The sequence below is a fragment of the Coenobita brevimanus genome, chromosome 111 (assembly GCF_032717465.1).
Source record: "Coenobita brevimanus isolate Jiangsu-jjx chromosome 111, ASM3271746v2, whole genome shotgun sequence".
Taxonomy (NCBI): domain Eukaryota; kingdom Metazoa; phylum Arthropoda; class Malacostraca; order Decapoda; family Coenobitidae; genus Coenobita; species Coenobita brevimanus.
The window spans coordinates 4,381,639-4,503,534 of NC_137064.1; the positions used below are offsets into that span (position 1 = coordinate 4,381,639).

Genomic DNA, 121,896 nt, shown 5'->3' on the forward strand with positions numbered 1-121,896 from the left:
GGACAGTGATGGAAGGACAGGACAGGGACAGCAGGGCATAGTATGGTGCAGGGGAGGAGAGGGGAGGACAATGCAAAGGTGCAGGGCACGTAAGAGATGGCAGGACAGGGCAGGTAAAGGATGACAGGGATGGCAGGATAGGACAGGACAGGGATGGCAGGATAGGACAGGACAGGGATGGCAGGATAGGACAGGACAGGGATGGCAGAAACACCAGGGCAGGTGAGATATGGCAGGGCAGGTGAGATATGGCAGGGCAGGATAGGGTTGGCAGGACAGTGATGGAAGGCCAGGGCAGGGATGATGGGACAGGACAGGAGAGGGATGACAAGAACAGTAGGGCAGGGGAGACATGCCAGGGCACAGGATGGGTGCAAAGGAGGGCATATCTGTGTATTATAAGGGTGTAGGGGAGAATATGGCTATATTGCAAGGGTACAGGGGAAGGCATGGCTGTGTATTGCAAGAGTGTAGGGGAGAATATGGCCGTATCTCAAGGGTTCAGGGGAGGGCATGGCTGTGTACTGCAAGGGTACAGGGGAGAGGAGGACAGTGCAGGGTGCAGGGCAGGTAAGTGATGGCAGGAACAGCAGGGGACACTTGGCAGGGTACAGCAAGGGGGGGTTGTAGGGTGTGTTACAGGATGGTGGAGGTAAGGTGGGTTGCAGGGTAGTGGTGGTAGGGTGGGTTGCAGGGTAGTGGTGGTAGGGTGGGTTGCAGGGTAGTGGTGGTAGGGTGGGTTGCAGGGTAGTGGTGGTTGGGTGGGTTGCAGGGTAGTGGTGGTAGGGTGGGTTGCAGGGTAGTGGTGGTAGGGTGGGTTGCAGGGTAGTGGTGGTAGGGTGGGTTGCAGGGTAGTGGTGGTAGGGTGGGTTGCAGGGTAGTGGTGGTAGGGTGGGTTGCAGGGTAGTGGTGGTAGGGTGGGTTGCAGGGTAGTGGTGGTAGGTTGGTTTGCTGGGTTGTGGTGTTAGGGTGGGTTGCAGGGTTGTGGTGGTAGGGTGGGTTGCAGGGTAGTGGTGGTAGGGTGGGTTGCAGGGCGGTGGTGGCAGGGTGGGTTGCAGGGCGGTGGTGGCAGGGTGGGTTGCAGGGCGGTGGTGGCAGGGTGGGTTGCAGGGCGGTGGTGGCAGGGTGGGTTGCAGGGCGGTGGTGGGAGGGTGGGTTGCAGGGCGGCGGTGGCGTGGTGGGTTGCAGGGGGGTGGTGGCAGGGTGGGTTGCAGGGCGGTGGTGGTAGGGTGGGTTGCAGGGTGGTGGTGGGAGGGTGGGTTGCAGGGCGGTGGTGGCAGGGTGGGTTGCAGGGCGGTGGTGGCAGGGTGGGTTGCAGGGTGGTGGTGGTAGGGTGGGTTGCAGGGTGGTGGTGGTAGGGTGGGTTGCAGGGTGGTGGTGGTGGGAGGGTGGGTTGCAGGGTGGTGGTGGTGGGAGGGTGGGTTGCAGGGTGGTGGTGGTGGGAGGGTGGGTTGCAGGGTGGTGGTGGTGGTAGGGTGGGTTGCAGGGTGGTGGTGGTGGTAGGGTGGGTTGCAGGGTGGTGGTGGTGGTGGTGGTAGGGTGGGTTGCAGGGTGGTGGTGGTGGTGGTGGTAGGGTGGGTTGCAGGGTGGTGGTGGTAGGGTGGGTTTCAGGGTGGTGGTGTTGGTAGGGTAGGTGGTAGGGTAGGTGGTAGGGTGGGATGTAGGGTAGGTGGTAGGGTGGGATGTAGGGTAGGTGGTAGGGTGGGATGTAGGGTAGGTGGTAGGGTAGGTGGTAGGGTGGGATGTAGGGTGGTGGTGGTAGGCTGGGTTGAAGGGTGGTGGTGGTGGTGGTGGTAGGGTGGGTTGCAGGGTGGTGGTGGTAGGGTAGGTTTCAGAGTGGTGGTGGTAGGGTGGGTGGTGAGGTGGGTTGCGGAGTGGTGGTGAGGAGGGTTGCCGAGTGGTGGTGAGGTGGGTTGCAGAGTGGTGGTGGGGTGGGTTGCAGGGTGGTGGTGGCTGAGAGGTTGGATGGATGGTAAGGTGATGAGGAGGAGGCAGGAAGAGGAGAGGAAGAGGAAGGAACAGAACAAGGAGGAGGAGGAGGAGAAGAGGAAGCAAATGGAAGGAGGGAGTCTAATACTATACTTAACTATATGAAATACTAAAACACTCAGAATAAACACTCACATCTGTTTTCATTTGTAGTAAAATGCCAGCAAGGGGTTTCTTTAGTTTAAGCTTCACAAACTGCCTGTTAGTCAAACAATAACAACTTACTGGCAAACCCCTGTCAGTAATTCCACATTTAAGATACTTTCATTAAGCACAGTTTCTCTCTTAATCTGTCAGTCAAAAATACAAACACTTTTTACATAACATGTTTCTTAATTAATCTCGAAGGTGTGCCATGAAAGGTCAAGATTAATTCATCTAAAACTATTATTAATTTATATTTAACACAAATACATAGCTTTATACTTAGTTAATGTCTTGCATATGATCCTTAACTGCTTGAGGAAAAGTCCCTCTTGCTGGGACCTAACCCTAACATCACGCAATGTTCACCTTTCAGAAATTTACAGGAATATATATCAATTATTAAATGAGGAATTACTTTTTGCTGGCATTATACACAAACAAAACTCACAAGTTACACATATTTAGTTTGTAATAGTGTGGAAAATGTGCCCTTACATCTCAGATGATGTGTTTTAATATAATGCAATCCTATGCATAAATATACTGAGCTTTTTAAATAACCTTGAAATTAAGAGTGCATGGTGGGCCTGTAGAAATGGTTCAACAAATTCGTATTAGTCACATATCATTTGTAAGGGCTCCAACATGCTTTTGATGGCCTTGGTCACCTAATGGCTGCTTGATCTCTGGTAGCCTATCTATTCAGTTCCTTATCCCTGAGTTCACACACTGTGACCTTATTCCAGGTCTTTTTCAGTCTGCCTCTCGCAACCCTACTCCCAGTTCTCACCTTCCGCACCCAACTGTTATAAAAATGTGGTGCTTGGCAGACACCTTCATGTGGTGGCACTGATATAACCCAGCCATGTCCAATAAAAAGGGCCAGATGCTCACTCACTGACCATTTAAGCCCCTAGACTCCTGATTACCTCACACATTTTTCTCTATGTAAGCACTTCGTAATTGTCAACTCCATGACTTTCCCATTCAACATCAACACCAATACAATATCAACTGGTGTTCTCAGTGCCAAAAATCCCTCGTGGCTAAACACACAGGACAACCAAGAGACTCTCAATCCAGAAAAACACGAACATGTAAACAACCACCATATCCCAACAAGACCTCCACACAGACTTACAAGGCTGCCTCCTCCCCCCCAGCCTCACTATGTACCTCTTCATAATAAGTTAGTTTATTTTTATCTGACAAAACTGAACCAATCCCATGAAACACTGTGAAATTTAATTATGAAAAAGGAATGAGCCTCCTTGGTTATTAGTTAAACTGACCCTCCAGTCTGGTCCCAATTTGTCAGAGGAAAATAAAACCATTACAGCCATTCAAACCACCAAAGAAGTTGTACTAGACATATCACTTGACCACTGTCCCAAATTAATTAAAAAGTGACGTCCATCAAAATAAAACGTGCAACCATTTTTGTGTTTTATTTTTCCTCCCTTTTTTTTTCTTATTTCCTTTTTTTTCTGTTAATAATTTATCCTGTACATACTCACTACCAAGCCACAACAGCCAGCTAAAGCCTATAACACTACACGCACTGTCTCAACAACATCCCTCTTCCTCCTCTAACCAAAGCTACATTTTCCTCTTCTTCCTCTACCCAACACTACACTTCCCTCTTCCTCCTCTACCCAGCACTACACTTCCCTCTTCTTCCTATACCCAACACAACACTTCCCTCTTCCTCCTCTACCCAACACTACACTTCCCTCTTCCTCCTCCACCCGGCACTACACTTCCCTCTCATTCCTATACCCTGCACTACACTTCCCTCTTCTTCCTATACCCAGCATTACACTTCCCTCTTCCTTCTCTACCCAACACTACACTTCCCTCTTCCTCCTCCACCCAGCACTACACTTCCCTCTCATTCCTATACCCAGCACTACACTTCCCTCTTCTTCCTATACCCAGCACTACTCTTCCCTCTTCTTCCTCTACCTCCCTCTTCTTCCTCTACCTACCATAACACCTCACAATATTTTTTTTCCCTACCTAAACGACCTCCACCCTAAAGGGACTGTGCTCTGAAAAGAAAATTATTTTTTTCATTCTGTAGAGTGGCTAAAACAAGTATCTGTGCATATTACATGAGGAAGATTTTTTTTTTTTTTTAATGCAAAGAAGAAGTAACTGAAGACCAGAAACCTGCATGACTGTTCCCTCCAAAAATATAAAAAAATAATAGAGCCAAATTCAAGATCCGTTCATTTTGAGATGCCTGGACAACTGCCTTAAAACTGAAGATTTAGGGTGATAATTTCTGGGGCATCAAGCTTGTACTATTGTAAACAGCTTTATGATATTATTCACACTAATACATTTTAAAACGCAATAATCCCATAAAAGCCTGACCTTTCATTTTTGTAGTGGCATATATCTTCCAGTAAATGGTAACCACTCTTTCTAAACAGTATATAATTTTTCTCTGTATTGATAAGCATCTGATATGGCATCCTAAATAAGTGTTCATGTGAAATGTGATATTGCCACAAACTAGTCCTGGCAGAGCTCTGGCAGTGGGATGTTTTGTGAATCAGGTTTCTGAATAACAAACTTGGTCTTATGATTCAATTACTACGTGGCATTTAGTGTCAAGGCAATTTGTATGCACTAACTCCAGGGCTATATAAATTCATTCTGTCACTTTTTATTACTCTTCTTTCCTTTTCTGGTGGCTTTACATTAAGTGACAAGCCTAAACATTTATTGTAAGCCAGGAAATCATTTACAACGCTGGGTGGTACCCATATAACCTGACCATACATGTTCCCTGCATGTGAACAAGTTCTTGGGAGGGGGTTAGTGCCCCTCCCCGTAAAATAACCAACTCAAAGACAAATGCCCAACCCTTAAGAGATCATGGTGTCTGACTACAGACAGATGGACTATGTACACCAAATATTAGCTGTGGTAAGAACTGTTTCCCTATACTGAGAGACAGTAATCAAATGTAACCTGCTCTTGTACAGTAACACTAGAGGTAGGTGAAAACATGTATATCAACCCTCTTGAGATTATCACTCATTACATTCATAAATTTGGGAACACTGACCCCCTCCTGCACAGATACTTGTTTTTGCTACTATGTATAGTCACTCCCAAAACCTACACCCATTCCAAACCTACACTAGTGCTTCAAAAACATCTGTTCTCATCCTACACCCACCACTAAATATCATTAAAGATATGTCTGACACATTATTTTTCTCCCCCCTAAAACGGCCCCCATTCCAAAGGAACTGTGCTGTGAAATGCATATGGAATTTCACAGTACAGGTCATCGGCTCCAACCACCCGCAATATTTGCAGTCCACCAATGGCTGTGGCTGTCAACCTTCTTCCTTTATATATATACTTCATTATTTCAGACTGTACATAGCTACTACCTGTTCTCATCCTATAACCATCACTAAATTTCACAAAGATACATATTTTTTTCCTACCCCCTTAAAACGGCCCCCATTCCAACGGAACTGTGCTGTGAAAAGCATCAGGAATTTCACAGTACAGATCAACGGCTCTGACCATCTGCAATACCAGTAGCCTAAATGCAGTCTGCCCAGTGGCTGTGGCCGTCATCCACTTTTTTTTTTTTTTTTTTTACTTTATTTCTACTATTTCAGACAGTACATAGCTACTACTTAGATATACAACAGAAGCCTTTAAAAACCATCACCAGACACCCACCCTTCGGACACAAGCATACCCAGTGAAACACAATTAAACCTATTCTCTCTCTCTTTACTCTAACTTGGTTTAAAAATGGCTTATGCTCTCTCATGAATACTGAGTTGTAAAAATACAGTAAACAAACATTAAAAGATGATGCCTGTCACAATGAAGAGCTATGGAAAGAATGTAGGTCTAATATCTTGCTTCTGCCAGTGGGAAATGTTAAAAAAAGCTGCAAAAACATGAAAGTTTGTGCCAAGTTAGAGTGAAAAAGTATAACCAGACTTCAACACAATCATCATCTTCCTCTACTTCAGTGCCAACACAATATACAATTCACAGATAATACACTATGCCCACAGTGTAATGCCTCCTCCCACACCACAACACACTCACCACACACACTATTACACCACACTACCACAAAACACTCACCACATGTACCACAGTGCAAGGCCTCCTCCCACACCACAACACACTCACAACACTACTGCAACAGACAATCCTTCAACATATATCTTTGGGACTGCCATGATTTCTGTAGTCAGTCAAGTGGGATTACAACCCAATATTTGCTAATACATAGCAAATATTCTCAAAACTGCATAATCTTGACCTAATAAGTTTATCATGTACTGACAAAGGAACAGGATATAAGAATTAATTTTTATGCTAAGGGAAGGTGGGGAGGAAACACTCTCAGTACAGGTGATGGGAGGGTCAGAGGCCTGTAATGATTTTTAGCACTAGAGCAAGGTTTCTCTCCCAATTTCTCTTTCTCTCTCTCTTTCAATTTTATTTCCAATGAACAAGGAACAAAGAATGAACAAGCTTTAAAGGGGTAGAACTATCAGTACCATGCCTAGTGAAGTGGACTAATCATCATCATCATCACCAGCTTTGTAACCAATTATTTTTCAATCATCATTGTAACCATTTTTTTTTTTTCTTTCTCAAGCAGTCATCCCCTATTCATTTTTTTTTACATATGGATGAAATGTATAGGGCCCATAAAGCCAAGAGGAAACCCAAAAGAGGGAGAAACTAGCCAACTGCAAACCAACGGAAATGACTCTGACATTCATTCACTCACCATTCATATCCCAGTATCTTAACTCACACACACACACACACACACACACACACACAAAACCATGGGGACATCACACATCCTTGCTCTTTCCAGCACCGATATCAAATAACTGTCATTTACATATTTCTCTCTCTCTCTCTCTCTCACTCTCTCGAATCATAAACCACCACAACCCAACCCAAAAGACACCAACAGCATCGCAAACACCCAAAGATCCACAGACTATAGAAAAGAAACAAAGTATGATAAATATCCTCAGCACAGCCTAAGAATAAGCATAATGATAGTAATTCTTAAAATGAATAAACAATTGGCTGTGATGCTGGAGAGCTTACAACTTCATACAACATATAACTGGCTGTGATGCTGGAGAGCATCACTTTATACAACATAGTTTGCCAAACTTAATATTGCATGCTGCACAAATAATCTGCTCATCACATAATATTGCTGATTTCTGAGATGCCATGGGTTAACAGACATTAAAGACCTGTCACGCAAATTAGTTCTTGCACATGCTTAGGAAAATATGGCAAATGACTGTGTGATATGAAAAAGTATATCAAAATAGTTCAGTCCATAGGGCACCTTAGGATCTTCCAATATAGTTATACAATTTTAAACACCTGAAGATAACATTACAACAGCACATATTCCTACACTATAACAAATAAGAATGGAGGTATAAAGATAACATATTACAATTCAACACATACATAACTACAGTCAGTTTATTTTCATCTGACAAAACATGGCAACTTTTAAAACTTCACTACTAAATCATTGGTGTATAAAATTCAATAGGCCTTAGCGATGAGCCTCCTTGATTACTATTCAAATTAAATCACCAATCTGACTACACTTAGCCATAATCCATGCTAAAGGTTATAAATCTCTGTCAGGAGAAAGCAAACTGACTATAAAATAAATCAACAGAAATAAACTGGCACCAAAAAAAACATACCCACATCAATATACAGTATAAATAAACACACAGTCAGCCACAAGAAAAAAAATTTTTAACAAAAAACATAAACCGTTTTAACTACAAATGCTCATATATATGCAGGGAAAAATCTCAACTCATTAATCACTGACACAAATGAAGGGAATCAACTGGGGATGTTTAATGAAGGGAATCAACTCAGAATGATTGTTAAACTTGGATATAAATGAAGTGACATAACTCAAGGTGCTCATTAATATTTACATAAATGAACAGAATCAACTGGGGATGTTTAATGAAGGGAATCAACTCAGAATGACTGTTAAACTTGGATATAAATGAAGTGACATAACTCAAGATGCTCATTAATATTTACATAAATGAACATTAATTAAGGATGCTTGTTAGTTTTAAATTCTCAGTGCTATTTAGAGTAATACATTTCTCTTTTTAAAGCAGAGATGAAAAAAAAATAAAGGCTGCAAGAAATAATACACAAAAGAGTGCCAAATGCAAGATCCATTAATTCTTAAATCCCTGCACACATTGCATTTAAAAGACTGGAGGTCATAGGCAGAGGGAAATACAGACTGAGGAAGATGCTTTTCATAGCTGACCTGTTGCCAATTAAAGTCAACAACAGAAGGACAAGAGTACATATTTTTTTCAGCATATTTTTTCCTGTGGCAGACTGTGCAGTACATTACTATGACATGGCAATATTAATAATGCAACAATAACAAAAAAATGGACATAAAAATAGGCATACAAATATAGCAACCAACATCAATACTTCAGAAAGGATAATATATGCAAAACACCAATTTTCATTGTTTGGTAAAAAGGCACTACGGCTTTTTGCGAAGTTCTTTTATTTCCCACATTTATTAATGACCTGCTGTTGTGGTGGTCCCAGGCTCGTTCTAATTACAAACAATGAAAGTCAATGCTTGAGAAACTAAATACTTGAATTTATTGGAAGAAAAGAAGCAATATCAGTTTTTGGATGAGTTAAGCTCAAAATTTATTCTTACAACACAGATTATCCTCTAAAAATCTTTTTCAGCCATAGTCTGTGCATCTTTCAGGAGTCTACTTTGGAAAATGACATGCATATATCCTTAGCAAAATTTCTCTGCTCATTTAGCCACATCTCATTCAAGAAGCTAGATGATTAGCACACATAGATAAGCTACAAACACCTGACACTGTTTTATTCAGTCAGGATGCAAATACTGTATGGGCAAAAATGCTGAAATTGACGCTGTATGGTTCAGAGAAGTGGTTTGGTTAGAGCGCTACTACAGAGGAATACAGGACCACAGCAACAGCAGCCCATAATTTACTAAACCATAATACAGGGCTGCCCATATATATCTGGTTGTGTTGGCTCAGTCTGCAGGTATGGGGGATGCATGTATTTTGAAGCCTTTATTCAATTATGCTCTGTTTCACTGGGGATTAAATTACCATCTTTCCTTTGTAAATGCTAGTTGAAACAAGACTAATACGGTGCTAGTCATGAAGAAGTGCTATGGAAAGGATGTTGTACCACAGTGCTATCTTATTCTGCCAGAGAGGTATGGGAAATGAATCTGCATAAGGCCAAAAATATTATGTCTCCTTGTGTCATTTTTGTGTCATGCCTCTGTGTTATATATTGTGTCATGCTTTTGTGTGTCATGTCTCCTTGTGTCATGTATCTGCATGTCATGTCTCTGTGGCTGTTCAAATTTCTATATGGATGAAGCTATAAAAGAGATCATAGGAAGGGATGTGAATATACTGCATTGGAGTGTCTAATGAGAGAGGGTAAGGTGTGGAAACTTCCTGAACTGTTGCTTCCTGATGATACTATATTGTGAGGAATGTTAACTGCAAGGCTTGGTGAATGAGTTTGGGGGGGGGACGTAGGAAACGGAATCTAAGAGGGAATCTATATATGAGTCGAGTTATGGTCTTGAGGGAAATTAAGTCACTGCATACACAGTGAGACTGGATGGTGAGGAAACAGATAATGAGTGTGCATCCAAGTACTTAAGTAGTGTGTTCATTAAGGATGGAAGGAAGTGCTTGAATGGGTACAGCATGGTAGGAAGGTTGCTGGATCACTGAAAACTGTGATATGGAGTTGGGACGTAAGCATGGAAGTGAGGCTTGGCTCCTACTGGTAGGACACAAGTCAAGAGTGAGAGCAGTCGGAAGCAGGTGAGGAGTGTGTGGAATTCTATGGACAGACAGACAGACACATGAGGAAGTAAAGATACATTGTGGTGCTATTAGGAGAAATACTTTGAGATAGTTTGGCCATGTAGAGGATGGAGAATTAGATAATGACTTGAAAAGGGTATGTGTATGAAGTGGAGGTGGAGAGAAGGAGGGGAGACCATGGCTGAGATGGAAGAATGCAGTGGAGAGATGCAGGGAAGGGATGTGCGAGTTGGAAAGAGGGCAGTCAAACGGTGGATGACAGTGCAACATGTAGTTAATTTGTTTGTGGTCTCCCCTAATGGGACTGAGATGTCTGGCAAGAGATCGATAAAAGTCAGGGGAGGGTAAAAATTTCTTCTTACTAAAATGAGTTAATTTTAAGCAATTACTGAAGCAAATGCAAGAGGAGTTATTTAATTAATTACTTGATAAAAAAAATGCAAACAATGGATGCAAACAAGTGATCACTATAAAGTAAGAAATGGTTATGGGAAAAAGAAAATGATGCAGGGTAAAGATGATAATGCTGACTGAGCCTTCACCATATCAGTCATCAATATAATCAAAATCAATATAATAATCATCATTCATAATTATTAAAATAATAATTGCAATCATCATCACCATCATCCTAACCTCTTCTTCCCACCTAAGGATGGGGTAAGGTATTGTTCAAAAGGTAAGGATAAAGCACATGGGATCAGACATGTTATATATGAATCACCCTGTGTTTTCTAGCATCTGTGGCATATAACCAGGACTTTCATCTGTTTGTGATGTACAGGGATGTGGAAACGTATGCCAACAATACTCTGCCAGCACTAGCTTGTATGTCATATTTATCACTCTTCCCCAGATGACAACAGAGTAACACTCCTCTTGCTCATTTTACTGATGCTTGGAACAGACACCTTCATATGGTAATGATCAGATATTGAAGCTGTCAGGTTATACTAACAGACTTCAGTTCCTTTACAACCCCTAGAGGAGATTGGTGGACTATGAAAGAATGCAGTCCTTACCACATAAAACATTTCAAACAACACCTTCCATTCCTACAGCCGGCAGAGAAGTGTCTACATACTGTACTTTTTCTCATGCTCAGGACAGGAGTCTTGCTAAACATTTCATTGCCTAGGGCTGCATATGGCTGGCCAGTTGTCTATAACCTTAGTCGCTTTACTCGAATCTGGTGAAGAAGTCTACTTTTAGAGCTGACAGCAGGATGTAATGAAACTGGTTGTTTGATATGACTGGTAATCAAAGTGGACATCTCAGGACTACAATGAGCGAGATGCCAAGTGGCTTTTTGCTACCCTTGATATAATTTACTACACTTGGTGCTAACATACAACTAGACAGTCGCATGGTGGTGTAAGGAGTTAAGGCATTCCAGATGGGTGTGGCCCTATAAGTTATAACATCAGTCAGTAGCTAGCCCCAGGTCTCTTGCAAAAATGGGAAACAAAAACTGGTGAATGAATGGGTGGCTGTGAATGTATGCTCCAGCATCTCATTGATGTGAACAAAGTGTGCAACGTCTGGCTTGCAATATGCACTTTGGAGTGTATGCCAAATCCTTTGAAGCACTGCCTGGGCAGTAAAAAATAAAAAACAAAACAACCGTGAAGACAACCCACTCATACAGCATTCCGTCCCCTTACTGTACGGCCAAGACGTGGTTATTGCAGGCAAGGCTGCATGCATGTTTACTTATATAATCATCCACGTATGTGCCACTTATCCTTCAAACATATGCAATGAGGATTCCTTCTCTTTGAACTCTGTAAGTCTCCATTACAGATGTTAAAACCGATATATATCATGGCACACAATGGTGGGTAAAAGTTATTTACCCAACCACCCACTCATCCCCAATTCCCCAAAACCCCACTAGTAGCAAAGGTACCTGGGGCCATGCTACACAACAGTAAAACAGCAACTAATTCAGCACAAAATTTTAAAGTTTATTTTTACAATGCAGACTTTTCATTCATTTACCGCCAGCACAAAACTTCAATCTCCTCAGTCAGATATGGCGCCATTTTTTTACCTGCGAGATTGTCCAGGTGCTTGAGGGTGCAAAAGTGGATGTATGTGGAATGACTGAAACAAAATGGCGAGGAGAAAGTGTGAGAGAATGGGAGTATGGATGGGGTATATGTGCTGGAGTAGGTGAGAATGAGAGGGCAAAGGAAGGAGTATGTATAGTTGTGAGTAAAAGATGGAAGAAGAGCATAAGACAGTATGGATCAGTTGGGTCAAGGATTGTGTGGGTAAAGTTGAAAGTTGGAATACAAATGTGGGCGATTGTGTGTGTGTATGCACCAAAGCAAGATCATGCTAGCAGAGTGAGAGAAGAGTTCTGGACAAATGTGGAAGTGTGCATGGAAAAGTTTGGAAGGAATGAGAGAGTGTTTTTGATCGGTGATATGAATGGTAAAGTAGGGAATGTGAAGGTGGATGGAATAGTTGGTGAGTGGGGTGTGCCTGCTGCGATAGATGAGAATGGCAGTGAGTTAGTGGACATTTGTGCTGGGAGGGGGTTGGTGATAGCCAATACCCTCTTCAGGCATAAAATGATCCACAGGTATACATGGCGAGTGATGAGAGGGGTGGCTGGTGAACTGAATGAAAGGAAGGCAATGACTGATTATGTGTGTGTGGATGAAAGGATGTGAAAATGTGTAATGGATGCAAGAGCTTATAGAGGTTGGGGGAGTGGACGTTCTGACCACTACTTGGTGGTGGCCAGAATTAGGATACAAGTAAGATGGAGGAATAGAAGAAGGGAAAGATGAGAGGAAGGAGTAGTTGCAAGGAGAGTGGAAAGGTTACATGAGGATGAGAAAAAGGCAGAGTATAAGAGAGAAGTGGAGGAACGATTGGGCAAATATGAACTGGAGCAGATGGGGGACGTGGAAGGTGTGTGCAGGATATTTACAGAAGAAATATGTGCAGCATGTGATGTGGTGTGTGGGAGGAAGTGAAGACGGAGGGGGGTGCAAGGAACAGCGTGGTGGACTGAAGAAGTGAGACAGGCTGTGGCACAAAAGAAGAAAGCATACAATGAATGGATGAGAAATAGGGGTGTGGAAGAAGTTGAGAGGCTGAAGAGAGAGTTATATGTAGAAAGAAAGAGAGAGGTGAAAAGATTAGTAAGAGAGAGTAAGAAGAGAGTGGATGAGGAATTTGGAAGGAATTTGAGTGTAAAGTGGAGGGACTGTAAGAAAATGTTCTGGAAAGAGGTGAAGAGAGTAAGACAGGGTGGAAGTGAGGTTAGCAGGGGAGTGAAAGATAAAAATGGTAGATTACTAGTGGAGAAGGGAGAAAAAGTGAGCAGATGGAGAGAACACTTTAAGGAATTGTTGAACATACAGGATGGAAGTAATGCGAGTATAAGTAGCTGGGGAATGGCTGGGAGAAGGAGGGAGGTGAGAAGACAGGAAGAAATCAGTAGGATAGAAGTTGTGGAAGCACTGAAGAAAGTTAAATTGGGGAAAGCCCCAGGAATTGATGAAGTGTGTGGTGAAATGCTGAAGCATGGGGGAGAGACAGCAGTAGAATGGATGTGGAAGATGTGCAGATCGGCCTGGGAGGAAGGTAGAGTCCTGGAGGATTGGAAGTCAGGTATAATTATTCCCTTGTATAAAGGAAAAAGGGAAAAAGAAGTGTGTGGTAATCACAGGGGCCTTTGTCTTCTTAGTATAATAGGAAAAGTGTATGGTAGGATACTTATTGACAGAGTTAGAGAAAGAACAGAGGAATTAGTAGAAGAACAGGGAGGCTTTAGGAAGGGAAGAGGTTGTGTAGATCAGATATTCATTCTTAGATCTTTAGTGGAAAAGTTTCTAGAGAAGGGAAAAAAGTTGTATGCGCCTTTCATGGATTTGGAGAAAGCATATGACAGGGTGGATAGACAAGGATTGTGGAAAGTATTAAGAATATATGGAGTAGATGGAAAGTTGTTGAATGCTGTGAAGAGTATGTTTGATGGTGCTAAGGCTGAAGTGCGTGTGGATGGTGAACTGAGTGAATTTTTCTCTTTGGAGGTTGGGTTTAAACAGGGATGTGTCATGTCTCCATGGTTGTTCAATCTGTTCATGGATCGGGTAATAAAAGAGGTACAAGGTAGGGTAGTGGATGTTGGAGTGGCCCTGGTGAGAGAGGATAGAGTTTGGAAACTCCCTGTACTGTTGTTTGCAGATGAAACTGTGTTGTTGAGTGAAGACGAAGGGGAGCTGCAAGGCTTGGTGGATGAGTTTGGGAGAGTGTGTAAGAAACGGAATCTAAAGGTGAATGTAGGGAAGAGTAAAGTGATGGTCTTTGAGAGAGGTGATGTCAGTGAATGTACAGCGAGGTTGGATGGTGAGGAATTGGAAAATGTGAATACGTTTAAGTACTTGGGTAGTGTGATGAGTAAGGATGGAGGTTTGGAGGGTGAAGTGCTTGAAAGGGTACAGCAGGGAAGAAAGGTTGCTGGTTCTTTGAAAGCAGTGATAAGAAACAGGGAAGTGAGCATGGAAGTGAAAAAGCTATACATGACAATACTGTGATACCAACTCTAACGTATGGAAGTGATCTAACGTATGGAAGTGAAGCTTGGACGTTGTTGGAAGGACACAAGCCAAGAATGAGAGCAGTGGCAATGAGTTATTTAAGAAGAGCCTGTGGAGTCACATGGAGAGACAGGCTGACGAATGAGGATATAAAGGAGCGTTGTGGTGTGGATGTGGATGTGATAGGAAGTGTTATGAGGAACACACTGAGGTGGTTTGGCCATGTGGAGAGGATGGAGGGTGAAAGACTGACGAAGAGAGTGTATGTGAGGTGGAGGGGGGAAGAGGGAGGGGGAGGCCGAGGATGAGATGGAGGGATGGGGTGGAGAGGTATATGAGAGAGAGGGGTGTGAGTTGGGAGTAGGGCAGTGAAATGGCGGGGGACAGGACGACGTGGATGCGATTTGTTTGTGGCCACCCCAAATGGGATTGAGGCGTCTGGCAATAGACAGATAGACAGACAAAACTTTAATCTCCTCAGTCCGATATGGCGCTTATTTTTTTACCTGCATACCGGTACTTAGCGTTCTAACTTCCACACAGGGGAATCGACAGGGCTGAGGTTCGTAAACAACAAGTAACGCTGACACTGCAGGGTCGACTGGTATGGGTGATTGAAATGAAAACCCTAACAACAATATACACAAGTACCTGAAACAACTGGCCAAACCACAGGCTACAAAAATCTTTCCACTGTGCATCAAGTACAATACAAACATCATAATAATAATTAGTCAATAATCATATGCATAATTCACTGGAGTGTCTTTTAGGTGGGTCAGGAGGCTTGCTAAGAAATCATGTTAGGAAATCACCACAGCCACAAAGAAGAGAAGCCACTTTGACTGAACTAACACCATTGTTCAACAGTGAGAAACACTGTACTAGCAGTCAATGGCATCAAAAATAGAATGAGGAACCTTTCTATCACAAAATTCTTGAAGTATAGCTATCTAGCTGACACTTATTGCAATCTCTCTATTATCTATGTGTATGTTTGTAATGTTTATTTATCTGTGTACTTGTCTATCATCTATCAACTTGAAATAATGCTGAGCTGATGCAACAGCAAGGAGATATGCAAATCATGAAGGAGAGCAATGGAAAGGTTTCAAAACTATCTGCTACTGGTATACCTGGGTAATTTGCTTACTATACTCATGACTCTAACCTGGCATAAAACTACCATCTCAGCAACAGTTTATCATACAGAATAATGCTAATCATGAAGAAGTGTAATAGGATGGAAGTAGGCCTGTAGTATGGTGTTATTCTACCTCTGAGCTACATGAAAAAAGCTGGTGAATGGACAAATCCTGGGCAGAGTTAGGGTGCAAGAACTATGATAACTGAGCACAGATTAATATAAATAAATACATAATTAAAAAATAAATATCATTATTATCCTTAGACCCCCAAGAATTACTCTCAATTGAATAAAACCATCTGGTCTTAGTTGGAATAAAGACAGTTGCTCTCCCACTTACCAATATTTGAACTATGGGCTATTGTTCTTGACAAGATTAAAGACTTACCAACTTGAGATTTTATTAGGCCTCGTGGTTGGTCTTACCAAGCTCACAGCCTCACTGTGCCAGGGACTGATTCCTGGCACTGCATCATCCTATCCCATCATCACTGTTGTCGTCATTATCATCAACATCGTCATCGTCAATTAGAAACTAAAATGAGTACCTAGATTAAGTTAACTGGCCTTGTATACTCTAGTGGCAGAAAGATATAATAACTGAGCCTAGTACTGCCACTGATCCTAAGTATCATCATTAGGCATTATCATTATCCCAGCCTCCTTTTCCCTCCCAAGGATGGGGAGAGGAAATCCCAATTAAAATTTCATAAGTAGGAGAGCAACTGTTGACAAGCTCTGTCCACCTCAACTTGGCATAAAAGTGACTTGGAAACAAAGCAGAGCCACAGCATTGCTATCCTTGTCTTATTGTTTCTGGGCGTTGGGAATTACGCTGCCAAATGACAAAAATTTCCATCAAGTCAAGGTGGACAAACCAAAAAATTTATAACTCACATTTCAGATGGGTAGTAGTAGTAGCAATAGCAGCAGTAGTAGTAGCAGTAGTAGTAGTAGTAGTAGCAGTAGCAGTACTAGTAGTAGTAGTGGTTGTAGATAGGCTTTCAAGACTGACAGCCTTGGGGAACCTCTTCCCGAGGCATTTCCCCAGAGGTTAGAGGCCACTGTAATCAGAAAGCAATACATAAGCAGCAGCAACCCCACAGGCAGAGGCAGCAGCAATCCCACAGGCAGAGGCAGCAGCAACCCCACAGGCAATGGCAGCTGCAACCCCACAGGCAGTGGCAGCGGCAACCCCACCGGCAGCGGAAATTGCACAGGCAGCAGCAGTGGCAACCCTACAGGCAGAGGCAGGGGCAACCCCATAGGCAGCAGCAGCTGCAACCCCAAAGGCAGTGGCAGCAGTAACCCCACAGGCAGCGGCAGAGGTAACCTCACAGGCATTGGCAGCTGCAACCCCACAGGTAGTGGAAACCCCACAGGCAGCAGGACAGTAGCACTAGCAGCCCCTGAAAATATGTCAAGTTTTAAGGAGATAATCTTAGATCTACTGAGAACTGGAGGAGTTCAATACAGATCTTAATTAACCCCTACAGTACTTCTTTAACTGCTCTAGTACTGGTGCTAGAGTGGGACAGGAGGCGGGTGAGGGGGGGGCTGCCTGATTACAGTACAGTATACTGTATTAACAGTTCTCAATCCCATCCCTATCCCCCAACAGGCAAATACTGTAGCGGACTACCGAAGGGTAGTACGCTACAGTATTTGCCATCACCACGACCCAGCGACGCACCCCTAGGTCACCTACATATGCTACTCTCAGACTCTGACAGTGATTAGACGCCAAGAACTTCTCCACTAGACCACACGGGAATTTACAGTGTTGTGCAGTGAAAAAAACAGTGCATAGTGTTAAGGAATTTGAGCTCTGTGTGAAAAGACAAAGATTTAATGGACTGTAAATGTAACATAAATAAACTTCAGTGTGTTTTGTTTAGAAAATGGTTTCAAGAGTGGAAACACTTAAAGTGCTGAGTGCAACACTTATTTCATTAAGGTACAATTGAACGCAAGTAAGACAAGAATGCGCAGTGTTAAGAGAATGGAATTCTGAGTGCAAATGACTAAGTTTTGTGCAAGACTTCATGAACAGTGTACTGCAAGTGCTTCAGGAAATCCTTCTTACTGTCAGAGTCTGAGAGGAGGCGGTTATTCATCGAGATGGCCAAGGACCTGCTGTAAATACCCAGAATGTTTCATATTGTACTGTACTGTATTTTCCATACTGTACTTACCTCAAACATCTCATTTCACTCTTTTATGTCCCTTATTGGTGTGAATAGGGTATTAGGTGCTATGCATGTGCAGTAGGGAGGTATTTCTCTGAGTTAGGGTCCATAAGTACCAGTCCAGGAGCCAGGGACTTGTTCTATGTACCCAGAATGTTTAATATTGTATAAACTCACCTCTAAAACCTCATTTTATGATTCTTTTGCATTTATTTCAGTCTTTTATGTCCCTTATTGGTGTGATTTGGGTCTTAAATAGGTGCTATGCATGTCCAGAGGGAGTTGTATAGCTGTTTTTCTGAGTTAGGGTCCATAAGTACAAGTCCAGGAGGCTGGTGTCCACTATCTGGACAGGACCACTTTCCGGACATGCCTTTGGCTTTATTACGTCGGATAGTGGAGGGATTACTGTATTAGCTACACACCGGTCCTTTCCTTCTCAACCCTGATTAAGTTTACAGATCCATCTCCCAGTAATATCAGTGTTACTGCATGAAGGTGTCCCTCTCTAGCACCAAAACAAGTGGTGCCATGCACGACAAACCCTTCCCGAGTTATAGCCCCCTGACCTTGAGTTTGACCTTACAAGGTCACTTAAGGTCAAAAGGTCATGGTCCCAATTAACCCATGGATTGCGAGCCACAGCTCAGGCTGGAAAGCGCCACTTTGCGAGCCACAGCTCAGGATGTGCTAACCTTCCAGTGGCCTTGAATCATTGCACACTATTCCACCCCTATGCAAACTTACACATGGCGCTATGCAAGGACGGAGAGATCAGTTTTTTTTTTGTTTTTTTTTTCCCCACCAGATGATGCCCTGGATGTTCAACTTAAAGTTTATAACACAAACTATTTTTCTTTTCATTTTTTTCACTACACCCACACACAAACTTACACATGGTGCTACGCAAAGATGGAGATTTTTTTTTTTTCACCAGATGATGCCCTGGATGTTCAAGTTTATAATAAACTAAAAAAAAAAAAAAATTGCACACCACAAGGTTTGAAAAATAAATGCAATTGCGCAATCCATGGGTTAAGAGCCATTATGGATCTTCCTATTGTAATAACTGAAATGAAACTTAACAAATTAATCACACTGTCCCAGGCGAGATTCGATCTCAGGCCCTTGCGCTTGACAGGCGCACACGTTACCAATGAACCAAAGAGAAGATCCCCCCTTTTTGCCTCTAGGCAACAAGGGCTTTTATACACCCCATTACATCCCTCCTTTCTCCCCTTGGTGATTAATTTTGTGAGTTTCGAACACAACATACCATAACCATCGGAGGCCACCATGGGGAGGCTGCGGACCACACTGAAACAGCCCATTCCCAGGATGTAAGGGGATGCTGTCAGCTAACCAAGGACCAACATCAAATCGCCAACCAAGCCAAGCCTCACACCCCACCAGTGCCACCAACGTAATTACTGAAATGAAACTTAACAAATTAAGCAGTGTCCTGGCCGACATTTGATCCCAAGCTCTCACACTTGATAGGCAGGCACGTTACCACTAAGCCAAAGAGAAGGTTCCCTTTTTTTCCTTTAGGCAATGTGGGCTTTTATACACCCCATTACACTATCCTGATAATAGTAAATATCTATCTGCAACCCGTTTCCAGTTATAGCCCCCTAAATATCCGTGAACTTGACTTTGACCCTTCAAGGTCACTGAGGGTCAAAGGTCTTTGTGCCAAATTAAAGCCCATAAGGGAGTTCCTGTATGTTGATATTACAGTCACTGCTCACAAAACATGGGAATATTGTACCCTGAAGCTCCTGCTTTTAAGAAAATTCCTTGTTTCAGGGCCATATGTTTACATGTGATAGGGTTTCATGGTACCCAAGCCAGCCTCATGTTCACCTTTTGGGGCAATTTTCTGGGTTTTCTTCCAGGATATTTACCTACCTAATAAAGACTTCATTACATACAAACACCAGAGGGTTCTCCACCTTGAATGGAAGAGGTAGTGGGCTTGCTGGGGGATGGTGGAGTGGAGTTTTGTGGGTGGGGGGGGGGGGAAGCAAAGCAAAGATTACACACAGTATGTGTGCACCCAGACCGAGGGGAGAGAGTAGGCTCAACTGAGGAAGGAATGCTCAGTGGACTGTGACAACACCCTGCGCAGACACGTGACAACCATTAGTTACTGGATGATGCAACCCTTGCAATGACTATTACTGGCTGCATTATGTCTGTTCCCACCGCATTATGACCCCATTTTTCCGTGTTATGACCTTTCAACCTTATTTTGGGGCCGCTGGCCGCATTACATCTATCGTTACAACGTAGTACAGTTTTCAAAAAAATGGCCTTCCTCCACCCGAGTTGTCTATCATTTTTGCATTGTGACCATTTTTTGGTCCCAAATTTTGCCTCCCATGCTATATGAGTTTCGCGCACTAGGATTGTGCATTTTGCGAGTGGTGACACTAGTATATATTGGTTATACTTTACAAGTACACAATACACAATATGGAACCCAGTAAAATAAGGGTCATAGACAGGTATTGGTTGGCCATGAAAAAATATAACTTTTCTTTTAATACGACACCATTCGCATATGCATAACTGAGATATAAATACCTAATAACCTACCTCTCTTTGTCTAAGCATCATACATGTGTGTTAGTACAGTATATCTGTTTACACCCGACTTTCTGGCCATGCGCACGTTCTCACCTTTTTTTGGTTTCTATCAATTAGAGGGGACTTGATTATATTAGCCGATGGGACTGAACTACACTCCTATGGAGGCTAATGGCCACCGCTGAGGATGGGTGGGTTGCTTCTTCTCTGTGCCATTAGGTTAGGTTAGCGTAGCTTCTTGGGCAACATTTTTTTTTGCTGTGTTTTGGATGATTTTACTTTTAATTTTGTTGGACTTGCTACATTCGTGGAGGGGGGGGAATGGGCACAAGGAAGCATTTTTGACAAAAATGTCAAAATCATTCAAAACACATTAAAACACATCAGAAAAAATTGCTGCCCAACAATAGCGATGTATTGTGTACTTGTAAAATTTTACCTAAATATCTCTATCTTCAACCAGTTTCAAGTTATAGCCCTCTGAAAATCCATGACCTTGATTTTGACCTTTCAAGGTCACTCGATTACCTCCAAAATTCAATCACTTCCTTTTGGGACCAGTGCCCACACATCTGGAAAGTTGCATGTTATTTCTTCTTCTTCTTCTTCTTAGATTGAGGGTAGTGAAGCAGTGAAGCTTATACACCCTCCCCAGGTGGAGGTGGTACACCAGGAAGTGGGGCCTTGCAGGGATGACCATGCACTAGTGATCAGTTGAGATCTGGAAAAAGCAGTGGAGACTCATGTCACTAACAGGGATTAAAGGAGTCGAATTTGACCTGTGATGCTGAGGAACTGTTTCATGCAGCGTAGCACCTTGGTCTTGAGGTCCTCTGGTAGCCCGACACCAGCTAGCAGAATGGGGACCGTGAAGTCATATACACCACAGGCGATCAAAGCTGAACAGAGAAAGGTTCTAGCAGAGAAGAATCTCGGACACCGAAAGACGAAGTGGAGGATGGTCTCTTCTGTGTCACCACACCATGGGCACGAAGGAGTAGGGGAGAGGCCTATCCTGTGCAGGTGTGCATTGAGTGCAGTGTGACCAAGCCGTAGTCGAACCAATGTGGTGTCCAGGTCGAGGCTGGGGGAGCGAACGCAAGGTTGTGGGGCAGATAAGGAACGGTATGCCAAGTGTGTGGTGTTGCGGAGTAGGTCAGGGATAGCAGCATTCCATAAATTGAAGAGGGTGGAAAAGGTGTGTGATGAGGAGGAGGAAAAGTCAAGAGGATAGGATTGAATATCTGTCATGTCATGTGCCAGTGTGGCTGCAGCATCAACTACGGTGTTTCCATGGATGCCTGTGTGGGAAGGGACCCACTGAAAATGTACAATATAACCTTGTTCATGGAGAAAGAGAAGAACAGAGTGACAGTTGAAGACTAGTTTGCGATGAGAGGATGGATGCCTGGAGCACAAAAGGCCTAGGGAAGACTGGGAATCGTAAAAAATGACAACTGCCTGGGGAGGAAATGTCTCTCTGATAAACTCCAAGGCGCCCAGGATGGCATAAAGCTCGGCAGCAAGGATAGGGTGAACCCCGTCTAGTTTCCAAGTTTTACACAGAGAAAGGCAAGGGACAAAGATTGCTGCCATCGTGGAGGGTTGGAAGGGGACATGAGAGCTATCTGTAAAAATCTGAATAAAGTTAGCATAACGGAGGGACACTAGTTCACCAAAGAGGGGTAGGGCATTGGGAGAGTCAGTGGACTTAGTAAACGGAACATGGAGGTGTAAGTGAAAAAAGGAGGGAAGCGGGAACCAAGGGGGAACCGGAGAGACAGGAGACATGGGGAAAGGATGAGGCAGAGGCAAGGACAATTGGCAAAAGGATTGCAAAGCACGGACGAAGAATGGAACACGGGAACGTAGAGGCCAGGATGGATCATCGTGGATGATACTAGGATGGGCATAAAGTATAGCCAAGGGATGGGAAGGGGAAGAGGAGAGACTTCTATATAGGAATGAGCAGCCTTGGAACACTCGCCGTCGCTCCAGGGGCAGCACATTTGCCTCTGCATGGATTGCAACAGCCGGCAAAGAGCAGAGTGCTTCAAGTGCTGTCCAGAGGGCAGAGTTTTGAACTGTGTTAAGCTTATGTAAAAGGGAGGGGGATGCGGATCCATATATGGTACAGCCATAGTCCAGTTTGCTCCTAATATACGTTTGGTAAAACTTAAACAGGATTTCCCGGGAGGCACCCCATTGGAAGCCAGTTAAGCATTTCATGAGGGAAAGGCGCTTCATACAGGAGACCCGTAAATAATCAATGTGTGCTTTCCAAGTTAGAACTGGGCCATCAAGTCGGAGCCCCAGGAAAGTATGGTGACGCCTGAGAGGGACCGGGGTGTCATGAATATGAATAGTGGGCAGAGAGGGTAGTGCACGTCTAAGGGTGAAAAACATTAGAACACTCGTCTACATTAATCCTGAATACCCAATCCGCAAACCAGGTTAGTAGGGTGTTAATCCCCGACTGGAGACAGTCCTGTGCCTCTAGCAGAGTGGATGCTGAGCTGAAGAGGGTTAGGTCATCTGCATATACTAGGAGGGAGGTGCCTGGAGGACGGGGAAGTGTGGACAACAACATGTTAAAGAGGAAGGGACTCAAGACCGACCCCTGAGGTACCCCTCTACGAACCGGGAACGAAGAAGATGTTATCCCCCCAAGGGAAACTGAGGAGGTTCTACCTGAGAGGAAACTACAGAACCAGGTCAGAGGCTTCCCCACTATCCCCACTCTCGATAAATTATACAGGATTCCCTTGTGGGAAGCAGAATCGAAGGCCCCGGCCAGGTCGATAAAAAGAACCAGCATAACTTGTTTACTTCTATATGTAACATGGATGAAATCAAGCTGATGAAGGACATCCAGAGTGCTGCGTCCTGGCTGGAAGCCACACTGCTCCTCCAGGAGAAGGCCCTTTCTCTCTGCCCACCAATGTAACCTATTACCACTCGTTCCATGAGTTTTCCAAGGCAGGAGAGAAGTGCTATCGGCCTGTAGCTACTAAGCAGGGTGGGGTCTTTCCCTGGCTTTGGAAACAGGAGAATGGAGGCGTGTTTCCATGCCGTGGGAAAGACCCCCATCTGCCAGCTGCCGTTTGGCAACTTCAGGAGGAGATCATATCCCACAGAGAGAAGGTGGGTCAGGAATTCATACGGTATAGTATCCGGTCCAGCAGCTTTGCCTGGGGGCAGTGCACGGATTGTGACTGACAACTCATGGGAAGTGATAGGGGACGACAAATCCGTGGGGGAGGGCTCTGCTTCAGCTACCTCAACCACATGCATGACCTGGGGCAAGTCAGGGAGGGGAGCAGGGATACTAATAGACATGCTGTACTGTCGTGCAAGTGCGTCAGCTTTCCCCTTGGTAGTAAGTAGATCTACACCATCTAGAGTTAGTGGATATGAGAAGGAGGTCAGCTTACCCTTCATGGCCCGCAAAAAACGTCAGGTGCGAGTGGAGGAGGTGGAAAACAGAAGTTGCCCAACCCTTCCATTTTGCGGCTGTGACGGTATGAATGCATTCCGCATTTAGCCGACGACACTGAATCCTGTTGCCCTCAGATAGGCAGGTTTGCCACGCGCACCAAGCCCGGCGCTTCGCTGACACCACCCGGAGACATTCCTCTGTCCACCAAGGGACACTACACCGTGGCGTCTGACGGGAAGTGACTAGCGAAAATGTATTCTTGCCTGCCGCTATCAACCAGTCTGAGAAAACACCCGCAGCGATATTAAGGGAGAATGAAGCACTGGTGGAGAGTCCATCAAGTTCGCAGAAAACTTCGTCCATCCACCATCCCACAGACGCCAACGCGGGCTCGTGGGAACCGAGGTGGAAACGGACGTCAGGGAAGCGGATTATCAGTGGGAGATGATCACTACCCATAAAGGGTCCCACGGTAAACTCCGCCCCATGAAAGCAAACATCCCCTATGCACAGGTCTAAAACTGAACCCACTCCTGTGTGTGGATCGTAACGGGTCTTGAGGCCCGTCAGGGAGAGAAGAGTGTATCTGTCCGACTGTAGCAGGTAAGAAAACAGGGATGAGCCGGAGGCATTGATAGAGCTACGAGGGAGGTCAGGTTCCCACTGGGAGTGACAGGCATTGAATTCACTAAAGACCAGTGCCGGCGAAGGGAGCTGATCAAGGTAATGAGTTAATTCGGCGACTGTGAGAGTGCGGCTGGGTTGTATAACAGTAGCAAGGAAACTCGACAGTCCCTGCAGCTCTACCTGTGCACCCAAGGTCTCCAGAACTCCATTGTGACATGCAGTGAGGGGAAAGGACCTACAGTGAATGCCTTCCCTAACCAATAAAGCCAACCTCACCCTTGTTGAGCCAGCCTATCCTGTCTTACTACAGTGTATCCCCTAAGATTAAAGTGAAGATGTGAATGTAACCACGTTTCACTCACCCCAATAACCGAAGGGAGTAGTTCATCCATATACATCTTAAATTCGTGGGTTTTTCTCAATATTGAATGGGTGTTCCACACCACCATGGTAAAAGACTGAAAAGTGGAGTTTAAGATGATGGTGTGAGGGAGAATTACCTGGGCATGAGTTGCTCACAGTTGTCCTTGGGTGAGGTTCCCTGAAGATAAGAGGAGATGGCATCGATGATGATCTGGAGAAGGGCATCAAGGTCCATAGCGGGGAGAGGTTGCAGCTGGCTACCGAGGGGAGGGGGCGGTGAAGTAGGTCGCTGGGGTCTGGCTGTCGGGGTACGGGTTGCGTGGGCATGATGAGGGGCCTGTTCCTGTTGTTGACCTGGGGAGGGGAGTGGAGCTGGCAAGATCTCATCCATCGGGGTCCTGTCTACTGGGAAACATGAGTGATGATGATGACATTCAGGCACGCGAGGGCGCGTTAACTTCGGGGGCAAGTGGACATCCACTGAATATGATAATCTCTGGGTGGGAATATCAGCCTGTGTGGCTGGTGAGGGTTCTGAATCTCAAGTACCTAAGTCCGTTGTTACATTCCTGTTGTCCTGTTCTTCCAAGACGCCAAACCGATTCTTAACGGGTATTCCCACCGAAGGACAAGTCAACCCCGATCCTGCGAATAAGGAACTACAGTGGTCAGGGTCACGCAAGGGGACCCCGAAGCCGTTTTGGGGGGCATTTTCCAAACGAGCCGGCGGATGTAACTTTCCGCCGGAAACAAGATGATCCCGTCGGTAGGTGGCTGGAAGGGCTCGCAAGGTCTTATTGATGTCTGCCATGGGTGTTGAAGAGGTCCTGACTTCACAATCGACATTCAAGGCCATGCGATAGACAAGAAACACATGCGAGACCGGCCTATGGGCACCACCACACAAGTAGCAGTGTGGGTCTAAGGCACTAGTGGTACCATCATTCGATCGAAATTTGTGGTTGCCACTACACATAGAACGATAGCCAGATTTACATGTGGCAGACCCATGACCAAAAGCATGACACCGAAAGCAACGATAGACGGGAAAAGTATAAGGACTTACCCGGAAAGACACACCACCGTAAACCACACGCGATGGTAAGGGACCTGAGAATCAAAGCCGCAGTGTTGTGGAGTCCTTTGGCTCACCTGGTGCAGGAAACCTGGCCAGGAGCCGAACCACCTCCACCAGACAACACAACTCCAGGGGTTGATCATGGTTGTGCTGCAGGATGTTGATGTCTGTGGTGAGATCAGCTACTGAACATTTGTGGGCAATAGGGCCTATAGTGCCAAAGGTGTAAGTACCTGGACCCACCTCCCATTCCCGTAGCCTTCGACAAATCACCTTCCAGGGGCCAAGTTCACCTAGCTGTTCCATACACACAGATACACAGAGATGCTGTTCTGGAAGGGGCTTATGCCTGTGACTCTAGCTCAGTAGCCTGGTTCTCACTATGTTGTCTGCTGCGTGTGATGGTTATGGGTGCTCTATAATTATATTTCTGTTCCTGGCCCTTCCATATTTTGTCAAGGTTACTTTCAAATTTCGCCACACTCTCTGGATTTATCACCCATTCTGGCAGATTGTTCCAGTTATTTGTGACCCTATTTGAGAAGGCATATTTCCGGATGTTCAGTCTCGTTCTCATCTTGAAAATTTTCTTTGAATTTCCTCTAGTCACGTCGTCCTCCCTCACCCTGAAGATCCCTTCTGTGCAGTCTTGGTCGTACTTCTCAGCGACAATTTTGTATGCCTCAATTAGGTCACCTCTGGATCTTCTGCAAGCCAGAGTAGGTAGTTCCAGCTTCTTTAGGCAATCTTCGTAGGAAAGTTCCTTCAGTTGTGGTACCATTTTAGTAGCACGACGCTGAACATTCTCCAATGACTCCACATCCTTAACCAAGTGGGGACACCAGATCTGGTTAGCATACTCCAGATGTGTTCTCACCAAGGCAGTATATAGTGCTTTGAAGATCGTGGGGTCCAGGTGTACAAATGTTCTTATTATGCCCACAATCTTGTTCGCCTTGTTGATCTTCTCAGCAAAGTGTTCGGAGAATGTCAGCTTGTCGTCCATAATGACACCAATGTCCTTTTCAGCACTCGTCCTGGCAATCTTGTCAAACATGACGTACTCCCTATCTTCTACACCTGACCTGCCAATTCTCATGTACTTGTTCTTTTCAGGATGGAAACTGAGCATCCACTTTTCAGACCAGGTCCGCAATTCATTCAGATCCCCCTGGAGCTTGTCATAGTCTTCGTTTTCAGCGATCCTCCTGAATAGTTTTGTATCATCCGCATACAAATACAAATCGCATCCATGTTTAATTACTTCAGGAAGATCGTTGATAAAAATGCCAAATAACATTGGACAAGCACCGAGCCCTGGGGTACACCACTTGTGACTTCCTTCCAGTCTGAGGCCTCTCCATTGATCTTTACACATTGCCGCCTTCCAATCAGGAATCCCTTGATCCATCTTAACATGTTGCCATTGAAGCCATATCTCTGCACCTTCGCCAGTAATCTTTCGTGAGGCACTCTGTCAAAGGCCTTCATAAAGTCACAGTAGATGACATCAATGGCATCACCCTCATCGATAGCCTCTGTCCACTTATCTATGACCTGAATCAGCTGGAGCACTGTCGACCTTCCTGTGATGAATCCAAATTGTTTGTCACTGAATAAATTGTCTTTTCATGTGGCTCATTATTACCTCTCTCAGAACTGACTCCATAATTTCACTGAAGACACTTGTTAGACTCACAAGTCTATAGTTACCAGGATCATTCTTATTGCCTTTCTTATAAATTGGTGTGATGAGAGCAATACGCCAATCCTCGGGTATTATCCCATCTTCAAGTGAGCTGGTAAAGATTATATTGAGCAGAGCTAGCAGTTCCTCGATTAGTTCTTTAATGACCCTTGGATGCATCCCGTCTGGACCCGGTGATTTATTTCTCTTCAGCTTCTGAATGACCTTCCTAATCATGTCTTGGGTGATCTCATTGCGTCCCAGGTTTGGTACCGGAGTCTCTAGTGGTTAGGGCCTTGGCACCTCTCCTTCAGGCTTGGTGACAAAGACAGTGGAAAATTTTTCGGAAGGAACCTTCGCTTTTTCTTTGTCACATGATGTCTTCGTTCTCCCATCCTCATCCATGTACAGGTCTGCTATTCTCGATTTGGTTCTTGTTTTTGATGACACGTACTTCCAGAAGATCTTCGGGTTTTCTTTCACATGCTTCGCTATAATCTCTTTTAGCTTGGTAGCATTTCGTGTCTTCCATCTGACTTGATTATTTAGTCTCTTGTACTGTGTCTCAAGTTCTTCCCAGTCTCTGTCTTGACCTGTCCCTGCATTCCTTTTCATCTCCGTCAACCTTCCCCACAGTCTGTTTTTTCTTGATTTTTGTACGTAGTTTTCTTGTCATTGCTAGGTTCTTATTTGTTCTCTTGTATGACTTTTGTCTGTTAGTGACTCCTCTCTGTGGTATGCACTCATCTATTGTCTCCCTCGGCTTTTGGGAAAATTTCTTCCATTTTTCTTCTGTGGTTAGGTTCACTGATAGATATTGGTCCCAGTCAATGTCAAGCCTTCTCTTCATTTGTTGGTAGTTGGCTTTCTCGTACATATAGTACCGGTACATGCTTTTGCCCTTTTCCTCCATATCTGTCAGATCACACATGACTTTTATACAGGCATGGTCTCCTCTTCCCAGAGGACTACTTAGTTCAATTTCCTCAATGACTGAATCATCGTTACTGAACAATAGGTCCAAAATATTGCCCCTGTTAGTACCTCTCATCTGTGTGATTTCTCTGATATGTTGAGTGAAGAAACAATCTCTGATCTTTTCTATAAACATTGTTGAAAATCCCTGTGGTCCTTCCTCAGTGGTGCATGTATCCCAATTTATGAGTGGAAGATTAAAATCCCCCAGCACTATTTTATATGTATAATTTGTTTCACTTATCTCCTCAAAGAGTTGTAGTAAGTTAGTACTGTATTGTTGTCTGCAGTACTGTTGGGACTCCTATACACAGATGTAACCATCGCACTTTTTCCATTACCACTTTTCACTTCAATACTAATGTTTTCACAATAATTAGTTTTTTTTTTTTTTTTAATGTGTCCGACTCTGGGCATAGGCTTCACAGCCTGCTATCAAGGCCCAGCAGTCCTTCTACATACCATACACCTCTACATGTCACTTAATTCTACAGTATTGCACTTTACATCCCCCTTAACATACAGTATCAGTCCTCTTCCTTCTTTGGCACCTATATTGCACTCCATGATATCATATCCATTTAGTTTATATTCTTCAATAGACTTCTCATATCTACAGTTTTTAGGTTTCACTTCTTGCAAGGCAATGACCTGAGGAAAGTGTTCCATCAAACTTATCCTTTTGTTTAGCTCATTTTGCTTATCTACACTGAAAGTGTCTACATTACTGAACAAAACAAATAGCTTTTTACATTTTAAACTAATGTCTCCATGAGCTATGGCTCCTCTCGTCTCATTATTCTGCTCACTTCCAGCTGTGATGGTTATTGTTCTGTGGTCGTTGTTCCATCTGTATTTCTCTCCGTGTTGTTCATTGTTCCATCTGCATATCTCTCCCTGTTGGTTGTTGACCCCTTAATTGTCTGTCTGCTGTCACTTTGGTAACTCTCCTTTGCCATGGTGGGCCCGTCACTCTGTGTTGTCCTTCCCCGTTCTCCTCCAAGTTTTTTGCTTGTTGCCATAATGCTGCTTCCATGCTTCTTTCCTTTTTTGTGAGATCATTTGCCACCCTTATAATTTTGTAAGCTTCTTTGTCTCTTAGATTTCTTATATTTTTGAAGATCTCTGGTTTTGTTGTAGTGTCTGTGAACTTCAGAAGCACTGGCCTAGGCCTATGATTGGGCCTATTTGGATCTCTTCTACCTAGTCTGAGTACTCTATAAATTTTCTCAGCAGAAATACCGCATGCCTCTATCAGATCCTCAGCAATCTTCTTGTCATGGTTTATTCTCTCATCTATTTCACCTGAGTTAGACTCAGGCACCCTGTATATGACAATATTGTTTTCTCTACTTTTCATGTCATAGAATTCTGAGATTACTGAGTCTGGCTTTGTTTCTCTTTGTTGTGCTCCTGCTTCACCATTATCAAGCCTTGGCCATTGTGTTCTCTGTGATGCCAATTTCTCTTCTAAGCTCAGCACTTTTGCCTCCAGAGTTCCAATTCTGTTTTCCATTTCCTGTGTCTCAGCAGAATTTTTTTCAACAGCCTCATTTACCTTCAGAGTTTGTGCTTCCACATGTCCCAGCCTGTGGACTATCTTTCATTCATTCATTCATTGCCAGACGCCATGTATCCCAAACGGGGTGGCCAAGGGCTTAGAGTTAATTGTTTTACAGGGAGAGGTACTAATCCTCCACCAACCCCACCTGACACGTAGGGAGAACGTTATGCCAACAGCATCTGGTGTTCCTAGGCGGTCACCCATCCAAGTACTAACCAGACCCAACTATCTCCTCTTGCTTATTTTGGTTTACACTTACACAACTTTTAACTTCATCTACTGTCACTACAAGTGCTTGTTGTATATTTATTATATCTTTCTGCTGTTCATCAATCCGTTTAACTTTATTGTGTAGCTTTGCAGCTCCTCGTTGACAAAATTTACAATTCCAATTCAGCTGTTTTCCCGCTTTCTCCTCCACCATAAATTCATAAACTGCTGTTGGTATTCTATCCTGTTTCTATTGCCAGACACCATAATCCCGTAATGGGTGGCCATTTGACACTGAGTTAGTTGTTTTACAGGGAGGGACACCAACCCTCCACCAACCCACTTGTTGACACGTATGGAGCACGTATGGTTTGGTTATATGGTTACCACCCAGCGTTGTAAATGGTTTCTTGGCTTACAGGAAACCATTTGGCTTGTCACTCAATGTAAAGCCACCTGTAAAGGAAAGAAAAGGAATAAGAAGTGACAGGAAAGATAGGAGAAATAGGAAGAGAGGAGGGCAGGTACAGAAAAAGAATGATAAAAGCTAAGGAAGTAGGTAGCACTACATGTTGGTATTCCTTCACATTTAATGTGAAACCATATCTCACATACCTCGCATTGCAGAGCAAAATAATTCCATCACTTTCTTCTTACATTTTCCACAGCATGACTCTGCATCACTGTCTCCATGTTTGTTTACCTCTGGCAGATCCCGGCGGCCTGCCATGTTGTCACAATGAAGACATTCTTTGTTTTGGGGCTGACTATGGTATTATTTGGGTATGTTGTGAGCCTCTAGGTTTCGTAAAGTCTCCGGCTGTCGAGTGAAGCTGCACAGACGTTTTACTTTGCCTGTTTTTCTCTAATTGTATCTTTACAGGAATGAGTCAAGCTCGTACTGTCCCGTGTCTTAAACCATCATGGAGGGGTTTATTTTACACAAGTCCGTCTCCCGGATCTGCACGTCCAATGTCATGCCATTTCCTTTGATGAACGTTTTATCGGCACGGCGCCACTTAGCAAAGGGTGCTGCGACCAAGTACTCAGTGATCTTGGGGAGGAGGGGGCAATAAATACCCTAGACTCAGAAGCCTCCTGGATATCAGACTGCAAAAACATCGCAATGGGGCTCACCTGATGATGTAGGAGTGTGGTAGGCAGAGCCCTTAGTAGATTTTACCTGCGTGGATTCACCACCATCCCCGGAAAGAGAAAAGTCACGGGTCCTCTTGACACCGGCGGAGGAGTCGTCCATATGTTGTAGTTGCGACACTCCTCCCGGATCCATAGATGGATCACACATCCCTCTGGCTTCCTGTAGAAAACTGTATATGAGCTAGGTTTAGCACAGAAAGCTACCACAACAAACGTCTGCACACTATGGCGGTCCTGACAGGACTCCCGCATGTTACGGTATTTCATTCAGCCGTTTTTCCGTAATGTTGCCAACAAATAAAGAAACAAACTAAACCAACAACAATAAATACCTCGCCGGACTCCGTCCCGGGCGAGGTAATTATGAAGACAATATGTGGACTGAAGTTCACCTACCTGGTGTAAGCCTACCGGTAGAATCTACATCAACGTAGTAAAAAATCACATGAAAATACAAATATAACCTAATACATATATATTCCCCAGAATACCTGCAGCAGGCATACATATTCACATCAATTTCAGTGAATAAGAAACGAAAAAAATAAAGTAAATAGAAGACATACGTTTGACATGCAAAATGGCGATGATGCGAAAGCAAAAACTATGCCTACTACCTAACTTAACAATAATTATATAGTTGTATTTATTCGGGAAATTTTGTGAACTTTTCAGCTAATTCTTTGTGGGATATTATTAATATTGTTCGGATGGATTTACATTTAGCAAAAGAACGGGAACACTGCCAACTCGCCGTGCGAGTAGTCACGACTCCCGAAAGAATACAGTGACAAGTACCTTAACTTGGTATCTGGTTAGATAAAAATACTTTGGAAAAAAAAAATCCTTCGTGAGTCAAATGTAATCCTGTTGAGTATGAGCTCCTTGCTCCTGTATGTGGAAAAACTAGACCTTTTTTACAGGGTCTCTAGAGAAAAACAATCCCGCACGCTTCTGGATGTTTCGGCATTGTATAATATTTTTGGTTCATGTTACTCTTCTGTTAATGTCACCTATAAAGGAGATATAGCCAAAAATAAGGTGCAGATTGCACTCATAGCGAAAACTATTTTTGCTTAGAAAATATTCCAAGCCGAAACAGACCTAAACCTCATTCATCAGCTTGTGGTGATCGTGACATAAGAACAAATTATTTTTGCACCAACAAAACAATTAACACCGTAGTAGATTGTCGAAACTGAAAAAAGTAGGTGTCTTTGGATATTTGTGTGTTTGCGGTAGTTTTGTCTCTGTGGCCAAAGACTAATGGTGTAACTATACTGGGTACCAGAATTTTGCAATGATGGATTATTATAAGTAAGGTACATTATTTCTTAACTAACGTTGGAATGTTAAAATCTGAAGGTTGACTAGTACCGCACTGTTACAAAATATTGATAAATGTGAAGAAATGCAGTACCACTTTATTTTGGAGAAAATGTCTTCACATAAAAATTACTTTCACTCTGCATGTATTTTCTCAGCAGCACTTTGGTGACTTTTTTTTTCAATTTAGCATGAGTATTAAAGTCTGATCACCTTACAAAGTAATGAGATTTACCATACCAGTCATGGATAAGTTAAAAAATTGTAGTAGAATATCCATTGAAGTTTCCTTTCTTGCCCCAATTTTTTGTGTGTGAAAGTGTTAAGAATATATGGAGTAGATGGGAAGTTGTTGAATGCTGTGAAGAGTATGTACGATGGTGCGAAGGCTGCAGTGCGTGTGGATGGTGAACTAAGTGAATTTTTCTCTTTGAAAGTTGGGTTGAAATAGGGATGTGTCATGTCTCCATGGTTGTTCAATCTGTACATGGATGGGGTAATTAAAGAGGTAAAAGGTAGGGTAGTGGATGTTGGAGTGGCCCTGGTGAGAAAAGATAATGTTTGGAAACTCCCTGTACTGTTGTTTGCAGATGATACTGTGTTGTTTAGTGAAGACGAAGGGGAGCTGCAAGGCTTGGTGGATGAGTTTGGGAGAGTGTGTAAGAAACGGAATCTAAAGGTGAATGTAGGGAAGAGTAAAGTGATGGTCTTTGAGAGAGGTGAAGTCAGTGAATGTACAGCGAGGTTGGATGGTGAGGAATTGGAAAATGTGAGTACGTTTAAGTACTTGGGTAGTGTGATGAGTAAGAATGGAGGTTTGGAGGGTGAAGTGCTTGAAAGGGTACAGCAGGGAAGAAAGGTTGCTGGTTCTTTGAAAGCAGTGATAAGAAACAGGGAAGTGAGCATGGAAGTGAAAAAGTTACTACATGACAGTATTGTGATACCAACTCTAACGTATGGAAGTGAAGCTTGGACGTTGTTGGAAGGACACAAGTCAAGAGTGAGAGCAGTGGAAATGAGTTATTTAAGAGGAGCCTGTGGAGTCACATGGAGAGACATGCTGACGAATGAGGATATAAAGGAGCGTTGTGGTGTGGATGTGGATGTGATAGGAAGTGTTATGAGGAACACACTTGAGGTGGTTTGGCCATGTGGAGAGGATGGAGGGTGAAAGACTGACGAAGAGAGTGTATGTGAGTGAGGTGGAGGGGGGAAGAGGGAGGGGGAGGCCGAGGATGAGATGGAGGGATGGGGTGGAGAGGTATATGAGAGAGGGGGGTGTGAGTTGGGAGCAGGACAGTGAAATGGCGGGGGACAGGGCAATTTGGAGGCGATTTGTTTGTGGCCACCCCAAACGGGATTGAGGCGTCTGGCAATAGATAGATAGAAACTGCAGTGGAGCTCCCATGCATTGAATTTATGGTAAAAGAACCTTACCAAATCAGTTCTTCTTCCTGATAGTGTATTACATTTCTGTGATTATTTCTGGGGTGGTAAATAAATATTTCTTGTTAAGTCTGTTTACCTGTTGTTTTTAGCTGCTTCGCTGACAACTCTTGTATGATTCATCAATGTAATGGCAGAAGGGACTGTCCGAACGTAAGTGTTTAACTAAACCTAACCTAACCTGGCAACTGTACCTAATACTTTAACCTAACCTAACCTAATTTCCCGTTGGGAAATTGGGAAATGAAATCCACCTTTGAGCATGTTCAATAAGTTTCATTCTTTATGCCCTAAACAAAGAACCGTAGGTACGGCTTATCCTGCTAGCTGCTAGCTACGTACTTTATATGATGGAAAACGTGTAGCTGCTACATACATCATATGAGCAAGTTTATTTTTTAAGTGGGCACATTTCTAATGCTATTAGGCATCTCAACTGAGTTATTTCCATCATCACCGGTGTGTCCCACTACCACCTACACATCCTTAGTGTCTCCCTATTACTAGTACAGAGGGGAGAGGTCAGATGCACAACTTCATTACTTCACCTCAGCTGAACTAAGGTAAATAATGAACTCATATATGTTTTCCTATAATTTTCCATGCACACTGTCATTTCGTACGAGCAAAAATTATTTTTGAGTTTTTTTTTTTTCCTGTTTCTTTTGCACATGGGGGGGGAGTAGACCAGGAAACCTAATGCAGCAGTTGTTGGGTTAAGTAATGTGTTGATAATAATGGGGAAATTTTTCAGCAGGAAAAGGTAATTTGCCACCTTGAAAATAATAAAAAAAATACAGAAAACAAACTGGAGGAATATGAACTGATTTGTTAAGGCCTTTTTGCTGCATAAAGTAAAGCATACATTTACCAGTTTAGTCTTTTATCCCCCTGTACAAAGGAAGATAGGAAAAAGAAGTGTGTGGTAATCATAGGAGCATTTGTGTTCGTAGCATGATAGGAGAAGTATAATGGTAGGATACAGATTGACTTAGTTAAGGGGGTAGGGTTTTTTTCAAGAATACTCCCCCAGTATCCCTGCTTGTCGTACAAGGTGACTAAAAGTGTTGGCGGAGGGTTAGTTTCGCTCCCCGGAAAACAACTAACTAAACAGACAAACAAGAAGCCTCAGACAAGATGACGACCAAGAACCGGACAAATAACATGGTAATCGCAACATGGAATGTAAGAAGTGCGAATGATGTGGTGAAAGAGAGAGAGATTGTCCAGGTGCTTGAGGGTGCGAAAATTGATGAATGTGGAGAAACTGAAGCTAAATGGAGAGGTGAGAGTGTGAGAGAATGGGAGTATGGATGGGGTATATGTGCAGGAGTAGGTGAGAATGAGGAGGCAAAAGAAGGAGTGTGTGTAGTTGTAAGTAAAAGATGGAAGAAGAACATAAGAGAGTATGGATCAGTTGGCTCAAGGATTGTGTGGGTAAGATTGAAAGTTGGAATACAAATGTGGGCAATTGTGTGCATATATGCGCCAACGCAAGATTGTGCAAGCAGAGTGAGAGAAGAGTTTGGATAAATGTGGAAGTGTGCATGGAAAAGTTTGGAAGGAATGAGAGAGTGTTTTTGATAGGTGATATGAATGGTAAAGTAGGGAATGTGAAGGTGGATGAAATAGTTGGTGAGTGGGGTGTGCCTGCTGAGACAGATGAGAATGGCAGTGCGTTAGTGGACATTTGTGCTGGGAGGGGGTTGGTGATAGTCAATACCCTCTTCAGGCATAAAATGATCCACAGGTATACATGGCGAGTGATGAGAAGGTTGGGTGGTGAACTGAATGAAAGGAAGGCAATGATTGATTATGTGTGAGTGGATAAAAGGATGCGAAGATGTGTAATGGATGCAAGAGCTTATAGAGGTTGGGGGAGTGGACTTTCTGACCACTACTTGGTAGTGGCCAGGATCAAGATCCAAATCTATCTATCTATAGCCCGACGCCCTAATCCCGCAAGGGGTGGCCGCAGACAAAACGCCTCCAAGTCGCTCTGTCACCCACTATTTGACTACCCTCTCCCCAACTCACCCCCCCCTCCCTCATATACCTCTCAACTCCATCTCTGCACCTCATCCTCGGTCTACCTCTCCCTCTCCCTCCCTCCACCTCACCTACATACACCCTCTTAGTCAGTCTTTCATTCTCCATTCTCTTCACATGTCCAAACCACCTCAGTGTATTTCTCCTAATCTTCTCAACCACATCCACATCCACCCCACATCGTTCCTTCACTTCTTCATTCGTCAACCTGTCCCTCCATGTCACTCCACATGCTCCTCTCAAGTAACTCATTTCCACTGCTCTCACTCTTGACTTGTTCCCCTCTTGCAAGGTCCATGCCTCGCTTCCATACGTCAGGGTAGGGATCACAATACTATCATGCAGTGACTTCTTAACTTCCATACTCACCTCCCTATTTCTCATCACTGCTTTCAGTGTACCAACGACCTTCCTTCCCTGCTGTACCCTTTCACGCACTTCATCCCCCAAAATTCCATCGTTACTCATCACACTACCCAAGTACTTGAATGCACTCACATTCTCCATATCCTCACCATCCAACCTCACTGCACACTCTGTGACTTCATTCCTCTCAAACACCATAACTTTACTTTTGTTTACATTAACTTTCAGATTCCTCCTCCTACACACTGTCCCAAATTCATTCACCAAACCTTGCAACTCCCATTCATCTTCACTCAGAAGTACTGTATCATGAGCAAGCAGCAACACCGGAAGCTTCCAAACCTCACCCTCATTCATTAGAGCCACCCCCACATCCACTGCCCTACCCAGCACCTCCTTTACAACCTCATCCATGTATATATTAAACAGCAAGGAGAGTGAAAGGTTGCAAAAGGATGAGATAAAGGCAGAATATAAGAGAGAAGTGGAGGAATGATTGGGCAAATATGAATTGGAGCAGATGGGGGACGTGGAAGATGTGTGCAAGATATTCACAGAAGAAATATGTGCAGCATGTGATGTGGTGTGTGGAATGAAGAGAAGACGGAGGAGGGGTGCAAGGATCGGTGTGGTGGAATGAAGAGGTGACACAGGTTGTGGCACAAAAGAAGAAAGCATACAGTGAATGGGTGAGAAATAGGGGCGTGGAAGAAGTTGAGAGGCAGAAGAGACAGTTATATGTAGAAAGAAAGAGGTGAAAAGATTAGTAAGAGAGAGTAAGAAGAGAGTGGATGAGGAATTTGGAAGGAATTTGAGTGCAAAGTGGAGGGACTGTAAGAAAATGTTCTGGAAAGAGGTGAAGAGAGTAAGACAGGGTGGAAGTGAAGTTAGCAGGGGAGTGAAAGATAAAAATGGTAGATAAGGCTACTAGTGGAGAGGGGAGAAAAAGTGAGCAGATGGAGAGAACTCTTTAAGGAATTGTTGAACATAGAGGATGGAAGTAATGCGAGTATAAGTGGCTGGGGAATGGCTGGGAGAAGGAGGGAGGTGAGAAGACAGGAAGAAATTAGTAGGATAGAAGTTGTGGATGCATTGAAGAAAGTTAAATTGGAGAAAGCCCCGGGAATTGGTGGAGTGTGTGGTGAAATGCTGAAGCATGGGGGAGAGACAGTAGTAGAATGGATGTGGAAGATGTGCAGATTGGCCTGGGAGGAATGTAGAGTCTTGGAGGATTGGAAGTCAGGTATAATTATTCCCTTGTACAAAGGAAGAGGGGAAAAAGAAGCGTGTGGTAATCACAAGGGTATTTGTCTTCTTAGTATAATAGGAAAAGTGTATGGTAGGATACTTATTGACGGAGTTAGAGAAAGAACAGAGGAATTAGTTGGAGAAGAACAGGGAGGCTTTAGGAAGGGAAGAGGTTGTGTAGATCAGATATTCATTCTTAGATCTTTAGTGGAAAAGTTTCTAGAGAAAGGAAAGAAGTTGTATGCGGCTTTCATGGATTTGGAGAAAGCATATGACAGGGTGGATAGACTAGGATTGTGGAAAGTATTAAGAATATATGGAGTAGATGGGAAGTTGTTGAATACTGTGAAGAGTATGTTTGATGGTGCTAAGGCTGCAGTGTGTGTGGATGGTGAACTGAGTGATTTTTCTCTTTGAGGTTGAGTTGAAACAGGGATATGTCATGTCTCCATGGTTGTTCAATCTGTACATAGATGGGGTAATAAAAGAGGTACAAGGTAGGGTAGTGGATGTTGGAGTGGCCCTGGTGAGAGAGGATAGTGTTTGGAAACTCCCTGTACTGTTGTTTGCAGATGATACTGTGTTGTTGAGTGAAGACGAAGGGGAGCTGCAAGGCTTGGTGGATGAGTTTGGGAGTGTGTGTAAGAAACGGAATCTAAAGGTGAATGTAGGGAAGAGTAAAGTGATGGTCCTTGAAAGAGGTGAAGTCAGTGAATGTACAGCGAGGTTGGATGGTGAGGAATTGGAAAATGTGAGTACGTTCAAGTACTTGGGTAGTGTGATGAGTAAGGATGGAGGTTTGGAGGGTGAAGTGCTTGAAAGGGTACAGCAGGGAAGAAAGATTGCTGGTTCCTTGAAAGCAGTGATAAGCAACAGGGAAGTGAGCATGGAGGTGAAAAAGTGACTACATGACAGTATTGTGATACCAACTCTAACGTATGGAAGTGAAGCTTGGAAGGACACAAGTCAAGAGTGAGAGCAGTGGAAATGAGTTATTTAAGAGAAGCCTGTGGAGTCACTTGGAGAGACAGGCTGACAAATGAGGATATAAAGGAGCATTGTGGTGTGGATGTGGATGTGATAGGAAGTGTTATGAGGAACACACTGAGGTGGTTTGGCCATGTGGAGAGGATGGAGGGTGAAAGACTGACGAAGAGAGTGAATGTGAGTGAGGTGGAGGGGGGAGAGGGAGGGGGAGGCCAAGGATGAGATGGAGGGATGGGGTGGAGAGGTATATGAGAGAGGGGGATGTGAGTTGGGAGCAGGGCAGTGAAATGGCGGGGGACAGGACGACGTGGATGCGATTTGTTTGTGGCCACCCTGAACGGGATTGAGGTGTCTGGCAACAGATAGATAGACTTACTCTCTCTAATTGGATTTACCTGCCTGGAACTGCTGTTTTCAACACTATGCATTACTGGTGAGTTAAATAACCCATAACATCTCTTAATTTACCAATTACAGTTCATGACTTCAGTAATTCAATATTAAGTAAAAAATTTGTGTAATGCGTAATGTTAATATGTGCCATATTGTATTATGAATGAATGAAAAGTGATCCATTCGGTAAAATTTTAGTTTAAACATGAAATTGTCTTAGGGGTCCCACCCAAATATCCGAAAAATCTAATAATCCAAATGATTCTCAGTCCACTGCCATTTGGATTAATGGACTTTTACTATATATATATATATATATATATATATATATATATATATATATATATATATACACACACACACACACACACTGTAAAATTCCCCCAATCTGACCACCAAGAATCCGAAAATCCCAAAACACCGAATTTGTCAAGGCGAACTTTTTTTAATTTTTATGGGCTATATCTAAGGATTTATCAGACTTGGACTTGTCCTTGGACTTGGATGTACCTGCCTGCAACTATTCATCTACTGTTTTGTACATTTCTGGTGAGTAAAACAATAACTGGTTTCATTTAAGGTGTTTACTTAGTGATCATGAAATAGTGGGGGACAGGGCGACATGGAGGCAATTTGTTTGTAGCCACCCCTTATGAGATTAAGGCATCTGGCAATAGCAAGATAGATAGACAGATTGTACATGTTTCTAATGTTTTAAAAGGGCCCTCCCAATAGTCCGAAAAAACAGTAGTCTGAAAGACCCTCAGTCCCCTGCAATTCTGATTACAGGACATTTACTGTATTCAGTATATATATATATATATATATATACAGTAATCCCTGTACTTTCCGGACGCCCACTTTCCGGACTCCCCACTTATTGGAGATTGTGGGCCGGGACCTTCAGAACCCCAAAATGGCCAAAAAACGAAAAAAATCTCTGCAAAATTCAAATTTTTTCCACCCATAATTTGAATTTGCTGCGCTGCACCAAACAGCTGTTTACACCATGGCCCCTTCACCCCTTCCTTCCTCCCCCTTCCCCCCTCCCCAAGCACGGTTGCCATTTGATATTTTTCATTATCAAATGTGGGCCAATTTGGTACTGAAAAGTTCGTTATTTAGTGATTCAGCATGATCCATTACCAAACAGATTTCTCACATGTATAAAGATGTAGAGAATGGAGATGGTGGACTGTCTGCTTTCTTTGATTAATCTGCTAGCATACATAGTGCAAAAATAAACATGCTGCTGATTATAAGGAGAGTGATTATTTCCATTGTACATATAATTAGTAAAGAATAAATGCCTACTTTAAGAATTTGATAATGAAAATTGAGGAGTTTGGTAAAATGGCCAAGTTCAGATCTAGCAACCCTGTCCCCAGTTACTGCCTAACCTTCGTTCAGGGAAGACGTCCATCGTAATGGATGCTGCACGTGCTCGCTTTTTATGAATAAACACTGAATAAACTGCAATACCTCGCCACTATACCACGTGGGAATTTAGTGTTGTGCAGTGTTAAGAAATTAGAATTTAGAGTGCAAAGGATTAAGTGTGGAAGGAGTGTGGAGTGCAAAGTGGCGGTTGAAACTGGCAGTTGAATCTGGCTTGGTTCAGTTAAGAAGAATATGCAGTGTTAAACAATTATAACTCACAGTGCAAAGAATTAAGTGTAGCACAACACTGGATTACTGTATGTGCTTCAAGAGCATTTTCACAACTAACAGAGCCTTAGAGAGTTCGAGGCGGCGGCCACAGACTTGCTGTAAGTACAATACCTTGTACACTGCTAGGCCTAAGTATTTTCCATACTTCTGATTCCTCATTCTCTGGTTTCTTTTCATTTATTTCATGCTTTATGTCCATTATTGGTGTGAGTAGGGTCTTTAATAGGTTTAAATAAGTGCTATGCATGTCCGGTAGGGAGTTATTTAGCTGGCTTTCAAAGTTAGGCTGGGTTTGGGTCATAAGTACCAGTCCAGCAGTCAGTGGCCCACATTCCGGACGGGACCACTTTCTGGACATGCCTTTGGCTCTATTACATCGGATAGTGGAGGGATTACTGTATATATATATATATATATATATATATATATATATATATATATATATATATATATATATATATATATATATATATATCTATCTATCTGTCTATATACCTAGGCTGCTTCCCCCAAGGAAAGGGAGGTAGCCGAGACAGGACAACACACTCCCCATTTACTCATCCATTCAAACACATTCATTCGCATCTTAGCCCCAAAGGGGAGAACGGACAGATCCTCACCGCACCACTCTGCACAAGGGTCAACTGCGCAATGCAATCAGTGACATCCGCAGCAGGGCCCGACAGCAGAACTGGTTTACCCCTACCACATCATAACAGACCCATCCCCTTACCTGCACCTGACCTGACTAGCTGATCAGACCAAATGCGGGAGAATATCCCCTCAGGGCTGCATCATCACTTATTCATTCACAATTTCTCTCCATTTATTTCTGTCACGCACAGCCACTCTTCCTTGCTCAACAGACATCCCTCTCGCATCCAGCGCTTTCTTCACACTGTCCATCCATCCTATTCGTGGTCTTCCTCTCAGCCTTACACCTCTCACATCAGATCTAGTTACCTTTTTCACCAATCGCTCATTATCTATTCTCTCCATATGCCCAAACCATCGCGACACCCTCTGCTCAACTCTACCAGCCATCTCCTGAACAACTCCAGTTCTTCTTTGCACTTCATTATTTCGCACCCGATCCATACACGTCACTCCACACATACTCCTCAGACACCTCATCTCCATTACATTCAAACTTTTCCTCTCTGCTACACCCATATTCCATGTTTCAGCCCCATATAACGCAGTCGGTACCACAACACCCTCATACAGCCTTCTCTTTACATTCATTCTAAGCGAACGACATTTAAACACTTTTTTCATTCCTCCCAGCACCTCTCCTACTTCATTTATTCTAAACTTCACTTCTGCATCTATTCTTCCATCCACAGCAACATGTGACCCTAGATATTTAAAACAATCTACTTCCTCAAGCAACTCACCATTCAAAACTATATTCATCCCCCTACCATCTATCAACCTCGTACACTTCATCACTTTACTCTTATTCTCATTTACTTTCAATTTCCTCCTTTTACACATCCTTCCAAACTCCTCTACCAACTGTCTCAATCTCTCCTCTGAATCAGTCACCTGTGCAGTATCATCTGCAAACAGCAGCTGCTTCAGATTCCACTCTCCACCATCAACATTCACCAGACTCAGACCTCCACCTAAAACTCTTGCATTCACCTCCCTTACAACACCATCCATGTAAATATTAAACAACCAAGGCGACATCACACATCCCTGTCGCAGCCCAACTCTCACGGGAAACCAATCACTCACAGCATTTCCCACTCTTACACACGCTCTACTGTTTACATAAAAACTTTTCACCCCTTCTAGTAACCTACCATCAAGTCCATACAATCTTAAAACAGTCCACAAAGCCTCCCTATCAGTTCTATCATACGCTTTCTCTAAATCCATAAATGCCCAAAACACATCCTTGCCTTTCGCTAAATACTTTTCACACACTTGTCTCACAGCAAACACCTGATCAACGCATCCCCTCCCTCTCCTAAAGCCACACTGCTCATCACCAATCACTCCCTCTGTACCCTCTCTAACTCTCATAATTAACACTCTACCATACACTTTACCTACAACACTCAACAGACTTATACCTCTAAAGCTAGTACATTCATACTTATCACCCTTGCCTTAATACAACGGGACCACACAGGCATTTGCCCAGTCAATTGGCACCATACCTTTCTCAAAGCACACATTCAACAATCTTACTAACCAGTCAACAATAGTCACTCCACCACCCTTCAGGCATTCCACAGCACACCCATCCATACCTGCAGCTTTCCCTGTTTTCATCTCCTTTACTGCCTTCTCCACTTCCTCCTTCATGATCAAAGAATCATTCAACTCTCCCAACACATTTATTCCTTGCACCCTTCCATCCGCCACAATCTCAGCCACCCTTTCCTCCTCTACATTTAACAATCATTCAAAATACTCTGCCCATCTCTTCCTTACTGCATCCATCTCAATTAACATCCTTCCATCCTCTACTTTTACTCGTTCTTCCTTCCCAGACTCTCCCTTTCGCACCCTTTTCACCTCCTTCCAAAACATTTTCTTATTCTGTTGAAAATTCTCTGTTAGCCGCCTACCCCACCTCTCATCTGCTGCCACTTTAGCATCACGCACAGCCCTTCTCGCTCTATTCCTCTTTTCCTTATACCTTTCATATGACATCTCATCCTTCCTCTGCAGCCACACTTCATATGCACGTCTCTTCTCAGCCACAGCCATACTTACTTCCTCGCACCACCATTCACTTCCTTTTCTTACACCACCACCCACACATCTCACACCACACACCTCTTCTGCATGCCCCACCACAGCACTCTTCAACAACTGCCACGCTGCCATTTTCCTGATCTTTCACTGCGTTCCACTCATCTTTCAAAATCTCCTGATACTCTATCTTTTTCTCTCTTTTATCCAACTCACTTTCAAAACCTCCCTGTCACACCTAACCCTCCTAGCTGTCACCCATCTCTTACCTACTCTTAACTTTCCCTCCACCAGGTAGTGGTCAGACATACCTCCACCCTCCCCTCTCAGAACTCTCACATCCAACAATCTTCCTATTACATTCCTAGACACAACCACATAGTCCATCAAAGCTCTATCAACAACCCTTCCACCCTCCTGTCTCACCCATGTATACTTATAAATATCTTTCTTCTCAAACAGCGTATTCCCAATCACCATCTCTCGCTCAACACACATCGCTATCATTCGTTCCCCATTTTCATTTCTTCCAGGCACACCAATTACACCTTCAACTGCTACATTTCCCACTCTAGCATTCAGATCTCCCATCATTACCACATTCACATTTGCTCCAAAACTCTGCAGACACTCATCAACATCATTCCAGAAAGACTCCCTCTCTTCTTCATCTCTTTCACTACCAGGCCCATATGCACTCACAAACACCCACAACTCACGTTCAAATTTCACTTTCACCCACTTCAGTCTCGATGACACCTCCTTCCATTCAGTCACACATTGCTGTACTTCCGGACTCACTAACAAGGCCGCACCTTCTCTTGGCCTTCCTCTATCAACACCTGACAATCTTCCATTCACACTTCCAAACATAGACTCACCCTTCCCTTTCATCTTCGTTTCACTCAAAGCTAACACATCCAACTTTCTTCTCACAAACATTCTCCCAATCTCCTCCCTTTTAGCCTCAATCGTACTACATCCACGCACATACATAGACCCAATCTTCAGGGTACGGGGATAACTCCATTCCCCATCCCTTTCTCTGGCCCGTCTCTTTTTAGGACGCCCATTTTCCAGACATCCCCAATAACTGGACATTTTCGTCCCAGGATCCAATATTCCCAAAATGGGTCAAAAACTGCAAAAAAATCGAAAAAATCTGACTTTTTTCCCACCTGTAATTTGAAATTGCCGTGGCGCCGAACAGCTGATACACCATGGTCCCTTCACCCCTTCCTTCCTCCCCCTGACCCTCCCTTGTCAGGGTTGCCATTTGGTATTTTTCATTACCAAATGTGGGCCAATTTGGTAATGAAAAATTCGTTTGGTAATGAAGCAGAATAATACAATACCAAACGGATTATTCACATGTATGAGGATACACAGGATGGAGATGGTGGATTGTTTGCTCTCTGATTAATTTGGTAGCCTATATAGCGTGATAATAATCAACATGCTGTTTATTACAAGAACAGTGATTGCATGTATTTCCACTTGCGTACATAATTAGTGAAGAATAGATGCTAGCTTTACGAATTTGGTAATGAAAGTTAAAAATGGTAATGAAAATTGAGGAGTTTGGTAATGTGGCCATGGCGATCTGGCAACTCTGTTACCCTGCCATCATCAACAGTCACAGCCTAACTCTGATCAAGAGCATATGCTTATAGCAGTGCAAGCTACAGGTGGTCGTTTTTTGTGAATAAACAATGAATAAACTGCAATACCTCACTGCTAGAACACACGGGAATTTACAGTGTTGGGCAGTGTTAAGAAATTAGAATTTAGAGTACAGTGGATTAACTGTGGACTGCAAACTGGCGGTTCAGACCGTCCGGGAGCCAGGGACTTGTTGTAAGTACCCAGAATGTTTAATATTGTAAAACTCACCTCTGAAACCTCATTTTATGGTTCTTTTGCATTTATTTCAGCCTTTTATGTCCCTTATTGGTGTGATTTGGATCTTAAATAGGTGCAATGCATGTCCAGAGGGAGTTGTATAGGTGTTTTTCTGAGTTAGGGTCCATAAGTACAAGTCCAGGAGGCTGGGGCCCAACATCCGGACAGGATCACAAGCCGTACATGCCTTTGGCTCTATTACACTCAACCCCCTGCTATCGCGCCTAATTGGTCACAGGAAACGCGCATGATAGCTGAACTGAACAATCAATGGGAAAAATTCTAACTGGTTTTTCGGTGGCCCATTTTTCTAACTTTTAACCACTTTATGCCTATGATTTCCTGCCAATCTCTCCTCTAACATGAAATAAAGCATTATTATATTAATAATAACAATAAAATGAATAAATAAACAACATAAAAGGCCATCAAACTTTATAAGGATTACGGCTTGGGTGGTTTGATGGGTTCCGAGGCTTGGGAGTGGCTTAGTTGCCGCCAGATCTCTTTGGCTGTCTCCATTTCTTTATTGTCCACAGCTAAAGGGGGTATCACATGGTACCTTATATCAGGAATGGCTGAGGAACATTTAAGTGGAACAAAACTTGGACGCTATCACACACGTTCCTCACACTGTCGTCAGAGCCCCGTCTCAGTTGTAAACACGTGATTACTTTATCGACATCACAATTTTTTCGGCATAAGAAATATTAACTCTTTATAAGGGTTTCAAAACGATTGATATTTATTCTAAAATACAATATTGATAAGTATTCAGCGTTAGGCTAAATTTCAATGCTGTAGTACGATATATTCTTTCAAGCCGAATGAGTTTTGGTCACTGTTTTGCCTGTCACGTCCTCGGCAGGAATCCGTTCAGATGCATTCCAAATGCCCGTGCTATAATTGGGAATTTTACCACGTTACCGTTCCAATTAACCATCGTATCCTCTGCAAACCTCGTATGAAGTGCCGTGTGCATAAGTTTCGCTTAGCCTGTCTTCAAACTCGACGCGTGATAGCGGTCTTGGGGTGCGTGATAGCATGTATGGTTGTGCATTTGATGTGTGCATGATAGCAGATAAGCGTGATAGCTGAACGCGTGATAGCAGGGGGTTGAGTGTACATCAGATATTGGAGGGATTACTGTATATATATATATATTCTCTCTCTCTCTCTCTCTCTCTCTCTCTCTCTCTCTCTCTATATATATATATATATATACACACACACACACACACTCAATATGTGTACAGTATATATACTGGTATATATTGATTTTTAGTAAATGATGCTTTTTATAGCATTAATGTTGAGCAATGTCCATTGCAGCTGTGTAGCTAATTAAAACTTTAAACAAATTAGGAGTGTGAGAGACAATGGCGTGGACGGGTAAGAGGCTGCACATAGATGAGAGTGAGCTGTTGTGCCGCACTGGGTGTGGCTTTTATGGCAACCCTGCCTGGGATGGACACTGTTCCAAGTGCTATAAGGAGCGTACTCAGCCCAGCCCAGCCCAGCCCAGCCCCACACAAGCCTCACGCAAACCTGTCTTCCATCCCACTCAAACCCTGCGCAGGTAAAAGCTCAGATGTTAACACACTAGTTTACTCTTTTTCCAGACTTGCTCATTATCTTTTACACAGTTGGCTACCCACAGCTTGCACCCAAGAGACTTTCTTTGGTTTCCTGTTTTTGTGTTGTCATAGAATATGTTCATTCCATTTGCAGGTTAGTATTCTTCGCTCTCCAGCACTGTATCTCGCTCCAACAGATGTTTTTTGGTGCCATAGTTTTCATGTACAGTTTCCTAAGACCCTTTTTTTTTTTTTTTTTTTTTTTTTTTTTTTAATTTTTTTTTTTTTTTTTTTTTTTTTTTTTTTTTTTTTTTCATAAAACTGGTACAATTACTGTTCTGTACATTACTGTGTATGTGTGTTACATAACCACTATACTTCAAATATTTTGGAAAACTGAGATAGAATTTTGATGCTGTCTGTTTGTTACTGATATGGTGCTGACAAGCATTACAGTCTATACCCTCCATATGTCGTTAACAGTTATTGTAGAATTTTAATAGCTATCAGTTTAACATTCAGTAATTGGCAGATCACTACTATACACATTTTGACAGGAAAACCTAAGTCATTCCAAATCCCTCTGTCAGCACCAGTTTTTTATGTTGATTTACTGAAAACTTGTAAACTAAATAAATTTGCAAGGTAGAAATAAAGGGTTAGAGAGAGAGAGAGTGATAGAATAAAGAGGCCAATAGGACTTATTTACCTGTCTGCATGGTGGATTGACTACATTCCTACAACAAAATTATCTGTAGAGCTGTCTGTACTGTCCTCTAATCAGCCATTGTTATCATAATCTGTTATTGTTCTTTGTGATACCGGGCCATACAGGCAGAGTTCAGATGATGAACAGTTGGATACATGAGAAGGCAGGTGTTAGATATGATGGCTGTGAATCACTGTTTATAGAAGACTGGATTTAGTTTTGAAAAACACATGAAATAATTTTGAGAATTTTTTTTATTTTATTTGAGACATCATTGTGAATTCAGTAATGCTGAGTGGTAAAAAATCATTACAAAAAAAGATATGTATATATATCACTGCTGGGGAGTGTATATAGATATAATGAGGAAAGATTGTTAAGATGAATGAAGAGTGACTGGATAACTAAATTTAGTATATAGATAGCAGGAGGACCACATCAAGGGATTACAGCCATGGAAGGAATAGACCCCATCATTTATCGGTAATGTTGATGAATAGAAGTACTGTATACTGTAGTGCATTATGTTAGTATATGTATGTTTGTGTGAGATACAACTGACTTTGATTTATAGCATTCTCTTTGGTACCATATATGAGCGTAAGCTTGCAGATGCAGTACTGTCCAGTTGTCTCGTGGCTGTCGTACATAATTGGTACCATGCCCAGTGCATGATATTGAAACTACGCAATAATGGAAGCACAAACCTATGGGATTTATTGTAATTGGTACTGGGCACCACACTTGTAAACCTAAAGTTTCACTTTTACAACAGTTTAGACCCACTAAATACATACCGTAAAACGCCATAACTTCGGACGGCGTCCAAACTTCAGACATTTCGTAAAAAAATGTAATAATTCAAGTTTATTGGAAGAGAGTGCGATATTTGCAAAAAATAATGATGTGGGTAGGTAAGGTAATCCTCTAAGACTATTATGTATTAACCCTATTAAACTAGCTTGAATATGTGTGGGTGAAAAAAATTCGTGAATCCATTGGAAAAAATAACTGAATTTTCTTACCCTGCAAAACTTTGTTCACACAGAACAAACAGTTTCAATTGTAAAAAAGTGAACAGTACGATTATATGTAGAAAAGTGCTGTAAGTACTGGGAAGTAAACTGTTTCAAAATATATGCATGGATAATCTTGCTATGCCTGCTTTAATGAATACTTCTTTATTTTGCAGAAAAAATTCCTAATTCGGACAGACAAATTATTTGAGCCAAATAAAGTCCAAACTTCGGACAGACAGTAATATTAATGGTAAAGTGATGCTAATTATATAAACAGAAAAACATGGCTAAAACAGCGAAATCTCCTATAAAGAAGAAAAGAGCCTACACAAGTAAAGTGTCCAAAAGTGCCCTGGAAAAGTCTAAAGATGACATAAATAACAAGAACATGAGTGTGCGCAAAGCAGCTGAAAAATATAAATTAAAAAAGAGCACATTACATGATTACCTGATACAAAAACATTGCAAACAAGTGGGACGTAATACTTCATTAAGCCATGATGAAGAGTTACTGGTGTGTCAGAGAATCCTCACATTGGCAGAATGGGGATTCCCACTCGACAATTTGGACTTGAGGATGTTAGTGAAAGCATATTTAGACAAACGAGGGGTTGTTGTGTCACGATTCAGTAACAATGTACCTGGTGTTAAATGGGCCCATTCCTTCTTCAAGCGCCACAAACAAACCCTTAGTAGACGATTGTCCCAGAATATAAAGACTGACAGAGCCAGAGTGACAAGAGCCATGCTAGCCGAGTTCTACAGTAACCTGAAAAAATCCCTAGAAGGTGTGCCTCCAGAGAACATAATAAATTTTGATGAGACCAATCTTACTGATGATCCAGGTAAAAAGAAAGTCATGGTGAGGCAGGGCACTAAATATCCAGAGAGAATCATGAACTCAACAAAATCCTCAATATCTATTATGTTCTCTGGAACTGCATTTGGTGTGTTACTCCCTCAATATGTGGTGTATAAAGCTATCCATCTTTACGATACATGGACTGAAGGGGGCCCTCCTGGAACACTATACAATAGGTCCCCCAGTGGATGGTTCGACTCGTGTTCATTCGATGACTGGTTCCACAAAATTATCCTCCCCTATGCTAAACGCAAGACAGGTAGATTTGTCATTATAGGAGACAACTTGGCAAGCCATGTATGACCCAGTGTTATTGAGTCATGTGAGAAACATAATATCTCCTTTCTTCTCTTACCACCTAACTCCACGCACTTGACACAACCTCTCGATGTTGCTGTGTTCCGGCCTCTAAAAGTGCACTGGCGTAAGATCCTCGAGAACTTCAAGAAAACTACTGTTGGTAGGCTGAGTGCTTCATTACCTAAAGACTGCTTCCCACCGAACTGGTGGATAAAGTTAAAGGGACCATTGCTGACAACCTACGTAGTGGGTTTAGGAAGTGCGGCATTTATCCTCTTGATCCACAGAAATCCATCTCAAGACTTCCAGAAGATTCAATCCAAGATACAGCTGATACTGGTACACCAGGACCATCTACCAGTACTGCCTTAGACAGCTCAGTGTTGGAATTGTTGAAGGACATGAGGCATGGAACCAGTCAGTCAAGCTCAAGTCCAGCTATAGCGAAACCAAGGCGAAAGAAAAGGTTGAATGTGTCACCGGGCATGAGTATTACTACAAGGGCACTACAAAATGAAACAGAGAGCCAGCATGAAGAGTGTGAAGTTGAGGATCCACAACCCCAGCCACTGCAGCCACAAGAGGATACAGCAGAGATAGCAGCACAGCCTTCCACTTCCACATCTGCACCCAACCATGAAGCACAAGCATCTCCCCTGACAGTCACCTCTACCCAGATTATTGGGGATAAAGTTGTTCCCTCAGATTGGGTAGTTGTGAGGGTTCCCTTTGATACCAAAGACAGATATAGGCATTATATTGCTATCATTGTGAAGGTAAAACCAGAAATACATGTCAGGTTTCTCAAACACGTTCAGGGTACACCTCACACATTTGTATACCCAATGGTTGATGACAGCAGTGACAGTGTGTGTGTGTGTGTGTGTGTGTGTGTGTGTGTCTTTAGAACCTGTAAGAAATGTTCAACATCATATTATGTTATTTCGGTATGCATTTGTTGAGTCAATGAGGTACATACTTGATAATTAAGTGAAGTTTTGTTTAGGAAAATGAGGACAGTTCCTCTTACAGTTTTGGGTATATGCAGTGCATTTTTATTTTATTTTTTCATCTCAAAAAGTTCGTGAATAGTTCTTAGTTCTATTTACGGCCAGAATACCTCACTACAATGTGATATGATGCAATTTAATGTGATATGAAATTACGAGCTCCAAAAAGAAGATACAGTATTTTGGGATACTTCTCTATATATATGTATAACTCTGGTCACGAGTGCCCAATATTTTTTTTTACATTTTTAAAAAACTTCTCAAGTGTCCAAAGTTTGGCCAGTGTGTCCAGAGATAGATCCCATTAACCATTCTCACGTTTAAAGGGAAAATACATGGATGTCCGAAGTTTGGAAGAGCTGTCCGAAGTTAGAAAATTTGTTCCTAACTTCGGACACTTGAAAATGAAAAAAAAAAAAGCACAAGTTTAGCTTGGCTAATTTTTTTAAATATATGGAGTTAGTAGGTACTCTCCCTGGCTACCACATGACACCAACAGGAATAAAATTGCACCATTCTACAAGGAGATATTCATTAAAACACATAAAAAATGTCCGAAGTTATGGCGTTTTACGGTACTATTGTGGTAAGTATCAGAAACACACATTGGCGTGGTTAGATTAATAGGAAATGATGAAAACGCCTCAATAAGGAAGAAACATGTACCGTAGAGAAACCTGAGATGGGCTTGAGGTAAGGAGTTCTGAGGCTAAGGGGTGGAGAGTTAGTAGTCTCCACCACCTGGGATTAACTCCATGAGTACAGACTGATCTTTTAATCCCTGAAAGCCATCAGAAACAGCAGATTTTGGACCGTCATTGTTGGCAGAAACCAGGTCAGATGCTCAGTATCGATGTTTTTTAGCATAGAAAAAAAATGATAACGGCAGGAGTGTGTACAGTAAAACTTCACTATAACGGACTAATTGGGGCCCAAGCTATTCCAGAAAATGCGAAATTCCAACAAAAGTGACATCCAGACTTCCCCCTGCTAAACCAAGCTTTTTCCTATATAGCAGACATTAGTCTGGATCTCTGCAACAGTTTTTAAACTGTTTTCACAACCATTGCAGTACTGTCCTGTATTATACATTCACTAGAATAATCATTTGGTATAGTTTATACTGTACTGTATATTGATAAACATGTCTTATTTACCTAATTGTGGTGAGCATAGCTGAAGTGGTCAGGCAGTCCAGACTGCATCTGGCTTTATTGGACTTTTTCCGGTAGCTCCTTGATTCCGAAAAAGCGAATTCCGGTCTATTGAAGTCCATTATATCGAGGTTTTACTGTATTTTCATCTGGCAGTGATAAAAAAAAACTGCTATAACCAAGTGCGTGATAACCAAGGGATCACCATATGTTTAGAATTAGACCAAAATACTGCTGTGTTGGTATATAAAAAGGTTTTTTAACATTTTGAATATCAGGATTTTTCTCAGTGGAGTAAAGTCATTTGGTGTTAACCTAATTATATTTCTTAGATATATCAGTAGCAGAGAAAGGATGCTTGTGATAGTTATTGAAGACTTTGATTGCCAGGATTTCTCTTAGGTGATCAGAATCGTGCGGTGTTAACCTTAGTAAAATACACACTTTGGGTCACAAAAGTATCAGTGCACAATGTGCATAAAACATTTTGGACCACAGAATGAGGGTCACTGAAATATTAGTGTCCGACTACCACACGTTGGTAGCCCAGATGTCGGGAGGTGTCATATATCGCCAACTAGCAATAACCTCTTGCAGACATAAAGTAAATGTTATGTATTTTGTGACCCATAGTACCGTACACACAGTCAGAGAGAGAGCAGAAATGAGTGGTGAGAGGAGCACGTGGAGTTACATGGAGAGATGGACAGGCATATGAGGAAGGTAAAGATTAGCATTGTAATGCTGATATGGATGTGCTGGAAAGTGTTAGAAGTACTGTATCCTGATATGATGTAGCCATTTGGAGAGAATGACAAATGAGAGATTGACTAGGAGAATGTATGTGAGTTAGGTGGAGGGTAAGAGAGGTAGTGGGAGATCAAGATTGATGGAGGAATAGGGTGAGGAGGTGTATAAGGGAGGGGATGGTGTGAGTTGGAGGGAGGACAGTCTGATGCCAGAGGACAAAGTTACATGGAGGCAATCTGTTTGTGGCCCCCTGTTCCAGGATGAAAGCATGTAACTGTATATAGATTACAATATCAACCACGGTTAAAGAATTAAAAAGGTTATAAATTGTCAGGCTTGAGTAAGATATCATACTGAGAATTGAGGTGATCCAGAAAACTCAAGGGAAAGTTTCAGAATGTTTGTGTGCTGCCAGAGAATGTTGCTGAAACTGATATTAAATGTATTTTGATTGACCTTTTGATGTGGTAGAAGAGAGTGGGTCAGTGCATTAGTGAAAAGATGCAGTTTTGAAAGAAGGATGATAGAGGGAATGAGAGAAGCATGTGCAAGGATAAAATAGCTAGAGACAGGTTTGTCATGGCCATCCCCTGTCAGCCAGAAAAGATGAGTGCATTGAATATGATTGTTGCTGTTGTTGATGATACTGCGACTGAAGTCTGTTCTGATTATGTACCTGGTGGATAGCAGGCTGAAGTGGTCCTCCTCCAGGTGTCTGCCTTCCATCATTTGGAAGATAAGGGAGTTGACGGATGTTTTTATAGCTGGGCAGCCCTACTGCCTGGTTATTTTGGTGCCACCACATGAAGGTGTCCCTTTCCAGCACCATAGGAGTTATAGTGGTAATGGTAAACAATGTCACTGCACTGAGTACTGTACTCATATTAATCAGTAAAAGTATAAATTTATTGATCATCAAAACAGTATTTCACATTGTCCTTTAGCCTTGAGTTGATTAAGTGAGTAATGTTTCTCGGCTTACAGCAAGGTGAGCCGTTCAGTTAGCGATGTATCTGAATTGACCTCTACTGCCACCTCTCTCATGAGCCGCAAGTTTGACCGGTTTGAGGAGAAAAGGCGGCAGCAGTTGGACAAACGAGCCAAGGCAGTCAAAGCCATCTTTCGGAAGTCTCAGACCAGAGGTAAGGTAAATTCTAATTTCTGTATGTTAAATTACAGGAAGTCCTCTCACTTTCACATTTATTTTGACTGGCAAACCAGTGAAATATTGGAGTAGCCAAAATAATGGAACCATATTAACTGAGCAGGACAGAATACCTGGTACAGTATCACAAATAGCCAGTTGTACAGTACTGACATATATACTGTACAGTCATTACTCGTTTTACGATGATTCGGTTTACGATAATTCGCTACAACGATAATAGGAAAGTTCCATCCCAAAATTTGATTTACAGTAAATTTCCCGCTATAATGATTTTGCCATCGGAAAGCGCCAGGCACACGCAAGGTGACCGTCGCATGTCTCAGGCAAGATGGCGGTCCTGGCGTGCAACGCATTGTTATGGTTCAGGTCCCGTCGCCCCTTCAAAGCCCTGTCTTTTCAACTTGTTCAGGTGTGTCCCCCTGTTATCATCACCTCTCAGCCAAACATCGTACTACAGTACTGTGGATTTGTGTGCCCAGTGGTAAGGTCAGTGCCAGTGTAGGCCCCAGTGCTATGGTTGGTGCAGGGATGGGTCCCAGTGCTAAGATTGGTGTAGGTATGGGCCAGATTTCCCTCCCCCTAACTTGTTCCTGTCTGACTCAGAGGCTGACCACTAGTGCCTGTAAGCACAGACTGTCCCCCAGCCTGGGGGGGGACGACTTGGACCAACACAGGAAGGAATGAAGGTGGGTTGCCATTTATGGTTCAGTCTTGGTTAGGTGACTTTGGGAAGTTGAGTTGACGTAGCCCCCCTTTTATAATGGGTTTCAATCTCCCGATTTACGATAAATCGGTATACGATAAGGTATGACGACGTAACCCCATCCTAAAACGAGTAATGACTGTATATACTGTAAATATATATATATATATATATCTATCTATCTATCTATCTATCTATTGCCAGACGCCTCGATCCCGTTTGGGGTGGCCACAAACAAATCACCTCCAAGTCGCCCTGTCCCCCGCCATTTCACTCCCCTGCTCCCAACTCACACCCCCCTCTCTCATATACCTCTCCACCCCATCTCTCCATCTCATCCTCGGCCTCCCCCTCCCTCTTTCCCCCTCCACCTCACTCACATACACTCTCTTCGTCAGTCTTTCACCCTCCATCCTCTCCACATGGCCAAACCACCTCAGTGTGTTCCTCATAACGCTTCCTATCACATCCACATCAACACCACAATTTTCCTTTATATCCTCATTCGTCAGCCTGTCTCTCCACGTGACTCCACAGGCTCCTCTTAAATAACTCATTTCCACTGCTCTCACTCTTGACTTGTGTCCTTCCAACAATGTCCAAGCCTCACTTCCGTACGTTAGAGTTGGTATCACAATACTGTCATGTAGTAACTTTTTCACTTCCATGCTCACTTCCCTGTTTCTTATCACTGCTTTCAAGGAACCAGCAACCTTTCTTCCCTGCTGTACCCTTTCAAGCACTTCACCCTCCAAACCTCCATCCTTAATCATCACACTACCCAAGTACTTAAACGTACTCACATTTTCCAATTCCTCACCATCCAACCTCGCTGTACATTCACTGACTTCACCTCTCTCAAAGACCATCACTTTACTCTTCCCTACATTCACCTTTAGATTCCGTTTCTTACACACTCTCTCAAACTCATCCACCAAGCCTTGCAGCTCCCCTTCGTCTTCACTTAACAACACGGTATCATCTGCAAACAACAGTACAGGGAGTTTCCAAACACTATCCTCTCTCACCAGGGCCACTCCAACATCCACTACCCTACCTTGTACCTCTTTTATTACCCCATCCATGTACAGATTGAACAACCATGGAGACATGACACATCCCTGTTACAACCCAACTTTCAAAGAGAAAAATTCACTTAGTTCACCATCCACACGCACTGCAGCCTTCGCACCATCGTACATACTCTTCACAGCATTCAACAACTTCCCATCTATTCCATATATTCTTAACACTTTCCACAATCCTAGTCTATCCACCCTGTCATATGCTTTCTCCAAATCCATGAAAGCCGCATACAACTTCTTTCCCTTCTCTAGAAACTTTTCCACTAAAGATCTGAGAATGAATATCTGATCTACACAACCTCTTCCCATCCTAAAGCCTCCCTGTTCTTCTCCAACTAATTTCTCTGTTCTTTCTCTAACTCTGTCAATAAGTATCCTACCATACACTTTTCCTATTATACTAAGAAGACAAATGCCCCTATGATTACCACACACTTCTTTTTCCCCTTTTCCTTTGTACAAGGGAATAATTATACCTGACTTCCAATCCTCCGGGACTCTACCTTCCTCCCAGGCCAATCTGCACATCTTCCACATCCATTCTACTACTATCTCTCCCCCATGCTTCAGCATTTCACCACACACTCCATCAATTCCTGGGGCTTTCCTTGATTTAACTTTCTTCATTGCTTCCACAACTTCTATCCTACTGATTTCTTCCTGTCTTCTCACCTCCCTCCTTCTTCCAGCCATTCCCCAGCCACTTATACTCGCATTACTTCCATCCTCTACGTTCAACAATTCCTTAAAGTGTTCTCTCCATCTGCTCACTTTTTCTCCCTTCTCCACTAGTAATCTACCATTTTTATCTTTCACTCCCCTGCTAACTTCACTTCCACCCTGTCTTACTCTTCACCTCTTTCCAGAACATTTTCTTACAGTCCCTCCACTTTACACTCAAATTCCTTCCAAATTCCTCATCCACTCTCTTCTTACTCTCTCTTACTAATCTTTTCACCTCTCTCTTTCTTTCTACATATATATATATATATATATATATATATATATATATGTATGTGTATCTGTCTATCTATTGCCAGACGCCTCAATCCCGTTTGGGGTGGCCACAAACAAATCGCCTCCACGTCATCCTGTCCCCCGCCATTTCACTGCCCTGCTCCCAACTCACACCCCCCTCTCTCATATACCTCTCCACCCCATCCCTCCATCTCATCCTCGGCCTCCCCCTGCCTCTTCCCCCCTCCACCTCACTCACATACACTCTCTTCATCACTCTTTCACCCTCCATCCTCTCCACATGGCCAAACCAACTCAGTGTGTTCCTCATAACATTTCCTATCACATCCACACCACAACGCTCCTTTATATCCTCATTCGTCAGCCTGTCTTTCCATGTGACTCCACAGGCTCCTCTTAAATAACTCATTTCCACTGCTCTCACTTTTGACTTGTGTCCTTCCAACAATGTCCAAGCTTCACTTCCATATGTTAGAGTTGGTATCACAATACTGTCATGTAGTAACTTTTTCACTTCCATGCTCACTTCCCTGTTTCTTATCACTGCTTTCAAAGAACCAGCAACTTTTCTTCCCTGCTGTACCCTTACAAGCACTTCACCCTCCAAACCTCCATCCTTACTCATCACACTACCCAAATACTTAAATGTACTCACATTTTCCAATTCCTCACCATCGAACCTCGCTGTACATTCACTGACTTCACCTCTCTCAAGGACCATCACATTACTCTTCCCTACATTCACCTTTAGATTCCGTTTCTTACACACTCTCCCAAACTCATCCACCAAGCCTTGCAGCTCCCCTTCGTCTTCACTCAACAACACAGTATCATCTGCAAACAACAGTACAGGGAGTTTCCAAACACTATCCTCTCTCACCAGGGCCACTCCAACATCCACTACCCTACCTTGTACCTCTTTTATTACCCCATCCATGAACAGATTGAACAACCATGGAGACATGACACATCCCTGTTTAAACCCAACCTCCAAAGAGAAAAATTCACTTAGTTCACCATCCACACGCACTGCAGTATATTTATATACAGTATATACAGTATATGTAAAAGTAATCCCCCCACTATCCGATGTAATAAAGGCAAAGGCATGTCCGGATAGTGGGCCCCAGCCTCCTGGACATATACTTATGGACCCTAACTCGGAAAAACACCTTTACAACTCCCTTTGGACATGCATAGCACCTATTTAAGACCCAGATCACACCAATAAGGGACAAAAAAGACTGAAATAAATGCAAAAGAACCAGAGAATGAGGTTTTAGAGGTGAGTTTTTACAATATTAAACATTCTGGGTACTTACAACAAGTCCCTGGCTCCTGGTCTGGTTTCAACCGCCAGTGTGCACTCCACAGTTAATCCTTTGCACTCTAAATTCTGATTTCTTAACACTGCACAACACTGTAAATTCCCGTGTGTTCTAGTGGCGAGGTATTGCAGTTTATTCACTGTTTATTCACAAAAAACGAGCACATGTGGCTTGCATTGCGATAAGCATCTGCTCTCGATTGGAGTTAGGCTGTGACTGTTGATGATGGGGTAACAGAGTTGCCAGATCGCAACATCCACATTACCAAACTCCTCAATTTTCATTACCAAATTTAACTTTTCATTACCTAATTTGTAAAGCTAGCATCTATTCTTCACTAATTATATATACAAGTGGAAATACATGTAATCACTATTCTTATAAGTATCAGCATGTTGATTATTATCACACTATATAGGCTACCAAATTAATCAGAGAGAGCAAACAATCCACCGTCTCCATCCTGTGTATCCTCATACGTATCAAAAATCTGGTATTGTATTATTCTGATTCATTACTAAATTAGCCCACATTTGGTAATGAAAAATACCAAATGGCAACCCTGACAGAGGAGGGGGGAGGAAGGAAGGGGTGAAGGGTCCATGGTGTTACAGCTGTTCGGCGCCGCGCGGCTGTTTCAAATTACGGGTGGGAAAAAAGTAGGATTTTTTTTTTTCGAAGTTTTTGTGATTTTTGGCCCATTTTGGGATTATTGGATCCCGGAACCAAAATATCTGGTAAGTTGGGATGTCCGGAAAGTGGGCATCCGGAAAGTACAGGGATTACTTATATATATATACAGTACAGTATGTATATATATACAGTATATATATATATATATATATATATATATATATACAGTGGAACCCCGGAATTCGTACGCCTCTCTACTCATACAACTCGGTTTTCGTACAGCTTTTTCGTTAAAAAATCGCACCAGTTTTCGTACGGCAACCTGTTATTTGCACTAAGAGACACAGTGTCGTAGGTGCCACGTGGCCACCAGTCCCACTTTGTCTTCTGCCAGCTACGCATCAGTCATTCAGGCTCCATTAAACTTTATGAAAATTATGTATTTTTGTCAGAAACTTGTACATAATCAGGTTCTTTACCATTAAAGAATCCAAAGCAAAGCCCCAACCTCAAGCATCTCCCCAGCCCCAAGCATCTCCCCAATCCCAAGAATCTCCTTGTCCAAAGAGACAAAAAAGAGAAAAAAACACCAGAAGGGCAGTTACCTTCAGCTTTCGTGGAAGGTGACTCCCCTTCCAAAAACTAACATCCCTCCTCCGCCTCTCCACATCCATCCACTTAAGCCATCAGCTCTCCTCAGTACAGGTAAGATGCAGTAAAATTATCGTTTATTTCATCTGCAGGGTATATTTCTTTATTTTAAAGGTTTTATGTATGGATTAATGCAAAATACATTGTTTCCTATGGAAAAAAGTGATACGGTTTTTGAACAATTCGCAACTCGTACAGCCTCCAGGAACGAGTTGTGTACGAATTCCGAGGTTCCACTGTATATATATATATATACAGTAATCCTTCCACTATCCGACGTAATAGAGCCAAAGGCATGTCCGGAAAGTGGTCCTGTCCGGATAGTGGGCCCCAGCCTCCTGGACTTGTACTTATGGACCCTAACTCAGAAAAACTCCTATACAACTCCCTCTGGACATGCATGGCATCTATTTAAGACCCAAATCACACCAATAAGGGACATAAAAGACAAATAAATGCAAAAGAACCATAAAATGAGGTTTTAGAGGTGAGTTTATACAATATTAAACATTCTGGGTACTTACAACAAGTCCCTGGCTCCTGGACTGGTACTTATGGACCCTAACCCAGCCTAATTTTGAAAGCCACCTAAATAACTCCCTACCGAACATGCATAGCACATATATAAACCTATTTAAGACCCTATTCACACCAATAATAGCTTGAAATAAATGAAAAGGAACCAAAGAATGAGGAATTAGAAGTGACTGTACCTCATCCAGGGTAATTACAGCACGTTTGTGGCTGCCTTTTGTAAGGTTTTGGCAGTGGTGAAAATCAAGTACAGTAATCCAGTGTTGTGCTGCAATTACAGTAATTCTTTGCACTGTGAGTTATAAGTGTTTAACACAGCACATTGTTAATTGCACCATGCCAGTTTCAACTGCCATTTGCACTCCACAGTTAATCTTTTGCACTCTAAATTCTAATTTCTTAACACTGCACAACATTGTAAATTCCCGTGTGGTCTTGTGGCGAGGTATTGCAGTTTATTCACTGTTTATTCACAAAAAAATGTGCACGTGTGGCTCCCATTACAACATGCTACCACTCGCGATCGAAGTTAGAACTTGGGTGTTGGTGTGTGAGTGGGAAACAGAGTTGCCAGATCGCAACGGCCACATTACCAAACTCCTCAGTTTTCATTATCAAATTTAACTTTTCATTACCAGATTCATAATGCTAGCATTTATTCTTCACTAATTATATATACAAGTGGAAATACATGTAATCACGTTTTGTATAATTAACAGCATGTTGATTATTTTCACGCTATGTACGTTAGCAGATTAATCAGAGAGAGCAAACAATCCACCATCTCCATCCTGTGTATCCTCATACATGTGAAAAATCTGTTTGCTAATGCGTTACTCTGATTCATTACCAAATGAAATTTCATGACCAAATTGGCCCAAATTTGGTATTGAAAAATACCAAATGGCAACCTGACAGGGGAGGGGGGAGGGGGAAGGGGGATGAAGGAAGGGGTGAGGATCTGTGGTGTAGCAGCTGTTCGACGCCACGCAGCAATTTCAAATTACGGGTGGGAAAAAATTCGGATTTTGAGGGGATTTTTTTCTTTTTTTGTCCATTTTTGGGTTCCGAAGGTCCAGGCCTACAATGTCCGGTAAGTGGGGATGTCCGGAAAGTGGGTGTCCACATTACTGTATATATATATATATATATATATATATATACAGTATGTATATACATATTTATATATTTATTTATTTATCTATTTATTTGCCTCCTTTACATCCGCAGAGCCTGGACAGGGCAGTAGTGGAGGGGAGCAGCACCCCAGAGCAACACGTCAGCTCAGCTCAGAATCTCAGAGTGTTGGCCAGGAGTTTAACGATTATCTAATGGTAGCTACAATATTTGTACACAGATGTAGTGTCCTACATTAACTGCTCTAATTTGTTGGCATAATTTTCATTTTGTTCTTGGTAGGACAAGCGTTTATGTGTAGAAGTAAGAAATTTTTTTTAGTAGGTGTGGAGGTAAGAATTTTTTCAGCATTATGGTAATGGCAATTTTGAGGTCATTTTTATCTTTAATGGTACCACTTGTCCTCCTCAATATCTCACCATGTACATGTTTTATTGCCGTCTCCAAGGATTCCCAGAATTTTATTGTAATGTCTTTACCTCTGTTGCCCATCAAGTTAAGGACATTGAAGTGTCTAAAGTGTTATTTTACTGAGCATTTAATGTCACTTAGAATTTAGAATTAAGGAGATTTGTGGTAGATTTAAGTTATGGAAATATCAGGCTTGACTGTTGTGTGAAAGGTTGCATGACCCATTTCACCAAGTATACTGTTGCCCACACTCCCACTTTCTACTTTCTTCTTCCTTGTTTGTGGATTCTGCCTTTCTCCATTCATATTTGGGGGGAAAAAAAAAGTCGTGATTATGATGATGAAATAAGCAGATTGAATTACTAGTACTGCATTCGTAATTAAGTGTCTGCAAATTGCCTTTGATTTCAAGTTGGCTAATTTGGGCTGAAAATGATTGTGAGTGAGTGTTTGGTGGTGTGGCTGTGTTAGTGACGGAACTTCTTGTAAAGGATGGTGAAAATAATTTAAAAAAAAAAGTGGGGGGGTAATTCATGGTAATGGTATAAATGTATTTTTCAGAATCTGCATAAGGATGTAAAGATGTCAGTTTGCAAGCAAATCAACTCATTTGTAGAGAAGACCTTGCGGTGTGTAGAATACCAGTCAGTAAAAGAGTCTAGTGAGCTGATTCACCAGTTCTATACCACAATGGAGGATGTCCTCGGCACCCACTGCTCTACTCATGGTTAGTCACCACTTCATATGTTGACAATCAAGGCTTTTCTCATGGTCTTTCACAGCTTTAGTCATGAAAAATCTTTACAGTTCTCATGGTCAGCCATAACTCTACTTAGTCAGTCACTGATTCACTCACAGTTGATCATTGCTCCTTTTGTAGTCAGTCACCCACTCATGATCAGTCACTCCTTTCAGTCAGTTGTGGCTTCACTTGCAGCAAGTAGTAATGTGGGACTGACTGTTGCTGTTTTCTGTTTTGCTTTTTAAATGATAATCATACATATATGAGCATTTGTCATGCAGTGGCATTATAGTATCCTAACCATAGTGTATTGGACTACTGTATAGTTTGAATGATCTGGAAATATTCAAATGTAGTAAAAGCTTCGTTATGTGAAGAAAGTGCATGAGAATATTAGGCACACCTCTGCACAGACCTGAATATGTAAGAAAGAGGCCCTGTTGTTAGACCAAGGAAACTGGGAAATACATTTTTTTTTTTTTTTTTTTTTTTTTTTTTTTTAATGCGAGGAAGAAGGAACCAAAGGCCATGAGCCCGCAGTAACAGTTCCCTCCAAGAGAAAAACAAAATACAATAGAGAGCCAAATTCAAGATCCGATCATTTTGAGATGCCTGGACACACTGCGTTTGAAAGACTGGAGATCATAGGCAGCAGGAAATACAGATAGAGGGAGACAGTTCCAGAGCTGACCTGTTGCATAAATGAAAGACTGGGAGTAACGGTTAACTCTTGCCTTAGAGAGTTGGACAGAAAAGGGATGAGAGTTTGCTGCCAGACGGGTGCTACGCGCACGTCGTAGAGGTGGAGGAATGCAAGCAGACAGTTCAGAGGAGCAGTGACCATTAAAGTAGCGATAGAAAAGAGATAAAGATGCAACAGTGCGGCGAAGAGACAGAGGTTGAAGGGAGTCAGTAAGAGGAGGAGAGTTAATGAGACGAAAAGCCTTTGACTCCACCCTATTGAGAAGAGCTGTGTGTGGGGAGCCTCCCCACATACTGAGAAAGGACCTCAGGGTTCGGAAACCTGATAGGAATACAGTAGGAGATCATGAAACTTGGAAAGCAGTCATCCAATGAGTAGGCTGACCCATATACATGTGAAACACTGCATAAAATGTATGTATGACCAGTATATCAGCCTTCAGCCTTTTGCTTTTATCAGATTGGGTCTTCCCCCAGAAAATCTAATATAGTAAGATTTTACTGTTCACATATACATGTTCTCTTACAGATATTCGTGACTTACTATAAAGTTGTTTTGAAGTCTTAAATTAATGTACAAACATTTTATGCTTAAAGTCATAAGCCAAAAGTGTACCAGTATGTATCACCTAGGTATCTCACTTAAGCTGGCAGTTTGCATTTGCACATCCTAGAAATCAGCCCATTTCACCTGCTGTTAGAAATCCTTGTAACTTGGTGAGGGCCATAAATTATCTCCGTTAGTCCTAAAGTCATGTTTGACTTTGATAGACATATCATAGGCAAATCGGTGCAATTTATTTAGTTAACAGAAAATGTGGTCGTCAAAGCTGTGTTGTTCATAAATTACACTGAAGCTGATGTAGAGTTGTTCTGTATTCATTATTGTGTTGTTTTGCAGTATGTATTTTTAGTTAGTGCATATACAGTAGACCCTTGCGACAATGGACTAATAGGAGTGTTCACAAACTCATGAGTTGCCAGTGATCGCCAGGTAATTTAATTATTCATCCATCCATCCATCAGCCAATCCAACATTGCCCCATGAGGAGTGTAGGAGCCCAGGGCTAGGAAAGTTGGTTCTGACATTTAAGATGAGAGTGACCAGCCTCACTCATCCTTAAGTGACATTATGTGAGCAACAAACCCCAACCACCCCTTGGATATAAACCTTCAGGATATAAACCTTCACCGGCTCAATCCAATTGGAGCGCCATATTACCCACTAAACCACCAGGCGCCAAAATTTGGTTATATGGTTACCACCCAGCAACTACTCCCGGCTCGCACTGTCACATATTTTCTAAAATCCCTTCCATGATATTTAGTGAAGCAGAGAACAGTAATCTCCCAATTATCCAGCATAATAGAACCAAAGGCCTGCCGGATACTGTCTAAATGCCAGATAATTCAAAAGTTCCCCCAGACGCCCCCAACTCTGTAATACTTATCCAGCGTGTAACCCCTAAAAATGCTTTAAAACATCAAAAAACAGCTAATATACAGTACCCTTTCGTCCAGTAAGCGTTTGTCCAGTACTATTCTTGTCCAGTATGGTCGGCAAAAAAATAAAGTAATTTATTACTGTAGTACGGATTTGTTGGGCTAGTACGAATCGGCTGTGCAAAGTGGGCCAAATTCGAGGAGTTCTTCTCTAGTACTGACTTGCTGCGTTCAGTACTATTACCTGTGCGTGCATGGGAAGATGGCCAACACCGAGGAATTTTTCACTAGTACTGCTGCGCCAGTCCAGTACTCCTTCCTCATGACTCGTGACGTGTGCCTGTCAGATTTGCAGTATTGCACTTCCCCCTGATGATGTAGACGACGATGTGTCAGTGTGTGACTAGGGAGATTTATGAGGGAGGTTGAGGCAGACAGGCCTCCTCAGGATCCTGAAGGCCCTCCTCCAGGGGGTCAGTAGGACCTCCTACAGCCTCAGAAACCCCTCCCCCTTCCCTCCCAAAGCCCATCACCACTCACCTTAAAGGTTGGTAAAATCTTAGTTGTATCAAAATGTAGTTAAGTTGAATTTTGGGGGGACTTTTTCATGGCTTGTCTGACATTATTCATATTTCCCATAAGGTCTGTTGTTTGTCCAGTATGGATTTAGTCCAGTACAGTAGTACTGTCTGACAAAAATACCGTGCTGGACGCGAGGGTACTGTCCATTCCTAATAAGATAATAAAATACTGTAATGTACTATTAAGTTCACAGTAATTTTATGTACGGAAGCAGTTTCATGTTGACGATGGGGATAATATCAAAGGTCCCCCAGCCTGGAGGGTTGTTTTCTTTCACCCGACATCTCCCCTTCCTACCCACCACAAACACCCTGTGACCTGCGAGGCCCACCAACCGTCAGCCCTCCCTCCCTCAACACTCCACCACTTTCATATTACAGTGCAGTATAACCCTATTCTTTTTGTGTATTTCTTTCTTTTCTTTTTTGTGATTATGGCTGGATGTTTGATAACAGCGCTCTCGTCCCGGATAATAATGTGCTTTTACTCAGGAGAAAGGATCCTTCATACCAGATAATGTCAAAGATTTTATGCTTACTGCCAGATACCAGTTTAATTCAGCCATTGGCTACACTGGATAATGCAGCGCTGGATAATCGGGCATTTACTGCACCTAAAGTATTTAGTACTCTAATCATTGGTTATTATACTAGTTTTCTGTATATGATTTACTAGGTAAAATACTGCAGAAAAATTACTAGAGTGCATAAAATGACAAGTGGTCTGTTAGCATTCATTACGTGATATTGGAAGTCTTGTTGCATGTTTAATTTGATACATTTATCATTTAGTTATCAAAGAGATTAATGTTTCATCTGGTAAATACTGAAGAGAACATACCGACTATTAGTTATATAAAAGACATAATTTAAGTAACTGAAATTATGCGAAGACGAAGCAGCTGACCGAAATTGCAAGTACCGATGTTTCCAGGAAGACAACAACAAAACTTGATGCAGGTGTGTGCACATAGTTATCATCTGATTCTTATAAATATTTTGCAGTCAAACAACTTCATATTATTACTATATAATGACATATATATGTCTACAAATGGTATTGATTAGAACTATATTTTAGAGGTAGGTGGGTGTGTGTACCAACCACTCACTCAATGTAGTGCTGCTCTCGGGTGGCTGCCCTTTCCTCTCTTTCTTCTTTCTTTCCTTCCTTCCTTTCATGTCATTCTTTCCTTCATCCTTTCCTCTTCCCACTGTCTATGGGTGACTACACTGAGTGACAAGCCAAGTGGGTTTCTGTGCACCAGGGAACCATTTACTATGATGGGTGGTAACCATATAACCAGACTATGGCACCTGGTGGTTTAGTGGGTAATTAAGGCACTCCAGTTGGATAGAGCCTGTGTGGGTTTATATCCAAGGGGTGTTTGGGGTTTATTTCTCAATAATGCCACTCAGGGATGAGTGAGGCTGGTCACTTTTGTCTTAAATGTCAGGACCAACTTGCCTAGCCCGGGGCTCGTACACTCCTCATGAGGCAACATAGGTTTTGATGATGTATGTACGTTAAAAGACATGACTGAGAATGTGGATAATCGCTTTTCAACTATATATACAGTATATATATATATATATATATATATATATATATATATATATATATATATATATATATACATATATTGTATATATGCCCCATGAGGAGCGTAGTAGCCAGGGGCTAGGCAGTTGGTCTCGACATTTAAGATGAGAGTGACCAGCCTCACTCATCCCTGAGTGGCATTACATGAGCAGTGAACCCCAACCACTCCTTGGATATAAACCTGTATGTATATACAGTATATACATGTGTGTATATATATAGCCCCCAAGGTTTAGACAGTACATTAGCTTCCAAGATTTAGACAGTAAATTAGGTTCAGTTTAGTGGTTCCTTCAACTTTATCGTACTGAGGCTTCTTTTCCACATTTTATTGAGTAATTACATTCATAAAATTATACTTACGATCCAATTGAGAAAGGAAACACAAAACAGTAACTTAGTCGACTGAATTTTTTTTTTTTTTTTAATCAGGTGAAGATTAGCAACTTTTGGGAGTTTGTGAATGGCCCCAATGGGGAAAAGCCGATCCATTAAAGCTGATAGCCAATTATATCCAAGGTTCCTCCTCTGAGGTGGGATTTCAATCACGTTTGAAAATGAGCACAATAGCATATTCTATTTTTAAAAATGTGTAATAAGCCCATTTTACTCTAACTTGCTCCATAATTTCACCTTTTTGCAGTTTGTTCTTTTCCTTGTCATGGCACTTCTTCATGACTAATACAGTATCACTATAGTCTCTCATTACAGCTCAACAGTCACGATGGGGAGAGGGCAATTTCGGGCCAGGTTGGAGTAAAAAAGGGTAGGAAACACATTTATTCAACTCACTGCACCCTATTTAATGGACATTGATTGTTATAGCCAACATAAGTTTGGTGGGCTTTGTCCATCCATCCATTGCCAGACGCCATGTATCCCAAACGGGGTGGTCAAGGGCTTAGAGTTAACTGTTTTACAGGGAGGGGCACTAATCCTCCACCAACCCCACTTGACACGTAGGGATGCCAACAGCATCTGGTGTTCCCAGGCGGTCACCCATCCAAGTACTAACCAGACCCAACGTTGCTTTGTGCTGTCTGTTAAATCCGATACCCACTATGCCAGGGTCCATTATAGTGAGGGTCTGTTGTTTCCCTGTTATCTGACAGCAGTGAGTCAAAATAGCATATGTATCACTTAGCCCCTTTTGTCCAGTGACCATCCATCCATCCATCCATCATCCAATCCTTCTTTGCCCCATGAGGAGCGTAGGAGCCAGGGGCTAGGCAGTTGGTCTCGACATTTAAGATGAGAGTGACCAGCCTCACTCATCCCTGAGTGGCATTACATGAGCAGTCAACCCCAACCACTCCATGGATATAAACCTTCACCGGCTCAATCCGATTGGAGCGCAATAATTACTTACTAAACCACCAGGCGCCAAAATTTGGTTATATGGTTACCACCCAGCGTAGTAAATGGTTTCCTGGTGCACAGGAAACCATTTGGCTTGTCACTCAGTGTAGAGTCACCAACAGGCAGAAGGAAGAGGAAAGAATGAAGGAAAGAAAGAATAGGGAGTGTAAAGTCACCGTAGGCAGAAGGGCGAGGAAGAATGAAGGAAAGAAAGATAGAAGATGGATCCATAAATATACCAGCTTATGATAACCTACTCTACAGCCTTACACCTTGTATTAGGTAGTATAGGGTTGGCTTAGCTTTTTTCCTCTTTAATATACTGTATAAACTCTAACTGGTGCAGGATTGACTGAGGATGAGGCCCACCGTCTGATGAACCTGACAGAACGCTACATCACCACTCGGCTGTACAAATCCCTTATTGCAGCTGTTAATGCAGCCAATGAGGAGAAGGACCTGGCAATACAAAACAGGTAGGAATTTATTCCAAAATACCACAGCTGTCTCTAATGCAACCAGTTTTTGTAATTTTTTTGTAGTCATTTAATGAGCATCTTGAATATGGTTTATTTGCTGAGTAACAACTGTGCAACAGCTTGTTCGTTTGGTTGGTTTCTATCTTTTTCAAGATTACAGTCTTTCTTCCATCTTTTTAACTCATTCTTATCCTTTTGAGACCTTACTTCTCCTTTCCACACCACATTTTTTAAGCCATCACGGGGATTCTCTTACCTGATAGGATCCGGAGTCTGGCATGGGTGAGCAGCGATCACCTGGACTGTGGACTGAAAGAATCAGATGAAGATGTGCGTGAAACACTGGATTTGGTTATCACAGGTATTTTGTTTTCAGGTGGTACTTAAATTTTTAAAATATTGTCTTGTTATTTCAAGTTGATGTATACTGTACATGAGAAACAGGATTAGTTTGTGGACAATGAAGATAATGGTGATAACAACAATTTTTAGCATCAAGTTTGAGATTTCTTTAACCCAGACACAGTGCAAAAGCTCTGAATACAGAAAATGGATCCATTGTCTATTCGAGAGAGAGAGAGAGAGAGAGAGAGAGCTGTGTGGCAAAAAGTCAAAAGGAGATGGAGGAGGAAAGAGAAAATAAGAGTAAGGAAGAGGGTAATGGGAGGGAGGAAGGGTTGAGATACAGAAAAGAAGAGATGGAGAGTAGAAGGTAAGAGTGAGAAGACTGCAAGAGAAGAGAAAGTGAAGTACAGTAAGAGTGGAGAGGGTAGGGAAGAGAAGAACGACATGGAATAACTGAAACAAGAAAACACAGACAAGTGAGATAACTGAAACATGAAAACACAGACAAGTAAGACAGAAAAGATTTAGCATGTAGGTAATGAAGAGCAAGGCAGGTTGTTTTGATGAGATACAGTAAATTCTCATTATTTGTTGCGATTCATGACCTTTTTTTTTCCATAGTCCACGGTAAATAGGAAAGTTGCTCATTAAAGTTCCATTGTTATCGATGAAGCTGGTTTAGTATTTGATGATGAGATACAGTAAATTCTCATTATTTGTTGCCACTCATGCCTTTTTTTTTTTTTTTTTTTTTTTTTTTTTTTTAACCGTATGTTTGGGTGAATGAGTCAACTGTTTGGACAATAAAGAAGGCGGAATGTAGTACAGTACCCTCGCGTCCAGCACGGTAATATTGTCCTGCATGGGTCACGTGTTGGACCAAAAACGTGTTGGACTAACAATAGAGTTTATTGGGGAAAAATGAATTATGTCAGCAACCCTCGGAAAAGTCACCCTAAATACCTACCATATACCTATACATATATTGGTACTATTGTAATTATAATAAATGGTACTGTGCCATGAATGATAACTAACCTTTTAGGATAGTGTTGGTGGGCTTGCTGGGAATGGAAGGTGGTATCCAAGGCTGTAGTTAGTCCTACTGGGTCCCCGGAGGATGGCTGCTGGCGTCACTAGTGGGTAATGGCTGTTGCTCCTCCTCAACCTCCCTCATAAATCCTTCGAAATCAAACCTCCCTCATAAATCCTTCGAAATCAAACCTCCCTCATAAATCCTTCAAAATCACACTCGGAATCACTATCTTCGTCCACAGCCATGGAAGGTCCTACTTCTGCCTGTCCTAGCCCTGTAATCCTCGGCAAAGTGCATGCTTCTCACACTGTTGCCACAGCCCCGTCTCGTGATTGTGGAAAGTGATCGCTGTCGCTGACTCGGTAGAGAATAAGGAGAAGCAACTTTGTTCATAAACTGGTACGCACGCCGATGAGAAGGGTTTCAAAACGATTGATATTTATTCTGTCTATCTATCTATTGCCAGACGCCTCAATCCCGTTTGGGGTGGCCACAAACAAATCGCCTCCAAGTCGCCCTGTCCCCCGCCATTTCACTGCCCTGCTCCCAACTCACACCTCCCTCTCTCATATACCTCTCCACCCCATCCCTCCATCTCATCCTCAGCCTCCCCCTCCCTCTTCCCCCCTCCACCTCACTCACATACACTCTCTTCGTCAGTCTTTCACCCTCCATCCTCTCCACATGGCCAAACCACCTCAGTGTGTTCCTCATAACGCTTCCTATCACATCCACATCCACACCACAACGCTCCTTTATATCCTCATTCGTCAGCCTGTCTCTCCACGTGACTCCACAGGCTCCTCTTAAATAACTCATTTCCACTGCTCTCACTCTTGACTTGTGTCCTTCCAACAATGTCCAAGCTTCACTTCCGTATGTTAGAGTTGGTATCACAATACTGTCATGTAGTAACTTTTTCACTTCCATGCTCACTTCCCTGTTTCTTATCACTGCTTTCAAAGAACCAGCAACCTTTCTTCCCTGCTGTACCCTTTCAAGCACTTCACCCTCCAAACCTCCATCCTTACTCATCACACTACCCAAGTACTTAAACGTACTCACATTTTCCAATTCCTCACCATCCAACCTCGCTGTACATTCACTGACTTCACCTCTCTCAAAGACCATCACTCTACTCGTCCCTACATTCACCTTTAGATTCCGTTTCTTACACACTCTCCCAAACTCATCCACCAAGCCTTGCAGCTCCCCTTCGTCTTCATTCAACAACACAGTATCATCTGCAAACAACAGTACAGGGAGTTTCCGAACACTATCCTCTCTCACCAGGGCCACTCCAACATCCACTACCCTACCTTGTACCTCTTTTATTACCCCATCCATGTACAGATTGATCAACCATGGAGACATGACACATCCCTGTTTCAAACCAACTTTCAAAGAGAAAAATTCACTTAGTTCACCATCCACACGCACTGCAGCCTTCGCACCATCGTACATACTCTTCACAGCATTCAGCAACTTCCCATCTACTTCATATATTCTTAACACTTTCCACAATCCTTGTCTATCCACCCTGTCATATGCTTTCTCCAAATCCATGAAAGCCGCATACAACTTCTTTCCCTTCTCTAGAAACTTTTCCACTAAAGATCTAAGAACGAATATCTGATCTACACAACCTCTTCCCTTCCTAAAGCCTCCCTGTTCTTCTCCAACTAATTTCTCTGTTCTTTCTCTAACTCTGTCTATAAGTATCCTACCATACACTTTTCCTATTATACTAAGAAGACAAATGCCCCTATGATTACCACACACTTATTTTTCCCCTTTTCCTTTGTACAAGGGAATAATTTTACCTGACTTCCAATCCTCCGGGACTCTACCTTCCTCCGAGGGCAGTCTGCACATCTTCCACATCCATTCTACTACTATCTCTCCCCCATGTGCATTTCACCACACACTCCATCAATTCCTGGGGCTTTCCCCTATTTAACTTTCTTCATTGCTTCCACAACTTCTGTCCTACTGATTTCTTCCTGTCTTCTCACCTCCCTCCTTCTCCCAGCCATTCCCCAGCCACTTATACTCGCATAACTTCCATCCTCTACGTTCAACAATTCCTTAAAGTGTTCTCTCCATCTGCTCACTTTCTCTCCCTTCTCCACTAGTAATCTACCATTTTTATCTTTCACTCCCCTGCTAACTTCGCTTCCACCCTGTCTTACTCTTTTCACCTCTCTCCAGAACATTTTCTTACAGTCCCTCCACTTTACACTCAAATTCCTTCCAAATTCCTCATCCACTCACTTCTTACTCTCTCTTACTAATCTTTTCACCTCTCTCTTTCTTTCCACATATAACTCCCTCTTCCGCCTCTCAACTTCTTCCACGCCTCTATTTCTCATCCATTCATTGTATGCTTTCTTCTTTTGTGCCACAGCCTGTTTCACCTCTTCTGTCCACCACGCTGTTCCTTGCACCCCCCTCCGTCTTCTCTTCCTTCCACACACCACATCACATGCTGCACATATTTCTTCTGTAATTATCTTACACACACCTTCCACGTCTCCCATCTTCTCCAATTCATATTTGCCCAATCGTTCCTCCACTTCTCTCTTATACTCTGCCTTTTTCTCATCCTCTTGTAACCTTTCCACTCTCCTTGCAACTACTCCTTCCTCTCGTCTTTCCCTTCTTCTGTTCCTCCATCTTACTTGCATTCTAATTCTGGCCACCACCAAGTAGTGGTCAGAAAGTCCACTCCCCCAACCTCTATACACTCTTGCATCCTTTACACATCTTCGCATCCTTTCATCCACACACACATAATCAATCATAGCCTTCCTTTCATTCAGTTCACCACCCACCCTTCTCATCACTCGCCATGTATACCTGTGGATCATTTTATGCCTGAAGAGGGTATTGGCTATCACCAACCCCCTCCCAGCACAAATGTCCACTAACGCACTCCCATTCTCATCTATCTCAGCAGGCACACCCCACTCACCAACTATTCCATCCACCTTCACATTTCCAACTTTACCATTCATATCACCAATCAAAAACACTCTCTCATTCCTTCCAAACTTTTCCATGCACACTTCCACATTTGTCCAGAACTCTTCTCTCACTCTTCTAGCACGATCTTGCGTTGGCGCATACACACACACAATCGCCCACATTTGTATTCCAACTTTCAACTTTAGCCACACAATTAATATGTATTCAGTGTCAGGCTAAATGTTCAATACTGTAGTACGATACATTCTCTGTCGAGTCGCCTGGGTTTTGGTCACACTGTTTTCCCCATCATATGCTCGGCAGGAATCCATCCAAATGAATTCCAAATGCCCGTGGTATCATCGGCAATTTTACCACGTTACCATTCCGATTTACCATCGTATCCTCGGCAAACCTGGTATGAAGTGCCGTGTGATAGCCTTCGGCTGCCAGGATCTTGTCTTGAGTTTTTTATTATGATCACGTTGGCTTCATTCATGTCGTAGGCCTTGGCAATGTCAACTTTCCTCTCCCCTTTCTTCTTCCTCTCGATGTTATCTAGCTTGGTGGCCTGAGGGAGGTGCCGACGCTTCTTGGGGTTCTCAGAAGGCTTCCTAGGCATCGTGAGCAGGGTAAAATGCAGTAACAAGGGCAGAAAATGCAGCAAGAAAAAAGCACCTTCCAATGCAATTATGTGACTGAGTGGCTCTGTGGCGGGAGAAATGTAAACAAAACATCACTGGCACCAGCAGCGTTTTTAATTGGGCGGCATCACGATCACGTCACGATAGCGGGCGGGGAAGGCTACTTGATCAGAAGTTTTTCATTGGCTATCATCATCATGGGAGTGTCCAGTATGGCCGTGTTGGACCGGGGGTGATCGTGCTAGAGTGAACTCTGCGGATTTGGCCCACTTCTCGGAGCTCTGTGCGTGTTATGCTAACACACTCGTGTGGCAGTAATTAAATCGTATTAAATAATACTAATTAATTGCTCACCGTGCTGTACTCGAATCGTGCTGGACTAACGTGTGCTGGACGCGAGGGTACTGTATATGGGAGGCAGTGAGGGCTTGTGCACCAGACTGCTGAAGTGTCTTCACCTATGCCTGTGCTTGTCAGGTTTCAGTGTTTAATTTCTTACATTTTTGTTGTTTTTCATACTTATGCTAGTTTATAAGGTGTATGTAGTGCATAAACAGTATTATTCAGATGTAATATACTTAGTAGACATGCATAATTATGTGCACACGAGGACAATGTATACGCAAATTTACCACCTACGCGAAGGATCTGGGAACGTAACCTTCACATGAGTTAAGGGCTTACCTGTATATATACATATATATATATATATATATATATATATATATATACACACACAAATTACTGGACTCAAGATGTGAGGAAGGCCCCAGGACAAGATGGGATCTCTAATTGGATAGTAAAGGAATGCAAGGAACAAATGGCAGATAAGATTCATGGTTTAATTGTGTGTTCTCTGGAAGAAGGGAAATTGGCTCTGGAATGGAAGAGGACCAGTGTGGTACCAATTTATAAGGGAGGGAACAAGGAAGTACCCCTGAATTGCAGACCGATGTCTCTGGCCAGCATGGTTGCAAAACTGTGTGAGAGAATCCTGAAAGACAGATGGATAAAATATCTGGAGGAGATGGACATTTTGGCAGAAAGTTAGTTCGGATTCAGAAGTGGAAGGTCGTGTGTTTCCAACTTGTTGAGCTTCTACTTAAGGGCATTAGACGTGCTGCAGGAGAGAGACGGTTGGGTGGATTGTGTGTATTTAGATTTGGAGAAAGCCTTTGACAAGGTACCCCACAAGTGACATGTGGAAATTGGAACACTTAGGAGGACTGAAGGGGAACGTCATAGAGTGGATGAGAGACCGAGAGACAGACAAATGAGGACAGTAATAAAAGACAGGATGTCTGGATGGAGGGAGGTAACAAGTGGTGTCCCACAGGGCTCAGTGTTGGCGCCCGTAATGTTCCTGATTTACGTAAACAATATGGTAGACAGAATGAACAGTTATGCAAGTTTGTTTGCTGACGATGGGAAGATCATGAGGAGAGTAGAAGTTGAAGAAGACTGTAAAATGCTGCAGGAGGACCTGGATAGGATTCATGATTGATTGGAGCCGGATGTGGGAAATGAAATTCAACGCAAAAATATGTAAAATGTTGGAAATGGGTAAAAGTGCCAAAAGACCATTACTGAATTATTTGATGGGTAATGAACCAATCACAAAAGTAAGAGAAGATAAGGACTTGGGAGTGCTGGTCCTGGATAATTTGTCACCTGAAAAGCACGTTAACAAGATAGAGAAAAGTTTAATCTCATGACTAACATAAGAGTAGCATTCCATTACATGGATGAGGATATGATGAAAAAATTGATAGTGGCCATGATCCACCCTAGGTTGGAATATACGACAGTAGTGTGGTCCCCACATAAAAAGAAAGATGTAAACAAGATCAAGAGAATTCAAAGAACAGCAACCAAGATGTTCCCTGGCCAGGCAGATCTGTCGTACAGGGAAAGGCTGGAAAAACTAGACCTGCCTTCCTTAGAAGAAAGGAAAGCAAGGGGCAACATGATTGCAGTGTTCAGGGCCAGGATAGAAGTAGAAAAAATTGACAGAGAAGATCTGTATGGGATGGGAAAGTAACAAGAGGACATGGCATGACCCTAAAAAACCAAGTTGCTTGAAGGATATCAAGAAATATAGTTTTCCATGTAGATGCATAGACCTGTGGAATGGCCTGGACAAAGAGAGTGTCCAGTCTAAAAACTTAAACGAGTTCAAAGCAAAATTTGACTTACTGAGAAACAGAGACGAGACCTCAAGAGCGTAGCTCATTTCCTGTTTATCACAACTAGGTAAATACACACACACACACACACACGTACGAGAGAGAGAGAGAGAGAGAGAGAGAGAGAGTGGCAAGAAAGAGAGAAGACGTCAAGTCACTCTGCTACTGCTAGCCACTACTGGCCACACGTGATAGTATCTTTGTATGAGTCAGGCTTTGCACTAGGTTAAATTAAGTGATGTTCTAATATAGCAGAGAAAGTATAAACAAAAAAAAAAGTGTTGTCCAAATAAAAGAATACATCCAAGTCAGTGCATTCAAAGGAGTCCGGTGATACAACGTAAACATCAGCTGGGTGTCATCGTTATCATCAGGCGGGTTGCAGGGAGATGTAAATTTGTAAGTAAAAGTTATCTTTCTAAGTACCATAAGAATTATCTTTTTGCAAAATGAGTACTCATCATCATCATCATCATCCGGACCTCTTTTCCTACCCTAGGGCAGTGTGAGGAGTAGCAGTGTCCAGACAGCCCAAGTTTGCCCAGTCCAGTGGGCCACGCTTCCATTCACTCATCATTCAAGGCCCCAGAATCCTGGCTCTATTGGATACACCAAAAACATTCACCACATTCTGTAGCTTCGCATAAACGTATCCAATAGGGTCAGTCTGGACGCTGTCGTGTTAAAAAGGGGTGCCAATTCCCTGATCATGCACTTCTTCTCACAACATTCATGCAGCTGGCTCGATCTCTCGTCAGTTCCCTAGCCTCACTGATTTCCAAACCTCTCTTCCTCACACACTCATCCACCATATCTCTCCACCTTCCCCTTGGCCTACCTCACCTCCTCCCTCCTTCAGATTTGCTCAGATATACCTTTTTCACCACTCTATTGTTATCCATTCTCTCCACATGACCATTCCATCTCAGTACACTCTGATTCTTGTGTCCACCGACTTCCTCAACCCACATCTTTCACGGATCACATTATTTCACATCCTAGCCACCCTCTGCACTCCACATACATTCCTCAGCAGTCCTATCTCCACTGCTCTTACTCTTGACTTTTCATTTTCTTGCCACACCATAGTCTCACATCCATATGTTAAAGTTGGCACTAACACTCCTTCATGAAAGTCTCATGCAGCTGCAACACTCAAGCCTGTGTTTCTTATCAAGGTCTTCATTGCACCAGCTACTTTTCTTCCTTGTGTCACTCTACTTTCAGCTTCTTTTGCACATTTTCCTCTCTTTTCTATCACTGTACCCAGGTATGTGAATTCTCTCACCAATTCCAGTCTCTCTCCATTCAGTGTAACATCGCACTGGGAGTCACCTTCTCTCTCAGTTACCATCACTTTACTCTTCTCTACATTTACTCTCAAGGCACGACACTCTCAGACCTCAGCAAAACTCTGCACTAGCCTACCAAGTTCTTGTCTGGTACTTGGAAGCAGTGCTAAATCACCAGCATACAGCAAATTTGAGATAATCCATCCATCACCATTCATTACCAACGCCATCCCTCTCTCCATTGCTCGTGTTTTTATTTCTCTCATCACCCCATCCATATATATACACAGAACCTTCGCATCCAGCACAGTAATATTGTCATGCATGGGTCACGTGTTGGACCAAAAACGTGTTGGACTAACAATAGAGCTTATGGGAAAAATGAATTATGTCAGCAACCCAAGGAAAAGTCACCCTAAATATCTACCATATACCTATTCATATATTGGTACTACTGTAATTATAATAAATGTTACTGTACTATGAATGATGACTAACCTTTTAGGATAGTGCCAGTGGTCTTGCTGGGAATGGAAGGTGATATCCGAGGCTGTAGGTAGTCCTACTGGTTCCCCGAAAGATGGCTGTTGGCGTCACTAGCGGGTAATGGCTGCTGCTCCTCCTCAACCTCCCTCATAAATCTTTCGAAATCACATTCAGAATCACTATCCTCGTCCACATCCATGGAAGGTCCTGCTTCTGCCTGTTCTAGCACTCTTCTCTCTTCCTCCTTTTGCTGGAAGAAGCTAGTGATGAGTGTCTGAGTCCTCTTGTTAATGTGTCTCCTGTACAGATCAGCATAATAATGCACACTGTTTTCCACGGTATGTATCACTTCCTGGCATCGGATTTCATCAGGATCCCTGTTCATGGCCTCCTTAAGAATTTCAACAGCATGATGGATCTCGGTAACATCCTGCATCTTCAGGGGGGGAGCTGGAGGTGCGTTGGAGTCTGCAGCAGCCATTCTCACCTCCTCTACCTGCGCCTTGTCAACTGCAGCAACTCGACGAACAGCTTCGTCCAAGGTGGTCTCCTCTCGGCGTTGCACAAGGTCTGTTAAGTCCTCCTCACAGCCTGGGACCCTCTGAAGTTCTGCCAAGGTTGCCTGCCTGCTGTCCTCAGGGCACTGAAGTGAATCTTGTTGGTGAGAAGTGGTGAAGTGCGGAGTTAGCTTGCGCCAGGCATGGTTGATTGTTGCCACGTTAACACAATTCCATGGAAGCCACAATATTGTCAACACAATTTTTCATGTACTTTTTCCAAAACTGTACAACAGTCATAGCAGCAGGGTTACTTGGAGTAGTTGACGTCCTGGCAGGGTGGGGATATTCCTGAGGTGGTGATGCTGGCAGTGGTGTGGCAGCGCTTGTTCCTGGTACAGGTGAGTCAAGATCAGGTGAGGACGAGCGAGATGATGCTGGTGAACTGTCGGGGCTTCCACCCAATTCTGCCTCCATCTGCTTCACTTCTGAAAAAGTTTTGGTTGCTTTCTGAAGATGTCGGCTTAGTCTCTGATTGTAAAACATCTTGAAGTTACTTATGACCTCCTGGTCAAGAGGCTGCATAAGTGACGTGGTGTTGGCTGGTAAAAACACCACCTTCACTGCTGGGTCTACGTCAGCCAAGATCTGAGGATGTCCACGGGCATTATCTACTAACAGGAGGATTTTCTCAGGAAGTTTCAGAGCTCTCATTTTGCGTTTTGCATTAGGGATGAAGTGTATCTTAAACCATTCTATACAGGATACGGCTGTCATCCAACCTGAGTCATTTTTATGCCAGATAACATCCAGATCTGCCATAGAGCGGTTGTAGAAGCACCTGGGGTGTGCCACCTTGCTTATCAAAAACGGTCTCATTTTATGAGACCCGGAGGCATTGACGGTTAGAAGTAGAGATACACGGGACTTGTCGACCTTCCTGCCTCGTCCCTGGCGGCTGATTTTCTTGCTGGAAGTGTTGTTAGGCATCTTCTTCCATTGTAGTCCCGTCTCGTCCATATTGTACACTTGATGTGCTGTGTACCCTTCCTTCTCTATGATGTTCTTCAGTAGAGCTGGGAATTCTGAGGCAGCAATGTGGTCTGCTGAAGCAGTTTCTCCATGCAACTTGGCCCGCCGTATCTCCTTCCTTTTCAAAAACGATGCAAACCACCCTGTAGAGGCACAGAATGAGTTAGGCTGTGACCCAGTCCTCCTCGTAGCCACACTATAGAACTTCTTCGCCATCTCCCTGATGTTCAAAGAATCTACAGGAACACCCTCTGCCTCCTTCCTCCGTACGTACATACTGAGGTACCGCTCCATTATAATGATTGCTGGGTCAGTAGGCTTGCACCTGGAGTCAAGTGGCCCGCCTCCGTAAGCCTTCACTGCCGCTAGGATCTTGTCTTGGTTTTTTATTATTGTTCTCACGCTGGCTTCATTCATGTCGTAGGCCTTGGCGATGTCCACATTCCTCTCCCCTTTCTTCTTCCTCTCGATAATTTCTAGCTTGGTGGCCTGAGGGAGGTGCCGCCGCTACTTGGGGTTCTCAGAAGGCTTCCTAGGCATGGTGAGTAGGGTAAAATGCAGTACCAAGGGCAGAAATTTAGAAAATGCTGCGAGAAAAAAGCACCGTCCAATGCAATTATTTGACTTAGTGGCTCTGTGGCGGGAGAAATTTAAACAAAACATCACGTGACAGCAGAACCATTTTTAACTGGGCGGCATCACGATCACGTCACGATAGCAGGCGGGGAAGGCTACTTGATCAGAAGTTTTCATTGGCTATCATCATCATGGGAATGTCCAGTATGGCCATGTTGGACCGGGGGTGATCGTTCTAGAGTGAACTCTGCGGATTTGGCCCACTTCTCGGAGCTCTGTGTGTGTTATGCTAACACACTCGTGTTGCAGTAATTAAATCGTATTAAATAATACTAATTAATTGCTCACCGTGCTGGACTCGAATCGTGCTGGACTAACGCGTGCTGGACGCGAGGGTACTGTATATATATACAGTGGGCTCGCACAGTGCGCGAGAGATTGGGCAGTGCACGAGCTCCGCACTGGGAATTCGCGTACTAGGAATACATAATCTTATGGGAATAATTACATATGGGTGGTACCCCCTCATACCTGGACATTTTTGGCCCTTAGAGATATAATAAAGGTCATATGTTTCAGACATTGTACTAAGCTATAGCTACAGTAACAAAATATGGGTAGTCACCTTAACAACAGTAGACAACAGGCCTGACGACCTTAAATAACAGGGGTTCCAAGGCACGGCAACACTTACAGCGCCGCACTCCCCACCGCACCTCCCACCGCACCAACACTTCCCTCCACAGACTCCTTTTGAGCACCTTCCCCAGGAGCATCAAAGTCACTCACTTCGGCCATAAACCCTTCAAAGTCAAATGCTGACACTTCTGACATTGCTTCCTCTTCATCCTCATCAGGAACAGGAGCAGACGATGTCGATGGTTCCGCAATTTCACCAACTTGAGCCCGCTGTGTGTAGCTTGTTATGAGCCTCTGTCTTCTCCTGTTTATTTCTTCCTTGTGCCTGTCTGTGTAGAAATGGAAGAGTTTGTCGATACCAACCAGAAGTTCCTCTGTTCTTAGGTTGCTCACCTCCTGTTCCTTCACCTCCTCCTTGAGCTTATCCACGGCAGCAAGGATCTTGCTAATGTTTGACATACACAGCTCAGTCCTGCCTTCCATCACGCATCAACATAACAACACGTGACGCGCTGTGTGAGGGGTGGTCGTGCACTAGTAGAAAATGGCATTTTTGAGCCACTCCTTGCCTCTGCCTCGCGTTCTATGCGGTAAACTCGCGCATTGAAGGGTTTTTGGTTATGATTTTTGGTCATTCATGCACAAGGTGAATCGCGCACTGCAATGATGCGCGCTGTGCGAGCCTACTGTGTGTATATATATATATATATATATATATATATATATATATATATATATATTGAACAACCATGGAAACATCACACAACCTTGTCGCACACCCACACCAATCGTGAACATTCACTTAGATGCCCATTCACCCTTACGCATGCTTCACTACCATCATGAAACTCTTGACGGCACCTAGTAGCTTACCATCTACACCATACATGTGCAAAACTTTCCACAATCCTTCTCTGTCCTCTGTTTCGTATGCATTTTCCAGATCCATGATTTCCATAAACACCTTATGGTCCTTCTCACAAGTGGCTATGGAAGAAGTTAAGAGAAGGGATGAAAGTAGAAAACAGGATGATGATTTCCACCCAGAATTTGTTGAAATGGGAACATATAATATATTAGTAGAGAAATTGAATAAACTGGAAAAAACTTTTAAAATAGATATAGATGAAATTAAAAAGGAGCTATGCATGCAGAAGGAAGAAAATGAAAACTTGGTACAGTTGTCAACCATGAGAGTATCATGGAGGAGTTCAGAAATGATAGAGACAATTAGGCAAGCAAGCAATCCGATAGACCAAAGCAGTGATATTGAGGAGAAGATAACCCAGGTAAACGAAATGATGAGAAATTGCAAAGATGAAGTACAAACTACCCATGCTGAAATGGTGAAAGTAAGAAAAGACTTATAAATAAAAGTCGAATATAAAAGCATTAGAAAGGAAGTGAAAGAAATCATTAAAAACTGCCCAAAACTGGTCAAAGAATCAACAGATATCAACAAATCTCTCGTAATCATAGATATAGATGAAGAAGAAATAAGAAACATAATCTTAAGAGACAAAACGGAGATGATAAATATAATGAACATACCTGTACTGAAGGAATTAGAAACATTATCTTAAGAGACAAAATGGTGATGATAAATATAATGAACATACCTGTACTGAAGGAATTATCAGTGGATATCTGTGATAACGATATAGAGGAATACAAAAGGCTAGGGAAATATGAGAGAAATAAGTCAAGGCCTCTGAAAGTAACCTTCCAAAGTATGAACACTGTAGAGGAACTATTAAAAAATGCTAACAAACTCATGGCAAAAGAGAAATTAAAGAAAGTATGGATAAAAAGATGCCTAACTCAGGAGGAATGGGAATTACCAAAGGAAAGGAGGGAAAAAGCAAAAACAAAATGAGGAAAGATCAGAGGAAGAGAGGAGCGAATTTTTAAAAACAAAGTAGTGGGATTAAGAGTAAGAAAATGATACATAAACAACAGAGATTAAGAAAAAAGAAGGTAGTAAACTCAATCCATCCATCCATCATCCAATCCTGTGTCGCCCCACAGAGGAGCATAGGAACCCTGAGCTAGGCAAGTTGGTCCTGACATTTAAGATGAGAGTGACCAGCCTTACTCATCCCTGAATGGCATTACGTGAGCAATAAACCCCAACCATCCCTTGGATATAAACCTTCACTGGCTCAGTCTGATTGGAGTGCCATAATTACCCACTAAAGCACCAGGTGCCCAAATTTGGTTTTATGGATACCACCCAGCTTAGTAAATGGTTTCCTGGTGTACAGGAAACCATTTGGCTTGTCACTTAGTGGAGAGTCACCCACAGGCAGAAGGAAGAGGAAAGAATGAACAAAAGAAAGACAGAAGAGGGAGTGTAACGTCACCCGTAGGCAGAAGGACGAGAAGAGAATGAAGGAAACAAGGACAGAAGAGGATGGAAGGAAAGAAGGATGGAGGAGAGGAAAGGGTTGACACCTGAAAGCAACACTACATTGAGTGAGTGGATGGTGAGTGCCCCTACCTACCACAAAGTAAACTCAGACTATATCAAATATGCAAACAACTCAATTCAGTTGATGTACTCAAATGCAGAGAGAATGGTATCCAGATTATTAGAGATAAAAGAGTATACCAGAGAAATGGAACCTCATAATGTTTGCCTAACTGAAAAAATTAATCCCAAGGATATCAAATGACACCCTAAGCTTTCAGGATTACAATACAGTATATGGAGAAGAGATAGAAATTTGAAAAAAGGAGGAGGAGTTTTGGTTTTAAAGAAAAATCTTCAAGTCAGAGAGATACAACTGGCTATACTGTCACAAGTAGAACTGATTGCATTAGAGAGTGACACATCTGAAGGGAAAATAATTGTGGCAGATTTATGCCTGCCCCAGAACATGTACTTGGGAAAGAGGCAAATGTGAAGACCTGGCAGAAAGTACAGTTCAGAGTTTAACCCGTTAACTGCGCATGGCGGTTTTTTGGGGGTGTCCATGGTGTGCTGACATATAGGTAAAAATGAAATTTCCCAAAGGCCAAGTTTTGTCTTAGGAATTGAAAGAACACAAGCCAAAGTATATAGTAACAAAATATTAGCTTAATATGTACTTTGGTAAAGCCGTGGATGAACATCAAAGTGTCTGATTCCCTATTGGAATGTATGGTTTTTGTTTTCTTTTTCGGTTTCGGTTTCAGTTTTGAAGGTTCCAACATGCTTGCATGGGTCAGCCTTGGTCACCATGGGACTATATTCGAAATTTACCTGCACAGCCAGGGTTGTATTGAGCAGTTAACAGGTTAAGAGCCCTACTACATAGAATGGAAGAGAAATCGGAAAGAATTATACTAACTGGATATTTCAGTACAAGTATAAACTGGAATACTCTAGATGTAAGTAGCTATGAAAGCTTTTGGGATCAAAAGCTCCTAGATCTTGTGCAGAAGATTTTCCTAACAATATGTTAAGGAAAATGCCAGAAAAAGAGGACTTGATGATCCTTTATTACTTGATCTTATAAATACCAGGCAAGATAATGATATCGACAGCATAATGTATCACCCTCCATTCAGCAAAAGGGACCATGCAGTATTGAATTGCAACTTCAGGATTGCATATGATATAGTTAGCAGTAATGAAAGTTTACAGAAACAGCCTAAACTACGAAAAGGGCAACTACCATGACCTAAAGAAGTACTTCATAGAAATAGAATGAGAAAAGGAGCCTAGAGAACAAGATATAAATGTTATACTATGTCTAGAAAATTCTGTGAGTTTTATGAAACAGGAGCCCATAATTATATCCCTTAGCACAAAGAAACAGAAATAAGGATATAGAAATGGTTTAACACAATGTAAAGTATCAGAAGAGAAAAGAAACTTGCTTTGGAATAGATACAGAAGACACAATAGTGAGAGGGCATATAACAATTATAAATAGGCAAGAAATAATAAGGAGAAGAGGTCAAAGGCAGTTTGAGAGAGACACTATAAATAAAAGTAGTGATCAACTGAAGCTTTTTTACTGCTACATCTGAAGCAAAACCAAAGTTAAAGATAAAATAAAGTCCATCATGGATGAGGGGATAACCTATATCCAAGAAAAAGATATTTGCAAAGTTCTTAACAAAAATTTCCAATCAGTTTTTACAGAAGAAAGTAATTTTGAGATAGATGATAAGGAACATGCATTCTCACACATATTACCAGATATACGAATATCAGAACAAGAGGCACAGTAATTGAGTAAATTAGACAATGGAAAAAAAATACTTCTGACGAAATTTCAAGTTCGGTGTGACATGAATGTGCAGAAGAGTTAAGCAGACCAGTATATATAATATTCAGGGAATCATACCTGATATTTGGAAGAAAACAAACATTGATCCCCAATTCAAGAAAGACAGTACAGTAGACAGAATCCACTCAAGTACAGACCAGTATCCCTGACCAGTGTTGTAAGCAAGCTAGTAGAAAAGCTAATATGAAAAATCTGGGTAAACCGTGTGGAAAAATACAGTATGATAACAGAAAGGCAGTTCAGTTTTAGGAAAGGAAAATCATGTGTTACAAATGTATTAAGCTAGTATGATAGGGTTGTAGAAACACTACAGAAAAGAGAAGGATGGATGAAGAGTATCTGATTAGATTTTAAGAAAGCATTTGACAGAGAATTGCACCAAGAACTTTTATGGAAACTGTACCATCAAGGAGGAATCTGAGGTAATCTGTATTCTTGGATGCAGGATTTTCTCAGAAAAGGGAAATGAGAATAGTACCTAGGGGAAATTATTCATCATGGAGGGAAGTGACGAGCGGAGTTCCACAGGGCTTACTGTAGTGCTGGCACCAATTATCTTTTTAGTATATATTAATGATATAGACAGGAACATTGGAAATGGAAACTATCTAAATATGTTTGAAAAATGATGCAGAAATACAGGAGAATTACAAACACAGAATCCTACAGACAGCTACAAGAAGAATTAATTAAGCCTAATGAATGGAGCAACTAATGGCAATTGGAATTCAGTGTGGACAAATGCCATGTAAGTAAGTTTGGTAAAAGTGGAAGAAGACCAGATTGGGATTATAAGCTAGGAAGTTCAACCCTACACTTATCAGAAAAGGAGAATCACCTAGGAGTGATTATCAATAAGACTATCTCTGGCTGGCCATATAAATGAGAAGGTATGGAACATGCATACACTGCTTGCTAATGTGAGAATAGCATTCGCATACATAAATGAAGATATGCTGATAAAGATAATAACATCATTCATCTGACCAACCTTGGAATATGCATCAGTAGTCTGGAATCCTCATTTCAAAAAACACATTGGTAAGATTGAAAAAGTGCCAAAGGCTGCCACAAAATGGGAAACAAGCTTAAAGGATCTAAGCTGTGAAAAAAGGCTAGAAAAACTGAACCTGCCAACGTTACAAAAGAGAAGGAAAAGAGGAGATATGATAATATAAAATGCAACTCAGGGAGAGAAAAACTAGACATCATTGAGTATTTAACATGTGGGTAGGCGTCAGCAAGAGGACACTGCAAAACACTGCATAAAAAGAGAGATGACAGAGTCAGAAGGAAATTCAGTTTCTCAAATAGGGCAATTGATCAATGGAATGTGTCACCAAATGAAATAGTGTTCACCAAAACTATTTATAAATTTAAAAATATGTATGATTAAAGTGGTTTAGTACACAGGACAGTACGAGCTTGGCTCATTCCTGTAAAGATACAATCAGGTAAGAACAATTAGGTAAGAACACACACAACAGTACCCTGCCATGCGCTCGTGCCTTGGGAGTTAGACATGGGGTAATCGTAATCAATTGTAATTGATTACAGACTTTTGCGTAATCATAATCGATTACTTAGGCTTTTTTTTTTCAAAGTAATTGCAATCGTAATCGATCACTTACATATTGTAATCGTAATCATGGATACTTTTACGGTTACAAGGCCCCAGGTAAGTTATTCTTCCACAAATACTCATCAAGAATAAAATACTGTAGTTCAGTGTCAAAACAGTCAAATATACACCATAAAAGTCCATGAGTAATATGAAAACAAAAGTGGATTGTAGTTTATCACTTAGAAGCATTCATATATCATCCTACCTAAGCTAGAATAATACTGTATCACCTGGGAAGATCTCAGTTGGTAGAAAAGTTAATAGAATGAACAGGTCAAGGACAAAGTGAAGAAAAGTTTTGGTGCTTGAATTATTAAAACACATCTGTATTGCAAATTGGCAAAAAATAAAGGAACAACTTACTGGACATAGCAATGTACAGTACAGTATATTTTTGTCCAGAGTAACAGTCACCACAGTTTCTGCAGAGCTTAACCCTATGTTCTTCCTTATGCAGGCAGTTCTTATTAAAATGATTTGCATATAAGATATATATCCCTAGAAAATATCAGTTTTATATTACTGGACAATGTTTTTGCCTTTAAAAACTAACCAGCTATTTACTTTATCAATGTCAAGTATAAAAGAAACATGCTCATAATTATATAGTGCGTAACAGTACATGTAATCATGATTGTAATCATGATTACTTATGTAATCGTAATCGATTACACTTTATCAATGTCAAGTATAAAAGAAACATGCTCATAATTATATAGTGCATAACAGTACATGTAATCGTAATCGATTACTCTTCCTTTTACTTTAATCATAATCGTAATCATAATCTGAAGTTTGCAAAGTAATCGTAATCGATTACAATACCCCTGTAATCGCCCCATGCCTGATGGAAGTCCCCCTGACCACCGTATCAACCATGAAACAATCAGTGAAACAGTGATGGATGCCATCGACATAAAGTTTACCCAATACATGGCATGGGCCCCATTGTATGGTAGCCTAAGCTACCTTAGCCTAGTTATAATAAATTATTTATGATATGTAGTGTGGTATTATAACAATAGTAACAATAAATATCCATCCATCCATCATCTAATCTTAATTTGCCCCATGAGGAGCGTAGAAACCTGGGGCTAGGCAAGTCGGTCCTGACATTTAAGATGAGAGTGACCAGCCCCACTCATCCCTGAGTGGCATTATGTGAGCAACAAACCCCCAACCACCCCTTGGATATAAACCTACGCAGGCTCAATCTGATTGGAGCACCTTAATTACCCACTAAATCACCAGGTGCCATAATGTGGTTATATGGATACCACCCAGTGCAGTAAATGGTTTCCTGATGTACAGAAAACCATTTGGCTTGTCACTCAGTGTTACCCATAGGCAGAAGGAAGAGGAAAGAATGAAGAAAAGAAGGACAGAAGAGGGAGTGTAAAGTCACCCATAGGCAGAAGAAAGAGGAATGAGAGAAGGAGAGAGAAGAGGAAGGATGGAAGAGAAGAAAGGGCAGACACCCAAAGCAGCACTACATCGAGTGAGTGGATGGTGAGTGCCCCCGCCTGCAATAAATGTCATAACAGTAATAACAACAAATAGGTCATAGCAAAATTTCCCCAAGGTAATTTCACTGTGAGACTTTTTTTTTTTTTTTTTTTTATAATCTGTGGTGTGGGGGCCAAAATTATTTTTTTGATGAAAACGATTATAGGTATCTTTAGTAGAGGGGCTGAATGTATAGATAAAGCAATAAAAATATCAATAATTCCATATTTGTGGAGGTTTGTATTTAGCAAAAACCACCATTCACAGCGAAACTATCCCATTTTACCCTACTGAACAAGATTTTTCATGAAGTGAGAAGGTAGAAAAAGAAGCATATGACTGGGAAGTACAAGGCAGCCTTGAATGCAAATGTTGGATAGTGGGGGTTAAACATCTGTAAGACAATTCAGAAATTGAGAGTTTTCAGTTTCCCATACCTACCCATTAATCACTTTTTCATGACACAGGAAGTAAATGGGAAATATTATTTATTCTTTTCAGAATAAGACATCATTGTAAATATGGATATATCATCATCATCATCATCAGTTTGAGTCAGGCCACTGCAGGACAAAGGCTCTTTTTTTTTTTTTTTTTTTTTTTTTTTTCTTTTTTTTCCACACTTACCTGTTGGCAGTTAGCCTGTTCTATCCAGTCCCAGTGAGTATCTGAATGTTATTCTGTTCCCTTTGTGAAAATGGACTATACCCAGGCCATTAAACTTTGGTAAAAAGCCATCTCTTCATGCAGAGCTTTAACAAGAGGCTAACACTAGAATGTGGTGCTTGTCACTAACAAGTACTGTGGAAATAATGTAGGGCCATAGTATTGTCATAATCTGTCACTAAGCAATGGGACATAACTTTCAGAAACTTGGAAATCACCAAGTTATGATAGGCAAGCTTTAGCTGCCCTGTCTCAAGACTGTACAGACCTTTGCTAGAACAGAGTGTCATTGGGTGTACCAAGCAAAGTATTGGAAAGGATATCAATATTGCTGAGAGGAGCATGTCATAGATTGATATTGGCATGATTCATATACAGTAGCAGGGTGAGAGAAATATATATCTTGTTAACTGTGAATAGTGAATAGAGAAAGGAGATTTGTCAGTTGAGAAAGGAAGAGGAGTGAGGGAGTGTTTGACAGAGCAAGAAGTATTTAAAAAAATAAGTAGCTGTGTATGGATAATTTCCTGTCACATCCATTGCATACAGTACTAGAAATTTTTTAGATGTGATACTCTCGTATCACTAACTATGTGGACAAAGTAATTTGTACCTGTATTTTTTTTTCTGTGTTGTTTAAGTAGCAAAATTGATATGAGTAATTGCAATGGGCATGTATTCCGTGTCCAGATCAGTTTGGGGCCACAACAACATTAACATTTTAATCCCAATATTGTAAACATTGTCATAATCATTATGTTAATAATATGAATGTTTGTGCAGACAGTATGAATTATGTTTGCAGTAAATGAGTCTGAATAAAGTATGGACAGTTGTGTGTCGCTTAATCCTGGTCTCTGTGGCTGAGCAGACCCATTGACCATTGGTAAGCAACTGCTTCTGTGGGACTGTCCTACAGGTACTGTACAGTACATACACCATGTAGGGAAGTGGCATCCCATGTGATAGAAAAGAAACTCACCATGGTTGGCCCACCATGGTCATTCCCCACAGCAAGTGCAGGGAATTATGAAGAGTTCAGCTCCCAGGTGAACAGTACATCTGCTTCATTCCACCAGGGTTGCACTGAGCCACCATGTATACAGTAGGCTCCTTGTTAGCATCAATATGGACAGTAATAGTACCAAGTTATGTTGCAAATGGTAATGTTGGTCTGAATGATAGTCTGATGTATTAGCATATGGATGTGTCTGAATGCAGGCTTCACAGACACAGAGTGCCTCTTGTAAGGTCCATGATAAATTCAGTTGTGAAAGGATGACAGCAATTTCAGGTACCATCCCGCAAAGAGAAGAACGGCATCTAAGTAAAATATACACTGTGTTGCTCATCATCATTATCATTATTATTGCAGTCCTAACCTTATTTCAGTCTTTAAAAAATGGGTTGTAGCATTTTATGTATCTATTGGCACATTAGTATTAATATTTGTCTTTGTCTTCAGGGTTGATAGAAATGAACAGTCATCGTGCCCCATCTGACAAGCTGGAGTGCCTGGTTGGTGCGAGCCTACAGCTATTAAAGGCCCTTGGAGAGTCAAGTGGCCCTGCCTCTGCTGATGACTTCCTTCCTGCCCTCATATTTTGTGTGCTGCGTGCGAACCCTCCACTACTACACAGTAATATTGCGTACATCACCAATTTTGCCCAACAGCCCAGCCTCCAGAGTGGTCAGGCTGGGTACTTCTTCACTAACCTGGTATGGTTTATTTCTCCACTGTGTTCCCATGCCCTTCCTCCCATGCTACCTCATTTTTACTTCTTGGTATCAGAAAGTTGTTATAGTATGTGTCTGTTATACAGTGATGATGTGCTTTTAAAAATCCATTTCACAAAGATTGGTCATATATCGAGTCAGTTGTAACATGGGTCCAGCGAAGATGGATTTTTTTCCAAGGGTCACCCACCCAGCTAAATCGAAAACCAAGTTTCCAGCTCACCTAAACTGGTAATTATTTCACCTCACTGCACTTCACTTGCTGTGTACCAGCAAAAATAAGTCTTAAAAATTAGCTCCCAATTCACTCAAACTGGTAGTTTTTTCATGTCACTTATACTTGAACTCCAACACCACACTACTGATGCCAACACGCATGCTAGTGACTAATGGGTTCAGAGGCCATCTTGGAACAAACAGATGACTGTAAGCTTGAATGTAGGCAATCATATAAACGAAAATAGTGATTGTACATCAACCAGTAAGGCTCTGTGTGGGATCATAATGATCGTATAAGTGAAATTACGATCATATAATGAAACAAGGTCCTAACTTTTTAGTTATTGTATAAGCAGTGCATCACATACTGGTTCATTGTAAAATGAGGGTCTGCTGTATCATGTGTAAAGTAGGTTCCCTCTGATATTCACTGTTGTAATGTCCAGTGATCCCTTATTTATGACAGTTATCGTTATCACTGTGAGCTGCAGATCTGCACTTCTGGTGCTGAGGTGCATTTTTTGCATCCACTATCCACTCACTTGATGCAGTGCTGCTCTTAGGTGTCCACCCTTTCATCTCCATCCTTCTTTCTTTCCATCCTCTTCTGTCTTTCTTTCCCTCATACTTTCCTCTTCCCTCTGCCTACGGGTGACATTCCACTCCCTCTTCTGTCTATCATTTCTTCATTTTTTCCTCTTCATTCTGCATGTGGGTGACTTTACACTGAGTGACAAGCCAAATGGTTTCCTTACTCTTGGAAACTATTTACTATGCTGGTTGGTAACCATATAACCAAATTATGGCGCCTGGTGGTTTAGTGAGTAATCATGGCGCTCCAGTTGGATTGAGCCGGTGAAGGTTTATATCCAAGGAGTGGTTGGGGTTTATTGCTCACGTAATGCCACTCAGGGATGAGTGAGGCTGGTCACTTTCATCTTAAATGTCAGGACCAACTTGCCTAGCCCTGGGTTCCTACACTCCTCATGGGACAATGTAGGATTAGGATGATGGATGGATCTGTCTATCTATCCATAGCCCGACGCCCTAATCCCGCAAAGGGTGGCCGCAGACAAAACGCCTCCAAGTCACTCTGTCACCCACCATTTGACTCCCCTCCCCCCAACTCACCCCCCCCTCCCTCATATACCTCTCAACTCCATCCCTCCACCTCATCCTCGGTCTACCCCTCCCTCTCCCTCCCTCCACCTTACCTACATACACCCTCTTAGTCAGTCTTTCATTCTCCATCCTCTCCACATGTCCAAACCACCTCAGTGTATTTCTCCTAATCTTTTCAACCACATCCACATCTACCCCACAACGTTCCTTCACTTCTTCATTCGTCAACCTGTCCCTCCATGTCACTCCACATGCTCCTCTCAAGTAACTCATTTTCACTGCTCTCACTCTTGACTTGTTCCCCTCTTGCAAGGTCCACGCCTCGCTTCCATACGTCAGGGTAGGGATCACAATACCATCATGCAGTGACTTCTTAACTTCCATACTCACCTCCCTATTTCTCATCACTGCTTTCAGTGTGCCAACAACCTTCCTTCCCTGCTGTACCCTTTCACGTACTTCATCCCCCAAAGTTCCATCCTTACTCATCACACTACCCAAGTACTTGAATGCACTCACATTCTCCATATCCTCACCATCCAACCTCACTGCACACTCTGTGACTTCATTCCTCTCAAACACCATAACTTTACTTTTGTTTACATTAACTTTCAGCTTCCTCCTCCTACACACTATCCCAAATTCATTCACCAAACCTTGCAACTCCCATTCATCTTCACTCAACAATACTGTATCATCAGCAAACAGCAACACCGGAAGCTTCCAAATCTCACCCTCATTCATTAGGGCCACCCCCACATCCACTGCCCTACCTTGTACCTCCTTTACGACCCCATCCATATATATATTAAACAGCCATGGAGACATTACACACCCCTGTTTCAGTCCCACATTGAGATCAAAGAACTCACTCAGCTCACCATCCACTCGCACCGTAGCCCTAGCTCCCTCGTACATACTCTTCACAGCACTCAGCAATTTCCCCTCCACTCCATATATTCTTAATACCTTCCACATACCTTTCCTATCTATTCTGTCATAAGCTTTCTCCAAGTCCATGAAGGCAGCGTACACTTTCCTTCCCTTCTCTAGATACGTCTCCACTAAACATCTTAGAACAAATATCTGATCTACACACCCTTTTCTCTTCCTAAATCCCCCTTGTTCTTCTCCAACTAGCTCCTCTGTCATATGCCTAACCCTATCAATGAGTATTCTACCATATATTTTACCAGTCACACTAAGAAGGCAAATACCCCCATGGTTACCACATACTTCTCTCTCCCCTTTTCCTTTGTACAGAGGAACAATTATACCTGATTTCCAGTCCTCTGGAACCCTTCCCTCTTCCCAAGCCAATCTACACAACTTCCATATCCACTCCACAACAATCTCACCCCCATACCTAAGCATTTCACCACACACTCCATCAATTCCTGGGGCCTTTCCCAGCTTAATCTTCTTCATCGCTTCCACTACTTCCGACCTACTGATCTCTTCCTCCCTCCTCTCATCTCTTCTTCTCCCAGCCATTCCCCAACCACTTATACTCACACTGCTCTCACTCTCTACATTCAACAAATCCTCAAAGTGCTCCTTCCATCTCCTCAATTTCTCTCTCTTCTCCACGAACAATCTATTATTCCCATCTTTCACTCCCCTACTATTTCCCCTTTCACACTGCCTTACTTTCTTTACCTCCTTCCAAAACAATTTCTTACTCTCCCTCCATTTCACACTCAGATTCCTCCCAAACTCTTCATCCACTTTCTTCTTACTCTCCTTCACCAGTCTCTTAACCTCCCTTCTCCTGCTCACATATACCTCTCTCTTCTCTCTCTCATCTTCTCCCCTACCTCCACTCGCCAACCATTCACCATATGCCTTCTTCTTTTGTTCCACAGCTCGTTTCACCTCATCATTCCACCATGCTGTCCCTTGCACACCCTTGCATCTCCTCCTCACTCCACAAACCGCCTCACACGCTGCGCTTATCTCTTCCGTGAATATCTTACATACGTCTTCCACCCCTTCCATCTGCTCTAGCTCATACCTTCCCAATCTTTCTTCCACTATGCTCTTATACTCTGTCCTCTTCTCACTATCTTGCAATTTCTCCACTCTTCTCACAGGAGCTGCTTCCTCCTGTCTTCCCCTTCGCCTCCTCAACCACTTTCTTTGCAGCTCTACCTTGGCCATCACTAAGTGATGGTCCGAGACTCCATTTCCCCACCCTCTCCACACCCTTGCATCCAACACTTGTCTTCTCATTCGCTCATCCACACACACGTAGTCTATCATTGCCTTTCGTTCAACAAGTTCACCATCCATCCTCCTCATTACTCTCCATGTATACCGGTGGATCATCTTATGACGAAAGTAGGTGTTGGCTATTGCCAACCCCTTACCAGCACAGATGTCCACCAAAGCACTACCATTCCCAACTACTTCCGCTGGCACACCCCACTGACCAACCACTCCATCCACTCGTACATTCCCGACTTTGCCATTCATGTCTCCAATCAACAGCACTCTCTCGCTCCTCTCAAACTTGTCCATACATGCTTCTACTCTTGCCCAAAACTCATCTTTCACTCTTGCCACTCGATTCTCTGTTGGAGCATACACACATACAATCGCCCATGCTTGTATACCTACTTTCATCCTCACCCATACAATCCTTGCACCCACTGTTCCATACTCTCTTATATTTTCCTTCCACTTCTTGCTTATCATCAGACATACTCCCTCTCTTGCCCTCTCATTCTCACTGACTCCCGCACATATACCTACACCGTATTCCCATTCTCTCATCCTTTCACCTTTCCATTTAGTTTCAGTCAATCCACATATATCCACTTTTGCATCCTCAAGCACCTGGACAATCTCTCTCTCTTTCACTTCATCATTCACTCCTCTCACATTCCACGTTCCTACTCTCAGAGTGTCCTTTGTCCGTTCCTTAGTCGTCAACGTATGGTCCGTCCGGGTCCGAGGCGCTTTATTTGCTTTTTTAGTTAGTTCTTTTTACGGGGTGGGGTACTAACCCACCACCAACCCTTTTAGTCGCCTCGTACGACAAGCAGGGATACTGGGGGAGTATTCTTGAAACCCCCCTACCCCCAGGGGGGATGGTAATATTGTAGGAAAGTTTTTAGGATAGAGGGCCGAGATGGATAGCAATACATTGCCTGGCTCGATGTTTAATGGATAACCAATTGGGGGCACTATGCATTATCCAGCATTCTGCAGTATCCGACTTGAGGGTTGGCAGAATTATGCCAGATAATTGAGAGTTGGCTGTATATCTGAGTTTGTAGGTTATGTATAGAGGTGGGTGTTTACTTTCTAAGCATGATTTTATTTGCTTCCACTGGAACATTAACCATTGTGTTTATTCCCTTTTTGGTGGTGTGTTGCTCTGCTCCTGTCATAAATGCAGTGCTGTGCAGTGGCATATATAGAGAAAGTGAGTGGGGAGAGCCTGGGACTGACTGAGGACCAATTTGATCGTTATATGACTGGTCGCTCCCTTCCACCAGGCACCATAGATGAGGACAGTGTGTGGCTGTCTCAGGTCAGTACAGTATTAATTTTTACCTTATTCATTTCTCTTCCTCACCATATCTTAAAAATGGAGTGCTATATAGAACCAGGCAGAAAACTGAATGAAGTAATTAACCCCCTAAATGCTGGGCTATTTATAGTGCAGTTGTTCTCTCACTATGGCAGTTTTTCTGAATATAGCCTTTTTTCAGACCTTAATATCTCGGAAACCATAGCAGTTAGGGAAGCAAATTCATCATCATCATCATCATCATCCGGACCTCCTTTCCCACCCAAGGGCAGGGTGAGGGGAAACAAAGACCATATTACTCATCAACTCTTCCTCTTGCAAATGAAAGTCTCCCTAGGACTGTAGGGCATCATTTCGATGAGGAAGGATGTAATGAAGAGGAGTAATTTTTGGTGCGTGAGGCAGGGTGTATTCGTGCGTGTGTGTGTGACCCCAATTTTGGCTTCGCTCTCAACGTGGTAACTTCTCCATTACTAGATAAACTAGACACAGTTGCATCCAAGGCATGCCTTATGGCACTATTACTAAATCCTTTCCTAGTATCCTTGGAAAGAGGCTTGGTAGGGGTGGATGAGGCAAAAGTCCACGTGAGGCAGGAACGGAATCAGATGACAAGGGTTAAGAAAACATTATCTTACACCTGGCAGAGTCACAGAGATGACTGAGGTATACTTCCCTTGGCTGGCGGGAGTCTCTCCCTAGCTTTTGGTGATGAGATTAAGTGGAGACCACTTCAAATTGTGCTGCGAAAATAATTGCTGTCCTTACCGACACCCGGTAGCCTCCCCTCCCCTCTCTTGCTTCAGTCCATACCGACACCCAGCAGTTAGGGGTTAAACCTTAAATTTGCTAAGTGGAGGAGAAGAACAGTAAATTGTAAAATGCTGTGCTAATGACTTCGCCTTCATCATTAATGTTTTATGATTTTTTAATGCATTTGTGTATGTGTTCCCCCCTGTGGCGGGGGGGACGCAATCTGGCCGCACTATGGGGTGGTACCACTACTCTGCGGCCAGGTTGTGTTAGGAAGAATACTGCCACCATATTCCCTGCGTGTCGCAAAAGGCGACTAAAAGGGGTGGGGTGAGGGGACTAGGGACCCCCTTCTCTGTTTTTTAGTTCCTAAAAAGAGACAGGCCAGAGAAAGGGATGGGGGATGGAGTTATCCCCGTACCCTGAAGATTGGGTCTATGAATGTGCGTGGATGTAGTACGATTGAGGCTAAAAGGGAGGAGATTGGGAGAATGTTTCTGAGAAGAAAGTTGGATGTGTTAGCTTTGAGTGAAACGAAGATGAAAGGGAAGGGTGAGTCTATGTTTGGAAGTGTGAATGGAAGATTGTCAGGTGTTGATAGAGGAAGGGCAAGAGAAGGTGTGGCCTTGTTAGTGAGTCCGGAAGTACAGCAGTGTGTGATTGAATGGAAGGAGGTGTCATCGAGACTGATGTGGGTGAAAGCGAAATTTGAACGTGAGTTGTGGGTGTTTGTGAGTGCATATGGGCCTGGTAGTGAAAGAGATGAAGAAGAGAGGGAGTCTTTCTGGAATGATGTTGATGAGTGTCTTCAGAGTTTTGGAGCAAATGTGAATGTGGTAATGATGGGAGCCCTGAATGCTAGAGTGGGAAATGTAGCAGTTGAAGGTGTAGTTGGTGTGCCTGGAAGAAATGAAAATGGGGAACGAATGATAGCGATGTGTGTTGAGCGAGAGATGGTGATTGGAAATACGCTGTTTGAGAAGAAAGATATTTATAAGTATACATGGGTGAGACAGGAGGGTGGAAGGGTTGTTGATAGAGCTTTGATGGACTATGTGGTTGTGTCTAGGAATGTAATAGGAAGATTGTTGGATGTGAGAGTTCTGAGAGGGGAGGGTGGAGGTATGTCTGATTAGGTAAGAGATGGGTGAGAGCTAGGAGGGTTAGGTGTGGCAGGGAGGTTTTGAAAGTGAGTGAGTTGGATAAAAGAGAGAAAAAGATAGAGTATCAGAAGAAATTGAAAGATGAGTGGAACGCAGTGAAAGATCAGGAAAATGGCAGTGTGGAGGAGGAATGGCAGTTATTTAAGAGTGCTGTGGTGGGGCATGCAGAAGAGGTGTGTGGTGTGAGACATGTGGGTGGTGGTGTAAGAAAAGGAAGTGAATGGTGGTGCGAGGAAGTAAGTATGGCTGTGGCTGAGAAGAGACGTGCATATGAAGTGTGGCTGCAGAGGAAGGATGAGATGTCATATGAAAGGTATAAGGAAAAGAGGAATAGGGCGAGAAGGGCTGTGCGTGATGCTAAAGTGGCAGCAGATGAGAAGTGGGGTAGGCGACTGACAGAGAATTTTCAACAGAATAAGAAAATGTTTTGGAAGGAGGTGAAAAGGGTGCGAAAGGGAGAGTCTAGGAAGGAAGAACGAGTAAAAGCAGAGGATGGAAGGATGTTAATTGCGATCGATGCAGTAAGGAAGAGATAGGCAGAGTATTTTGAAAGATTGTTAAATGTAGAGGAGGAAAGGGTGGCTGAGATTGTGGCAGATGGAAGGGTGCAAGGAATAAATGTGTTGGGAGAGTTGAATGATTCTTTGATCATGCTCCCCTCAAATAACTCATTTCCACTGCACTCACTCTTGACTTCTGTCCCTCCAAGAACGTCCAAGCTTCACTTCCGTACATTAAAGTTGGTTTCACAATACTGTCATGTAGTAGCTTTTTCACTTCCATGCCCACTTACCTGTTTCTTATCACTGCTGTCAAGGAACCAGCAACCTTTCTTCCCTGCTGCACCCTTTCAGGCACTTCACCCTCTAAACTTCCACCCTTACTTATCACACTACCCAAATACTTAAACACACTCACATTCTCCATTTCTTCCCCATCCAATCTAAATGTACATTCACTGACTTCACTTCTCTTGAACACCATCACTTTACTCTTCCCTCCATTCACATTTAGATTCCATTTCTTAGACACTCTCCCAAACTTTTCCACCAAGCCTTGCAGCTCCTCTTCATCTTCACTTAACAACACAGTATCATCTGCAAACAACAATACAGGGAGTTTCCAAACCCTGCCCTCTCTAACTAGGGCCACCCCAACATCTACAGTCCTACCTTGTATCTCTTTTATGACCCCATCCATATACAGACTGAACAACCATGGAGATATGACACATCCTTGTTTCAATCCAATCTTCAGAAAGAAAAATTCACTCAGTTCACTATCCAAATGCACTGCAGCCTTCTCATCCTGATACATACTCTTCACAGCATTCAACAACTTCCCATCTACTCCATATATTCTTAATACTTTCCACAATCCTTGTCTATCCACCCTGTCATATGCTTTCTCCAAATCCATGAAAGCCGCATACAACTTCTTTCCATTCTCTAGAAACTTTTCCTCTAAAGATCTAAGAATGAATATCTGATTTACACAACCTCTTCCCTTCCTAAAGGCTCCCTGTTCTTCTCCAATTAATTCTTCTGTTATTTCCCTAACTCTGTCAATAAGTATCCTACCATACACTTTTCCTATTATACTAAGAAGACAAATGCCCCTATGATTACCACACACTTCTTTTTCCCCTTTTCCTTTGTACAAGGGAATAATTATACCTGACTTCCAATCCTCCAGGACTCTACCTTCCTCCGAGGCCAATCTGCACCTCCCCTGCAAGTAAGAAGGAATGTTGCCTCCCTTGCATTATTTTCCAGATATTTTTTTGGCAAATGCTCAGACGAAGTTGCGTCCATGGTGCCACCTCTCCATGCCTTCCCTCGTGCTACACGGGCATCTGGTAGTGCTCATGACTGGAATGTCACTCAACCATATTGCAGAACTTCTGCCTATCAGAATTCTTTCATTCCCCGAACTGCATCTCTCTGGAACTCGCTTCCCCAGAGTTGTTTTCCTCCAAATTTCAACCTACAACGGTTCAAGTCTAACTGTTACAGATATTTTATGAACAGAGGACACCAGTAATCTGGTGTATGGATTATTTTTTTTCTCCATTTGTTTTTCCTTCCTCCGTTCTGTTATTTAAAAAAAAAAAAAAAAAAAAAAAAAAAAAAAATCTTCCACATCCATTCTACAACTATCTCTCCCCCATGCTTCAGCATTTCACCACACACTTCATCAATTCCTGGAGCTTTCCCCATTTTAACTTTCTTCATTGCTTCCACAACTTCTATCCTACTGATTTCTTCCCCTCTTCTCACATCCCTCCTTCTCCCAGCCATTCCCCAGCCACTTATACTTGCATTACTTTCATTCTCTGTGTTCAGCAATTCATTAAAGTGTTCTCTCCATCTGCTCACTTTTTCTCCCTTCTCCACTAGTAATCTATCATTTTTATCTTTCACTCCCCAACTAACTTCTTTGGCACCCTGTCTAAATCTCTTTACCTGTCTCCAGAATATTTTCTTATGTTCCCTCCACTTTACACTCAAATTCCTTCCATATTCCTCATCCACTCTCTTCTTACTCTCTCTTACTAATCTTTTCACCTCTCTCTTCCTCTCTACATATAACTCTCTCTGCTGCCTCTCAGCTTCTTCCATGTCCCTGTTTCTCATCCACTCACTACAGGCATATGCTTTCTTGTTTTGTGCCACAGCCTCTTTCACCTCTTCATTCCACTATGCTGGTCCCTGCATCCCCTTTTGCCTTCCCTTCTTCCCACAAACCACCTCACATGCTGCAGAGATTTCTTCTGAGGATATCTTGCACACACCTTCCACGTCCCCCATCTGCTCCAATCCATATTTACCCAGTTGCTCCTCCACTTCCCTCTTATATTCTGCCTTTTTTCCATCCTCTTGTAACCTTTCCACCCTCTTTTCATATACTACATCCTGTCCTTCCCTTATTCTATTTCTCCATTTCATTTGGACTTTGATTCTCACCGCCACCAAGTGGTGGTCAGAAAGTAAACTCCCCCAGCCTCTATATACTCTTGCATCCATTACACACCTTCTCATCCTTTCATTCACACACACATAATGAATCATTGCCTTCCCTTCCTTCAGTTCACCACCGACCCTTCTCATCACTCTCCACGTATACCTATGGATCATCTTGTGCCTGAAGAGGGTATTGGCTATCACCAGCCCCCTCCCGGCACAAATATCCATTAAAGCACTGCCATTCTCATCCATCTCTGCAGGCACACCCCACTCACCAAATACTCCATCCACCTTCACATCCCTACTTTTCCATTCATATCTCCAATCAAAACACTCTCTCATTCCTTTCAAACTTTTCCATGCACGCATCCACATTTGTCCAGAATTTTTCTCTCACTCTGCTTGCACGATCTTGCATTGGCGCATATACGCATACAATCGTCTACATTTGTAGTCCGACTTTCAGTCTTACCCACACCATCCTTGAGTCAACTGATCCATACTCTCTTATACTCTCCTTCCATCTGTTACTCACATCAATACACACTCCTTCTTTTACCTTCTCATTCTCACCTACTCTTGTGCATACATCCCATCCATATTCCCATTCTTTTACACTCTTACCTCTGCATTTAGTTTCAGCTAATCCACTTACATCCACTTTTGCATCCTCAAGCACCTGGACAATCTCTCTTTCACCTCATCATTTGAACCCCTTACATTCCATGTAGCTATCCGTACCATGTCCTTTGTTCGGTCCTTAGTCATCACCTTTTGGTATGTATACAGTATCTGTCTATCTGTCTATCTATCTATCTATCTATCTGTCTGTCTGTAAATATGTATTATCATCATCATCATCATCCAATTCTACATTGCCTCATGAGGAATGTAGGAGCCCGGAGCTAGGCAAGTTGGTCCTGGCATATATATTTATTTATTTTCTTTTTAAGACATTACATTAGAACATCAGTTTAACATGAGATAGGTTCCATGAGAGATTGTCTTAAATCAGTTTCACACCAAACTGAAATGTTTTTTTTACTGGAATGAAATAGTTTGGTACCTGAGAGAAGCACAGAACAGTAAAAATGCCCATGAGGAGCGTAGGAGCCCAGGGCTAGGCAAGTTGATCCTGGCATATATATTTATTTATTTTCTTTTTAAGATATTACAGTAGAACATCAGTTTAACATGAGATAGGTTCCATGAGAGGTTGTCTTAAATCGGTTTCACACCAAATTGAAGCTTTTTTTTTTTTTTTACTGGAACAAAAGTATTTGGTACCTGAGAGAAGCACAGAATAATAAAAATGCTTTTATTAACCAATAATTATGAAAAGTATATGTCAGAGTGATAAATTAGCACCAGCCTTTCCTTGCATTGAAGTCTGGAGATGAATGACATCATTATTGTGTGGTATGTATGAGTACATTGTGTACTGCCTCATGTTACATTTGCCTAGAACCAGCACAAGTGAACTGAGAACCTTTGTGTGGTGGGTGACTGGGAGCACGGGCCAGGGTGCAGGCAGAATGCCCAGAGAAGTATCTGGCAAGAAACATTAGGTACTAAACTTTTTAACATTAAATTTCCACGATATGCCAAATTTAACTTGGGTCCAGTCAGAAGAATATGCTTTAAATTGAAAATTTGTACGTAATTTATGTTGTGTACAATTGATATCAATTTAAGATCAAATCAGTTTGCATTAAATAGGTGTTCTACTTTATTATAGCATATAACAACACTTCAGACTTGATAAGGTAGATATAGCTTTCATTAATGCCTTTAACTGGAGAGAGTTTTCCTGTGCTGAATAAAATTGTGTGGAAGTAGCAAGAATAACTGTAAGAGATATCACAATATTGAAGGGTTTAATCCCATTCCACCTGCAGCAGTGTAAAAGAGATGCTTATCAGTCAAGTAATTTTAATTCTTTTACTATGTAGAGATTCTCACTTTGTTGAGTTCAGCCATTGCAGTGAAAGTACAGTATTATAGAGATAGCTTGTACCCATTTAGTCACACACAGATATTTCCAGCTGGATGGATGATTGGCATTAATGAGGATTAAATGCATAAATAAACCATTGCATTGGTTAGGTTATTACTAGACATTCCCATGTACCCTCATATTTTCTAACACTTTCTGCTGCGTTATGGCCGCCATAATACCAGCACCACCTCTCCTGGATTTGTAGTTCATCCTATGGAGAGTTTACGTGTCATTAATGGTGACTAGCCTTATATTCACTTCTCTTTGTTCATTGCAGATGGCACACATTTGCTCTTATTTGGCAGAGGGTGTTTTTTTTTTTTTTTTTTTTTTTTTTTTTTTTTTTTATGCGAGGAAGAAGGAACCAAAGGCCATGAGCCCGCAGTAACAGTTCCCTCCAAGAGAAAAACAAAATACAATATAGAGCCAAATTCAAGATCCGATCATTTTGAGATGCCTGGACACACTGCGTTTGAAAGACTGGAGTCTCACCAGCTCTATCCTGCATGATATCAGAATAATTCAGGGTCCCTCTTCTGTCTTTCATTCCTTCATTCTTTCCTCTTCTGTCTGTGGGTGACTCTACACTGAGTGACAAACCAAATGGTTTCCTGTACAACAGGAAACCATTTACTATGCTGGGTGGTAACCATATAACCAGATTATGGCGTCTGGTGGTTTAGTGGGTAATTAAGGCGCTCCAGTTGGATTGAGCCGATGAAGGTTTATATCCAAGGGGTGGTTGGGGTTTATTGCTCATGTGATGCCACTCAGGGATGAGTGAGGCTGGTCACTTTCATCTTAAATGTCAGGACCATCTTGCCTAGCCCTGGGCTCCTACATTCCTCATGGGGCGAAGTAGGATTGGATGATGGATGGATAATATTGTGCCACATGACAGGCAAGCTAACTTTCAAAATTCATGAAACCATTACCAGGCTAACCCAGTTAGGGAAGAAATAAGAATTGGTTGTGTGATTCTGATTACTGGGTGAATGATCAAAGGAGTTAGTGTATGATGTCACTTCACATTACTTTCCAGGGCCTGAGAGTGATGCAGGAGAGCCTGAATATGCTAGAGCAAGTGATTATGGGACGTGGTGGGCAGCGGCGGCGGCTTGACACTCTTGATGCAGATGCTGTAGCTTTATCTGCTGAGATGGATGCTCTTAAGGTATGACTTTATAGTATTCCTGATGCCGCATCCCAGTGTTCAGCTGGAGGCATTGTAAAAAGCAAAAAATCCATGCAGCAGTGATTTACTTGACCTTTAGTCCTGTATTTCATCCTAATAAATATTTCAGCAGTCTTTATCTCTTCCCCAAATTATTCTCATTCATTATCCCACATCCTTTTCACTGTAGACATTTACCATGTTAGGTGGTGGCAGCCATCATCCACTCAGTTGATATAGTACTGTCTACATCTCTTACAGAAACTTTGTAGCTTCTTGTAGTGTGTTTTGTAGATCAGTTATACATAGACTCGTGGACGAGTGGTTGTTATACGTGAGTATTTTTGTAAGTAGGTAATCTTCGTTCCCTTTTGTCATGTAATGACAGGAGAGGTAAAGATTAGTATGGGACTATTTTTATTTGTCTTGGAAATATTAACAAAGTCTCTCACACACGAGTGAAGTATAAAGTAGAGTCCCGCTAGCTACCTCCCTGTCTCGCTCTATCTCTCTCTGGCACACTCTCGCCCTGTTGCTAGCCTCCTCTCTCTCTCTCTCTCTCTCTCTCTCTCTCTCTCTACAACCTTTCGCTACGATCGCCAGCCCCCTTCTGATCTCTGATTCCTACATTCTCGTTTAGCAGGGGTCGTGTCACGTGGGCTATACTGTTGTTGAAATGTTCTAGAAGCCTATGTGTGTGTATGGTCACGAGGCGCTGTTTGTGGGCTATTGTGCTGGTGAGAGGCATTCTGGAGAGGTGCTAACATCACTTCCTTTTGCCCCTAGGTTTGACAATGACCTAACCTCAAGACTATATTATGTATGTTGCTGGTTATTATGTATTAAGATATTTTACAGTCCTGACACTTCATCCGTCAACTTTATCATTCTATTTGTGCATTTTGCCTCACCTCTTCTCTTTCCTTTCTTTCCTGTCACATTTTATTACTTTATTACTTTTCTTTGCATTTCAGATGTCTCTACACTAATTGCCAAACCTAATGGCTTCCTGTAGCCCAAGAAATAATTTACAGTGCTGTGTGGTTACCATGTAACCAAATAACAGGGTGATGTGGAGTCTGTTGTGGTGCCCCTGTTAACTAGGTGGAGATGTGCAAATGCAGTGTCCATTCAAGAACCAAACCTCCACACTTATTCCCATGACTCACTGACAGGCTGCTGTCAGCTGTAAGGGAACATCAGTTCATTGCATGAAATGGCCCTTCAGGGGCGATTGCGTACATGCTGTTGAAGGGTCTGCTTGGTCAGACAGACCAGAGTTGATCAGCAACAACAGTATTAGGCAATTTCTTAGATTCCAGGTGATTAACTCTTTAACTGCTGTAGGTTTCCTCCACTAGATAAAATCATTTGTCTATAGCAAGAGTAAAATACCTAAATGGACCTGCAGCAGTGAAAGTTAACTCAGTTTCATGCAGGTCTTGGCTGAATAAACTAACCTCTCCCTTATATATACTGAACTTACTTATATTATGCAAAATTGTCTGGCAGCTTCAGGAAAAGTATGTAGGAAAGGAAAGGGAGCTGTACATTGTTTTTGTTGATTTAGAGGAGGCCTTTGACAAAGTTCATAAGTAGGTGGTGAAGTTAACAATGAGAAAGCTTGGGATCAAGGAGTGTCTAGTTTGAATGATTATGGCAATATGTAAGGGTGCTTGCACCCAGGTGAGAGTGAATGGAGAGTTGAGTGATGAGTTTTCTGTGAATGTTGGCATGCATCAGATGTCAGTTTTTGTTTATTATGATGCTTGAATCTCTTTCAAATGACATCAAAACTTGACTCCCATGGGAGACGTTGAATGCTGGTGACATGGCATTGATCATGGAGAATGAGAGGGAGGCGAAGGAAAGATTTACGAATTGAAGAGATGGAATAGGATGCAGGGGTTTGAGAGTAAATATGGATCGAACGAAAGTGATGGTATTTAGGGCTGGTGATAGTGCTGTCAGAGCAGAAGGAGTGTGGCCAGTTGCAGTTTACCACAAGGATGTGAGAAGTAACTCCGTCTTGTGCAGTATTTGTGAGAAGTGGGTGCATTTGGTGGTAGGTGGGGGCACCCACCATCCACTCACTTGATGCTCTTGGTTGTCTGCCCTTTCCTCTCTTCATTCTTTCCTTCCTTCCTTCCTCTTCTGGTTTTATTTCCTTCATTCTTTCTTCTTCCTTCTGCCTACAGGTGGCTTTGCATTCCCTCTTCTGTCATTCTTTCCTTCATTCTGTCCTCTTCCTCCTGCCTGTGGGTGACTCTACACTGAGTGACAAGCCAAATGGTTTCCTGTACACCAGAAAACCATTTACTACACTGCGTGTGAACCATATAACCAAATTATGGCACCTGGTGGTTTAGTGGGTAATTAAGGTGCTCCAATCAGATTGAGCCTGTGTAGGTTTATATGCAAGGGATGGTTGAGGTTTATTGCTCATGTAATGCCACTCAGTGATGAGTGATGCTGGCCACTCTCATCTTAAACGTCAGGACCAACTTACCTGGCTCCAGGTTCCTACACTCCTTATGGGGCAACATAGGATTGGATGATGAATGGATGGATGAATGGATTTATGTATGTATTTATTTTTATTTTTTTACCCTTTAAGATCTTTGGTTTTGATAACTTTGACATTCAACTAGTAATTTAGCAAATTTGAGCTGAGAGTAACTTTTTTTTAGCATTTTGGTGTACCAAGTTTATATTAACATTTAAAAGTCATATTATGGTAGCATGTGTAGTTCTTTTCCTCTTGATGACAGATCTAAATTTATCGCAGTCTTGAGCCATTTCCCTCAGGCCCCTGTATTGGGAGTTTCCATGCAGAACCTCATCCCACATCAGCATTGGTCTGACGTTAAGGATTGTCTCTTTCCAAATAACATACTTGTGACACTGTACCTTGATTAGACAAGCTGCTGAATGAATTATTTTGTTTTGTTCATAAATGTACCAGCCTGCTTGCTTGCATCAGCATTGGTCATCTAATGGTGGCCCTCCACGGGCTGCCATTAGCTGCCATTGGATGCTAAATTTATGACTGTACTTAAATTTTTCTTAGATGTCAGTCTTAGAATTTGAAGGCTTTATGGAAGGTGAAGAGGCTAGTAACCCACACAGTATATCGTCAGTACCCCATACCATCCATACAATTTCTTTGTTCAGGTCCAGGTGTGTAGCCTACCATTTTATGTATTGGTAATTGTCTCTCAGTACTGTATGGGTAGTCAGTGTATGGGTGGGGGAAGATGGAGTGGAGTACTGTGGGGAAGAGGGAGAGGCTTTTGCAGGGAGACTTGAGTGCTATTCATTTTTCACATATACAATTTAGTATTTGAGGTGAGAGCTCAGAATGGAATTGTCACATAAATTATGTCACTTTCATCCATCCATCCATCCATCATCCAATCCTATGTCACCCTACAAGGATCATAGGAACCCGGGGCTAGGCAAGTTCGTCCTGACATTTAAGATGAGAGTGACCAGCCTCACTCATACCCGAGTGGCATTATGTGAGCAATAAACCTCAACCACCCCTTGGATATAAGCCTACACAGGCTCAATCTGATTGGAGCACCTTAATTACCCACTAAACCACCAGGTGTCATGATTTGGTTACATGGTTACCACCCAGCATAGTAAATGGTTTCCTGGTGTACAGGAAAACATTTGGCTTGTCACTCAGTGTTGAGTCACCCATAGGCAGAAGGAAAAGGAAAGAATGAAGGAAAGAAAGACAGAAGAGGGAGTGTAAAGTCACCTATAGGCAGAAGAAAGAGGAAAGAAAGTCAGAAAAGGAAGGATGGAAGAGCGGAAAGTACAGACATCCAAAGCAGCACTACGTTACTTCGAGTAATAAGAAATTATTGAAAGATGATAGGCATTCTGATCTGTTAAGTGTAATGTAACATTTTTATTGTATACCATTGTCATTGGTAATGATTCTTTTCTGTTTCCCGTTATAAACTGAAACTGAACTCTTTGTGGTTCCTGTGACACTCTTAGCTGAGCAAAATTATCTGGCATTAGCAGGAATAGAATGATGGTTGTTCCAGCCATGAAAGCGCTAGTGATAATATTAATTATCCAGTTTGTATGATGCACTTTCAGACGCACAAAATTGCCTGGCATTTGGTGAAATACAGTAGTAAGAGTCGTTACAATCTTGGGAATATTAATTGTGACATAATCAGCTCTCAGGCTCCTGTGGTGCACTGTTAGCTTCATAAAATTGTGTGGCATTTGGTGGAATACAATACTAGAGTTGTTCTAGCCTGGAGAGGGTTAAGTGATAGTTTGGAAACTAGTATTCTGTAAACTGATCTTTTTTTAAATATCCTGCTTATTCATTCGTAACTTATATATATGGAAATTTCTGTGTGTCCTTGTAAAGGTGCTGTAGCAGGTGAATCTTATGTATTTTCTTTTTACCAATAGTGGGGGTCTAGATTACTTTGTGCTGCAGCTGTTATCAGGTTCTCAGAGTTTTTCAAAACCATTGGAACTAAGTGTTAGAGTAGTTAAAAGAACCATTCTTTTCATTTCATATTAATTGGAAAATGTGAGTACGTTTAAGTATTTGGGTAGTGTGATGAGTAAGGATGGAGGTTTGGAGGGTGAAGTGCTTGAAAGGGTACAGCAGGGAAGAAAGGTTGCTGGTTCCTTGAAAGCAGTGATAGGAAACAGGGAAGTGAGCATGGAAGTAAAAAAGTTACTACATGACAGTATTGTGATACCAACTCTAACGTACGGAAGTGAAGCTTGGACATTGTTGGAAGGACACAAGTCAAGAGTGAGAGCAGTGGAAATGAGTTATTTAAGAGGAGCCTGTGGAGTCACGTGGAGAGACAGGCTGACGAATGAGGATATAAAGGAACGTTGTGGTGTGGATGTGGATGTGATAGGAAGCGTTGTGAGGAACACACTGAGGTGGTTTGGCCATGTGGAGAGGATGGAGGGTGAAAGACTGACAAAGAGAGTGTATGTGAGTGAGGTGGAGGGTGGAAGAGGGAGGGGGAGACCGAGGATGAGATGGAGGGATGGGGTGGAGAGGTATATGAGAGAGGGGGGTGTGAGTTGGGAGCAGGGCAGTGAAATGGCGGGGGACAGGGCGACTTGGAGGCGATTTGTTTGTGGCCACCCCAAACGGGATTGAGGCGTCAGGCAATAGATAGATAGATAGATAGATTTCAACCATAAAGTTTTTAATGAGCTTCTGAGCTTATAGGGTACAGGCACTTCTCCTGGAACTTCAGGTCAAAGTGCCACTCCTTGTGAAAAATCCGTCTGTTTCATAGTATACAAGGTATAAATGCATACTTAAAAAATTGTTTGTTGGATCTTTGCAGCTTCATAGTGTTTCTTAAATAACATGAAGAGTTAATTCATCATTAGTTTTCACTGAAGAATACTTGTAATTCCATAATTATTATATACCTTGCAGGAGAGTATTACTAAAGAAGTGGATGCAGTGGTGGCACGAACACCCTTGACCATCTTACCAGCACGCTCCGCTCGCCTTGATGATGATCTCCCATCCACTGCACTGCTACCTCCTCCTCTCACCCCACAGGTTAATCTTATTGGTACTTCCAGCCATTTTAGAATTAGTATATTTTATGTAATTATTTTTATATAAGCATTTATTATTATGATTACTACTACTTAGTGGTAGGTAGGGGCACTCACCATCCACTCTCTAGATGTAATGCTGCTCTCGGGTGCCTGCCCTTTCCTTTCTTCCTTCCATCTTTCCATGCTTCCTCTTCTGTCTATCTTTCATTCTTTCCTCTTCCTTCTGTCTACAGTTACCCTACACAGAGTGACAAGCCAAATGGTTTCCTGTACACCAGGAACCCATTTACTGCACAGGGTGGTAACCATATAACCAGATTATGGCACCTAGTGGTTTAGTAGGTAATTAAGGCATTCCAAGCGGATTGAGCCTGTGTCGGTTTATATCCAAGGGATGGTTGGGGCTTATTGCTCATGTAATGCCACTCAGGGATAAGTGAGGCTGGTCAGTCTCTTCTTAAATGTCAGGACCAACTTGCCTAGCCCCGGGCTCCTCGGTTCCTCATGGGGCAACATAGGATTGGATGATGGATGGATGGATGGATGGATTACTGCTACTACCACTACTGTTGTTATTACTATTGTTGCTGCTGCTACTGAATGTAATAATTTATTGATATGTTTATTTATTTATGTACTTCATCCATCCATCATCCAATCCTACATTGCCCCATGGGGAGCATAGGAGCCCGGGGCTAGGCAGTTGGTCCCGACATTTAAGATGAGAGCAACCAGCCTCACTCATCCCTGAGTGGCATTACATGAGCAATCATCCTCAACCATCCCTTGGATATGAACCTTCACCGGCTCAGTCCGATTGGAGAGCAATAATTACCCACTAAACCACCAGGCCCCAAAATTTGGTTATATGGTTACCACGCAGCACAGTAAATGGTTTCCTGGTGCACAGGAAACCATTTGGCTTGTCACTCAGTGTAGAGTCACCCACAGGCTGAAGGAAGTGGAAAGAATGAAGGAAAGAAAGACAGAAGTACTTCATATATATGTTTATTGTTATTTATTTTCTTTAAGGAAAGGCTGCTTCACTGATACTGAATTATCTTAAGGAGGGAAATTAAGGAATTTTGGATTGTGTGTGTCCATCAGGACAGTAGGCTACCTCTCTACCAACCCACTTCCCTAGTGCTTATCACTGCTTTCAGTGAGCCTGCAACTTTCATTCCCTGCTAAAATCTTTTTTGCACTTCATTGTTTAAACATCCATCCTTGTCCATGACACATGTAGGTACAGTGATGGACCAGGATGGCAGTTTAGATAGTGGAGTGCAAAAAAAGATTTTAGGAGGGAAGGATGGTTGCAGGCTCATTAAGGGCAGTGATCATTCTTTCCTCTTCCTTCTGTCTACAGGTGCCTCTACACTCAGTGACAAGCAGGAAATCATTTACTATGGTGGGTGGTAACCATATAACCAAATTATGGCGCCTGATGGTTTAGTGGGTAATTAAGGCGCTTCGGTCAGATTGAGCCAGTGAAGGTTTATATCCAAGGAGTGGTTGAGGTATAAAACTCATGTAATGCCACTCAGGGATGAGTGAGGCTGGTCACTCTCATCTTAATTGTCGGGACCAGCTTGCCTAGCTCCGGACTCCAATGCATCTCATGGGGCAAGATGGGCTTAGATAATGGATGGATGGATGGATAAGGACCAGGGAAGTGAGTCAGTAGAGAGTTGGACACGGGTTTGAATCTCAGTTGGGACGGGAAACAGTTTAAGGAATTTGAATTTCCTTCTGATAGACTTTACTGATATACCATAAAACCCGCTGACATGTCCAAAAAACACCTCCCGCTAATATCAGTACACCCCCCTGTATGAGACAGTCCTATTATATATTCATTATAGATGATGGATGTCAGCACTGATGTGGTGATGTGTAGAGGTGTATGATACATAAGAGGACTGCCATGCCTGAGAGAACAGAGTATTAAAGCGAATGCCTTTAGAGTGAGATGCATTTCTTTTTTTTTTAATGTGGTCCTCCATTTTCATGTGTGGAAAGAAGGATTGAACAATGTTGGAAAAGAAAGTCAGGAGTAAGAGAGATAGAAAAGAGGTCTTTGTGAGGGGCATATGGAGTTACATTAAGGAACGCACAAATGAGCAAGTTATGGATCGTTGTGGTATGGATGTAGGTTTGCTGAAAAGTGTTAGAAGCAGAGTTGTAAAAAGTCCCTAAGTAAAAATATTGTTACACTGACAAAATATTACTCAAAGTACAAGTGGAAGTGCCCAAAATTAAATGTGGTGTGTGGGAGGAAGAGAAGACGGAGGGGGGTGCAAGGAACAGCGTGGTGGACTGAAGTGGTGAGACAGGCTGTGGCACAAAAGAAGAAAGCATACAATGAATGGATGAGAAATAGGAGCGTGGAAGAAGTTGAGAGGCGGAAGAGAGAGTTATATGTAGAAAGAAAGAGAGAGGTGAAAAGATTAGTAAGAAAGAGTAAGAAGAGAGTGGATGAGGAATTTGGAAGGAATTTGAGTGTAAAGTGGAGGGACTGTAAGAAGATGTTCTGGAAAGAGGTGAAGAGAGTAAGACAGGGTGGAAGTGAGGTTAGCAGGGGATTGAAAGATAAAAATGGTAGATTACTAGTGGAGAAGGGAGAAAAAGTGAGCAGATGGAGAGAACACTTTAAGGAATTGTTGAACATACAGGATGGAAGTAATGCGTGTATAAGTGGCTGGGGAATGGCTGGGAGAAGGAGGGAGGTGAGAAGACAGGAAGAAATCAGTAGGATAGAAGTTGTGGAAGCAATGAAGAAAGTTAAATCGGGGAAAGCCCCATGAATTGATGGAGTGTGTGGTGAAATGCTGAAGCATGGGGGAGAGATAGTAGTAGAATGGATGTGGAAGATGTGCAGATTGGCCTGGGAGGAAGGTAGAGTCCCGGAGGATTGGAAGTCAGGTATAATTGTGAGTTACTGTAGTTTGATATGTTGGTGAGTGCTTGTATGCCTTGTGGTCCTAGGTGTTTAAGGGGAATGTTGCTTATGTTGTCTGGTCCACAGGCAGATGAGTGCTTGAGGTTGTTAATGATGTGCTTCGTCTGGTTGTAAGTGAAAGGTGCGTAGTCTGGGTCTGTGGGGAACTGTCTCTTACGTCGGATGATACGTCGGTCTTCGGGATGGTGGTTTAGATGGCTGACTTGTGAAAAGTGATTGATGAGAGTGTTTGCTTGTTGTTTGTTTGAGGGTATGGTGTCTTGTTGTGATGGCAGAATGTGATTGTGTGGTGTTGCTGTTGGAAAGTGTGATGCTGTTTAGTGTTTTGTATAGTTTGCTGATGTTTGTTTTGTGGTCAAGGGTTTGGAGGTAATTTTTCCAGTTTAGTGTTTGCTGTGCTGATATTTTATTGTTTATTTGAGTGTTGAGTTCTTGTATTTTTTGTACGGTGTCTTGTGTATGGGGTGTTGGGGAATGTCGCAGTGTGTCCCGTTGTCTGATGAGGCCTTGAATTTCTGGTGTGAAGTTGGGGTTGTGTCTTTCTGTTGCCTTTAAGGATGTGTCTTTTGTCTGCATTTTGTATAATTGTATTGAAAGTGTGCACAGCGGTGTTGATGTTTGTGATGGGTGTACTGTTTAGTGTTTTGAGATGTTGTTCTGTTTCAGTTACAAAGGCCTCCCAGTTGGCTCTCTTGTAATTAGTGTATGTGTGTTTGTGGCCAGCTGGGGTGATTCTGGTTTTGGTAGTGATGATGATTGGGAGGTGATCAGAACCTAGGGTTTTGACCACTCCCCATGATGTAGTGGGGGCGAGGTTTGGAGAGCAGGTGATGTCTGGAGATGATGGGAGGAAGAGGGCTTGGTGTGGGATATAGATATGTTGGTCCAGACTGTTCAGTATGAAAAGGTGATCTGTCTGGGATTGTAGTACCAGCCCTCTGTCTGTGTCAGGGTTGTTGACATGCCAGGCCGACGACTTGGGGTTGAAATCACCACCCAGGATGATGTTGGGTATGTTAGTGATGTAGTGTATCTGTGGAGAGTAATTGTGTGGTACTGTGGGGGACGATTGGGGGGGAATGTATGTGTTAGCGATTGTTATGTGTGATTTGTTGCCAGTGCGTATTTTAATTGATTGTATTTCTGTTGTGGTGTCACGTGGGGGGAGAAGTGACTGTGTGTGTGCACTGGTATCTGCAAAGTTGATGGATTTGTGTACCAGGGTGATGAGTCCACCGCCACCGCCATCAGCCCGGTCTTGTCGAATGGTGGTGAAGTTATGAAATGTCGGTGTTTTAGGGCTCTGTGTAGTTTTGTTTCTTGTAAGATGGCAATGTGTATGTTCTGTTGTTTGATGAATTGTGTGAGTTCATGTTTTTTGGTGTTTATGCCATCTATGTTTAACCGAATGATGTTTATGTTGTGTGTGTGATGTGTGTTGGCTGCTGCAGCACAGGGGGGAGGTGATGTGGGTGGAGGGGAAGGGGTAGGAGGAGGTTGTGATGGAAGTAAGGGTTGAGGTGGATTAGGATGGGTTGGAATGGGAGGAGTTGGGGGACTGGATGGTGTGGGAAGTGTCGGTGGGTTTGGCTGTGGAGGTGTGAAGGAAGTAGGAGTAGGATTGGAAGGGATGTTGATGGGTGGGGGGAAGGAGCATAAGGAGCAGGTCCAGGTGTTTGTGTAATGTTTTCTGGATGCAAGTGTTGTGCAGGTGTAATGGGTCCAGTTCTTGCAAGAATTTCATTGAACTGAACCCTTTGTCTGTCGGCTCGACGTGATAGGTTTTGAGCATGTTGGACATATGTATTTGTTGGTGGGTCCTGGATTGCTCTCAATATCCCTGGCTAGAAGAAGTCGTCGAGAAATGACAGCCAGGGAGTCATTTCTCGGTGTAGAAAAAACGGTGTTGTTGTGTTTGTTGTGTTGGGAGATGTGGTACTTGCCCGGGCGTCTGAAGCCACTCCCAGGTACTCGAGCCCCGTGAGGGGCCGGGGGGGGTTTTGCGGTGGTTTGGCCCCCATGCTGTCCTCCTCTTCTCTTTGACAGCCTCTGGGGGTAGACCCACGACGAAGACGCCGCCACTCCAGGTCCTCAGGTGAGGGATAAAAGGAGTTGCCATATTCATGACAAATGCTTGTCTGTGTTTACCTTATCTAACCAGCTTCATCCACTGTCAAAATCCTCACTTCCTCAGCTTCCATACCTTGCATTATCACACACTTATTTACCATACCCAGTCACTATTTTAGCTTATCACACCTTCCACCTTCAAACCCACTCACATATCCACCATTGACATACTCAATGTCCTAACTCATACCATCCATCAATCAATTGACCTAACATGGAGAAACTCATGCAGTAGCCCTTGATATTCCTAAAGCTTTCGACAGAGTATGGCACCGTTCCCTGCTGTCCAAACTCCCTTGCTATGGACTAATGTCTTTTGTTCCTTTGATTTCCTCATATCTCAGTGACAGGAAAATCAGAGTAAAAGTAGATGATGTATATTCCAATTTCCACTCAGTTAATGCCGGTGTGCTGCAGGGATCAGTTCTGGCGCCAACCCTGTTCCTGGTTCATATTAATGATCTCTTATCTGTCACCCACAATCCCATCCACTCATATGCAGATGACTCAACATTACATAGTTCATTCACACTCAGACACCCATTTACAAAGTCTAATATCTTTACCTCTCAGCTCAGTACAGCCATCTCCATAAATCAAGACCTATCTATGATCAGTGAATGGGGTCAAAACAATCTTGTCTCATTTAATGCTACTAAAACTAAATATATACAATTTACTAATAAAATGACATGATGAAAGTTGCACCACTTTTTTTCTTTTTACTGATAGATAAAAACTGTATCCCATAGGTATACTTTAAGCTCTTGTAAACTTAAAAAAATGAAAAATACATACATAAGCAGAAAGTTGTTGTGTGTGTGTGTGGGGGGGGTTAATGCTCTAATAATGCCACTCGGGGATGATTGAGGTTGTTCACTTTCATCTTAAGTGTCAGGACCAACTTGCCTAGTGCCAAGCTCCTGTGCTCCTAATGGAGCGGCATAGGTTTGGATGATGGATGGATGGATATATTCATTCATTCATTCATTCATTCATCATGTAATCCTGTGTTGCCCCATGAGTTGCATAGCGGCCCGGGGCTAGGTAAGTTGGTCCTGACATTTAAGATGAGAGTGACCAGCCTCACTCATCCCTGAGTGACATTACTTGAGGAATATACCCCAACCACTCCATGGATATAAACCTGCACAGGCTCAATCCGATTGGAGCACCTTAATCATCCACTAAACAACTAGGGGCCATAATTTGGTGATATGTTATCACCCAGCATAGTACGAGTAAATGGTTTCGTTTACAGGAAACTATTTGGCTTGTCACTCAGTGTAGAGTCACCAGTAGACAGAAGGGAGAGGAGAGAATGAAGGAAATAAAGACAGAAGAGGTAGGAAGGAAAGAAGGAAGGAAGATAGGAAAGGGTAGTTACCCAAGAGCAGCACTACATCTAGTGAGTGGATGTTGTGCACCTGTGGTCCATTTCAACTGAGTATGTTCTTTGATAGTTCAGCCTTTTTTCTTTGTTTCTAGCTCCTGCCTCACCCATACTCTTAGATGGGAAAGAGAGCATAATGATGACATTGATAATAGTAATCCATTTAGTTTTAAAAATTTTCATATTTGCAGGCTGCAGACAGTGCTGGAACACCAGATGGAGCAGTCACAGCATTGAATAAAACCAATCCTACATTGATACCATCTGCTCATCCAGAAGATACATTTACAAAGTCAGTAGAAAAAAACAGTCAAGAATTAAGCAAGTCCAGTCTGATCTCTGGTCCCCTTAGTCCAGACATATTGGCTGCCCAAGAGGGCCTATCTTTCCTCCAGCAGCTGTCTGATATTGACCCAGGGCTGTCTCTCCTCCCTGGTACCTCTGGGGAGGCTACTGCAAGTAAAGTAGAGGAAAAAATTCCTGTTAGATTAAACCAGAATGAGCAGGAGAATTTTACCTTGGCAGATGATCATAGAAGCTCTCGGACAGGAGTTCCAAGTTTCTCAGGGATGTTAGATCCTTTTGGTCCTCTTGAGGAAGAGCAGCTAGCAGCACCATCTCTACCACCACCCACAGTCACACCCTCATCCAGCCTGGCCCCATATTCTGGGTTCAGCGTGCAAGGAGGCCAGATACCCAGCATTCCTTGTGATGCTGGACAAGTTTCCTCTCTCTCCACCCCTGCAGACCCAGCCTCATCTCCTCTACCTCCTCCTCTAGTTCCTACACCATCAGAGGCCAGGGTAAAGCCAGCAGCAGCAGAGGAGCCAGATACCATTGATAAAGTATATAATGTGTTGGGAGATATAGTTCAGACATTTGATAACCTTCTTTGAGATCCAACCTTACCATTTCTGAAGTTCTGCTATTTCTTTTATTCTAAACAGTAATAAGTCATATGTATTATTCACCAAAGGATATTTAAAGTGATGTGTGAAAGATCTTGTGTTTGTATTCCATTTCATTGGACATGCTGTTGATCATGCTGTTGATAGCTCTCACTTTTGCCCATTCTCATTTTCTTTGTTTCTGGATCTTACTTCATTCCATCTTTAGATAGGCAAAATGGTTTCGATGATGATTTATCTTCTTCATCATTATCCCAAGTTCTTTTTCTCATCCAAAGATGGAATGAGGAAGGGTCTAGAAAACTGAGGAAAAATTATTCAATAGTATGCCAAATGGAATGGACCACAGATATTCACTCACCATTCAAGCACCCAGAATCCAGACTCCATCCCACAGGCATAAGCTACCATAAAATTCACTTCACATTACATGCCTCCCATGCCTTAGTTGGTTTATTTCTACTCATCCAAACTTTCTTATATATTTCCAAGAAACAGTTCATCCCACTTTCTGTACTACAGTTAATCATCTCTGTATACACCTCATCAAAAATAATCCTCCCCCCCCCCCTCTCTCTCTCAGTCAAGTTTGTCTGTAAATTCATCTTAATACAGTACTCAGATGTAGCATTACAGAGCTAACATTGCATCTTCTGGTAGTAAAAGTGTGTTTACATCTCTGCCTGAGTCGGGCCGAATCTTAACTTCAGCACACCATCCAGAGTGGATTCAAATAAACTCCCTGCAGAAAATGGTAAGCAAGATGTAGGCCCAAATGAGTGCAACAGTCCTCATGTTGGATGTAGGTCACCTTGTTTGGAGTGCAGTGTCATCAGTGGCCACATCCCCAGCGCATGTAATTTGGTTACTCTATACACACTAGTTCATTAACACTCCTCTCACTGCTTTCACATTAATGACACTCCCCACTCAATTGAACTTCTTTCTTACTTCATAAAAAGTGATGATTTCACCACTCTTTATATGGTCAGCTGTCATAATGGATGTGAGTTTGAATCCCAGGTGGGACAGGGAACAGTTAAAGGATTTGAATTCCATTAGAACAGACTTTACTGATCTACCGTAAGACCGATCAGCATCGTAAAAACACTCCCACTAGTATACACCAGTTCTGTATGAGATAGCCCTCGCATGTGTATGGATGATAGGTGTTATCGCTGAAGTGACACTAGCTGCATCACGCCATGTCACTTAGCCATTGAGGTACATGCACCTGAGTGAATGTGTGTTTAGTGCACTTGGCAGTTTGTTGCAAGTTGAACAGTGAAGGATCTTGAAGAGCAATGATTTTGTAAAATCTGTTTCAAACTGGGAACAACTTTTGTGTGGGTGTATGGCTATGATGCCGAAACAAAAAGACAGTTGTCGCAATGGGTTCGAACATCATCGCCACAGCCAAAAAAAAGTACGTCACAGTCGCTCAGATGTGACGATGATGTTGATAGTCCTTTTTTAATGGAAGAGTCGTTCATCACGAGTTTGTTCCATGTGGTCAGACACTAAAGATTTACTTGGATGTCCTGATGCATTTGAGGGAGGCAGTGCATTGAAGAGGTGTGAGGTGTATGCAAACAAAACCTGGATGCTGCACCATGAAATTGCATCTTCTCACATGTAGCTCCTTATTTGTGAATTTTTGGCAAAGCACAAGGTGACTGTTGTTCCCCAGCTGCCCTGCTCTCTGGATTTGGCCCCTGTGGACTTTTTTTCATTTCCAGAGTTGAAATCCATCCTGACGGTCGCCAGTTTCAGATGATAGAAGAGATGGAGGAAAATTCACCAAGTGTTCTAAACACATGTTCATTCAACAACATGTACCTTGATGACTAAGTGACATGGTGTGATGCAGTAGTGGTAGACTAAAGCTCAAAGTCATCATTACACAGCACTCCCATCATGATCACCCTATATCATTCATTCATCATCCAATCCTTCATTGCCTCATGAGGAGCTTAGGAGCCTGGGGCTAGGCAAGTTGGTCCAGACATTTAAGATGAGAGTGACCAGCTTCACTCATCCCTGAGTGGCATTACATGAGCAGTGAGCCCCAACCACCCCTTGGATATAAACCTATGCAGGTTCAATCCGATTGAAGTTCCGTAATTACCCACTAAACCACTAGGCGCCAAAATATGGTTATATAGTAAATGGTTTCCTGGTGTTCAGGAAACCATCTGGCTTGTCACTCAGTGTAGAATCACCCACAGGCAGAAGGAAAAGGAAAGAATGAAGGAAAGAAAGGCAGAAGAGGGAGTGTAAAGTCACCTGTAGGCAGAAGGATGAGGAAAGAATGAATGAAAGAAGGATGGAGGAGAGGAAAGGACAGACACCTGATAGCAGCACTACATTGAGTGAGTGTATGGTGAGTGCCCCCACCTACCACATATCACCATATATATATATATATATATATATATTGTTACATAGCCTATGATTTCATCATCCTTTGTGTAATTTTGACGCACAGTTGCTGCATGTTTGATCACGAGCGTGTTCTGCCTCAGTACCCCCCTTCTACCGTTATAGTAGAGTAAGTCGACATCTCTGTTATACTTTGCGGGATTGTCATCTCTTTGTCCCCATGGCTTCATTTGCGCGTCCTCATTACAAGTTGTATCAAGCTCTCCTGGCCCCTATATAATGAGCTCAGTCTCTGCATCATGGCCACTTCGATCTGCTCCTCATTTTGTTCACATCTCTGTCCTCCCCTGTACAGATATTATTATTGTGAGTGCTCAAGAAATCTCCAAACATCTAGCAGCTGTGTGTAATTTGAGTATAACTGTTGTTGTATTTTTTCTTGTACTGTATAGCATAAGTTTAATTTGTAGGCCTAGTGAAGTTTTTGTAATTCGTGTGGGGTTCTTTGTCAGTCATTTTTGATAATAGTTTGTATCTGTAATTATTTATCTGGCATTCACTGAGTATTATCTGGTATCTCATTTTATCAGGGCTGACTTAGATAAATTTACTCTTGCTAATTTCGTGTTAATAGAGGCTATTGCAGTTAACCATATATTTAACCTGTTTATTTGCCATTACATTATCCTTATGAGTCCTGAATGTTTTGTTGTTAATTTAAGCATTAAACTTTAACTTGTAATTTTACCTAACTCTTTTGTTTTGAACCTGGAACTTTACGGGACAGTAGTGACTTTTCGTATTCTCACTTAAAGTGTACATTATCTTTCTCTGTTCCGTAACATAAATTTGGCGACCTCATATCAGGATATTCAGGATATTATCATAAGGATATTGCTTGATATTTTGTGACTGTTACTTATCCATGATGGCTACTATTTCTACATGATGAAGCCAAAGATTTTTTGTCAAATGTGCAAACAGTGTGTGATATAGAAAACAGAACAAAGAATGAACTTAAGCTTGTTGCTCAACAATTGGGAATTGCAGTTCACTCTCATCATTCTAAAGATCAAATTGTTGGCATGATTAATAAAAGCTTGTTTAATGTAACTCCTCCAAATGAGCAAACGCAGATTGAATTAGCTAAGTTACAGCTAGCCCTGCAGGAGGCTCGTGTGAAGGAAGCTGAATTTCAAGCACGTGCTAAGGAGGCTGATGTTAAGGAGGCTGAGTTTCACGCACAAGTTGAACTTGCTAGGATTCAGGCAGACCATGAGTATCGCATGAAACAAGGTGGAACTGGATCATCTAGCTCTGATGATTTTGATGTGGCTAAAAATGTTAAACTTGTCCCTCCTTTTAATGAATCTGATTTAACTAAGTATTTTCAGTTGTTTGAGAGGGTAGCTACAGGTTTTAATTGGCCTAAGGAGTATTGGCCAGTACTCCTTCAAACTGTTCTCACTGGTAAAGCTCAAGTAACTTATGCATCTTTGCCTCAGGATCAGTCTGATAATTATGATGTAGTTAAGAGCTTGATTCTTAAGGCCTATGAGCTTGTTCCTGAAGCCTATAGAGTAAAATTTAGGACAACTTTCAAGCAAGATAAGCAATCCCATGTTGAGTATGCAAAAATCAAAGAAGATTTGTTAGAGCAGTGGTTAAATTCTAAGAATGTGGATTCTGATTTTGACAAATTTAAGCAGATGATTTTGCTGGAGGATTTCAAAAGGTGTATTAGTAGAGATGTAAGCCTATATCTTGATGAGAAAAGAATAGATAATTTGTCTGATGCTGCAGTTTTAGCTGATGAGTATGTTCTCACTCACAAGAGATATTCTAGAGAAAAAGGGAAAGCTGAGAGTAAGTACGTTGCCTCTACTCAGAGTACAGGTAACAGGAAAGAGAATAAGGATGATGTTTCTCAGGGAAGTAAATACCAGCTTCACCTCTAGATTTCAGAAAAGTAAATGTACTTATTGTAGTAAGCTTGGTCATACTACGGGAGAGATGTTTCAGGAGACAGCGTGATGTGAACAAAAGGAGTCTTTAAATATTCAGTCAATTGGTCTAGTGTCCACTCTTGAGAGTTCCCAGAATGCTTTAACTGAGTTAACTGAACCTGCTTTGAGGGGTAACTTAAATTCTCATGATGGAGCTCCTCTTTTGAGCAGTAACGTGGGTGACACTCTCAAGAGTTCTTGTGCTAATTTCCTGTCTGATGGTTTTGTCAGTCCTCTGGACAGTAATGACAGGAAATCAGTTCAAATATATCGTGATACAGGTGCTTGCCAATCCCTTATGCTGACCAGTGTTCTAGGCTCTAATGTTAATTCCTCTGATGAAACTGTAATCTTACAAGGTGTAGGGAATAATTACTTCTCTGTTCCTCTGTGCAGAGTGAATTTAGAGTCTGGTTTTGTTAATGGTTCTGTTATGGTTGGGTTGGTTGAGACACTCCCAATGTCAGGTGTAACTTTCTTACTTGGAAATGATATTGGTGGAAGTCAAGTGTGTCCAGCTCCTCAGTTGTCTAGTGAGCCAGTGGCTGTGTCCCTGGATTGTGATGTCCCTGATGTGTTCCCTGCATGTGCTGTCACTAGGGCTAAGTCTAAAGTTACTGGTGATTTAGAGGATAATGATGATGATGATGTTATCCTAGCTGACACTTTTCTTGCTAATTTGGACCACTCACCAGATGAGGCAGTACCCCGTAGTGTTGATAATTTGTCTCGTCAAGAGTTGGTTGAGTTGCAGGTTGCTGACCCTGAGTTGAAAGGGCTAGCTAACTCTGCTTACAGTGAAGAAGAGTCAGCCGGTGCTTCTACTTGTTATTATGTAAAGTCAGGAGTACTTATGAGGAAGTGGAGACCCCCAACAGCATCAGCCGACTGTGAATGGGAGGTTGTACATCAAGTTGTCATCCCTCGTGTTTGTAGGCAGGATATCATTCGAGTGGCTCATGATTCCAGTTTGGCAGGACACCTTGGAGTGAGGAAGACTGTGGCACGCATTTTGAAACACTTCTACTGGCCAGGTATCTTCAGGGATGTTTCCTGGTATTGTAAGTCTTGTCACACCTGTCAAGTTGTGGGAAAGTGTAATCAGACCGAAAAGGTTGCACCTCTAGTTCCCATTCCTCCTTTTGAGGCGCCTTTCACCCGTGTGTTGGTGGATATTGTGGGCCCTCTTCCTAAGACTTCTTCAGGATTTTCTTATGTGTTGACCATGATTGATATGGCTACTCGTTATCCTGAAGCCATTCCACTTAGAAACATCTCAGCAAGAACGTGGTTAAGGAAATGCTAGGGTTCTTCACAAAGTTTGGTCTGCCCAAGGAGGTACAGTCAGACCGAGGAAGTAATTTCATGTCAAATGTTTTCAAGCAGTCTCTGAA

The 121,896-nt window shown here is 42.4% G+C and overlaps 1 protein-coding gene across 1 annotated transcript; it reads left to right on the forward strand.

Annotated features, from left to right (window-relative positions):
* The first annotated feature begins 47,152 nt into the window (after positions 1-47,152).
* On the forward strand, positions 47,153-116,142 carry Rabex-5 (Rabaptin-5-associated exchange factor for Rab5). The gene is made up of 11 exons (XM_080286362.1): positions 47,153-47,352; positions 54,139-54,296; positions 61,465-61,568; positions 62,344-62,509; positions 68,559-68,688; positions 68,955-69,052; positions 89,933-90,186; positions 94,949-95,083; positions 103,007-103,138; positions 108,591-108,719; positions 115,398-116,142. Exons 1-11 carry the CDS (start codon positions 47,153-47,155, stop codon positions 116,100-116,102), a joined length of 2,211 nt encoding a protein of 736 aa, XP_080142488.1. The 3' UTR covers positions 116,103-116,142.
* Positions 116,143-121,896: the final 5,754 nt, after the last annotated feature.

Coding starts and splice junctions, on each gene's coding strand:
- Rabex-5 (XM_080286362.1), top strand. CDS start 47,153: ATGGCGTGGACGGGTAAGAGGCTGCACATAGATGAGAGTGAGCTGTTG. Junction 47,353..54,138: donor CCCACTCAAACCCTGCGCAG/GTAAAAGCTCAG, acceptor CTCGGCTTACAG/CAAGGTGAGCCGTTCAGTTA. Junction 95,084..103,006: donor ACAGTGTGTGGCTGTCTCAG/GTCAGTACAGTA, acceptor ATTACTTTCCAG/GGCCTGAGAGTGATGCAGGA.